The sequence below is a fragment of the Mesoplodon mirus genome (assembly GCF_964341445.2).
Source record: "Mesoplodon mirus genome assembly, chromosome: X".
Lineage (NCBI taxonomy): Eukaryota > Metazoa > Chordata > Mammalia > Artiodactyla > Ziphiidae > Mesoplodon > Mesoplodon mirus.
Genome location: NC_138981.1, coordinates 119,482,461 through 119,610,653, shown reverse-complemented (window position 1 = coordinate 119,610,653; position 128,193 = coordinate 119,482,461). Strand labels below are relative to the sequence as shown.

Genomic DNA, 128,193 nt, shown 5'->3' with positions numbered 1-128,193 from the left:
TCGGCAGGCGGACTCTCAACCACTGCGCCACCAGGGATGTTGCTTCTACTTTTGATATCATGTATATGAAGTCTTTGCTTAATGCAAGGTCACAAAGATTTACTACTGTATTTTATTTTAAGAGTTTTATTGCTTTAGCTCTTATATTTCAATGTTTGGTTCATTTTGAGTTAATTTTTGTATTTGGTGTTAAGGTAAGCGTCCAACTTCATTCTTTTGAATGTGGATATCCTGTTGTCCCATCACCATTTGTTGAAAAGACTATTCTTTCCTCATTGAATTATCTTGTCCTTGTCAAAAATCAATTGACACTAGATGTATGGCCTAATTTTTGAACGCTCAGTTCTATTCCACTGATCTTTATGTCTGTCATTATGCCAGTACCACACTGTCTAGTTTTTTTTAAATTTTATTTATTTATTTTTGGCCATGTTGGGTCTTCGTTTCTGTGTGAGGGCTTTCTCTAGTTGTGGCAAGCGGGGCCACTCTTCATTGCAGTGTGCGGGCCTCTCACTATCGCGGCCTCTCTTGTTGCAGAGCACAGGCTCCAGATGCGCAGGCTCAGTAGTTGTGGCTCATGGGCCTAGCTGCTCCGTGGCATGTGGCACCTTCCCAGACCAGGGCTCAAACCCGTGTCGCCTGCATTGGCAGGCAGATTCTCAACCACTGCACCACCAGGGAAGCCCCACACTGTCTTGTTTTTATTGCAATTTTGTGTAGTAAGATTTGAAATTGGGAAGTGTGAGTCCTTCAGTTTTGTTCCTTTTTTTCCCAAGATTGTTTTGGTTTACCTGCCTCCCATGCATTTCCATACGAATTTTAGTATCAACTTGTCAATTTCTGCCAAAAAAAAAGAGCCAGCTAGGATTTTTTTAAAATTTTATTTATTTTTTGTCTGCATTGGGTCTTCATTGCCGTGCGCAGGCTTTCTCTAGTTGTGGTGAGTGGGGGCTACTCTTTGTTGCGGTGTGCGGACTTCTCATTGTGGTGGCTTCTCTTGTTGCAGAGCATGGGCTCTAGGCATGCGGGCTTCAGTAGTTGTGGCTCGTGGGCTCTAGAGTGCAGCCTCAGTAGTTGTGGCGCACAGGCTTAGTTGCTCCGTGGCATGTGGGATCTTTCCAGACCAGGGATCGAACCCGTGTCCCCTGCATTGGCAAGTGGATTCTTAACCACTGTGCCACCAGGGAAGTCTTGCCAGCTAGGATTTTTATAGGGGTTGTTTTGAATCTGTATATCAATTAGGGCAGTAATGCCGCCATAATAATATTGTCTTCCATTTCAGGAATATGGGATGGCTTTCCATTTATTTAGATCATCTTTATTTTCTTTCAGTAATGTTTTGTCGTTTTCAGAGTATAAGTTTTGCAGTTATACTTTGCACAATAGAAATACAATAGATTTTTGCTCTAATATACTACACCCTTGTTAACTTGTTTATTAGTACTAAAAGGTTTTGTCATTTTTGTGTCTGCGTGTGAATTCCTTATTATTTTCTACAAGGAAGATCAAGTCATTTGCAAGTAGAGATAGTTTTACTTCTTCCTTTGGGGAGGTGACTGTGTGTTGGGGGTTCTCAAGACCACCCCAAGTTTGATGCCTTGCTAGACAGACTCACAGGACTCGGCATATTGTTCTACTCATAGCTAGTATTTATTACAACAAACAGATACAAAGCAAAATCAGCAAAGAGGAAAGGCACATGAGATGAAGTCTGGAGAAAACCAGGTACAAGCTTTCAAGGGCTCTCTCCCAGTGGAGTCACAAAGAATGTGCTTAATCAATTACCCCAGCAACAAGTTGTGACACATGTGAAATGTTGCCAATCAGGGACCCTCTTTAGAGGCTCAATGCAGGATTGATATTGGTGGGTAGTTACATAGGCACCCAATGCCTAGCAGGTACCAAAAATTTTCCTTGCTCCCGGAAGGAAAGCAGATATTTAGCATAATCTGCATTGTTTACTTCCTGAATCCAAGTTCCTAGATGCCAGCCAAAGGCTTACTTTGCAATTCAGCCCTTCTTAGGATAAGCAGTCTAGGCCTGCTATGTTAACTCTTTCTGTACTGACTTCTAATGCTACAGGAATTCTTTTTTTCCCAGAAAGTTTTTAAAAATTATTTTTTAAAAATTTAATACAATTTTAAGGGTTACTTTCCATTTACAGTTATTACAAAATATTAGCTATATTCTCTGTGTTTTACAATACATCCTTGAGCCTACCTTACACCGCGTAGTCTGTACCTCCCACTTCCCCACCCCTATTCCCTCTCTCCCCCATAGCCACTAGTTTGTTCTATTTGTGAGTCTGCTTCTTTTTCATTTTATTCACTAGTTTGTTGTATTTTTTAGATTCCACATATAAGTGATATCATACAGTATTTGTCTTTCTCTGTCTGACTTATTTCACTTAGCATAACGCCCTCTAAGTCCATCCATGTTGCTGCAAATGGCAAAAATCTCATTTTTATGGCTGAGTAATATTTCATTGTATATATTTACCACATCTTCTTTATCCGTTTATCTGTTAATGGACACTTAGATTACTTCCATACCTTGGCAATTGTAAACAATGCTGCTGTGAACATTGGGTTGCATGTGTCTTTTCAAATTAGTGTTTTGATTTCTTTTGGATATAAACCCAGGAGTGGAGTTGCTTGGTCACATGGTAGTTCTTTTTTCTTTTTTAAGTTTCAGTTTTTTGAGAAAGCTCCATACTCTTTTCCACAGTGCCTGCACCAATGTACATTCCCACCAACAGTGCACAAGGGTTCCCCTTTTTCCACATCCTCGCCAACATTTGTTACTTGTGTTCTTTTTGATGATGGCCATTCTGACAGGTGTGAGGTGATATCTCATTGTGGTTTTGATTTACATTTTACAGGATTTCATTTTGAAATGATGAATATGTTCTGGAGTTAGATAGTGGTGACAGTTGCACAACTTTGAATATATGGAAATCTACTGAATTGTATACTTAAAAGGGCAAATTTTTGGTATGTGAATTATATCTCAATATATATAAATAAATACATAATAAAAAGTGTTTCTTCTCAGGCTCACAGGGGACATTGACCAAGATGGACCACCTTAACAAATTTAAAAGAGTATAAATCATAAAATGTCTAGGGGCTTCCCTGGTGGCGCAGTGGTTAAGAATCCCCCTGCTACGGGTTCAAGCCCTGGTCCGGGAATATCCCACATGCCGTGGAGCAACTAAGCCCGTGCACCACAACTACTGAGGACACAAGCCACAACTACTGAAGCCCACGTGCCTAAAGCCTGTGTTCCACAACAAGAGAAGCCACCACAATGAGAAGCCCGCACACTGCAACAAAGAGTAGGCCCTGCTCGCTGCAACTAGAGAAAGCCTGTGTGGAGCAACAAAGACCCAATGCAGCCAAAAATAAAATTAAAAAAAATTAATTAAAAAAATATCATACAGTGTCTGTTCTCAGCCCACAATGGAATTAAACTAGAAATCAATATCAGAAAGATAACTGGAAAATCCTAAAATACATGGAGATTAAGCAGCATACTTATAAATAACACTTGGGTCAAAAAGAAATCTGAAAAGAAATTTTAAAAATATTTTGAATTAAATGAAAATGAAAACATAACATCAAAAAGAAAGAAAGAATGGATAAATAAACAGTGGTGCATCCAGAGAATGGAATATTGTTCAGCACTAAAAAGATATGAGCTATCAAGCCATAAAAAGACATGGAGGGGCCTTCCCTGGTGGCACAGTGGTTGAGAGTCCACCTGCCGATGCAGGGGACACAGGTTCGTGCCCCGGTCCGGGACGATCCCACATGCTGCGGAGCGGCTAGGCCCGTGAGCCATGGCTGCTGAGCCTGTGCGTCCGGAGCCTGTGCTCCACAACGGGAGAGGCCACAACAGTGAGAGCCCCGCGTACTGCAAAAGAAAAAAAAAAGACATGGAGGAACCTTAAATGCATGTTGCTAAGTGAAAGAAGCCAGTCTGAAAAGGCTGCATACTGTATGATTCCAACTATGGGACATTCGGGAAAAGGCAAAACTATGTAGACAATTAAAAACAACAGTGGTTGCCATGGGTTGTGTGTGTGTGGGGGATGAATGGGTGGAGCACAGAGGAATTTTAGGGCAGTGAAAATATGCTGCATGATACCATAATAATGGATACATGTCATTACAGTTTTGTCCAGACCCATAGAATGTACAACACCAAGAATGAACCCTCATGTAAACCATGGACTTTAGGTGATAATGATGTGTCATTGTAGGTTCATCAGTTGTAACAATGTACCTCTCTGGTGAGTGATGTTGATAATGGAGGCTGTGCATATGTAAGGGCGGGCAGTATATGGGAGATCTCTGTACTTTCCCCTCAATTTTGCTGGAAACCTAAAACTGCTCTTAAAAAGGTATACTTAAAAATAGTGAACATGGAACCTGGTCTTCTCAGAACCCGCTGGGGCTTTGGCTTCTGGAACACATGGGGCTGAGTCAATTATGACAGCCCAGGGGCTTCGGGGCAACACAGGGTCGAGTCCACGCTAATGGGAGCCAAGTCTTCTCAGGAGTTGCTGAGGCTTCGGCTTTGGGACGTTGTGGAGTCCTGTTCACGCTGACGGGAGCCGCGTCTCCTCAGGACCGGCTGGGAGTGATGCGGCTGACGGAAAAGGTAATCCACAGGACCCCAAACATGGTAGCTACTAATATACTCTTCCCATGGTGCCTCTTAATATCATGTGTGTACTCCTATAAGGGAAATAAGTATCACAACTTTGGTTGAACTTGGTCTGGGTAAGTCTTGGCCTCTATAATAAAGTTTGATGGCTGTCTTATCTGAAGAAAAAACAAAGTGAACATGATCACTACAAAAAAAAGTGGAAAATATACCCCAAAAAAGAATTTTATGGTCCAGAGGAAAAGCCCTGCTAACACTGAAGTATATATATATATTTTTTTTACAGATTTTTGGTTAAATAGATATTGGGTTGGCCAAAAAGTTCGTTTGGGTTTTTCCATACTAGCTTACAGAAAACCTGAACGAACTTTTTGGCCAGCCCAGTATATTATATAGTTAACATCATACTGAATAGACGGTTTTTTTAAATTGAAGTATAGTTGATTTACAATATTGTGTTAGTTTCTGGTGTACAGCAAAGTGATTCAGTTATACATGTAGATATATATTCTTTTTCATATTCTTTTCCACTATGGTTTATTACAGGATATTGAATATAGTTCCCTGTGCTATACAGTAAGACCCTGTTTTTTATCCATTCTATATGTAATAGTTTGCATCTGCTAACTCCAAACTCCCAATCCATCCCTCCCCCAACCCCCGGGAACCACAAGTCTGTTCTCTATGTCTATGAGTCTGTTTCTGTTTGGTAAATAAGTTCATTTGTATAAATTTTTTTTAGATTCCACATATAAGTGATATCATATGATATTTGTTTTTCTCTGTCTGACTTACTTCACTTAGTATGATAATCTCTAGGTCCATCCATGTTGCTGCAAATGGCATTATTTCATTCTTTTTAATGGCTGAGTAATATTCCATTGTGTATATGTACCCCATCTTCTTTACCCATTCATCTGTCGATGGACATTTAGGTTGTTTCCATGTCTTGTCTCTGAATAGACAGTTTTGTATTCTACTTTTTTCATGCCATATTATCTTGTACTATATGACATCTAAAATGACAATTGTGAAATCTAAAGATATATATTGATATATATATGCACATATATATGTGTGTGTATATATATATATATATATATATATGTCTCTCAACTACAAAGAGGTTGGGAATTAAGTTTTTAAATTTCCTGTTTTTCCTTTTTATGACTGTAATTGATTTGTTCTAAGTTACTTAATACAGGGTTTTGGATGGAAAAACGAAAAACAGAATCAAATGTGATGGTGAGTCTACTATACCTCTAGACTTCAGAACTGTTAACTTCTGAAAAAAAATGGGCATCTTAGTACTCAGGCCAAGTTTTATTTGGAGTTTATAACACATGAAAGAGGGACTTTCACTTCGCTTTCCCTTTTCCTTCCCACACATTTTGTTGTATATGTGCTTATAAACAACCTAAGTCCTGGGGCATCTTCAGTGAATTGCCTGAGGTTATACCAGAAGTTGGTAGTTGACTTGAGACTCCACCAGTTTCTCCATCCCTGCCATTGTGTTGCAGGAGTTGCCTGCTTGGAAAATACCTTTGTGCTAAGGCAGTGATCCTGGATCAGAGGCTTTCTAGAAGCCTGCTCTCCTCTGGAGGCATGCAAAGTTCTCCACTTTTTGCTTCCAGTCTTGCTGTCAGGCTTTAGCTAGACTATCCCATGCTCTGAACACAAACCATATCAGGCATGTACAGTCCCTGATGCCTTCACCTACTCCTGTGTTCGTGCCTTGTTTCTTTTACCTGGAATGTCCTTCTTTATTCCCCTGTCTATGTATTTGAATCCCAGTCACTTTTCAAGGCTCAGCTCAGATGTCACATCATCTGTGAAAGCTTCTTTTTTCTTAATCTCTCAATTTTGATGCAATAATTTCTTCCTCCCTATACCCTATATTGTATATTTCTATTATAGCACATACTGTACCACATATTCTGGCCAGTTGTTTATATGTCATATTTTCTGTTAATTTTTGAGCTTAAGGTGAGAAACACTTTCATATTCCAATGGGCCACAGCACCTAGCAGAGAGGAGCAGATAGAAACCCACTAGATGTTTGGTGAGTTGGATTACAGTAGATTGGAAGGAGGTTGTTAACAGAAGGGTTTAGCAAGAATCTTTGTTTTCTTTTGTTAGTACAGAATTTTGTGAGTCTTTTATACTGTACCTTTTTAAAAAATATATTTATTTATTTATTTGGCCACACCGGGTCTTAGTTGCGGCACGCAGGATCTTGGTTGCCACGAGCGGGATCTTCATTGTGGCACATGGGATCTTTAGTTGCGGCATGCGGGCTCTTAGTTGCGGCATGTGGGATCTAGTTCCCTGACCAGGGATCGATCCCAGGCCCCCTGCATTGGGAGCGTGGAGTCTTAGCCACTGGACCACCAGGGAAGTCCCTATACTGTACCTTTATGGTAGAACAAAGTACTGCATAGTTTGTTCTCCTGTAGTCTAATGGGAATTCATTTTGTGATGGTTTCAGAATTGCCCTTTTATTTGTTCCAACTTTTTTTTTTTTTTTTTGGCCATACCGTGTGGCATGCAGGATCTTAGTTCCCCGACCAGGGATCCAATCTGTGCCCCCTGCAGTGGAAGTGCAGAGTCTTAACCACTGGACCACCGAGGAAGTCCTTGTTCCACCTTTTAAAGCATAACACTTGTCAAGACAGCACTTGAATCTGTTGTATGTGCTAACTCATTAATGTTTACAGATGGTACAGTGTATCTGATGTTCCTATTGAAAGGGAAAAATTACACTCATAGAATCCCATCTGCCTCGCAACAGGATTTAGGACTCAAAACGAAACCTAATTTTATTTGAGTCCTGCACATCAGCAATAGTGAACCTTCAAAGAGATGATTGCTAAAAGTAAGCACCATTGTTAAGAATTCCAGGGTGTAAAAATAATGGAGTTTCTGGCAAAAGATTGTTTATAAACATTCTTGATGTGGTTTGGGATAAAATTCTTCCTGGAAGGGCTTCTCTGGTGGTGCAGTGGTTAAGAATCCGCCTGCCAATGCAGAGGACATGGGTTTGAGCCCTGGCCCAGGAAGACCTCACATGCCGCGGAGCAACTAAGCCTGAGCACCACAACTACTGAGCCTGCGCCCTAGAGCCTGCAAGCCACAACTACTGAGCCCATGTGCCGCAACTACTGAAGCCTGTGCACCTAGAGCCTGTGCTCCACAACAAGAGAAGCCACCACAATGAGAAGCCTGCGCACCACAACGAAGAGTAGCCCCCACTCGCCGCAACTAGAGAAAGCCTGCGTGCAGCAACAAAGACCCAACACAGACAAAAAAATAAAATAAATTAAAAAAAAATTCTTCCTGGAAGAAAATTGGAGGTTAATAAACTATATATAGTTAGTAATTTGCATTAGAGCTGATTGAGTGTATTCTTCTGCCTGTCTGAAGGTTAGGGAACCAAATGGATGACACTGTGAAAGCTTCTTCTAAATCTTCTAGTAGGTTCTACACAGCAGTGCCTGTGTCTAGCAGTTGTTCAGTGTGAATTTCTTAAATGAATAAGTACATGAATGGGAGCCTCTCTGAGCCTGTTTCCTCATCTGTAAGGTGAGAGTTTTATTTATTTTGTATTAATTTTTATTGGAGTATGGTTGCTTTACAGTGTTGTTAGTTTCTGCTGTATAGCAAAGTGAATCCATTTACATATACATATATGCCCTCTTTTTTAGATTTCCTTCCCATTTAGGTCACCACAGAGCACTGAGTAAGGTGAGGGTTTTAATATCCATCTTGGAGTACTAGGTGCTCAGCAAATATCTACTTTTAATCACTCCCTACACTTTTCCCCTCTGTTTTCATATTGGCTGTGACAGTGGGTCAGTTGTCTTGAAAGAGATTGTATCTTTCTGGTTGACATTTCCTTTATTTCCCTTTCTATTTTAATTTGTGCTCCATTTTTGCCTCTTATTTTTAGGAAAAGGTAAGAATAGAGGTATTTGCTCTTTTAAGCAGTTAGTATGTGCCCTGGCTCTCTGGCACTTGAACAGAACGGCACATGTGTGCAGCATGGTTCAGAGCTTGTATTCTTCTATGGGGTATGAACAGAAACCCCGGAGAAGGGATAAATGTATTGTACACAAGAGTGTGTCACTGTGACATAAAGCTCAAGGGTTGGAATTATAGCTGTTATACACCAGAATCTGGAGTAAAACACTTTCTAGAAAATGGGAATGCTTGTAGATACCAATTTACTTAACTTTATAAACCATCATTTTCCTTGTAGGAATCATTAATAAACTCAGTAGAATTTAAATATCTTGGAATGGTAATACATACTCAGTTCATGGAGGAATAGACTCTTGGAGAAGTAGGACAAGAAGGATAATTTACTCCAATCCACCTACATGCTCCATTGTCCTCTCTAGCCTCCTTGCTACAGAGCTGCTTGGCCTTCGTTCCAACCCTATTAGTGGTAGGGGAAGGCTTCTCTACCCACCACGGCGGTCATTTCATCTCCAGAGAGTTCTGACTTCTAAAACAAGTGCTTCTTTACATGGAGTCTGTGTAGCTGTCTCTGTTGCTTTCTGTTTGTCTTCTCTCTCTCTCTGAAGGGAAAAAACAACCAACCAACCAACTTCCAACCAACCAAACAACCAGCCAACCAACCACACAAAGAAATACCTGATCAAGTAGGTTTGGGAAATGCTGCATACACAGCCCATACCCAGGGAGTTGCAATGTGTGTGTGTGTATTTGCTGGGGAATGTTGCAGTATGCTTTACCCCCAATATCACAAAACTTTTTTGATTGCAAATCTTTACTTTTACCCAGAACATCTATCCACAGCTTAGTATCTGGCACATAGTAGGTGCTCAATAAATATTTGTTTTAAAAAAAGTGAATGGATGGGGCTTCCCTGGCGGCACAGTGGTTAAGAATCCGCCTGCCAATTCAGGGAACACGGGTTCGAGCCCTGGTCCGGGAAGATCCCACAGGCCGCGGAGTAGCTAAGCCTGTGTGCCACAACTACTGAGCCTACGCTCTAGAGCCCACGAGCCACAACTACTGAGCTCATGTGCCACAACTACCGAAGCCCAAGCGCCTAGAGCCCATGCTCTGCAACAAGAGAAGCCACCATGATGAGAAGCCTGCGCACCGCAATGAAGAGTAGCCCCTGCTCGAGGCAACTAGAGGAAGCCCGTGAGCAGCAATGAAGACCCAATGCAGCCAAAAAAAAAAAAAGTGAATGATTGCAAGATAAATCTTTAAAAGCTATAAAGGGCACCCTGTATCAAGGTGACAAGTGTTTTTTTAAATATTTATTTATTTATTTGGCTGCGCCGGGTCTTAGTTGTGGCATGCAGGATCTAGTTCCCTGACCAGGGATCAAACCCGGGCCCCCTGCATTGGGAGCACGGTGTCTTAGCCACTGGACCACCAAGGAAGGCCCTGACAAGTGTCATTTATTTCTGCAAGTGACACAACCAAAGTGGATCAACTAATTGGATGGGTTTACCTTCCTCCTCTGCGAACCATCCTAAATATATTATTTATTTCCATGCCTTTTAGGACTTTAAAAATTCTTTGTATTTGCATTCTGAGCTTGTATCCTCATTTGCGCAACTACCTGTTATGTTATAAAAGATATATTAGTGATTGAGTTTGCAATTTATGGCCAAGGCAATAAAAGCTTGCCTCTCTTGCTTCCTGATCAAATGTATGGAATGAATGAGTTGACAAGCACTCTCCTCGTCTTTTGTTTTCAGTTTGTGCCTGATTGTGTTTGACTGTACAGTCACATGGTTGGTTCTTCAGCAGAGCTTTTCAATGAAGAGCTGCTCCATCGGGGTGTTTTTGAGGCTGTTTGTCAGATTACTTATTGAGTTAGTTTCCTTTTTTGGCTTCCCAACCAGCCCTTTTTCACAACTAGTCCAAAGTAAGGAGAATGCACGCCTTTCATTTTTGAATGATTGACCTTACCACGTGGGACGGCTCCACAACCCTCCTATCAAATGTGAATCTGGTCAACAGGAATATACTGTAATATGGACCTGATCCAGCTTCGGTGACCCAGGCTTTTTATTTCTCATGCTCTGGAGTAAAAGAGTTTAAAGGGTCATCAAGAAGAACATTCTAAACCATATTTGTTCTCACTTTTACATTTCTGGAGGAAATCTGTGTGGAAATTCAAGAAGGTTAGATACAAAGCTGGGTTTAACACAGTGTCAGCTTTCTCCAAAGTCTGTACTCTATTCCTCTCTTCTCAGCAAAAGGCCCACCTTGTCTTTTGTGGCTGTTCAGTGATAACCCCGTGGCTTCTGTTTCCCTTTCCTGCCATCTTCTCTCCCTTCAGTCTGTTTCCAACCCAGAACTTGATCATTTTTTAAATTAATCAATTAATTAGGTTGCTCCGGGTCTTAGTTGTGGCTCACCAGCTGTGGCAGTTGGGCTCCTTAGTTGTGGCATGCATGTGGGATGTAGTTCCCTGAGCAGGGATCGAACCTGGGCCCCCTGCATTGGAAGTGTGGAGGCCTAACCACTGAGCCACCAGGGAAGTCCCTGATCATTTCTTAAAGTAGTAACATCTTCTCTTTTAACCATTTCTTTTAATTGAGGTGTAGTTGATTTACAATACTATGTAAGTTTCAGGTGCAACATAGTGATTCCCAAGTTTTAGAAGTTATACTCCATGTATAGTTATTCTAAAATATTGGCTGTATTCCCTGTGCTGTACAATATATCCTTGCAGCTTATTTATTTTATACATACTAGTTTGTACCTCTTAATCCCCTACCCCTATCTTGCCCCTCCCACCATCCCTCTCCCCACTGGTTACAACTAGTTTGTTCCCTATACCTGTGAGTCTGTTTCTTTTAACCATTATTTTATCCTTTTTGTTAGTGTGGAAATGTCATTTTGTTGGCATAATTGCGGGAGACATTTTATGATAGTGTGTTTTCCTTATATCTATGGATTTTACCTGTTGTCGGATCTCAGAGAATGTAAGGGGCCTTGGAAAGCATTTGTTGTATTACCCGCAGAGGGTAGTGAGCTGAGGGGTAGGGAGTGACTTGCCCCAGATCCCAGAGCTGCTCAGTGGCCGAGCCAGCACTGGGCCCAGGTCCTCCCATTCCCAGCCCTCGGCCTTTTATTTTATGCCCTGATGCCTCTCTGATTATGTGAATGGATTAAAAAAAATTGTAGAGTAAGTAGACATAGTTTCTGTATCTGTGCAAGAGCCTGAATGGTATGGGAGGAATCAGGCTGCAGATATTAGTGCTTCCAGATCTGCCACATGACATAAAATTTATCCATTTATGTTGATAGCTATTTCTACTGATCAAAGCAGGGGAGAAAATTGGGTCTTATTATGTAGGAATATTTTAATGCCTAATGCTCTCATCTAAGTGGTAGAACACGTTTGGGGCATTGCCACTTGTGCAGGCCTCTGAGAGCAGAGAAAGTTCTAGTCCTCTTTGCACTATCCCCATCTCATCCTTCCTTCAGGTCTCCAGGCATAAAAAGTGTCAATATATGACACATGTTTGTGACTGTCATAAACACATGCTTTTATCAGAGGAAACATGTACCATTGTAAAAATAACTGCTTTTGGCAGTTTGGGTTGTGAAGACTGGGACGTACCAGGAGGCTAATTTTTTAAATTGCAGGACATTTTTAGGAATTGATTTTTATGTCCTGACAAATGGTGGATTTTTAATGGCATGTTTCTTATAAAAAATAAATTTGTCAATGAATTTATGTTTCAAATCGTGTGTGTGTGTGCTTGTGTGTGTGTGGCTCTGTAACAGAGGCCCTATTCCACTGTCTGGTGTGGGTCATTGAGAACTTGTCTGTGCAGGGCCCTTGAGCAGGATAGGCCCTGATCCACCACCTCCATACGGTATGATCTAAAGAGCACTAAGAAGGGTAATGCGTCATCAGTCTGACACCACCAGAGACCAGGTCTTTGAAGGCCCTATGTATCAGAGGGCAAGGGGAAAATATGGTTTCTCTGAGAGATGTCACAGGCATTAAAACCAGCAATCCAAAATAGCTGAGTTTGATGACCCATTTTCTTTTAAAAAGTTATCCTTGCTCATGGACCAGAGGCACGTAGTGAACTTTGACCTGGGGCCCCTGTAGAGTTCACTAGAATTGAACATTACAAATTAGCACTTAAGATCTGGGACAACTAAAACACTGAACATCACATGGATGTGTCCCACCTCTAATGGTCAAAGATGAGTTAATAGGCTGCCGTTCATGGAACACTGACTCTTATGCCAGTTATTTTGCATTTGGTCGGCAAGGCACCGTGTGGGGTAGGTATTATGCCCATTTTACAGGTAAGGAAACTTGAGGCTCTGAGAGGCTAAGTAGCTTGTACATGTTTATACAGCCAGTAAATGCAACAAGCTGGGATTGGAATCTAGGTTTCTCACATGCTTAACCAATACTTTGTACTTGCTCTCTGACATTTTCCTGACCTGTAAGATGGGATAATAATACCTTTCTCCAGGTTATTTTGAGGATCCAATGCGAAAACGATCCGAAAAGTGCTTTGTAACCGCTAATAAAGCTTTGCAGAGTGAAAGGCATTGTTAGAAGTAAAAGACACTATGCCAGTGTCTCTATGTGACTATCTACCCTTTAGATAAATACATCTGGATGTCCTGGAGTTTGGACCTTTGCCCCTGGCTTTCTGGTGAGTGAGAGTAGTTTATGTCCCAGACATAGATTCTGAGAACGAGGACACTGATCCTCCTTACCCAGTGATATTGTCCAGAGTGTGATTTCCTTCTTATGTGGCTGAGAGGAATAAAGAGAAGGTCAGCAGTGCGTCTGGGGATGCAGATCTGTGGGACCCCCAGAGTTCTTTTAGGCATGATGAGAAATCATGTGTGCGTTTCTGGCTGTCCTCTAACGTGCCCGTTGTTTCTATCACTTTCTCGTTTGTCATAGAAACCAAGGTGCTCCACCGTGTGAAGGACATCAGCCATTTCCCAATGCAAGACATTGCCTTCCTGTCTGGTAAGTAGACTTTTTCATATATTTAGACCAGATAAATGTTTGAATCTATTAGCAAAGTTAGTTTGGTCCTTCTTATATAAGTGGCTGTATAATTTTTATATTTTAATAAACATTCATACATTGTGCATGTAGTTGCTAAAAAACGGACACTTAGAGAATAACTAGAGGTTTGAAATATGTTTAGATATGTGATTAAAACCAGTCTTACCAGTCTTGTATATTGGACGTTTGGGCAAGTCTTCAGCAATCTGTGATGGGCGAAAGTGGAATACATCTCCTAGGTGGGTGCAGGCTGAGTGAGAGGGTAACCACTCAGGTGTCTTCTTTGAGGTTTCCCCCTCCACCATAGCTCTGATGACTTAAATGTTCATTACAAATGCTGCAAGTCACCCTAATTAAGCATCATGTATTAAGTTTTCTTTTAAAGGATTTCATTTACACATGATAAAAAAGTTTACTTTTCTAAAATATGTATAGGTATTTGTATATGCATTTGTATATAATTTCTAAAAATTGTGATGAAATACACATAACATAAAATTTACCATCTTAGCTATTCTTTTTTCTTCTTTTATAATGAAATTTATTTTATTTATTTATTTATTATTATTATTATTTTTGGCTGCATGGGTCTTCATTGCTGCGCACGTGCTTTCTCTAGTTGCGGTGAGCCAGGGCTACTCTTCGTTGAGGTGCGTGGCCTTCTCATTACAGTGGCTTCTCTTGTTGCGGAGCACAGGCTCTAGGCGTGCGGGCTTCAGTAGTTGTGGCATGCGGGCTCAGTAGTTGTGGCACACGGGCTTAGTTGCTCCACAGGCATGTGGGACCTTCCCGGAGCAGAGCTCGAACCCGTGTCCCCTGCATTGGCAGGCGGATTCTTAACCACTGCGCCACCATGGAAGCCCCTTTTTTTTTTTTTCTTGCGGTACGCGGGCCTCTCACTGTTGTGGCCCCTCCCGTTGCAGAGCACAGGCTCTGGACGCGCAGGCTCAGCGGCCATGGCTCACGGGCTCAGCCGCTCCGCGGCATGTGGGATCTTCCCGCACTGGGGCACGAACCCGTGTCCCCTGCATCGGCAGGCAGACTCTCAACCACTGCGCCAACAGGGAAGCCCCTGGAGGCCCATTTTTAGGTGTACATTTCAGTGGCATTAAATACATTCACATTGTTGTGCAACCATCACCACCATCCATCTCCAGAACTCTTTTTGTCTTATAAAACTGAAACTCTGTACCTGTTAAAAAAATTACCCCTCATTCCTTCTTCCATCTAGCCCCTGGCAACTACCATTCTACTTTCTGTCTCTAGGTATTTGACTATTCTAGGTGCCTCATATGAGTGGAATCATTGCTGTATTTGTCTTTTTGTGACTTGCTTATTTCACTTCACCTAATGTCCTCAAGGTCTTTCTATGTTGTAGCGTTTTTCAGAATTTCCTTCCTCTTTAAGGCTGAATAACATTCCGTTGTATGGATGGACCACATTTGTTTATCCATTTATCCATTGATGGACACTTGGGTTGCTTGCACCTTTTGGCTATTGTGAATAATGCTGCTCAAAAACGTTAACATATTTTTAGAGATATAGCAATGGGAAACCACCCTTGTCTTTTTAATTTGGTCAGATATCTAGGGAAAGCTTTGCCTAGAGACAAGCAGATTCCTTTCAGGTGTTAGAGTAACTTGAACTATGTCATTAAATGTTATATTTATTGTATTACACAGATAAGAAGAATTTACGAGTATATGCATTGTTTGCATGAAAATCCTTCTTAAGTGTTCAGAGTACAAGAGACCATCTTATTCCTTTTAAGTAGTTTAATTATTTCTTCTGAAATGATACCTACATGCTCGGTTTACTAAACACACATTTACTTTACAGATGATCCTAATTGGACACTTCAATCTGGCCTCTGCTTTAATGATTATAATTAGCGGTAATTGTGGTGACTTAATTAATGTGGTTTTATATTTTATTTTATAAGTGGTATAAATGTGTGATATGCTTTCACTGTTGAGATTCAGGGATTTTAATGAAGCTTCTTAGTGTTTTTCCAACTGTGTTCCAAATAGAACCACCCTCAGGACCTGTTCCTAGACCTAGATCCTGCTCCACAACTTCTTTCCTTCTCTGATTTTTCTAGTTGTTTTAAAAAATGCTTATGCCTATCGTTTCTTTTGAAGAAAGGGTTCCCAATGGGAAAAATACTGAAAGCCCCCATTTCAGAATATAAATATCTCCCTTGTTCTTTTCTCGCATGTTTACTACCTAGTATAGCACTTGTAGGTACTCAGTGGTAATAACGGTTTATAGATTAGTCAGTGACAATCTGTCCTTAACAAGAAGCAAGATTCTTTCCTTTGACAGGTATAGTTTGCTTAAGTGTTGCTTGGCAAGTCTAAGTTATATTATATATAATATATATATATATATATATAGAGAGAGAGAGAGAGCATTATATGTTATATATTATTTATATTCCTAGTTCTACACCATACAGTACCTATAGAGGCCCTTTGTTTCATGATTGGCTAATCTCTTGGTTCAGAGTTGTACAGTTTCTCCTTTGAGTTCCTTTAAAATTCTTGGGTGGGTGCCATCATTTTCCATGATTATCTTTCTTCATCCTGCTCTTTAAGTCTAAAATGTTATAAAGATTTATCGTCATTTGATTTATTACTTTGGTCCAGTTTGATTCAACAGATACTATGGGAATGGGGACCTCCCTTCAGTTTCCGTTGGTAAAGATTAAGGCAAGGAATGAATTTGATCTTTCCCAAGTACCCTTGTGTAGAATATGTGTTCTGCTTTTGTTGGATAGAGTGTTCTAGAAACGTAAATTAAGTCACAGTGCTCAGATTGTTATTCGGGTGTACTGTTTCCTAGTGAACTGCCTGTCTACTTGTTCTATCACTTATTGAGAGGGGTGGTGAAATTTCTGACTAAAATTCTGGATTTGTTTATTTCTCCTTGCAGCTCTATCCATTTTTGTTTCATGTATCTTGAAGCTCTGTTATCAGATACATACGCGCTTAGGATTGTTATGTCCTCTTGATGAATTTACTGCTGTTTGATTATCAAATGATCTTCTTAATCTTGACTCTGAAATCTTCTTTGTCTAAAATTAGACACCTTCCTTTTGACTACTTAGCATGATATACCTTTTTCCATCTTTTTGCTTTTAATGCATTGTGCCTTTATATGTATATATTTTTTTGTGTGCCTTTATATTTAAAGTGTGTTTCTTGTAGGCAATATATAGTTGTGTCTTGATTCTTTTATCCAATTTGACCATCTCTAACTTTTAATTGGGTTGTCAAAATCATTTACATTTAATGTGATTATTCATGGCCCAGTTTAAACCTATCATTTACTATTTGTTTTCTATTTGTCCTATTCTTTGTTTTTTTCCCTCCATTTTTGCTTTCTTTTGGAATTAGTTGCTTTATCATTCTACTTTCTCTCCTTTGCCTTTGTCATAGTTTTATTGCATATTGAATATTTTTATATCCTGTACCTTTATTCACTTAAATTTAGCCAAATAAGAATTACAACTAAACCTCTCAAAAAATTTCTTTTAGCAAGCTAAATTCAAAGGCCGCCATACAACTTTTCTCCTAAAATAATCTTTCAACTTCCATTTAGTACTAATATGTACTGAGCACCCACTCTGTGCCCAGGTGTTAGGCTGACTACAGAGTGGGACCTTAGGCACATGTAAGGCTCATCCGTGCACTGGGTGGCTTTCATTCTCAATCCTCCAGGCTGCGTAGAGGGCTGTGGAGTGGGGTGCACACTGAATTTTAACCCATGGAGAATTTGTGGTCTTTCTTTCTTTGCATTAGTAAGATTCCTATTCCATTGCTTATATTGTTTCTTCCACCAATCCGTTAGAACATCACTTATTTCCTATACTCTTTTCATGCTCACCATGACTCTAAGTGGTCAATTTTATCAAGGTTTCCACTTGTTATCAAGCTGTCAGTGACTCACTTTGAATTCAGGCTCATAGCATTGGTATAGAAATAGTTATTTCCCAATACCCATGGTTGTCCAATATGAGTGATCAGCTCTATTTTCAACTGCATTTATTATACACATTCTGTGAAATTTTTTCTCATTTTGCCTTCTCTACTCCCTCCCTCCCCTCTTTCTTTCTTTTTCTTTCTTCCTCCCTCCCTCCCCCCTTCTCTTTCTTCCTTTCTTTCTTTCTCTCTCTCTGTCTCCCCCCCTTTCTTTCTTTCTCCTTTTTTATTTCAAAACCACCCTGCCACTTTTTAGACTTCAGCAGGAGCATGGTGCCGTTTTGGTTTCTGTGGAGATCATCATCCTTATAAAAGTTGCATTGGCCCCAGACTGTCTTCTAACCACCCCTCTCAAATCTAAAATCCTCTTTCTTGCATTGTTGTCACAAAAATGCTAATTTGTTTTTTTATACTATTTTAGGTGGCCGGGGAAAGGACAATGCTTGGATCATTACATTTCCGGAAAATTGTAATTTCAGATGCATACCAGAAGAGATGATAGCAAAAGTGCTGACTTACTTGACATCTGTTGCAAGGTATAGCATTTCATTACATTTTTTTTCAGTTTGGTTTCTATTGGCTACCCATTTGAATGTAGTAACAAGAAAATGGTGTTTTAGTGTGGCTTTTGTTTTTGTAAATGATCATAAGACTCACCTTCAGAGTAGATAAGAAATAACTTAAAAGGGGAAGCTGACAGCTACCTAAATTTGCTATAAAAATTATACTGAGGATCTATGAAAACCAAATTGGGGGTCTACAAGTATTTGTCCCCATGCAGAAGAACATAGGTTAAAAATGATGATCATACATAAAGCCTTTAATTCGCCTAAAAGGAACTCTGACTAGCCAGTAGCTAGACAGCTATTCTTCATTTCTTCCAATGATAAAATATGAAGACTGAAAGTTAAATAGACTCAAAAGTGATATTGGAATGGATTAGGAGTTACATGATATTAGAAATCATTTGAGATGAGAATGCTTTAAGGGGAAAGTTTCAAAAGCTTCCTTAAAGATTTTATTTAGGTTGAAAACAAATTTTTTAAAGGAAACATTTTCTGGTTATTAATCCTGAAGACTAAGAAGGCAGGAATCTAAAATCATAATATTGTGAAGAACCTCATGAACAAAAATCAAATCCCAGAAAACTAAATTTACACTGCACCCCTTAAAGCTTGAAAGTGGTCTTTTTAGGGCAAATAAAAGTTTTTTTATCCATTACAATACTGCCTTCCCTCAAGGAGCAGGCAAGAGGTAGGAATATGTATTTAACAGTGTTTTTCTGAATGAATGAATGGATCATTGACTCCTGATGGATTGCCGTGAAGTTACATCTGATGTCATGAAGGACAGCTGTCTATAAGGTTTTCCCATGCCCCAAATCATAGTGTTCCGAATCCATTTTAGTGGCCTACCTGCATGACACTATTACTTGCCTATTTAAAAGATTGACATTAGTGACAAAAAAGAAATTTAAATAGTGAGTAGTGGAATATGGAATTAAATTGGCTTTCCATTGTAGCACTTTGTGATAACTTTCCAAATCTGTCTTCAGGCAAGACATCACATGTAAATGAAATAATCAGAAGTAAGGACATATCTAGCAAAGTTGGGTTATTACTAAGAAAAACAGAGTATTTCCTCTCATCTTGTAGGCGAAATGGATCTGACTCCCGATTTACCATTATTCTTGATCGAAGACTGGATACCTGGTCTTCTCTCAAAATCTCTCTCCAAAAAATCTCAGTGAGTACCAATTTATTCTACAGTAACTTCTTTTTTTTAAAATAGATCTTTATTGGAGTATAATTGCTTCACAGTGCTGTGTTAGTTTCTGTTGTACAACAAAGTGAATCAGCCATATGCATACCTATGTCCCCATATCCCCTCCCTCTTGAGCCTCCCTCCCACCCTCCCTATCCCACCCCTCTAGGTGGTCACAAAGCACCGAGCTGATCTCCCTGTGCTATGCGGCTGCTTCCCACTAGCTAACTGTTTTACATTTGTATTCTACAGTAACTTCTTGACTTTGTTTTGCATTATACTTTCTGTTTGTGGGGTACAGCTTATTTTGATACTGATGGAGACAATAAAAGTAGATGGAATGGGGAGGTGGGAAACTAGAGAGGCGAATTGGTAGAGGAGATTGAGCTAACCAACTTTACCCAAAATAAAACCTAATAGGAAAGAATGAGTAGTTAATGGTTCAAGTTGAGTGAGAAGTGATTCATGGTCCTCTATGCCTTTCAAAGCAAGGCAATTTTTTTTATGAGAACTGTTTAAAAAATGGAAATAGCTGTGTTGCTGTATACTCATTATATATGGAAAAGTATAAAGAAGAAGTATTAAAACAATAGTCAATAATCGAACCATCCAGAAATAAGCACTTTTTAACATTTTGGTGGGTATCTTTCTAGACTTTTCTTTCCCCTGGGGTAGAGAGGGAAGGGAGTCACCTGCAAAATGACATATTGTCCCTATTGGAAGCTAGTCCCCAGCTCTCCAAGACCCAGAGAGAAAAAACAGTTTCCCTAAAGGAGACGATAAGAGAGGTGCAATCCTGCCCACAGCCAAGATGATCTTTTACATTATTAGGCTCATCTGGATATTGTCTGACACTTCTCTTTCATAGAAGAAGAGGGAGGTGAGGAACCCATAGACTCCTCCTGAGCTGGTAAGAGGGGCTGTCTGCAAAAGTGCCGTGCAGTCAACTTCCTCTATCAGACCAGAATAGCTGGGAATCAATATATGTCTTTCTTTGAGAGTCCAATGTCATCAGCCATCTGAAATTCTTCCTTCGTCTCCGGACTCATGCGGGAGGCCACACCCAGCAGAGGCAGTTGGTTTAGTTATGAAGGCAAGACAAAAATCTAGGTTGTTGGACTTCTCAGCCAGTGTTCTTTTTGCTCTACTAACTTGCTGACGAGTGTAAGAAATACACTGGCACTCACATGGTAAAATGAATGAGATCATTATTCTTCTCATACCCAGTATGAATTATTTCTCTTCTTGGGCAAGTCAGCAAGGTGGTTTTTTGTTTATTTTTTATAACAGAAGTGTTTAATCCTAAGCAATGAAGAGAAGAGTTAATACCAGATTCATAAAAGTTACCAAAATACGGGCTTCCCTGGTGGCGCAGTGGTTGAGAGTCCGCCTGCCGATGCAGGGGACACGGGTTCGTGCCCCGGTCTGGGAAGATCCCACATGCTGCGGGGCGGCTGGGCCCGTGAACCACGGCCGCTGGGCCTGCGCGTCCGGAGCCTGTGCTCTGCAACGGGAGAGGCCACAACAGTGAGAGGCCCGCATATCATAAAAAATAAATAAAATAAAATAAACAAAATAAATAAATAAATTAAAAAAAAAAAAGTTACCAAAATAAAATGGTAAAACCTCGATTTTGTATAATACATTTTTGCTTTTTCAAAGGCATTCACATTTATTAAGTAATGTTGATTCTCTTTGTTTCCTGATTAAGTCCTGTGGGCAGGTATCATTATAATTGTCCCATAGATGAGGGAATTACATTGATACACGTATTTTGGAAAGATTACGTGTTGAATCCAAGGTCAAATAGCTAAGTAACAAAGAGCAGGAGCAAGAATTGAATTTTCATGAACTCCAGTTGGTGACCTTTCCACCTGCTGCTTCCTATCATTTTCCAACTGACATGTGGATAGAAAAATACATTAATTTTTTTTTAGAGAAAGGTAGAAATTCCTTTGGAGAGAGTACATCTGGCCTCCAGGTACTATTGAGCCCTATCAATGGGCTGAATCATATAAAAGGTATTTATTGTGCCCTGGCCTTTAGGATCGGTCCTTGGGCTTATTGAGCAGACTTTAGTTTATGACAATAATCAATTATTTAATACTAAATATAGCACTTGTTACAATAAAACATTTTTTATCACCCAGCCCAGCTTTTTTTATTTTGACCAAAACTACCTGCTTGATGAGATTAATTTTCATTGAGTGACTGGTTGGCACATGGCATCAGTTTTTTGGTAAAGTTTTATTTTTATTAATCAAATAGATTGCTTAGAACAGAGTTCTTGTTTTTCCCAAAAGAGAAATACAAAATTGGGTCTTGATACTATTGATTTGGGGTCAACAAAGGAATAATGACTTTGTTGACCCCAACAGAAAGGGAGGTGATGCTCCCCTTTCTGTTTCCCTAGGGAATGTTCTCTCAGTGGGGAAGTATGAAGTATGCCCAACAAAGAGCTTTGAGCCCAAGGTCGCTTTACTTGCATAACAGCCGGGCAGGAGTGGGAGGTGGGGGAATGGCAGGTGATGATGACATGTAACTGGCTATAGATTAGTTTAAGCGTTGTTTCTTTTTAGCATTTTAAATGTTTCTGCTTATGGCAGAGCTTCTATACCCATACTCAAAATCACATTAATTGTATCTCAACCATTAATAGCCATTGGACACTGTTTGCGATAGAGGTAAATATTGAATGCAAGCCAATTTCAAGAACAAAAGTTGACATCCAGAAAGAATTTCTGGTGAAAATGGCCATTGTATAGATAGGTCTAACTGTCTTTTGTACATTATTTTAAACTAGTGTCTATGAAGTAATTATATGATTAAATTTGAAGATCTTAATTTCTAGATTCCAAAAGAAACTACGCAGTTAGGCTATACTTCATAATGATAAGAGACAAGATTTTTTTTTTTTTTTTAGTTATACATTTTGGGGAAATGTTCATTTGGGAGAGAATCCTATCCGTCTTAGAAAGTTTGCACATTCTGCTCTTTCTAGATTATCATCAGGACAAAATTTCACAAGCTATTAACCTTTCACATGGCTTAAACCCAGAATAGAATTTAATTAAAAAGAAAAACAAACAGAATTGAATTTCAAGTTACAGACCAGGGTAGGACAAGATTAAAGATATCAGTTAATACTACCTTCACAAAGATTCTTAGCATTCCACCTTAAAAATCAAATTGCGCAGAGGAGAAAGCCAGTCCCATCTAGCCCCTAGGAGGAGAGTGTTTTTTTTTTTCCTTCTTCCACTCCCTGGACGAGGCTGATCTTCTTGAGCAGTCCAGCACCAGCTAATCCATGAGGTTCAATCAGGCTAAGTAATTGGGGGAATGTGTCGACTCTGAATTACAATGAGCAGCAGGGAAGGCTCTGTCAGCTGACGAATCAGGGATAGTGGTTTTTCTGCAGCGCTGCCACGGTGGTAATGGAAGCAGCTACGGTAGCTTTGTTTGATAGAGATTTTTGGCTGCCGCTTTTAAATACTACCTAAGAAGCGGCTCATATTTCATCAATGTGGCATTGACAATTGGAAAAGAAGAGTGTTATTGTGTATAGGCGAGATGGCAGAAGCAACTCCCCCGAGAGGCAAGATGAGGTTCAGAAGGAATGCGGTAAGGGCTCTGCCTGCAGTCCAGGAAAGCCTGTTCCCAAGTTCAAGGGCAGGGATGCGGCAGCATGGTGCTACAGCACAAACTGCTGAATGGGGCTTTTAAGGACAGAGGGCGAGAATGGAGTCTTGTGTTTGCATGGACTGCACTGATGTGATTCCTGTGATACGGACATAGGGGAATGTTAAGGCCGAGGAGGTAGAATGTAATTTCAAAATCTAAATCTTCCTCTTATGAGGAAGCACCATCCGTCATGGTACTTGTTCAAGACTGTATGAGCAATTTTGAATCGTTGGGCAGAGTAGCTTTAAGTGACTAGTTAAAAGAATATCTAACAAAAGGATTCATCCTTCCTTTCACCATGGTCAAGTAGAGTATGATATCATGGACAGACCTGGAGATGACTTCATCAGCATTTAAAAAGGCAGCCCTTCCTGCGTGTTACCGGACAAGTGAAAAAATGTTGAAGTCTGATGATTTGAAATCTTTCTGATTTCATTTCTTCCACATATTCAAACTTGAAAGATGCAGAGTTCTAGCCTGTTGACAACTGTTTCTTAAAGGGAAAAAAGTGACTCACTGTTCTTTATAAGCTAGAATTTAGAAATCTCTCCTTTCAGATACATTTTCAAATTTTCCCATCGTTGGTTCACTTGTATACTAAATTCCCAGCAAATTTCTGAAGGGATATTTAGATGTATTTTGGAGAGATACGAAGTAACACTAGCTAATTTGATAACTAACTGGTCATCAGCAAGGTTTTCAGGGCTACTCTTTTTCTTTCAAAACTTAAGGTAATGTTGTTGATGTTATGATTTAAAATATAAGACTTGCTTATTTAAATAATCAAGACAACACACAAAAAATAAGAAAGTGAAAATCAGTCATAGAAAAAAATGACACTTGGAATCAAAAGTAAGATCAGGGAAATAAACCAGTAAGAATTTTATTGTTATTGAATGCCAGTGAACATCAGTGGGTGAGTAAACGGTTTATTTTCTAATAAAGCTCTTGGCACAAAATGGTATATTAAAAATTACAGTTTAGGATATGAATCTTTTATCTCCATCTCTACACATGATTTTGTATTATGGGAATAATAGCTTCAGACTTTTAACAGACAATTCATGGTGCACAAGAGATGCCTGTGCATATGCTTTGCAATACTGGGTGCAACTGACATTAGTACTTATGTTATCAAAAGTAATTTACTTAAGCTTTCAGAAAATTCCTAATTCCTTTATATGCATAGATGTTTCCTCAGTTCTGAACTTTGTTTCATGTAGATGCACATCCCTTAATATACACACAAATTAATACAGCACACAAGTACTCAGTGAATAGATATATCTAGTACTGTGCCACACACAACATGGGTTACAAAGGTAAACATGGAATGGCTACAGACCTGAAGGAGCTTTCAATCTAGTAGAGAAGGTAGGACATGTTCATAAATCACTATTAAATAACTATTATGAAAGGACTTCTAGTTGGTAGGGAAGGGCTCACAAAGGAGATGACGTTTGTTTGGACCTTAAGGAAGAGCATATGTGTCTATTACCTTTCTTGGTTTCTTTCTTCTCTTTTTCTCTCAAATGAATTACTTTAAGTGGTCCCTATGAACAGCTAGCTTGAAATGAAATTGATTGGATTAAGCCTGAAGCCCAGAACTATGGTGGAAGACAAATTTGTTCTGTTGCATGCATAGAGGCTGACCAGAGTGAAAAATTTGCAACTCAGTTGGTGACACCATAGTTTGACTTGGAAGGATCTCTGGAGTTGGGCTGATTCTAGAGGCTATGATAGGTAGCACCTGGAAGGATGGTAGCAGTGGATTTAAAGTCCAAAGAGAGGCTTAAACTGGCTACTTGGAGGAAATCGCAATGAGTGTGAACAAGTGAGGGGATTGAGAATGGATATGGGACAAGAAGGGCGAATCACAAGGAAAAGAGTATAGCCTGGGACTGTCCCGCTCCTGAGATCACTTGGCAAGTTATTTGGCTATCTGTGGAGTTACTCTTCCTTTCTCTCTTCTTTAAGGGTGGGGTATGTGGGAAGAGTGCAGGAGTAGCTCAAGGCCTTGAAAACTCTTCTCTGTAGCTTGAGGGCACGAGATGTTCCCCAGCGTATTCTAACGTGATAGTGTGGACTTTATCGAGGTCAATCACATTGCCAACAATTCAGTATCTTATATTCTGTAATAGTTATATTCTGTAACTATTGTAATATGAAATTATAATAGTTTTGTTCAGTAGGCTCCATGATGCTAAATTGTTTCAAACATTTGTTTTTACTGTTAGTATTTGTCCTATTTTCTAGATGTCAAGGTCAAGTTATTACTAAATGCCAGGCAGCAAGTCTGAGTTTGCATTCAGCCTGTGCGTTGTTAAGTACGTGTCCTGGAAAGGGTTAAGGGTCCTGGAAAGAGCTTGTCCTTAGCATTCAGATTGGCCTGGTTTCCCTCTTATTGTGACTGCATTTCTCTGCCCTAAAGATGCAAAGAAAAAGCTCTAGGAATATAAATTGTTTTCATAGTAAAATAATCAAATTTTTATGTGGCATCAGCCACTGTAAGCGTTTTTAAAGAAATAACTAGAATAACTGAAAAGCGAGCGGGGGGTGTATGAATTGCCTGTCTGAGATGCCGCACAAAAGAATATTAAACAAGGTTAATTTCCAGACTTCAGTAGTGAAAAAGCGATGCCTTTTGTCATTGTTATTGCTGTCCAAACTGCCGTGAGGCCATATAACTGGGTGATCTGAAGACAGGCATGAGGAGAAGGGAGTAAATGTCTTCTCTAGGAGGGGAAGGGGAGAGAAAACGAATCCTGTGAGCCTTAACTTGAAGAACCGGTCGGAGCTGCTGCCGAGGGCTGGGGTGGGGCCGTGCTCAGAAACGGGAGAAATGGCTCTGAGCCCTATGAAGACAGGCTGCATGTTCATTTTTACTGAGGCGCCTTTAAGCAGTCACATGTTGGAACTCCAAAAAAAAAAAAAAAAAGCCTGCAACCAGTGCCTAAAACCAATGCTGTTTCCTCTCTCATGCTGCATGCTTTTTTTTGGTAAAGAAGAAAGCAATAAAAAAAACCAAGGCTGACCCTTGCTCACATCTTTTTGGTTTTTTGACAGGCTCTCAAAAATGATTTATAGTTTGCAAATCTAGGGTTTGATTTTGGAGAAAATAGGAACTGGGCCTTTTCATGTTTATATAACCATCCAGATTAGAGATCTTTAAGGCAGCATACCAGAGAATGTAGAAATGTAGTTTCCCCAAACTGAATGGGAAACCTCAGGGGGCTTGCGCTATATTTGCTATAAGATACGTGCATCTGATCCTGTTTATGATATGTGATATGCTGTTTGAATGTTCATTTCAATAGCGGCTTTAAAATAGATTATCTTGAATCTTTTAGTTATGTAAACATCTGTATATAAAGAATAGAATCTGTCTCTATACCTATTTGTATGCTCACATGCAAACACATGCAGACTGACCCTAAATCCAAAATGGCCCTTTAGGTTAAAATTTCTCAAGAGTGCCCTGTCCCCTCCAGATTCTCATAGCCAGCGATCACAGCCAGAGAAGTGGACAAAGCGTTGATACTGGCCCAGGTTCCGATGTATGAAGCTTTAGTTCCAAGGTTGCAAACTGGTAGTCCATACATGTGTTTTGTTGAGACCATCCGGTGCTTTAACAAACTTTCCATTTGTTTCCCATCTTTGAAAATCGTGTTTCCCACAGAGGTCTGGATTTCTGGCTTTTGAGAAATCACAGATTTGGCAGAGCTGGGCCCACCTTCCCACATGACAGCGTTTATGGAACTGACTAGTTGTGAAATGAGGATAAAAGAACCTATTGCATGTAAAATACTTAGTATGATGTCATAATATCATGATGAGGATAGTTCTCATAATAGTCATTCAGTAAAAAGCAACACTCCCACCCATGGCCAGCTAGCCAATCTCCTGTCCCTACCTTAAGGCTTTGAGGGGTCCTGAATACATGTAAATATATGTACGTGTGTGTGTATATATATATATATATATATACATATATATATATATATACATATATATATATATATATATATATATATACTTTTTTTTTTTGCTGGAGAGAAGCTATTAAAAGTCATTCACATGAGGTTGTAGTTTTACTATAACTAGTTTGGCAAGCACCTATTTAAATTTGGGATAAGTGAGTGGGACTGGGATTAAAAAATCAAGTTTATCTGATTCATACATGGGATCTAATGGATGTGAGGCATAGAAACAATATGCCTGGTCTGAACTGTATGATTTAGTTTTCTAAAAATATAACTCTGACAAATCACATGAGTTCTTTGAGTGTCACCTAATTGTTTAGTAGTCCTGCCTACTAAATAATAACTATTGCCTACAAGTTATTTATTCCTTCAAATGGCTTAGATTTGAGAGTAGCTATTGGGTTAACAGAATCCATGTATTCTAGGAAGATTTGCATGGCAGCTCAATAAAGATCCTAAAATTATCCTATAATGAACAACATTGCAAATGTAATTATACAGGCAATAAATGAAGTGTTCATCCTTGATAGTGCATTTTCTTTAGAAATGCAAATATTTGTGGGCTTTAAAAAATATATATATATTTATTTATTTGGCTGCATTGGGTCTTAGTTGCAGCATGCAGGATCTTCACTGCAGCATGTGGGATCTAGTTCCCTGACCAGGGATTGAACCGAGACCCCCTGCATTGGGAGCTCGGAGTCTTAACCACTGGACCACCAGTGAAGTCCTATAGGCTTTCTGTGAGAAGTGAATCACTAAACATTTTGAAGGAATTAAGGGAGGAATTAAGGAATTAAGGAATTAAGGTATGATAAAATAATCAGGAAGTTTTACTTAAGAATGATCTCCTTAGAATGTAGAAATATCTTTAGAAGCATTTTATTCAGCTTTCAATGTTTGGGATAAACCCCTTTATCAAATAGATGGAATAACTGATTTAATAAAACAGCCAACATGAAATCCCTGACTTAGGAGCAGCTGAACACCCCCAAACCCTGCCTGAACTCTCTTCCCCATGGATGCTGTGAACAGTGATTCTGCTTCTCTCTCCTCTCTACTTTGTTCCCTGCTGTGTGATCAGCTGTCCCAGGGCCTGGCTGCTTGTTCTCCTAGGAGTGGCAGGTTAGAGACCAGGGCCTGACCTCAGGGCAGAGAGATGCCACATGTTCTTCTCTGCTCCCATAGTATCCCCCCCACCCCCAATTTTGGAGGTGGGTCAGTATTCCAGGCTTTAAGTTAGTCATCACTAGGGTGTTGCATCTAGAGATTTCCAATGCAATACCAGAGAATAGGACATTAAGGAAAGTCAGAGACAAAAAGACAATGAGAGCAGATCAACCTAGGATCCATGAAACAATAAAAGTAATAGTGCTTTAAGTGTTGGCAAAAGTAGGATGCTTTTGATTTCATTTAAAAGTGAAAAAATAAGCTGGGGCAAGGCAGTTTAAGTATAATAATTATGCTGGTAATTTTCCCATGTGAAGGAGAAGGAAAGGCTTAACTCCTAAAGTGAATAGGATAGAAATATACTTAGTGCTGTCAGTCTAGCAGTAGGTCCAGAGTTCTCACAAGTCCCTGTCAGAGTTTCCCCTTAAGCAAGCCTTTATCCATATACCGAAAAAGTTTTCTACCTAAGTCTGCTTGTTCTTCTTTAGGTCCAAGAACCCAAGGTAAATTAAAAAAACTATCTTATTAATTGTTTTAGAGTTGACAAAGTAGCTTTTTTTTTTTTTTTTTTTTTTTTTTTGCGGTACACGGGCCTCTCATTGTTGTGGCCTCTCCCGTTGCGGAGCACAGGCTCTGGACGCACAGGCTCAGTGGCCATGGCTCACGGGCCTAGCCGCTCCGCGGCATGTGGGATCTTCCCGGACCGGGGCATGAACCCGTGTCCCCTGCATCGGCAGGCGGACTCTCAACCACTGCGCCACCAGGGAAGCCCAACAAAGTAGCTTTATAGTCATTATTTCTTTTAATTCTTATAATAACTATGGTAAGTATGTACCATTCTTAGCATAAAATATAATAGACATTATGTACATAATAGACAGTAGGATACATATTATCATTGGGACTCTCTGTCTCTACTTCCAGGTCTCTATACATTGTTGGCTTTGTTCTTTGGAATAAGCTTCCTCTAGCAGCAGGGGTCATGGCTACCAGTAGCTCTGGAACTTCACCCTCAAAGTTTCCTTCCCTCAGCACTAGTTTGAAAAACCCTAGTGTGGGACTTTTTACATCAAATTTTCATCACACTACAAATCATTGTGTGTTAGAAGGGCAAGGCCATGAGGAAAGAGAACAGTTCTCATTAGAAACCAATATTAAGAATAATAAGAGGTTGGGCTTCCCTGGTGGCACAGTGCTTAAGAATCTGCCTGCCAATGCAGGGGACATGGGTTTGAGCCCTGGTACTGGAAGATCCCACATGCCACTGAGTAACTAAGCCCGTGCACCACAACTACTGAGCCTGCACTCTAGAGCCCATGAGCCACAACTACTGAAGCCTGCATGCCACAACTACTGAAGGCCACATGCCTAGAGCCCGTGCTCCACAAGAGAAGCCACCGCAATGAGAAGCCCACGCACCACAATGAAGAGTAGCCCCCACTCGCCACAGCTAGAGAAAGCCCACGTGCAGCAACAAAGACCCAACACAGCCAAAAATAATAAATAAATAAAACAAAGAAATTTATTTAAAAAAAAAGAATAATAGGAGGTTGTCTTAGTCCTTATGGGCTGCTATAACAGAATACCATAGACTGTGTGGCTTATAAACAACAGAAATTTATTTCTCACAGTTCTAGAGTCTGGAGTCCAAGATCAAGGTGCCAGCAGATTCGGTGTCTGGTGAGAGCCTACTTCCTGGTTGGTTCATAGATGGCCATCTTTTCTCTGTGTCCTCACATGGCATAAGGTGTGAGGGAGCTCTCTGGGGTCTCTTCTGTAAGGGCACTAATCCCATTCATGAGAGCTCCACCCTCATGCCCTAATCATCTCCTGAAGGCCCCACCACCAAATACCTTCACTTTGTGCGTTAAGTTTCAACATATGAATTTTGAGGGGAGGGGAAGTAGTTTCTCATGAAGGGAGAGGGTAGTACAGATATGGCCACCTAGAAGAGTTTTCAGGTAGACAGCCATCCCGATTTGTGTCTATTTGTAATCATTGTTTAGTTTATTGATTTAATTTTGTGCTCCTTTCTTTTACCTATTTGTATCACACTCAGTTCTCTTTCCCTGACTCTAGTTCTCATCGCCACTTGTTTATGTTTTTATCATCATCTCAAGTTGAATTTTAAAAATCTCCAGTTTTGAATGTCATTTCAAAGTCTAGGTCTTATCCCTCTATGAAAGTTACTCTTTTTTTTAATAGACTTTATTTTTTAGAGCAGGATTAGGTTCACAGCCAATTGAGCAGAAAGTACAGAGTTCCCATATACCCCTGCCTCCACAGTGTCTTATTAATTTTTGTTTTATAGTTTTCTTCAATTATTATTATTCCAGCATTCCTAAAAGATGACTGTATTTTAAACATTTTGGACATATTTTGCTTTATTATGCTTTAACCCACTGTTCTGAGACTGATGACTCTCAACTCTACATTCCCAGTGTAGGCTTCTTTCCCTCCTTACTTGTATATCCATTTGTCTGATGGACATCATCAGATTGTACTGATGACCCCTTCCAACAGGTCAAGGAATGGGAATCAGTATCATATCCCTCTCCTGAAAACCTGCTTCTCTTGTGTTCCCATGTCAGTGAGGGTCGTACCATTCACTCAGTTACTCAAGCCAAAAATCTGGAAATCGATTGTCCTAGTCTTTCCTTTCTCATCAGACACAGCCAGTCATCATGCCTTGCAGATAGTACCTCCTAAATTCTACCCTCATCCCTGCTATTGTTGCTCCAGTTCAGAAACTCACCATCCCTGGCTTGGATGACTGTTCCAGCCTTCAGGCTCATCTGTTTGTTTCCACTCTTGTCCAAATCCTGTCCTTTTCCAAAGCCAAAGTGATCCTTCTAAAATGCAGATCTGATCGTGTTGCTCTGCTGCTTAAAAACTCTTGAGTCTCCCTTTGCCGCCAGGAAAAATCCCAAGATCTTTCCTGATCTGGCTCCTGCTCATCTTTCTAGCACCATCTCCCATTGCTGCACCCCTCCACCCCCATCAGCATTTTCCTCTAGCTTTCTGGACTGGGACCTCTTGATGTGGGGCAGACTCGGGTACCAATTCAGACTTTACCAGGTGGGTCAAGTTATACTTAAACTCTATGAGCCTCACTATTTTTTGTTTGTAAAAGAGGATAGCCTAACTAATTCACAGGATTATTATGAAGAGGAACTGTGATAATGTTGGCAAAATACTTCGTATACAGTAAGCGTTTGATATGTGGTGTTTTATCATTTCTATCAGGCTATACTATTCCACTCCTTGCAAATTCTGTATAGTGCCCTCCTTGTCTTTTGCATTCTTTCATTTAATGATTATTTCTTGACCACCTACTATGTGCCAGTATTCTAAGAAGCTGGGAAACATTGGTGCACCAGAACAACATTCTAATCCAATTTATTCCTCTTTATGGGAGACCTTTTTTTTTTTTTTTTTTTTTTTTTTTTTTGCGGTATGCGGGCCTCTCACCACTGTGGCCTCTCCCGCTGCAGAGCACAGGCTCTGGACATGCAGGCCCAGCGGCCATGGCTCACGGGCCCAGCCGCTCCACGGCATGTGGGATCCTCCTGGACTGGGGCACGAACCCGTGTCCCCTGCACCGGCAGGTGGACCCTATGGGAGACCTTTTTGACATTCCTAGGTCTAGGATGCTCTGTGCTACCACTTCCTGTTGTATATTATTCTAATTCCCTTGTTTCATTTATCAACTTATCGTCCTATAGAGTAAATGATACTAATGGACTCTACTGTTAGACTGTCATTTTCTTGCAAGCTGGGTAGGAACTATATTTTATTAATTTGTGTACACCAAGTGTTAACAGTGCCTGATAATCATTTACTTAAATACATGGAGTAGGCACATAGAAGATATTCTGTGAATGTTGCTTGACTGAAATAAAAATATGAGTCCATAAAATAGTTTTCTTCCATTGTTTACTGCAGGTATTCAGTATTTCAGCTCCCTTTGGCATTTAGGGTTATCCTAGAAACCTGCCTCCTAATTCTGTTTTACAGGGATTAAATGCAATTTGAGTACAAACAACTAAGTTTAAAATGAAGTTTAAGAGTATAATTTTTCATAACTTGGGATTGACTTTAGTGTGAGAAAATTCCAGGCCACGAGAACTGCAAGGATCTGACCTGATGACCTTACATTAGTTTTATTTCTATTTTTGTGTTTTTAGATTTTATCAATATCCATTTTTTAAAGTTTTATCCTTTTAGTGGCTTTTATGACTTTAGAATTTGTTTTCTTTAACTATATATTTTCTGCCATGTGCTCACTTGAATGCATGTTTTGACAATTTTTTCTTGCTTTCCTGTGGTCTTTCTATAGGTTTCCTTCCCTGGGAACTTGCACTTGGTTTTGGTCCTTCGTCCTACCAGTTTTCTCCAACGAACTTTCACAGACATTGGATTTCGATTTAGTCAAGAAGATTTCCTACTCAAATTACCAGTAAGAGTATTTAAATGTTTTGTCCCTTTCTCATGAAGACTTTGCACCATGCTATTTATGTTTTACATGTGGTCACAGAGCATGTAAAAGAAAAAATAGAATTTATCTTCCAAAACTGTAAAATCAAAATGTCTAAAAGTCTTCTGCTCCTACTGTTAAAATAGAGGAAAAGATTAATCAACTTGTAACAAAGCAGTTCCTTTTGAAAAAGATGATTGTCACATATGTTGTATATGTGTATATATGTATGTGTGCATGTGTATAAAATCAGGACATTTTATTTTTAGAGAAAAAAAATGAGTGTGTGTTTTATGTATTTGAACTCCCATGAACTTACATCCTGAGCTAGTTCAGAGTAACATTTTTTTTTTCAAAAGATATTTTTATACGTTTTTAGAGTTAGGAATAGAGTGCTCATAAATTTTGGTACTTTTGCAAAGATCAGTCTCTCCTGATAAATTATAATTTACTGCAGAAAGCCCTTTTACTTTGTTATGGGCTTAACTTTCTTTCAGAAGGTTGACCATTGACAGTGAAAAATTTTAGATCAGGGAGAATCAGGTGTTTGGGTTTCTGTGATTACTTTCGCTTTACAGAGAAATGTTTTGTAAATGACAGCTGTTATTCCCTGAGGGAAGGTAGTGTATCCAGGTGGGAGGGGATGTACAGGAGAGAATTGTTAGAACCATTTATAAAAGATAACATTCTGCTAAATGAATGCTAAAGTTCATTGTACGGCTGTGCGGAGGGCAGTTAACGGTATCTTTCTTGCTTATTTATGTAGGTTGTTATGCTGAGCTCAGTTAGTGATTTGCTGACATACATTGATGACGGGCAGTTAACCCCTGAGTTAGGCGGCACCTTGCAGTACTGCCACAGTGAATGGATCATCTTCAGAAATGTATGTTTCTTTTGCCCTTACCATAGAGCCTATAGTTTGTGTTAGCTTTGAAATCTAGTTCTAGAGTTGTTTTTTTTCCTCCTTGGGAAAAACAGGGTTCTGGGCCTCCTATTTTCCAAAAACATGTATAATTCAACATCTTGATTTTCTTCCCTAGGAAATATCTAGAAATGATGCAGAGTCACTGAGGATGCCATTTGAATGAGAGGCCTATAGGGAGTAAGGAGATCCTATTGTACCCACCCCCTCCTCTGGCCGTGTAGTAACTTGAAGAAACCAAGGGTTTGGGTTCAAATCCTAGCACTGCTGATTTTTAGGGATATAACTTTGTGCAAGTTGTAAAAGCTCTCTCAGCCTCAGTTTTTCCAAGTATAAAATGGGAAGAATAAGACTTTACCTAATAGGAATATCAGGAAGATTAAATGAGATTACAGATGTAAAATGTTTGACATTGTGCCTGGCCTATGGTCCGCCCTCAAAAAATGCAAGTAATCTTATTAATCTCATCAGCTTAGTGATTCTCCTGGGGCAGTTAGATTTGTAGCAAAGATGCCTTCTGTTCTAGAAATGTACGAATAGGCAAGGGCCCGGTGCCTCACAGGTGTGAATCTGTCCTATAAAAATCTTTACTCCAAATCCCAGAGATATGGGAACCCTTCTGAAGGAAATAATGATATTTAATTCAATCAGGATTCTGTTTTCCTCATCCTTATTTTCATTCAGCAGTCCTGTTCACTCGTATGAAAGTGTATTGTCAAAATAAGCAGTGTCTTGCCTTTAATAACCTATAAAGCTATAAATAAAAGAGCAGACACATTGAGTTGCATGGTAAACAAAGGGTTTATATGGTCTCTACATGTTGTCCTTCTTTCTCTGAGTCATTGATTTTGGAAACAAAATAAACAACCCAACCTTACTTGACATTTTAGGGCAGCAGAGCCTTTGGGGGTCACAATTTCAAATCTTCCCCAGTACCTGAAATGAACTGTTGTGACTAATATTCCTCTGTCACTTTAGTCCATTGCCTTGTTTGAAATGCTAATACTTTCTCATAAATGATAATAAATATAAAGTGGCTTTGATGTTCTCATTTCTCTTCAGAAGTAAAGTTATTATAAAATAATTTTGCAGTTTCAGAATTTAATAGAATAAGGAACCACTGTGCTTTGCAAGAGAATAAAACAAATTACTCTTTACATGGCATCTTTAAGAAAGAGTTTTCATTGGTGTTCGAGAAATAAGTACAGAAGTTTAGGTAAAAGACATTTGAGAAGACTTTCTACCTCACTTCAGTTTCTTAGGAGCTTAAGATGCAAAGTTAGAGTTGATTGTCAAGGGCACTGCCAGCTTTCCTCAGCAGAGTTCATAGTATATGTGTTTGCTGTCATACCTAAATGAAAGTTAATACGATTGCTGGTCTAGGTTTTGATGTGCTGGCAGAACTTCCATACAATTAAAAGAATCTTGGGCTCTTTGCAGGCTATAGAAAATTTTGCCCTCACAGTGAAAGACATGGCTCAGATGTTACAGTCCTTTGGAACTGAACTGGCTGAGACAGAACTACCAGATGATATTCCCGCAATAGAAGAAATCCTTGCAATTCATGCTGAAAGGTACCACCTGTTAAAGGTATGTCTGATAGAGGGGACAAACCAAAATTTCCCATGGTCTTTCTTTTGATAGAGACATGTTCAGTGTCCATTTCACACAGATTGCTGGGTAGGGAGACAAAGGAGATATTTATATATTATAAAGCATACTATTAAAAAAAAAAGAATACTTTACAAGAGGAAGATGTCCTGGATATGTTGAATCGAAAGTGTCCCTTGTTTAAATGGTGCATTCTCTTGAGCAGCTGTTTATTTGTAAATAGAATAGTTTATCAATGATCCAGAATAAGAGATCCACAGTTCTTTTTGTTGTCATGCATTCTGTATCTTATAGAAAGGCCCTCTCATTTGGAAAGCTAGAGTGAGGATCAAGAGGCAGACAGGTGTTCTGTTTCAACATCCAGCAGAGGTACACTGTGAAATGGAGAAGGAGAACTTGATGAGGAGTCAGGAGGCCTGGTTTCTTGTCCCAACTCTGCCATATACTAGCCTTGTGACCAAGCCAAACATTGCTAAATTGATTACAAGCTTTCTTTTCCACAGAGTACTAGTTCTTGATGTCTTCTACAATAGACCATAGCTAGCAAGTTGATCTTACTCTCCTCCCCAGTTGTCTGGAGTGTTGTGTTGTGAAGGATTCCGAGTCACGTTTCAGACAATCACCAAATACTTTTAGATTCACTTTCCCCCAAAAGTTTGAGCATGATCTGAACAAGCACCAGGCATCCCTGTAAAACTCACATCCTTTGTATGATAACAGGCATGCTGGGGGCACTGACAGATACAAGCTCTATGTGGAGGTGACATTTTTATGTTAAGAAGAGGAGAGAAATGGAAATTTTGAATCATAATCTAAAAGCAAAACTCTATTCAAGGAAAAAAAGCTCTGTCCCTCACAAGTTGAGTGACTTGGTCATTTGCTTACCCTCTCTGAACCTCAGTTTCCTTATATGTACGATGGGGTTGATGATGATGATGATGATACATGCATACCTTGTAGGGCTGTCGTGAGAATGAAATGGAGTAAGTATCTGATGTATGTCAAACAGTGTTTGACACATAGTTGGCACTTCATAAACAGTAGCTCTTAATGTTTATGTTCTTATTTCGTGTTGGTGGTTGTATCTTGGAACCTGTTCCCAGAAAATACATGGGCACCCAAATTTTTCCTTTAAGTTTCAGAGGGCCTTTGCATCTCCTGAAGGGAGTGATAGATCACTCTTAGATCCCTAAAGGATCAAGATCTTTCTAAGGTTAAGACCTTCTGAATAGAAGTACATGCTTCATGGTGAATTCATTAATCCAAACGTGAAGTAACAGAGTACTCATGGCCGGCAGTGATTGGTAACAATTAAGGAAAGATATGTAACTATATCTGAATATACATTAAATATTATTTGTAACTGTATGCTTTCTAGTGTGGTAGTCTTTATTACACTACTACTGCTTTATTGGAACACATTAAAAATATTAGCAAAATAGAATAGAACAAATTAGAACTTTCTTTTTTTATTGAGGTATAGTTGATTTACAATACTGTATTCGTTTCAGGTGTACAGCATAGTGATTCACAATTCTTAAAGGTTATGCTCCATTTATAGTTATTATAAAATATTGTCTATATTCCCCGTGCTGTATCCTTGTAGCTCATTTTGTTCATAGTAGTTTGTACCTCTTAATTCCCTACCCCTATTTTGCCCCTCCCCCTTCCCTCTCCCCACTGGTAACCACTAGTTTGTTGTCTATATCTGTGAGGCTGTTTCTTTTTTGCTATATTCACTAGTTTGTTGTATTTTTTAGATTCCACATATAAGTGATATCATACAGTATTTGTCTTTCTTTGTCAGACTTACCTCACTTAGCATAATACCCTCCAAGTCCATCCATGTTGTTGCAAATGGCAAATTTCATTCTTTTTAATGGCTGAGTAATATTCCATTGTATATATATACCACATCTTCTTTATCCATTCACCTGTTGATGGACACTTAGGTTGTTTCCACATTAAATTAGAACTTTCTTTTTTTATTAATTAATTAATTTATTTATGGCTGTGTTGGGTCTTTGTTGCTGCACGTGGGCTTTCTCTAGCTGCAGGGAGCGGGGGCTACTCCTCGTTTTGGTGCACGGGCTTCTCATTGCAGTGGCTTGTCTTTGTTGTAGTGCATGGGCTCTAGGCATTCAGGCTTCAGTAGTTGTGGCACACGGGTTCAGGAGTTGTGGCTTGAGAGTGCAGGTTCAGTAATTGTGGCACACGGGCTTAGTTGCTCTGCGGCATGTGGGATCTTCTGGGACCAGGGCTTGAACCCATGTGCCCTGCATTGGCAGGCAGATTCTTAACCACTGTGCCACCAGGGAAGTCCCTAAATTAGAACTTTCTACCTGTGACAGAAGGAGGCTACAAACCGAGCATGGGGTACTTCTGTCTGTAAAGATCTTATAAAATTAGTGATTGCAAATCCATCTCAATAAGCAGGGCTTCTTGGAGATCCTCACAGCTTTTGGATTCTGTGGTAATGAGGTATTCCTTGATTTTTCACTTATGAAAGCAAAGACCTTTCTAGAACTGCTGTTTCTATTCTGCATGCTGTTGCAGTATGCTTCCTTTTCCCCAGGTCATTCAGAATAGGTTCTCAGCAGGCTGATTCATCCTATTTTGCCTTTGTACAGAAGGATATTACAGCTGTCACCAAAGAAGGGAAAATCCTGCTAACAAATCTGGAAGTGCCTGATGCCGAGGATGCTGTGAGTTCAAGACTTGAAAATCATCAGCAGATTTGTGGTGACTGGCAAACTATTAATAAGTGAGTAGTACTCTTTTGGGTTTAGAGTTACTTATTTTATACCTTTGAAAGGGAATTATACATTTTTGCTGCTACCTGTTAAGTGTGATATTATTCCTGGACCTCTGGGAATCTGAGAACTCCTTCCTGAGTTGTCTCACAGAGATTAGTTTGCTCAGAGAGGAGGTTCTGTGGACACTGATAGTCTCTACCTGGACCAAATGTCATGGGCTGTGACTTTGCCTATAATTCTTAACATCCAGACCAGGTTTATCTGCATACCTACAACACAAATCATTGTTTTAATTATGACTTTGCTTTGTTAAGATTGCTGACTCAAGTACATGATATGGAAACAGCTTTTGATGGATTTTGGGAAAAACACCAGCTAAAAATGGAGCAATATCTGCAACTCTGGAAGTTTGAGCAGGATTTTCAAGAGGTCAGTTAAAACTTTCCTTGATACAGTGTTTTTCATTATGCTGGAGGTTCTTACTCCTTGATCATCAGAAACAGCCTCACAAGGTGCCCATTTATCCCCCCAGAGAAGTGAAAAGAGGCAAGTGTGAGTGAACCTTGACTTAGAATGAAGAAAACAGCTTCGAAAATGCCAAGACTTCTACTTCTCTGGCTTAAACTCATTTCTTATGAGAAAGCACTTAAGTCCTAACATAGATGACAGGGATAAAATTGCTATCTACACTGATGTTTGATATTCAAATTTATTTTAGATACAAAATGCTTTCAGACTATGGGATAACTTTCCAAGGAAATAATACCTACTTCCTTCATGATTTTTTAAATACCATATATCTATGCTGACCATATTTAATATAATCTAACAAAACATTTTTTTCTGATCCAGCAATTTATTTTCTATGAAAAGCCTGATGGATGAAATTAAATCATGTTTAATTATACATTATTTAAATGGATATATTAAATATATATGTATATAAGTATATTCTAGTTCCATCCTTCTGAAAAATCCATCCCATATGGATTTATTTTCTTCTTTTCTTTAATGGTCAGCATCCAAGCTTCTCCCAGTCTCTGTCATAGTATTTTCCCAGGGATCCAAGGAAAACTCACTTCTCTCTCTTGCACGTGGTCAGCTTGTTTCTACCCATGAGTGGCTGACTCGTCTGGCAGAATCAGTTGGGGGAGAGGCACTGCGTTCTGGACCCAGGGCTCAGTTACTACCAGCCTTTTCCCTCCAGTGATTCAGATTTTGAAGTGCTGTGCTCTCCATGAAACCTTTCTTAAAGAGAGAATAGGTCAAATTGCTCTTGGGCCTTCCAGATTATTTGTGTCGGTCCCTCCTCCCCAACCAAACACATGCAAAAACAACACTTTTCCTGAACAGACCCATTGCGCCTCTACTTGTATGTTAATTTGCCTCCAGGTTAAATTCTTGTCCTGTGGTTATAGTCTGTTTCATGAAGTCATTGTTGCCTCCGATCAGTATTGCTGTTGTTTGTCTTGGATTGTAATCTCACTGACACATCCATGCAGATGGGTTCTGGATATTTAGGAATTAACTAAATAAAGGCTTATTTGGCAATTCAAACTTACAGGAAAAAATTGAATATTCTCAAACTTGAGATACTCTTGAACATACAGAATAGGAATATTTTCTTGCATAATCACAGTACAGCGATCAAATTTTATACATTTACGAATAATGCAATAGTTTTCTAATTATCTGCCATCAGTATTCCAATTTTGTCAATTGACTCAACCATGCCATTTATATCATTTTCCCCCCTCAGCACAGGATCCAGTCTAGAGAGTCAGGTATTGCATTAAGTTGTCATGTGTCTTTAGTCTCCTTTAATCTATAACATTTCCATAGCCTTTCTTTGTCTTTTATGACACTGACATTTTGGAAAAATACAGTCATTTTTTAAATAAAATATTCACCATTTTGAGTTTGTCTGACATTGTCTCATGATTAGATTAATCTCCGCATGACCAGCAAGAATACTGCATAAGTGATGTTTCCTTTGGAGGGTATCACATCTGCAGGTAGATGAGGTCCATCTGCCCCTCATTGTTGGTAGGGGTTTTGATCACCCTGTCAGAGTGTTGTGGAATTTCTCCAGAGTATAGTTACTTTTTTCCCTCTTGCAACTAGTAGACAATATGTGGGGAGAACATTTAAAGCCATGCAAATATCTTGTTCCTCATCAAAAATTCCCCATCCAGTTTAGCATCAATTGATGATTCTTGCTTCAAAGTATGATGGTTGTGAAATGCTGATTTTCATATCTCACTGTAGATATGTCATGGAGTTGTAACTGTTTCAGGCCCACCAATAGGAACAAGAGTATAAATCATTTTGAAGAAGCTAGGAAAATGTGTATCAAGAATGCTGTTTGGGGGAGTTCCCTGGCGGTCCAGTGGTTAGGACTCTGTGCTCTCACAGCTGAGGGCCCGGGTTCAATTCCTGGTTGGGGAACAAAGGTCCCACAAGCTGTGCAGTGTGGCCAAATAAATAAAGGGGGGTTTTCAAAAAAAAAAAAGAATGCTGTTTGGTGTTTATCTATTTATTTGGCTCATGGCTTCCTAGTTTTTAATTCATTACTGTTCTTAACTGCTTTGGTGTTTCCACCTGGCTGCTGTGTCCTTGTGACATGTCCAAACATTTTGATCACTTCTTTACTTCCTTGCATAAAGAGATGTTCCAAACTCATCTTATTCCTACTCTGCTTCAGCCCTGGAACCAGCCAATTTCCTGCAAAGCCCCGCTTTCTTTTTCTGGGAAATGATATTAAAGACCAAGATCTGGGTGCTAGGTGTGCTCATTGCTACTGAAGGGTCTTTGTTTCTAGAACCATTCACCATAGAGCTAGGGAATATATATGCATGTATATACACGTCTATATACTTCCATACCTGTCCATATACACATGCCCTTACATGTACATAGTGATCTTTTATAAATCATCAGTACACACTGATGTCTAGCAGGTTAAATTTTAACAGATTAAATTGATTTCTGTGAATAAAATAACTGAAGACATTTTCCATATGTGTGATTTTTCCATATTGATATTCTTAATTGCTAGCATTTACTACAAAACTTGATAATTAAGGGAAAATGCTTAATAATTTATATGCTTTTAAGACTTTTTCTCCCCCTTATTTTTAGCTCGTGAGTGAAGCTGAACTTTTTTTAAACCAACAAGCAGAGTTGGCAGATGTAACAGGGAATATAGCTCAAGTAAAACAAAAAATTAAAAAGTTGGAAAACTTAGAAGAAAATTCTCAGGTAAGATTACATTTTAGATGTTCTCTATATTTATGGGGTATAATAGTCACATTTTGATGTTTTTTAGTAATATAAACCCTTATTATGATTAATCTCTCATAGCAACAATCTGTATAATTGGTTCAGTAATATTGGTCTATATTCTGTTTTGTTCAATGTGGGCCTGAGTTGACTCTGCAGTTATGTTATGTAGTTGTAACTGTTTCAGGCCCACCAATAGGAACAAGAGCATAAATCATTTTGAAGAAGCTAGAAAAATGTCTATCAAGAATGCTATTTGGCATTTGAAAATGATGGAAACATAATAACATAATTCCTTAAATAACCATCATTTGATATATGCAATTGAACCAAACATAGATTCATACAGATAGATCTGCTTAGCCTTACCAGTTGTGTGACCTTGGGTAAATCGATTTAAGTTTCATAAGCCTCAGTGTCCTCATCTATACACTGGGGATGTAATGACCTACTTTTCAGAGTGATTGTGAGGATTTATCTAGATGCTGTAGATAAAACACTTAGCACAGTACCTGGGATATATGGATATATAGTAAGTACCCACAAGAGCCAGCTGTCATTGTTCTGCTGGTCTTAAAGCTTGGACTCATGGCTTTAATACTCAGCACATTCTAGCTTTGCTCTCCTGTCTCGTATGTGAGAGTAAGGCCATTGTTTTTAAGGTGTGTTCTCAGCAAACAAATAGATTTATGGGTGTACCACAAGCATCTAAAAACCAAAATTGAGAGGCAGCAGTTGTGGTGCCTAGTTCTGAAATTGTGCTTGTAGATCTTTGTGATCATGGGGCAACTTACAAATCTTTATGGTATAGGAGAAAGAGAAGGCAAACTGGCTTGCAAACTAGGGAGCTTTGAATTTTTTGTTTGGTTTTTTTGTTTGTTTGTTTTCATCTGGTTTTGTTTTGTTTTGAATAATTTTTAGTTTTAATTGTGGTAAAAGACACACAACATAAAATTTACCATCTTTACCATTTTGAAGTGTACAGTTCATTGAGTGTATTCACGTTGTTGTATAACAGATCTCCAGAACTTTTTCATCTTGCACTATACTGCGTGGGGTTGGGGGACAGTCAGTAGTTGACAGAGTAGAGACTAGGCTGCTGACTTCCCTTTTGACAGGGAAACTCTGTGACGGTCACTTCATGTGTGTAAAGTACTCAGGTAGATGCCAACTAGACCCAATGGGATTTCCAAGACTGAAGTGATATGAAATCCCTTAGCTTTCACTTGGCTTTTGTGTACCTCATTTGATATGCGTGGTTCTGTTCTAAATCTGTACATACCAAGAGGAACAAATCTAATCCACATTCTGGGCAGGCTGGTTAATTTTCTGTTTCTGTGACCAGAAGTGCATGAGCTTCTGATGACATCACTGCCATAGCTAGTGACTGTAACTGGAGGCTTTTTTTTGCAGCCAGCAGAAGTATGACAACAAACTGTATATTTGGCAATATCTGTCTCTGGTTCAACCATTTATGCTTGTTTAATTACGTTCTTTTCTCCCCCTCTATTCAGAAAGAGATCATGCAGTTTTTGTTTCCCTTCTTTCTTAAAATCAGGACCTGTTAGCAAAGGCCCAGTTCGTGATATTACATGGACACAGGCTTGCAGCAAGTCACCATTATGCCCTGGATTTGATCTGCCAGAGGTGCAATGAGCTACGTTACCTTTCTGATATTTTGGTGAATGAGATCAAAACCAAACGGATACAGCTCAGCAGGACCTTTAAAATGCATAAAATACTACAGCAGGTAGTGTCATGGGACATGGTGCATTTCTGAAAGAGAAGATACTTTTTTTTTTCCTGGGTCCTTCTCAGAGGCTATGGGGCTAAGGTCTGGTATAACTTTGGAATTAAATTTGTAAGAAGTCTGAAGGACTGAGTTTGATTATGCTTGTTTACTCCGTCTACTTTGCAGTATTCAGAGCAGGTCCAGTATTGTACGAATTTTGGCTTCTGTTCTGAATATTGACATGGTGGTGGCAGTGGCTTCCTCTCTATTTTGGGTCCATCTCTGTAGCCTCTGCCCTGGCGATAGTTTGCAATCAGAACACTTAAAAAAGCCCTGGGGGCATTTTGCTAAAGCCTGACACTCATTCCACATTTCATAGTTACAGCAATAACAAATTAAACAGTGATTGGAAACTATTCCTCCATGGCTTGTGGGTCTGACCCCTTTGATGATTAGGCAGTGAAGAGAAGTTGTGATCGTGGCAGTGGAATGTAAAATAGGGGTATCACTTATAGGCGTCGGGTCTGAATGTGAGCATTCTAATCTGTACATCTCCTTCTCTGGCAAGGAAACTTTTATCCTTGTCCTTGGCAATCACTATGCATTTATATTACACTTGATATTTTGCTAGGAGTTTCATATTTCAATTATTGATTTTGGGAAAATAGCGTGCAGCTGAAGTGCTGGTGTTGAGAGAATGGTCAGACACCTGCTGCAGAATGAATTCATTATGAAATGAGTGCAGCACTTCCCAAACTTGGCTGTGTGTCAGAAATACCTGTGGAGACATAGAGACTTGTGGTTGCCAAGGCGGAAGGGGGTGAGGGAGGGATGGAGTGGAAGTTTCAGATTAGCAGATGCAAACTATTACATATAGGATAGATAAACAAAAAGACCCTACTGTATAGCACAGGGAACTATATTCAATATCCTGTAATAAACCATAATGGAAAAGAATGTGAAAAAGAATGTATGTATACGTATAACTGGATCACTTTGCTGTACAGCAGAAATTAACACAACATTGTAAATCAACTATACTTCAATTAAAAAAAAAAGAAGGGGGGCTTCCCTGGTGGCGCAGTGGTTGAGAGTCCGCCTGCCGATGCAGGGGACACGGGTTTATGCCCCGGTCCAGGAAGATCCCACATGCCGTGGAGCGACTGGGCCCGTGAGCCATGGCCACTGACCCTGCGCGTCCAGAGCCTGTGCTCCGCAACGGGAGAGGCCACAACAGTGAGAGGCCCGCGAACCGCAAAAAAAAAAAAAAAAAAAAAAAAAAAAAGAAGGGACTTCCCTGGTGGTGCAGTGGTTAAGAATCCACCTGCCAATGCAGGGGACACGGGTTCGAGCCCACAGGGGATACGGGTTCGAGCCCTGGTCCGGGAAGATCCCACATGCCGCGGAGCAACTAAGCCTGTGCACCACAACTTCTGAGCCCGCGTGCCACAACTACTGAAGCCCATGTGCCTAGAGGCCGTGCTGTGCAACAATAGAAGCCACTGCAATGAGAAGCCCACGCACCGTAACGAAAAAGAGCAGCCCCCACTCGCTGCAACCACAGAAAGCCCACGCACAGCAACAAAGACAACACAAATAAACGAATAAGCCAAAAATAAACAAATAAATAAATTAATTAAAAAACAAGAAGTACCTGTGGAATGCTGTAAAAATATAAATGCCTGGCTTACAGCCCAGAGCTACTGAATCAGAATTTCTGGGGGTAGAAACCGGATATCTTTTTTTTTTAACAGCTCTGAAAACAACTCTGATTCACAGAAGCCAGAGCTGATAAACACTCTCCTAAGGGACAAACATATTTCTTCTTTATTCATTCATGGTTTGTGCATGTGTGTGATTTGCTCACCAGGCTCGCCAGTGCTGTGATGAAGGAGAGTGCCTTCTGGCTAATCAAGAAATAAGTAAGTTTCAGTCTAAAAAAGATGCTCAGAAAGCCCTCCAAGACATCGACAATTTTCTTGAAATGGCTCTACCCTTTATAAATTATGATCCTGAAGCCCTGCAGTATGAATTTGATGTGATTTTATCCCCTGAACTCAAGGTAAGAGGCTTTTGGGGGCAAGTAAACAAACTTTAAAAAACTATAATTGCATTAGTGTTGTTAAGAGTTTTACTGCTTCACAGGTAACTTTATATCACATTTCAGTTACACAGTTCTCTTAAGGATTAGGGGTTGTATCAGAGCCACTGTTAGGCGTCAAAGAATCCAAAGGCTTATGTTTGCCTTATAATGAAGAGTAATTTCCTTTCTGAGCTCTGACTGCAGTATTTTTAATTTTTAAATTTATTGTTTATTTTTATTTTTATTTTTTTGGCCACACTGCACGGCACACAGGATCTCAGTTCCCGGACCAGGGATCAAACCCGTGCCCCCTGCAGTGCAAGCGCAGAGTCTTAACCACTGGACCGCCAGGGAAGTCCCATGACTGCCTTATTTTTAAACTCTTTTCACATACTAGGAGCTCTCACACACATTTTCTTGTGCATCCTTGGACTAAGGCCCAAAACTGTCCTAGAATATTGGACCCATATCAAGAACACTCTACCCAAAACATCTTTCCTTTGTGCTGCAGTGACCACCAGCAGATGCTCTGGGGACACAGATCTGGCTTTCCTACTCAGTTTGAGGATGAAGAGATGAGGGAAGGATCTGGGTCTTCTTGGGGAAGGGGGAGCAGCAGAGGCTGGTGTTGGCAGGGTAGAGAGCTATAGGTTAGTTCAGCACCACCCTGTTGCAGCTGCAATGAAGCCCTGTCTCCACATTATGGATAAGAGCATTTATGATGCTATTTGCTGCTAAAATGTCTCATTGACCCTTAAGTTTGGAGCAGTATCTAAATCCATTCTTAGCTGCAGATCTGAGGGGAATGCTCCAGAAGATCAGAAACGTGGCGATAACCAAGTGATTCTCTAGCTGCCTCAAATCATCAGTGGCTCTGAGGAACCTTTTACAACATGGTGAACTATAGAATGTCCTGCAGGCTAAAATATAACAAACTACCATGATAACGCTTAACCTGGTGGCTTTCTCGTACCAAACACGCCTTCTTTTCAGGCCTTGATCCCCTTTCACCCAATGAAGGGTAAATCACTTTATGCAGTGACCTATTTCATGACTGCTTGATAAATTTCTTCTTCAAGTTGCTTTGGCTGAGACCTTCTGGTTTTATAACCATGTGAAATAATGCATTAATCTGTTTCCCATTACTTTCCTAAATTTCTTCTAGTTATATATTAAACTCTATATTAATTTTTTATCTGTCTGAATCTGAGAAATGTAATAGGATTTGTAATGACCCCCATTTCAGAAACTATTTCATAGAATTCTTATGCAACCTGCAGGTTCAAATGCAGACCATACAACTCAAGCTTGAAAACATCCGACGTATATTTGAGAACCAACAAGCCGGTTTCAGAAACCTGACTGAAAAGCATGTGAGGCCAATTCCATTTGTAGTACCTGCTTCTGACGGTTTGATCAGATCTAGGGAACCATTTTTTTCACTTAAACAAGGTAGAGTATCTTACATTCCCCTTTTCTATCTCTTCTTTCCCTGCTATTGTTTACTTTGTTACTCTTGATGTAAATACTGAACTCATTCTTCAGTCCCGAGAAACTGAAATTTTATTTTTAGCGTCCTTGGTCATGTACAAATTATGTTGCACAAGGCAAGAGTTGTGATAGAGATTATCGTACAATAATTAAACATAGTAGTAGTATAGTATAGTACAGGATGATGAACATCTGGACTGAACTGCCCAGTCTTGCAATGAATATGAACATTACACTAGCATCAAACTCACCCTTTTCTTCAGCAGGTAGAGGAAAGCATATGAAACTGGTATATACATGCATGCATTTACCACTTCTTGGGATAAACTATTACTTGGTTCTTATAAGCTTCTAGTAAGTGAATGATAAGATAGATAAATAATCGAATGAATTGCCTTTTCTAAATAGGCACAGGTAAATTGAGTAGTTTCACTGGTAATTAACTGTTACAAAGTTCATTTACTCATTTTAATCTTTGTAGACTAGTGTTAAACATGTAATATCCATTTCTGTTTTCTACGTTCTATGGGATAAAAAGGATTATCGTCACTGTGATGTTGAGCTACTTTGGAAGTAAGATGTCTATTGCCCCAGGGTTTTTCTTGAGCTGCCTCTGGGGCCTTTTAGGGGAAAGAAATTTGGCCTTTGGGACCCTAAGTTAGTTGAGTGGGTGAACATGGGACTAAATTCGGTCTCTTTGATCTGAGAGAATCAGAGACTTCATTAATGATGGGAACTGCTTTGAAAATCAGAGAAAGCCTGAGCCAGGTATAATGAATATAAAAATCCAGCTCAGCCCCAGCATGGATCAGATTAAAACGAGGTGATGAAAGCAGATAACTAGGCTAAGATGATAAAAGTTATATAGTTAATAGTTATTAAATATACAAATATACTCACAAGTAAAACCATGAACAATGCCATAAATAAATTATACTAAGAAGATACTGGGAAAAAGAATAAAAAGAACAAGCAACCAATAGGGGATAAAAACCAATAGCTATGAGAATAAAAATAGAATAGGTTGATATTCCTAAGCAGAAGACAGAACTCAGATTTCTGGCTCCATTCATGGGTTATGTGACCTTGGGCAGTTCACTTAACCTCCTTTGTTGGTTTTGCCTTGCTTTCCTTGTTTGTAAAATAGGAACAATAATACTTAGTGATTTCAAAGTGTTGTTGTGAAGACAAAGTGGAAAAAAATTGTAGAATATAAAAAATACTCAATAAACTAGACTATTCTTTCCCTCATGACTAAGGCCTCTTGGTTTATGGTCTTCTAAAAGCTCAACTCCTCTGAGGGTGTTCTGAAAGCGGCATGCCTCGGGTTGAGGAACAGGGCTCTGAAAAGACTGCCCAAGACCCACTCAAGGCCTTAGTCACTAAAAGTACATTTTGTTTTGTGTTGTTTCATTTTTTTTCTTTCTGATATTCTTATTTAATGGCGTTACACTTTCTTTCTGCAGTGGGAGTTGGATACTCTTTCTTTCAAGCATGTAAACTTTTTTCAAAAGGTACCCATCTTTATTACTTTTCATCAGTACATTTTCTGAGTTTGTGTACGTGTGAAAAACCAGTTTGGCATCTAAAACCAGCAGCAATTCATTCTTGCATTCTGCCTAGGATTAACTCTCTCCTTTTTTTCATAATAAGCATCCATTATTCTCTCAGTACTAAACTTACCTTGGAAACTAACTATATAAAAAGTAGATTATTCCCTTTCATCAAATGACCACTCATAAGACAAAAACAGGAAAAAAACAATTGGCCATGTTAAAATAAATCAAGCTTGCTTTCATTGTAGAGACTCTCTGTCACCCAGAATGAAACTAATTGTTGGGAGTAGCTTGAATTTGCCTCGGTTTAGAACTGCCTAATGTATTTATAAGGAAGAAGGCAGCTTACTGAATAAATGACATGGATGGATAAATGATTTTATCTGCTATCCATCATGATTTCTAAATTAAATCAGAGCATTATTTACGCTACAAACACTGTTCATTTTACCTAACTGGCCTGTGAGTAGTGGGGATTCTGACAATCAGTTCCAAATAATTCTTCAAGACTTTTAATTGCTAAGCCAAATATATAAGATTTGGTAAAAAAAAAAAAAAAGATTTGGTCAAATCAATTTTTTTATAAAATAAGTCAAACTGTGTTTTTGTTTGTTTATTTTCATTAATTTGCATCAAATAGAATCTTGTATCTAACACAGTGCCTGGCACCTAGCAAGATGTAGTAACTATTTGCTGAATTAACATTTCATACAGAGGGAAGTTATGGAAGAACATTGTGTGCGAGGGGTAAGATGTGTTTCGAGCTCCCAAATCTGTAGCTCTAGTCTAGATCTTTCTCCTAAACTTCAGAGTCTGCGTTTCCAATTTGCCTCCTTGAATTTCCTACCGGCAGCTCAGTCTCAGCGAACCCCAAAACTGATACCATTTCTCCTGCTCCCCTTTCTCACTCATTCCCGACCTCTAATCAGTCCAAAAAACCCACTTGTTTCCATCCGCCCTGCTAGCCCTCACTGCCACTTCCGGAATCCAGCCTAACAACCATCTGTTGCCAACTACAACAGTCTCCCTGTTTCCCACTTTCTTTTCTTAAATGCCCCTAGTTGTCTTGCCTTTTGGACTTTACACCTACTGTTCTCTCCTACTCCGCCATCAGATTTCCTATCTCTAGGCCTCTTCCTTCAGGTAAGCTTTTCCTTCCTGCCTCTCCTCCTCCCCTGCACCCCAGTTTGGTCAGGTGTTCATGCTATGGCATAACTAGCCCCTCTTCATTTCTTCTCAGCTTTAGCGTCATTGCCTGTTTCCTGTCTCTCTTGCTAGACTGTAAGCTCTGTCAGAGGGGGGACTGTGTGCAGTTCACGTTTGTATGCCCAGCACCAGACACAAAGCTTAGCAGAGAGTATAGGTGCTTAAGAATTATATGTGTGTATATATATATAGTCATATTGTTAAAAGAATGAATACATCTACCTTGCTTTTCAGAAAAAGATGCATTCTTCATAAGTTGTGTATATATTCCTTTTTCATCTCTTAATGTATTTGCAAAGAATTAATTAGTAAAGCTAATAAGTAAAGCTCCCTAAGTTTCCTTTATAAGTATCTTTGGATGTCTATATATCAAGTTTCTTTAAAGTGATGGGTATCAGTATTTACTGAGAAATTGATTTTATATGGTAATTGCCACTAAGTCTAATTTATATTTATCTATTTACATATATATCGTGTAAAGGTAAATATTCCCATATAGAGTATATTTTTAAGTAAATGAAAGTGAAGGATAAGATTTAGAGAACTTAACAACAGAGTCTTTCCCTGAGTGGGCCTTGTAATGGCTCCCACCGAGGAAGAAAGGACAAAAAGTCTACTCCTTCCAGCAGCCCTGAGAATTAGGAGCCTAAACGGCCTAGTCTTTTTTTTTTTTTTTTTTTTTGTGGTATGCGGGCCTCTCACTGTTGTGGCCTCTCCTGTTGCGGAGCACAGGCTCTGGACGCGCAGGCTCAGCGGCCATGGCTCACGGGCCCAGCCGCTCCGCAGCAGGTGGGATCTTCCTGGACTGGGGCACGAACCCGCGTCCCCTGCATCGGCAGGCGGACTCCCAACCACTGTGCCACCAAGGAAGCCCCTGGCCTAGTCTTTGACTGGACCATGTCCTAGGCTGTGGAGGAACGTCTGGACTCCTTTCTTAATAATACAGGAGCTCACCCTTTGTAAGCAAAATGGAAAGATTAAACAGAAGGAAAAAGAAAGATTACGTAGGAAGAACAGAAAGATGAAAGCTTGGAATTTTGATAAAGTATTTCTTTTGTTTTATTTGGTTTTCTTTTAACATTTTAATGTGCTTCAGAAACGTTTTATATAGTAGTTAGAAACACGGATTCTGATAGTAGACTATATGGATTTGGTACCACTTTTGCTTCTTGGACAAGATATTAAGCTTAGTTACCTATAAAATGGGGATAGAAGTAGTACTTATCGCTTAGTGTTGATTTGAGGGTTAAAAAAGAAAATGCACGTGTAGGGCTTAGAATAGTGTCTGGCATGTAGTAAGTGCCAAATAAATGTCAGAGGCTATAATTGTTATTTAAATTGAGATTTTTTTCCAAAATTCTTTTTGATTCAGTTAATCAGTGAGCTACCCTCTGATTAAATGCTTATGTTAGCAGAATGAACACTAAACCTGCAAATAATCATGGGTACTAACATCTAGCTTCGTGCTTGCTTGGCAATCCAGCACGTTTGATGAATGAGAGAATGGGTGAATACATAGCAAGATCATGCTCTGTAAGAAGTTGAAATCATATAGATAAGTCTAACTAATCATCTGTTATGTATAGTGTGATTTAAAAATACTAATATAAACATGATGGAACATTAATGTCTCTCTAACGCACATGCACGTATTTTTATGAAAAGTGTTGATTTTAATTCTCATTTGAAATTCTTCTTTCATATTTCTCTACCAGGGAGGAAGACTTGGAGACAAAGTCAGAGCAACATAAAAGTAAATATCATTAATTAATTCAAAATTGGCCTTATTGCTGTAGTTTCAGAATTGGGATAGGGGCTAAAACCATATTTTTTCATTCACTAAACCAATATTGTGCATTTGAAAGCCTATTTCATCTAAAAGAAAAAGCTGCTGTTGCATTGTGTCTAATTGCAGTACTGGCATAGCCCCAGATATATGAGCAGTTTCTCAGGTCTTGGCTCAAGTTCAGAATAATTGCTGTAGAACATCTCACATAAGTTCCAGCTTCTCATTCCTGCCCCCACCTCAATTCACCTAAACAATTGTTGCATCTTCTTACAAAAGGAGATTTCTTTTCATAAGTGATTCCAGTCCTGCAAGTGTGAAACATGGACAAAGGACAGATTCTAATGGACCATCCCCTTGGCTCAAAACAGACATCTATTCATTTCTTGATAGATTTAAGATTCCTTCTCAGTTAGCCATGATATTCTGGTATCTGCAGAGAGTAGCCTCCTCAAAACTGCAGCACCCTACATTTTCTTTGTGTGTTCTTTCTTTTAAAATAATTAATTAATTTTAGGCTGCATTGGGTCTTCGTTGCTGTGCGTGGGCTTTCTCCAGTTGTGGCGAGCGGGGGCTACTCTTCGTTGCGGTGCGCAGCCTTCTCATTGCTGTGGCTTCTCTTGTTGCGGAGCACGGGCTCTAGGCACGCAGGCTTCAGTAGTTGTGGCACGTGGGCTCAGTAGTTGTGAGTCGCGGGCTCTAGAGTGCAGGCTCAGTAGTTGTGGTGCACGGGCTTAGTTGCTCCATGGAATGTGGGCTGTTCCCGGACCAGGGCTCAAACCCGTGTCCCCTGCATTGGCAGGTGGATTCTTAACCACTGTGCCACCAGGGAAGTCCCAAAGCACACCTTTTAAAGAGGGAGCATGTTAATGGTGGCTGACCATGGGCTTGACTCTGTTTCATCACTTACTAGGTGACCTTGGCCCTGTTGCTAAACCTCTCTGAGCCTCAGTTTTCCCATCTGTAAGATGGGGATGGGGATCAGTGTGCCATCGCTTGCTAAATTGCTGTGCGGATTAGATATAATGAGGTGTGTTGAGCACCTAAGACAGTGCCTGCTCAATATATAGAAAGCAGTCAATGAATGTTTGTTCCCTTCCACATGTATCGGTAATAAGTAGGTCAGATTGTGTGGAGATGCTTTTCAGCTGATAGATCCTGTACTTCATTTTTGGTTGTAGCTGTTAAGAAGTAACACTACATTTACTTTGGGGTTAGGCTTTTTGCAAGCTCAGCTGTCCAGTACAGCCAAGATCCCTGCGATATGCTTCCAAAGAGCAAATAACCATCACAAATCTCATGCAGTCGACTCAGTAGGGCAGTCCAAGTCCTGTGGAGTCTGCAAAATAAGGCAGTGGTTTAGGATCAGGGAGATCACTGACATGTGGCGGAGAGCAGAGAAAGATGAACAGGTCACAGCCATTTCAAGACACAATAGACAGTTTTGCACATCTTGTTGGCCCTGGAGTGTGTCATTAGATTTTATCATATCATTCATGTTCATGATGATGCCACTGAGTCACTGGGAAAAGGGTCAGTGATACTGTGTGTCCTTGGTTAAAGAATTCAAGGATTCATGTAATGTTTGCTATCCAGATTTCCATAAAAAATCAGTAAGGTTAGGGACTTCCCTGGTGGCGCAGTGGCTAAGACTCCGAGCTCCCAATGTGGGGGGCCCGGGTTTGATCCCTGCTCAGGGAACTAGATCCCACATGCATGCTGCAACTACGAGTTTGCATTGCCACAACTAAGGAACTGGCGAGCCACAACTGAGGAGTCCACCTGCTGCAACTAAGACCCAGCGCAACCAAATAAATAAATAAATATTTTAAAAAATTCAGTAAGAGGGCCTCCCTGGTGGCGCAGTGGTTGAGAGTCCGCCTGCCGATGCAGGGGATACGGGTTCGTGCCCCGGTCTGGGAGGATCCCATATGCCGCGGAGCGGCTGGGCCCGTGAGCCATGGCCGCTGGGCCTGCGCATCCGGAGCCTGTGCTCCGCAACGGGAGAGGCCACGACAGTGAGAGGCCCGCATACCGCAAAAAGAAAAAAAAAAAAAAAAAAAAAAAAAAAAAAAAATTCAGTAAGATTAAAAAGCCATGTTGGTTCTTCAATGAATAAACTTTAGTTATCTGGACAATCAGCTTTTTTGGCAGCGGAGGGGGGGCCGTGCCACGTGGCATGCGGGATCTTTTTTTTTTTTTTTAATTTTGGCTGCCTTGGGTCTTCATTGCTGCGCGAGGGCTTTCTCTAGTTGCGGCGAGTGGGGGCTACTCTTTGTTGCGGTGTGAAGGCTTCTCATTGCAGTGGCTTCTCTTGCTGCCTAGCACGGGCTCTAGGCGCACCGGCTTCAGTAGTTGCAGCACGTGGGCTCAGTAGTTGTGGCTCACGGGCTCTAGAGTGCAGGCTCAGTAGCTGTGGCATGCGGCCTTAGTTGCTCCACGGCATGTGGGACCTTCCCGGACCAGAGATTGAACCTGTGTCCACTGCATTGGCAGGCGGATTCTTAACCACTGCACCACCAGGGAAATCCCGGCATGCGGGATCTTAGTTCCTCAACCAGGGATCGAACCCGTGCCCCCTGCAGTGGAGACCCGGAGTCTTAGCCACTAGACCGCCAGGGAAGTCCCAGTACAATCAACTTTTTATGAATTAACCTCATTTTCCCGAAGTGCCAAAGAAATGAAACATTACTTAACATATAAAGTAAATGGTAATGAATAATTTAAATCTGTCCTCTTAGGCAACTGAAATATTTTTTTTGACTAGTACATATCAAAGTTATTTCTGAAAAACTCATACTCATAGTGTTACTTTTCAGTTTATCTATATAGTTAGAACGTAGAAAGAAGAAAACTTAATTTGAGCTAGAGTTCCATGAAAAAGAACTATACCTACATAGATGCTAATTTCACTTTTATTTTCATTTCAGATTGAAGTGGTGCATGATTGTCAGGAGAAGAGTAGTTCTGCTCAGTCCTCCAGTTTGGACAATGACAATAGCCCGGATATTTTAAAGTATCTTTTATTTATTAACATACACCCATATATACATCTACCAGTGGGAGGCTCTGATTCAGTGTTCAAGGCAAATGTGCTTAGAATTTTGAGTTCACAGAATGGGGTTCTACTGGATGTGATGAAAAGTACACTAGAGAAGGTGTCAGAAGTCCTGGATTTAGGCCTGGCCAACCTATATTCTGTTTATGTGACTTGAAAATTAGCTAGATATTTTCAGAATCTTAGTCTCCTCTTTTCTGAAAGAGGTGAGAGTGAATGGGTCAGTGTTTCAAAAACTACAAAGCATTATGTAGATATACAATGTGATTTTATAGGTGCTAATAAAAATCATTGTTTTGTTCACTTTTATATTATTATGTTAATATTCCACATATGAATATTCACCTTTTAAATTTTATATCACAGACTTTTGAGTAAGTAACCAGTATTTTGGAGCAAGTTATGTATATAGTCAAAGACTGTTAAATGTTACTTCTTAAAAGTGTAAAAATTTAAAAGAAACCAAGGATAGAAGTCAAATTAAATGGGTAACTTATATTGGGGAGTGAGGAAATAAATTTTAAATATGATGTCAATTAGAAATCACATTGGAAGGAAAATGTATTTTATTTTAAAAAGACAGTAAAAAAATTACTACAGAAACTTAAGTATCATCTATATTTGGGAAAACCAGTATAATCATGTCTTGGAAAATTTCAGAACATTACTGGGAAAAAAAGGAAAAATTGTGCCTAAAATGCTAATATCATTTTTTTCTGAGCAAGAGAGAGGGAACTATAGCACAGAAACTGTGCTGTTCAGAAAAGTATTTCCAGCTTTTGCACAGTGGCACTATCATAGCCAATGAGGTTTATTCGAGGCGCGATTATTGTTAATTGCAAAAAGTATTCCTCAGATTTTTAGGAATAGATTTTGTGAATTTTTAGTAAATGATTTTTAAGCTTAGTGAGTTAGAAATAAGATGGGGTTTTCTTTCTCATTTAAAAATAACTCCTGAGCCCCACTTCTCTTTTTTTTAAAAAAAATTTAAGTCTTGTGCATAGTACTTACTCTAGAAACCATAGAATTAATTTTATATTTTGATGATAAAACCAAACCATTGGTAGTTCCCCTGCATTATTAATTTTCATCTCAGACAATTTATAATGATAATAAGTGAAATGTTGCAATACAATTCTAAAGCCATAAAATAACTGACAAATGTGGTCCTTTCATTTTAGTCACATCCTAAATGAGCTGGTACAGACAGAGAAGGTGTATGTTCAGGAACTACTTGCTGTTTTGTTGGTAAGTGACTCAGATCGTATTTTCCTGTCTTTTAGGAAGTGCTTCGGGCAGACTTCTCTTTTTGTCTCCTTCCTTGATTATTAAGTGTGCATATTCAGGTTCTCCCTCAGCAGTGAGAATTGTGGGTTCAGAATTTATTAGAGAACAGATAAGCTGTTCCCTTAGGAATACAGCAGATTGTTATAATTATTCCCAGGGTGCTCTTTAGAGATTGTGATGTAAAGCGTTAAGTATGGGAAAAAAAACATTCTCTGGATACAAATGTCATAATGTTAATTTGGTCTGAAAAAACCCAAACAATTATTGCCTGTTTAAGGAGAAGTTAATGACCTGTAATATCATTTTTCATACCTGGTTTCTATTTTGTTTCCTATTTTGTTTCTATTTTGTTTTCCTATAAGCTACCCTGAAGGCCAAAGAGCTGTTACTTTATTCTACCCATTGAGTAGAAAACCTTGACTTCCTTGTTCTGCTATCTAAAATAATAATAATAATAATAGTGGATAACTTTGGGAACTAGAAAATTTGAATGTTAAAATTACAAACAACTTTACCCATTAATCCCACATATGTTCTGCTATACCTATACCTTTGGTGGCCCAATCAAATGTTGATGTAAATATTTTTTAAATGAATAAATGTATTTATTTTGGGTAGGGCTATAGAGAGGAGATGGATAATCCAGAGATGTTTGACCTTATACCACCTCTCCTGAGAAATAAAAAGGATGTTCTCTTTGGAAATATGGCAGAAATATATGAATTCCATAACAAGTATGTAATTGCTGAATTGAATTTTCTTTTTCGTGATTATTATTTAAAAGGTTATTGACCAATTTAGCATATTTCACACAAAATCATATCATTTTTTCTTTGAAATTTTTACAGCATTTTCACGAGCAGTCTGGAAAATTGCGTTGTTGCTCCAGAAAGACTGGGACCTTGTTTCCTGGAAAGGGTTAGTTCAATGATTATTTCAAAATAGATAAATATAGGCCACCAAAAGAGCAGGTCATTTTACAGATTTAGAGACAAGGTAGGCATTATTTTTTATGTCTTTATGTTCTTGGAGGAAACACATCACTCCAGCAAGTATTTGAGGCTAAACCAAGTTTTGTTATAGGAATGGGGTATTCGAACGTGCAAATGGCCATTGTATTCTGTGGTATCAAATGCTACAATGGCTCAGCTTGTGTCCACTGACCCCTGGGTGATCCCAGGAGTCCAAGGACCATCCTGGCTGTGAAGATGGGAGATTTGGGATCATCTCAGCACAACCATTCTTGGCTTGGTTAATTTTTAGCCTAAGAGATGCCTTGATATTCCCCTCTAATACATGTGAAGTCTTTGAATCAAATGGAGTCTGGCTTTCAGACACCAAGGCATCTATCACAGGAACTTTGCAAAATGGGGAGCTGTGTGTTCCTTTTATTCTACAAGATCATTCAGGGAGGCTCATTTCTCTGCATCCTAGGAGTGTACTTAGTACAATTGACTTCCCAGACTTTGTAATCACACTCTCTTCCATTAGAGTTTTCTCTCACAATGTTCTCTGCTTATCTAGTTCCTCCTCTTCTTGAAAGATCAGTTTTGTCTTGGTTTGAGAGTCAGTTTGATAGAGGTGATCACTGAAAGCTTCCAAGGAGATATCTTATCTCAGAAAGTGTTTATGGCGTGAGAAAATAATAAGGATAAGGCAGAACCTTTCTCAATATATCCAAACGTCAAGCGCATTTAAACCATGGCCAAATTCCTCCCCGACTTCCCTAAGCAACAGCAACCTCTCTTTCCTTTGTCTGTGCTACTCATTGGGAATTTTACATTACTATGCATCTTTACACATATTCATGAAATCTGCCCCAACTAGATGGAAAGCTCATTGAGGCAGGGTCCATATCTTATGTATTTTTCTATCTCTAGTAAGGTCAGCATGGTTCTTGGCAACCAGTAGGGATTTAATAAGTGCCTGTTGATCTGTTCATTCATTCAACAGCCATCTACTGAATACCTACTCTGTGCCAAGCACTTTACTAGGCAATGTGGAATACCAAGAGCATCCACATAGAAGGACAGGAAATCCATTGTGTACAGTGTGAGATGTGGTATATTAGAGATATACAAAGGGTCCTATAGGAGCCAAGAAGAGGTGCATCTGATATTGACTGGAGGTATAAATGATGGCTGTACAGAAGAGATGACTCATGAGATGGATGTTAATGAGTGAGTAGGAGGTAGCCCATTACATGAGGCTCAAATAAAGATGATTCCAGGGAGAAAGAATAGCATGGGCACATGCCTCGCAGTGTTATGGTACAACGATGATGCTCCGAGGAACCAAAGACCTCGGGAGTTACTCTAAGTTCATTCACTAGGGAGTGAGAGACTGAAAGCATAGAAGGAGCGTATTTCGTGGTACCCTATTACCTCATAGTAATGAAAAAAGTAGTCTGTTTTCATAGTTCATTCAAAGAAGGCTTTTCTCCCTCTGACTTTTCTTTTCTCCCTCTAACTCTTAAACTTGGTAAATGGAAGTTATGAAATTCCTTGGATAATTATGTGTCCCTGTATCTGGTCTGATGGGCATGCTGTTCTTGGAATATAAAGAGGGCTTCTGACCAGCTGCCAGTGTGACAGGCCCTTTAGGCCACATTCCCTGTGATGCTTGGCCATACTCACTCTTGCTCAGGCTTCCTTGATAAGAAAAGTACATGCTCACAAATTGCTAATACCCTTGAATTTTCTTTTTATCACAGAAAGATGATTTTCAAATGTATGCAAAATATTGTCAGAATAAGCCCAGGTCAGAGGCAATTTGGAAGAAGTATTCAGAATGCGCCTTTTTCCAGGTATAGTAATTGTTCAGGTATTGGATGTACTCTCTGTGGAAGATACTGGGATATTTCTTATTTATAAATTCATTTTCTGCTTTAAGTAAGTTATATATATATATATGTATACATATATATATATATATATATATTGACCCACCCCAAAATATACATACATGCACACAAACATATATGCTGCTCCCCAGAGGCAACTATTTTCTGCTCTTTTAGCTACTTCTTTCGATATTTACCTCCATACCTCCAAATATCATACTCATATTGCTACTTCCCATGATGGAAGAGGAGGATTTAGCTTTCTTTCATTGTTCTTGCTCCCCAACATGCACACACACACACACACACACACATACATTCTTTTCCTCCAAATAGCCCAATCTAGTTATACTGTGTAACTCTGGTTAGATTGATATACAGTGTTAAATTATTAAGACTATGTAATTTCTGTGCTCAGGTGAATAATGTGGAATAAGACGGTTGCTTTTCCTTCCTTATTGTTTTTCTTACAAGTGTCTTTTTTACTCACTTAATTTTCTAGGTACTTATCCCTATTCTACCCCAAACTCTCCCAGTTGTGATAGTTACATCAATCTCTTCTTAGTACATTTAAATATTATATTTTCTCTGAATTTCATCTTGAAAAAATCTCCCCTGGAGTCTTCTGACCTGCTCATCTAGACTCACTAAGCCCATTGTGCAGCTGCCATCTTGGAATGTTGGTGAATATCAATTTCAGGGAGTCTGTTCACGTGTCTCTTGCCTAGGCTCTCCTGTTTCCTAGGTGCCATATCTGTCTCTTCCTTGTTTTATTAACTTGTTCAGCGGAATACATCCTCCAGTAGCTTTACTGAGAAAGTGTACATGATAGGTAAATGTTTTTGAGAGCTTGCATGTCTGCAAATGTCTTTATTCTACCCTAACACTTGATTGCTAGCTTGACTGGGTATAGAGTTCTATGTAAGAAATAATTTTCCTCAGAATTTTGAAGGTATTTGCTCCATTGTTTTCTAGTTTCCAGTGTTGCTGTTAAGAAATCTTATGCCATTTTGATTTTTGTTCCTTTGCATGTGACCTAGTTTTGTCCTCTCTATGAAAGCTTATGGGAGCTTCCTTTATCCTCAGGGTTCTGAAATATCACAGTGCTGTGCCATTATCCAATCTTATGGTGATCCCTTTGAATTTGGAACCCCTTGTCCAAATTTACTTGGATATTTTTTTCCTTTGATTTTCTCCACACAATTTTCTCCATTTTCTCTTTCTGGAATTTCTATTGTACAGATGTTGGAGATTCTGGACCAGTCCTCTAATTATCTTTTCTTTCTATGTTCTGGGTCTTTGTCTTGTTCCTGTATCTTCTGGGATTTATCTTCCAGTCCTTCTGTTGAGGGTTTTGTTTCTGCCATCATGTTATTAATTTTGAAGAGCCTCTACCCCTTTTTGTTCTCTGAATGTTCCTTTCAGTACAACCCTGTTTATGTTTCATGAATTCAGTATCTTCACTTATCTATATGAGGAGAATTATAATAGATTTTCCTTTTAAAAATAGCTTTCTCCTCCTTGCAGAGTTTCTGTTGTCTTTATATTGCTTTTCTTCTTTCTTTTCTTTTCTTTTTTTTTTGTTTCTGTCACTTTCCTCAAATGTCTGGTGATATTTGGTTGTCCACTTGCGTTAGGAATAAGCACTAAAAAGCTCACTGGAAGTTTCCTGTGCTTATGTGGGTTTATTGACCATGGTCCTCACTGCTGGGTCCTTGGAGGATCCCCAAGACCTGTATGTTTAGGTCGTTTTGCTCAGGCTGGTCAGATCCTCCAGTCTGCTACCTGGAGAATAAGGATCTGGCTGCCAGTGTTCTGGTAGCCAAGTGGGGGGAAAGGTTGAGAGTCTCTTAGTTGGTACATAAATATTCAAGTAATCTCTTTGCTTTCAATATGGTATGATGCCGTCAGCTGGACCTGGTATTCCCTAGTCCAAAGGCCCTCTGTTTTACTCTTTTCAGATAAACATCCCTTCTTCTGCTATGAGGACAAGGGCAGCAGCCACCCAGTTTTGCACAGTGGCATGATGTCTAAGATGCTTACTGTTGCTGCTGCTGCCGGTGCTGCTTTGTTTAGATTTAATGCTCATTTAATTCTTTTTTTTTTTATTTTGGTAACAGCTTTGCTGAGATATAATTAAAATAACACAAAATTCACCCTTTTAAAATGTACAATTCAGTAGTTTCACTATATTCACAACGTTGTGCAGCCATCACCACTGTCAACTTAAGAACATTTTCATCACTCCAAAAAAAAAAAATACCTTTTAACAGTCACCTCCCATTTTCCCCCAAGCCCCACAGCTCTCTGCAATTACAAAGCTACTTTCTGTCACTATAGATTTGCCTGTTCTGAACATTTCATATAAATGGAATCTTAAAATATGTGACCTTCTGTGTCTGGCTCCTTTCACTCAGCATCATGTTTTCACAGTTCATCCATGTTGTAGCAAGTGTCAGAACTTCATTCCATTTTATGGCCTAATAATATTCCACTGTATGGATGGATATTCCACATTTTATTTACCCATTCATCAGTTGATGGACATTTGGGTTGTCTCCACCTTTTGTGTACAAGTTTTTGTGTGGACATTATTTTCATTTCTCTTTGCCATAGACCTGGGTGTGAAATTGCTAGGTCGTATGGTAATTCTGTTAACTTTTTGAAGAACTGTTGGGTTGTTTTCTAAAGCTGCTGCACCTTTTTACACTCCTACCAACGGTGTATGAGGGGCCTGATTGCTCCACACCTCTGTAGAGGTGGTTAGTATCTAATTACTTCTTAAACAAACTTTTAAAATTACTTCTTAAACAGTCATCTTTTATCAAACCCCACCTTCATCTCCAACTTCCAGAGGTACTTGATTCTGGAGTCTTCGTGGAGGAGGGGGAAGTGTGTTCTTTAGCATAAATTGAGTTGTTCCTTGGCTTTTCCCTCTGCCAGTTTCCAAATTTTGTCAATGTTTTTCCCTCTTTCATCTTTGTAACTTTGGGTTTTTCATTGTAAAAATAACTTTTCCATCACTTTAATTGGGTTTCATGAGTGGAGAGCTTAAATATCAGTCCACCATTTTTAACCATAAAAGTTGATAATCGAATTAGATTATGTATTGGATTTTATCACATACAGAGGAGGGTCCTGGATCTTCCATAGATATCTCCTCTCCCATTCCCTTTGTGTTCTGCACTTCCTATATGCAGATTTCATCCTGAACAGCTCCATATTGCCCTAATTATGGACCCTACAATGTTCCCAGGACCCAAAGTCATGGCTCTTATATTTATAGTGGCAGCAAGCCAATAATCAGATGAAATGTAGCACCAGTTGATAAGGGCTGTATTTTTCTTGTGACATTTAAAAAACTCTTCTCATACCCAGTCTGATTTATATTCAGTACAACCTATTTCTTTTCTGGGTCTTGGCCTGCAGAGCTGAGCCTTTTGTTAATTTTCTTGGATACTTTGAAGAACTTTTTGGTCATGTTAACCTATGGTCATTCATTGCTTTCTTACTTTTTAAGCATTCCACATCATTGTGAATTTATATATAAAAACTTTTTAGTCTTTGAAATTTGGGGATTTTCTACCTCTCCAATCCTTGAAATAAAGTTTACTGTAGTTTTTTAGATATACTGCCTCTTACAATTTCCATACCATATATAACAGCAATTTTTCTGGTAAATTTTCCTTGAGATGTAAGAAACGTGTGTATTGGGTCTAATCAATGAACATTTGACATTTTCATAGGTAAATGTCAATTTAAATTTATTGATCATTGTATTTTAATGACAGGAATGTCAAAGGAAATTAAAACACAGACTTGGTCTAGATTCCTATTTACTGAAACCAGTGCAACGGATTACTAAATATCAGTTACTGTTGAAGGTAATTGCATGAAACATTAGTTTCTTTCTTTACTTACTTCTTTGGGTCAAATGTGTCAAAGCTATTAAAATGGAAGCAGCTGACTAGTAAGCACTAGAAATAGGTAGACTTCCTGACTGGGACAGCTGGACTTAGCAGTTGAATCAATGCTTCTAGCTTTTTAATTGTCCATACAAGTTACACTGATATATGGATAACCCTGACTGCAGAACTTTTACTGTTGTTAAGCAGAACTAAACAAATATAGTTTTGAGACTGTATTTCCTATAGTTTTGAGACTGTATTTCCTATGGTTCTTCTCAATGAAAAATGAAGATGGCACACCTCTGAGTAATGTGAAAGGATTCCAAAAATGTCACGTTAAGTATAAATACAACATAGCTTGTTTTAAAATGTCTTTTTACAACGTTCTATGGTATATGCATAATGAATAAAATGAATTGCTGTAAGTGGAGGACCAAAAAATGTGTAACTGCTTTAAAAACGGATCTCTAGTGTGTCCTAATACCTATAGTTCTCCAGCTCCAGAAGCATTGAATGCCCTTTGCTTTCTACTGTTTAGTCACTATTCCATTTCTTCCCCAGTTTTGACATTGTTATTAAATATAGTATTAATGTGACAAATAGCATATGAAAGAAATTACTCGAAAAACTGCCATTATCTTTGGATTCCTCCTCGAAAGTGTGTTAGCCAAAAATGTATTCATTTTCTCCAGTTATTAATATCTGCCTAATATTAAGTTTAATTCTTGACTTCTAATTACAGGAGCTATTAAAATATAGCAAAGACTGCGAAGGATCTGTACAATTAAAGGAGGCACTTGACATGATACTGGATTTACTGAAGTCAGTTAATGACTCAATGCATCAGAGTGCAATAAATGGCTATATCGTAAGTAGATCATAATGATTGTTGCAGTTTTACAGGGAAAGCATGTTAATATCTCTTTCTTCCTCTCCTGGAATCAACTGAGAAATAAGATGTAAGAGGCAGACAAATGAAGGATCCGAATGTCAGCATTATTACTTATGATGCTAACTGGAAAATTGGCTTCAGATCAGCACCCAAATGGATTTACGACATTTCCCTTGTCCCTAACAAGGCCCACCCCCAAGTGCAGACCTTGGGAGATCCCGCTTGCTGGAATGTTTGGGTCTATTCTAAGGAGGCTTATGGTCTCAGAATTGCTCTTTGCCTCAGTCCAGGATAGAGATGGAAGAAAGAGATCAAATCTTTAGAGTTAACTGCCCCCCGTGGGAAAACTTGGACTGGGAGAGGTCATTTACCAATTAGGATTGAGGAAGTAATGGAAACATGAAGCCAGGGAAAAGGAGGCTTCTTCTATCTCCTGGTCCCACAGTCATTTTGTAACTGGGTGACACATGGCATGTTTTCCTGTGAAAAGTTATGATGAATGAAACTTTAAAAACTATAAATTACGCTTCAGGGTTTTAGTAACTCAACCTAAACACTGTAATATTGATGTCAGAGATCTGAATGTTGCTCTGCCTTGTACTAATGAGTTTGGGTTTTCCATTCCAGGGAAACTTAAATGAGCTGGGCAAGATGATAATGCACGGTGCATTCAGTGTTTGGATTGGACACAAGAAAGGTGCTACAAAGATGAAGGATTTTGCTAGATTCAAGCCAATGCAGCGGCACCTTTTCTTGTACGAAAAAGCCATTGTTTTTTGTAAAAGGCGTGTTGAAAGCAGAGAAGGCTCTGATCGATACCCGTCATACAGTTTTAAGCACTGTTTGAAAGTAAGACTGTTTGAATTGTGTAATGTAATAGTCTTTCATATATACATATACTGTATTCCAGTTTGTATACTTTATCAGCTCAGATGACTGGGCTGAAAAAGTATGTATACTCTCATACTTTAGTTGCACATCTTTTTTTAAAAGAAAATCTTTTTTTTTTAAATTGAGGTATAACTGACATATTACATTAGTTTCAGGTGTACAGTGTAATGATTCAATATTTGTATATGTTGTGAAATGATCACCACAAGTAACATCCGTCACCACACATAGTTACAAATCTTTTTTTCTTGTGATGGGAACTTTTAAGATCTAATCTGTTAGCAAGTTTCAAATATGAAGTACAGTATTATTAACCGTGGTACCCATAGTCACCATGCTGTGCATTACATCCCTAGGACTTATTTATTTTATAACTGGGAGTTTGTACCCTTTGACTCCCCCTTCACCACCCATTTCGCACGCTCCCACCCATGGAACCTTAAGTAGAAATCTTAGAGAGAAGTCAGGTGAAGCAGAACTTTTCGGCCTGAAATGAGAGCCGCGGAGGGCAGACCGTGACCTCCTTCCTTTCCTCTCTCACTTCAGTCCCAGGCAGTCCCCAAGGGGGCGTCCTAGACTCCTGCACGGCACAGTTTGAAATTGTGGGCAGTGACCCAGGCTCCCCCATTAGCACTCTCTTACCAATGGCACCAGGTGGAGTTCTTGGTCTTGGTAGCAAGGAGCTTTTCTCATACGGGAGAGTCAAGGAAGAAAGAGTTTCTTCCTTTTTTTCCGTGTGATTTAAAGATGGATCACTTTTATGATTAGCACATTCCCATTGTATCCCTCCTCCATCCCCTCCCTTCCTGGGTGTCCAAAGCCACCTACCGCTGAATCCTGCACACACCTGTCCTGTCCGATCCTTAGAAATTACCTTCTTCTCTCCCATGGCCGAAACTGCCATTGTGTCCTAATGTTAGTTTGGTATTAAAATGAGAGCAGTATTGTATGAGGAAGTTACTGGCAATCCAGTGACACTCCCAGCTGGTTTTGACATTTGACAAGAGGAACCTCCAATGCACATGAGTCTGTAATTGGCAAATTTGATTTTTTTCACACCTAATTAATTTTATCTTTCAAGTTCTCCATTGTAAAAGTGGTATGGCATTTGTTGAAGAAAATTTGGAAAATGGAGAAAATTATGACCCTCGACTCCCCAACCACTGTTTCTTGGTTGTTAGCATGTTCAGAATTGATGCGATGTCCAGCAGTGGTAATGGAGAGGATGTGCCATGTGTCCTGAGCCAGGCCTGAGGGCTTTGTGTCAGGAGGCCACCCGAGAAGCAGGCCCTGCTTTTGATTCTTCCCAGAGGCCAATGACCCCATGCTGTTCCTAATGGGTTCCTGCCCAGGGTTAGGTCTCTGACTTCTTCCTACTGTCTACTTTCCCTGCTCCACTTCTGAACCCACAGCGGTGGTGGTTCAAAACCCTCACTGTTTTCATAACAAACGCCCAGTTGCTCCTTTTAAAAAATTAATTAATTAATTAATTTTTGGCTGCATTGTGTCTTCATTGCTGTGCGTGGGCTTTCTCTAGTTGCGGCGAGTGGGGGCTACTTTTCGTTGCGGCGTGCGGGCTTCTCATTGTGGTGGCTTCTCTTGTTGTGGAGCACGGGCTTTAGGCGTGTGGGCTTCAGTAGTTGTGGCATGTGGGCTCAGTAGTTGTGGCTTGTGGGCTCTAGAGCGCAGGATCAGTAGTTGTGGTGCACGGGCTTAGTTGCTCCGCGGCATGTGGGATCTTCTGGGACCAGGGCGCGAACCCGTGTCCCCTGCATTGGCAGGCAGATTCTTGACCACTGCGCCACCAGGGAAGTCTCCCAGTTGCTCCTTTGATATTCGCCCACCTCTAAGCCCCCAAAATCTCCAAGGGTCTTTTATGTCTCTAATAAACATCTGTCGAGAAGCAAGAATTTGTAATTGACCTCAGACAGGGTTCAGGTCTCTTGCTGTCTGTATATTTATTCCAGAGGAAGGTATTTTATTTTCATAGCCATGTTGGACCCAAATCCATTTGGTTCACTTTTTTTTAATTTTTAAATTTAATTTAATTTATTTTTTTATACAACAGGTTCTTATTAGTTATCCATTTTATACATATTAGTGTATACATGTCAATCCCAATCTCCCAATTCATCACACCACCCCCCTGCCCCCACCACTTTCCCCCCTTGGTCCCCATACGTTTGTTCTCTACACCTATGTCTCAATTGCTGCCCTGCAAACCGGTTCATCTGTACCATTTTTCTAGGTTCCACATATATGCATTAATATACAATATTTATTTTTCTCTTTCTGACTTACTTCACTCTGTATGACAGACTCTAGGTCCATCCACCTCACTACAAATAACTCAATTTCGTTTCTTTTTATGGCTGAGTAATATTCCATTGTATATATGTACCACATCTTCTTTATCCATTTGTCTGTCAATGGGCATTTAGGTGTGACCTAGTTACTACCTAATATACTATTTCTGGCTTGTGTCTATTTTTCTTTTTTTACCTTTAATTTGTCACAATGATGGGCACACCAACAGAGTGTTTCTAAAGTACATCACAGTAAGGACAGACTGGTATGAGGTAACCAATTTGTGAGATTTCGAACTACAGTGGCTACCGTGGAAACAGAGGGTGGGATAGATGCAAGAAACACTTCCATGGCAGGTAAACAGGCAGGCTTATTGACTTACTAGATACTGAAAATAAATAAAACCTGACATTTGAAGGAAAAAAATCAGCCTGATTTTTCTTTGATTCCACAGTAATGCCTAGTGTCCTGAATAAAAGAGATTAGTCAGTGATGCCTGCAGGATTTAGACCAGGATTACTAGGAAAATGGTGATGTCGCTGACAGAGAAAGATGGAAATTAGGCTATCTCTTATAAGCTCACTATGCTTTCTTCCTCTTGCTTATATGAGATTCCAGGATTAAATAATTACTAGTAGGACTAGTCAGTGTGTTACGTAACAGTTTGGGTTCCTGGTTTCAGAATCTTCCCTTTGGTAGAGAGGATCAATGCAGATGCACTTTCAGGGGACTGGTGCCGTGACTTCATCGTATCAAGCTGGAATCTCGTAGCCCCACAGCTATACGATGATTGTGTGCTATATTTTAAGTCGGCTGCTCCTGTGCAAAGGAAAGGCCCTAAAGTCACGTTTAGTCAAATGGAGACATTTGAGTTCTACAGATTCCTCAGTTCATGTGTTTATTATTATCATCTATGTTTTTAAGTTTAACAAACATACATGTAGTACTCAGTGTTTGCTAAGAGCTGTTCTAAGTGTTTACGAATATCAGTGTTAAGTCATTTAATCCACATAGCAACTTTATATGAAGTAGGAACTATTATTAACCCCATTTTAAGGATGAGAAAGCCAAGTTCCAGAGTGGTGAATAATTCATCCAAGAGCATGGCTAGTAAGTGGTGCAGCACAGATTCAAACCCGGGCGGGTGGCTTCGGTCTCCATGATTGTAATCACTGCGCCGTGCTGGCAGGCCTTGTTCTTGCTTGTTTATTCTTTCATTCCTTTTTATCATTCCCAACACTTACTTTCCTCTCTACCCCTGTGTTATTTGATGTACATCCTTCTGTTTGTGTGTTCTTTTTAAGTATATACTAATGTTCTGTGCCCATTTAGATTTTTAAAAACTTATTTATTTATTTTATTTATTTATTCTTGGCTGCATTGGGTCTTCGTTGCTGCACACGGGCTTTCTCTAGTTGCGGTGAGTGGGGGCTGCTCTTCGTTGTGGTGCACGGGCTTCTCATTGCAGTGGCTTCTCTTGTTATGGAGCATAGGCTCTAAGCACATGGGCTTCAGTAGTTGTGGCACGTAGGCTTCAGTAGTTGTGGCTCGTGGGCTCTAGAGTGCAGGCTCAGTAGTTGTGGCGCACGGGCTTAGTTGCTCTGCAGCATGTGGGATCTTCCTGGACCAGGGCTCAAACCCATGTCCCCTGCATTGGCAGGCGGATTCTTAACCTCTGTGCTACCAGGGGAGCCCCCCATTTAGTTTTAATTTATATAAATAGTATTCTGTTATAATTCTCATTTTCTTTCTTTTTTTGATCCCATAAACTATTTTCAATATACATACAGTTATGTTACTGTTTTATATCCAATATCTTGTTTCTAACTGCTTCATGGCAGTTCAGCCTAGCTACATTTTTTTGTTGTTATTGTTATTGTGAATCAAGATAATTTTTTTTTTGGCTGTACCACGTGGCATGTGGGATCCTAGTTCCCTGAACAGGGATCAAACTCGTGCCCCCTGCATTTGAAGCACAGAGTCTTACCCACTGGATTGCCAGGGAAGTCCAAGATAAATTTTTTCATAATACTGACCCAAGAAGTAACTATTATATATCCCAGATACAGAAATAAAAGTCTTTTATCTTTTCAGTTTTATAACATGGACTTTTCATTTAATATATCAAGTGCTTTCCCTCCCAATATTCAAGTAGTTTTTTTTAATAGATCTTTATTGGAGTATAATTGCTTCACAATACTGTGTTAGTTTCTGTTGTACAACAAAGTGATTCAGCCACATACATACATATGTCCCCATATCCACTCCCTCTTGAGCCTCCCTCCCACCCTCCCTATCCCACTCCTCTAGGTCATCGCAAAGCACCGAGCTGATCTGCCTAATAAAAATCTTAAGATAGGTAGTTATTGGTTATAATCCCAGAGTTCTGACCCACTGGGTGACTTTTAACAAGGTAGTTGACATCTTCACACTACCCTGAAGACAGAAAATTAGGTTAAAAGTTGGGGCCCTGAGCACTTGATACAGCAAGATGTCTTCAGATAAAATGCTTTAAAATAAAGAAAATATATTCATAGCTACCAGAAATCATCAGTGAAAATGTGAAGGGTGAGGCAGAGACCACAGTTAGGGTATAACTGTAGAATCAGCCTCGTTCTTTTATATATATTATTTATTATATAATATATCATATAACTATATTCATATAGTTAGAGCTTTAACTCTGCCTCTAGGTTCTAAAGGTAAGTTTTCATGATATAGTAAATATTTAATAAGTAGAATAAAAACCTTTTGATAAAACCTTTATATTGTGTTATTTGAGAAAATATCTACAATCCATGAATTACAAATGGATTGTATTGCAGTGGATCATTTGTAGTGAATTGTTTAGAACTAAGAACAGTGTTGTTTGATAGAGATCATTGTTAGGTTTCCAGAGTAACTCAAAAAAGCTCATTTAATCTATAATGCTGTGCTCTATGTATGCAATGAAAAATAGCAAAACCATTGCTATTCAAATAAGGGAAAGTTGAGAAAGCAAACTCATACTTTTAAAAACTCACCATGTTATCTAAGCCTTTAGTGCATGCTATTTAATCCTTATATCAACTCTATGAAATAGGTACTCTTCCCACTTTATAGTTGAGGAAACTGAAATTCAGAAAGGTTAAGCAACTTGTACCGGCACACATAGCTAGCGCATGGGCTTTCCAACTTATTATGCTGTTAAAACAAAACCATGTATTGAAACAAAATCAATTTAAATAGAGATTGAATATGAGATTATTGTTTATCTTAAAACCTGATGTTTGAGCAAAAGTAGGTTAGTTAGAGTGGTTGAGTAGGAATGTAAAGATATTTTTGGACATTCTGAAAGTAACTTCTGAGTACATTCAGGGTAGATGTCACAGGCTCTTTCATTTCTAAGTATAATCCTTTTTCTTTTCCTTGATATGGGGATCTCACTAGCACTACTTTGAATGCTTATCAGCTCTAATGAGGGTCATTTGGGAGACATGTAAATGGAACAGAGAGTGAGATATTCCTTTAGTTAATTAGGAAAGGATTGAAAGGAAAGAGAAGGCAGAAGGAAACTAAAAGAGAATGTGTGTACAAGGGAGTGAAATTGCTCAAAATGAAACTAACCAAGCTATTAGCAGCACAGGATGAAAGAAAATGGAAGAGTCTGTGCTTTGCACAATCATATGAAAGAGAAGAAAATCTATGGTAAGGAAGGGATATTGCATACCTAATTTCACTGGCTACAAGAAGACATCACTGTCCCATGACAGGTTGCTTTCTAGAGAGGTCAAGAGATTGGTGGAAATAGAGGGGATTTCTGTGTACCTGGTTGGTTCTCCCCGACCCATAAATTGGATGTCTATAACTTGTAGGGTTTCTATAGACATAAGTAGTAATTTGTGAGATTAACTTATCTGGCATAAAGTTATTAAAAAGAACCATTTAAATTAATTTTGGATGGCCTTTTCCACAATGTTTAATTAGTTTTACTTCTGTGTTTGACACAATAATTTGTTTTTATAGTGTACAGTTAAGTTATAAAGGAATTCAGTCTTATGTGGACTACTTGGATGCTCAGATTTGAAACATTTGTTTCACTCACTGGAATGGAGCATGTAGTCTGTACTATATAAGTGCATAGTTTAATGAAAGCATATAAACACTCAAGTCTCTGTATTTATCATTTCATATTCTTTGATTATAAAACATTTTGCAGAAGTGAGAAATTCTGTTTCATTTAGAATATGATGGGGGTAGATTTAATGTAATTTCATTTTCAGAATAAAATGCTCATGAAAATGGTGACTCATATATTGTAGATGGATGAAGTTGGAATCACTGAATATGTAAAAGGAGACAACCGCAAGTTTGAAATCTGGTATGCTGGGAAGGAAGAAGTTTATATTGTCCAGGTTGGTCATTTAAGAATTATTCTAGAAACCATAACCTGCCTTAAGATACAAAAGTCTGAATTTTCAAACAAAAATAATTTTGGTTACATTACAAAAGTTCTCAGTCCTTTCCTGTAGGTTACCTCAATATTATTTGATTATTATTCTTTGTGATGCAATTAAACATTTTCTCAGTTACCAAGTTTTCTTTTTTTTCTTTTATTGAAGTATAGTTGCTGTATAATATTATATTTTACAGGTGTACAATATAGTGATTCACAATTTTTAAAGGTTATACTCCATTTATAGTTATTATAAAATATTGGCTAGGGCTTCCCTGGTGGCGCAGTGGTTGAGAGTCCGCCTGCCGATGCAGGGGACACGGGTTTGTGCCCCGGTCCGGGAAGATCCCACATGCCGCGGAGCGGCTGGGCCCGTGAGCCATGGTCGCTGATCCTGCGTGTCTGGAGCCTGTGCTCTGCAACGGGAGAGGCCACAACAGTGAGAGGCCTGTGTACCGCAAAAAAAAAAAAAAATATATATATATATATATATATATATATATATATATATATATATATATATATATATATAGGCTATATTCCCTGTGCTGTACAATATATCCTTGTAGCTCATTTTATACCTAATAGTTTGTACCTATTAATCCCCTACTGCCATATTGCCCCTTCCCCCTTCCCTCTCCCCACTGGCAACCACTAGTTTGTTCTCTGTATCTGTGAGTCTGCTTCTTTTTTGTTATATTCACTAGTTTATTTTTTAGGTTCCACATATAATCTCTAGGTCCATCCATGTTGCTGCAAATGGCATTATTTCATACTTTTTTTTGGCTGAGTAGTATTCCATTGTATATATGTACCACATCTTCCAAATCCGTTCATCTGTCTATGGACACTTAGGTTGCTTCCATATCTTGGCAGAAGTTTTCTTTAACTTGAGATATGTCTGCGATGCTTTCTATGGCTTTAAGTTTTCACCACAACATCAGGAGACTTATCAACAAGAGCTGATAGCCAAGAGCTTGGCCGGTGCTTCTCTGTCCCCATCAAGTTTCTTAAGTTACAGATTTATAACAGTTCTGAGTTCCTCTTGTGCTCAGCATTCAGAGAGGACCTGATTACGAGACAGGGCGATGTGATGATTCAGATCGGATTGTTTTTTCTAAAGAATGTGGTTAAAGTTCTGGCCAGACGCACTGTAAGCTTCAACCTGTCTCATGGAAGAAGAGAGGAATTAGAACATTTCAAGAGAATATTGTCATTTCAAAGAGTCCTTTTTTTTTTTTGGCCGCACCACATGGCTTTCAGGATCTTAGTTCCCCGACCAGGGATCGAACCCCGGCCCTCGGCTGTGAAAGCATCGAGTCCTAACCACTGGACCGCCAGGGAAGTCCCTACAATAGATTGTCTTTTCAGAAACAGTAGAACTTGTTTTGTTTTACCAAAATTAAACATAAAAACATTTATATATTTAAAAGAACCCTCCTACACAGAAAAAATAAGTGAGATTTATATTTCATATTTGTCTGAGCATTATTATCGAAGGCCAATTTCGAAATGGTTTTGGCTGTTATTTCATCTAATCCGATGGCTACTTATTTGCTTCTTAGAAGTTTTAAGAATCAAAATGTTAGAGTTGGTATATGGTGGTTCAGGATGTAAATCGTGTTTGATATACTTAGTGACATTTGTTTTATTATAAAGCATCATTTAAAAAAGGAAACATGTCCTCTCCTCCCCTGCTTTTTAAATCTTTAGGCTTCAAATGTAGATGTGAAGATGATGTGGTTAAAAGAAATCAGAAGTATTTTGTTCAAGCAACAGGAACTTATGACAGGTAAGTTCAAGCATGCATTCTCCAGAAAATGAAATACAAGAACAGCTCAGTGACTCAGATTTTGTGATAATTTTTACAGGGAATGGGGCTGATATTTACTTTCTACTATTTATAATGAAAAGGTTTGCTCAACTCATTAGCAGATCAAGATGCAGGAGGCTGTTTAAACTATTTCGGAGAATGAATTTTACAATGGAAGATGAGCTCTAGTGCCTGAGAAGCAGTGGTGCAGTGATAGAGCAATCTGAATGTGTTAATTCTAAATGCTTCCTATGAGGCAACTCTGCTTAGGACCTCAGTAATCAGTGCTTGGTAATGTTGGCCTGGGGGTGGTGCTAGTTATAAACTTGAATTTCTTGAATAAAATATTACATGGTTCGATCCTTTTCTATATTCCAAATTCAGACTGGCCTTCTCTCTGGCTGTTTCAAGTCTGTGAAGGTGAACTCAAATGGGATTGGGGGGGGTGCTATGTGAAGGTCATTGGTCCTCAAGGAAGTAAGAACTGTGGCTTCCGAACAATGCTTATATAATCTTTGTTTTATTTCACAGTTAAAAAACAAGAACAACATAATCAGTTAACAGAACAGACTCTTTCTTCTCAGCGGAATGAGTAAGTGATTATACTTTAAGAAATACCACTCTCCAATCTTCTGTTTTCCGTATATAACATGAAACAATGTAATTAAACTATCAGACAAAAATTACCTGCCCTTTTAGCAATAACTCATCAAATTCTATAAACACATTTTCTCAGTTCTGTCCTTGGACTTGGAGCTTGATAGTCCTTAATATTTATCCCACTGTTCCCCTGATGTTAAAAAGAATATAAGGAAGTGCCTTTGTTCAGGGAAACATCTTGACCCTGTCCACCTGTGGATGGCTGCAAGAAAGAAGAGATTAACACATCCTCTCCCCCAGGAGATGTTTTGCAAGACTGATGGCCCTTTTTACTTTACTTCCTCCCCGCCTCTCACTCTCTATTATGCCTTTTTACTTTATCTCCCTCTCTGATTCTATAAAAGAAACTGGCATGCAGACCCCGATAAGATGGTTATTTTGAGACATTAGTCTGCCATCTTCTCGGTCTGCCAGCTTTCCAAATAAAGTTGTATTCCTCGCCTCAAAGAAAAATAGTCTGGGCTAATTTTTAAACACGATTATAAGTGCTTTGTTCTCAGTATACCCTGGGGGGAGTTGCATGTAGGCTGCTAGCAAAAGTGGCTACACTCATGGCTTTCTCTTCAAAATATTTCTGGGCACCTCCAATCTGATTGGAGAAGGAGAGGTATAAGAATGATGAAGTACTGGCAGCTAATACTGGCCTGCAGCTTTGTGGTCCCTTGATGGAGACCACTTGCTGGTGACTTGGCCTCTCTGTGTAGCTAGAGAGGAGGTATGGATCCCAGGGGCGGGGGCTGTGCCTGGACAGAGCCACGACGTCTTTGAGGAAGGCAGCCATCCTCAATGATAGCTTTGCTGCTGGTTTAGAGATGTGGCCATTGTATTCCACCTCTAGGAATCTTAAAAGGTGGAGTTTCCGTACAACATTAACATATATGCAGAAAGAATCCCCACGCTGATTCCAAAGCCTTGGCACAGAAATTCACCACGCAGCATCTGCATGATGTAGGGATCATTGAAGGACTTATTAAAAGTACTCTTTTTCAATGGTACAGATGAACTTATTTACAAAACAGAAATAGAGTCACAGATGTAGAAAATGAACTTACTGTTATGGGGGGTGAAGGAGGGATAAATTGGGGGATTGGGACTGACATATACATATGACTATAGATAAAATAGATAACTAATAAGGACCTACTGCACAGGGAGCTCTACTCAATACTATCTAATGACCTATATGGGAAAAGAGTCTAAAAAGGAGTGGATATATGTATATGTATGACTGATTCACTGTGCTGTGCAGCAGAAACTAATACAACATTGTAAATCAACTATGCTCTAATAAAAAAAATAGTTGCACATCATCTTACACAGGTAGCTAAGATCAGGTGCAAAGTATGTTGATTCATCTGAGGCTTTAGGAGAACCATTTTAGTTTATTTTTTATTTATTTACTTTTGGCTGCATTGGGTCTTTGTTGCTGCGGACAGGCTTTCTGTAGTTGTGGCGAGCGGGGGCTACTCTTTGTTGCGGTGCACGGGCTTCTCATTGCGGTGGCTTCTCTTGTTGCAGAGCATGGGCTCTAGAGCGCAGGCTACAGTAGTTGTGGCACACGGGCTTAGTTGCTCCACGGCATGTGAGATCTTCCCGGACCAGGTCTCGAACCTGTGTCCCCTGCATTGGCAGGCGTATTCTTAACCACTGTGCCACCAGGGAAGCCCCAGGAGAACCATTTAAAAATGACGGTGGAAGTCTTTATTTTCCACGGTTCACAAAACTCAGTGTTTTATCATGTATTCTGGAAGTAAAGTCTTTAGATTTCATGGAGCAATTGACTCTATAGTAGCTGATACAACTCAACAGTATTAATCAGATTGAGGTTTCATTGTCATTCATATACACTTTGCCTAATTCATTGAAGTTAAAAGTTCATAGAACAATAAGGTTTTTTTGTTTATATTTTTCCAACTTATTGAGTTATAGTTGACAATTAAAATTATATACGTTTAAAGAGTACAATTTGATACCATATGCTAACACATATATATGGAATCTAAAAAAAAAAAGTTCTGAAGAACCTAGGGGCAGGACAGGAATAAAGATGCAGACATAGAGAATGGACTTGAGGACATGGGGAGGGGGAAGGGTAAGCTGGGATGAAGTGAGAGAGTGGCATGGACATATATACACTACCAAATGTAAAATAGATAGCTAGTGGGAAGCAGCCGCATAGCACAGGGACATCAGCTGGGTGCTTTGTGACCACCTAGAGGGGTGGGATAGGGAGGATAGGAGGGAGATGCAAGAGGGAGGAGATATGGGGTTATATGTATATGTATAGCTGATTCACTTTGTTATACAGCAGAAACTAACACACCATTGTAAAGCAATTATACTCCAATAAAGATATTTTAAAAAAAGAATAAAATTTGGTGATTTGACATACATATACACTGTGCAATAATCAACACAATCAAGCTAATTAACATATCCATCACCTCACGTAGTTATCATTTTTTGTGTCTGTGGTGAGAACATTTAGCATTTACCTCTTAGCAAATTTCGGGTATACAATATAATATGCAACAGGGATTTTAAACAATATACCTGCCTTGGGTCCAGAAGGGAGCCTTTTTTTTCCGTGCTGGCTTGGATCCCAGGATTTAAGCTTTTGTATATTATGAGCTATTATCACACAGACTTAAATAAGGGGGAAAATCAGCTCTGTTTGAATGGATTCTTAGACTATGTTCTTAACACATGGTATTAGTAGAAGAAATACCATTTAAAATTTATTATTACTCTTAAACTGAAAAAAAGCTTACCAGTTTCTACATATTTACTATTTCAGAAGGCAACAGGGAGCTTTTATAGGCGCTGAGGAAACTGACTTGGAGCACACCAGCGCTATGGTGGAAGTCGGTGAGGCCATCGCGTCAGTTCGGGCAGAAGCAAATACAGGTATGTGTAATGCTTATCCGAAGGGAGAATTCATGGCTGTGCAAATTGTTTCCTCCCGTTGTTAATTTGAGAAATCTACCCATCTATTCACTTTATATGGAGAAAATAAAGTTAACCCATTTTTAGAAGGCTCTTCTGTCTTGTGTATATGCAAGATACTCAGCTGAGCAGAGGTTTTCAAAGTGTGATCCGTGGACCAGTAGCATCACCATCACCTGGGAACTTGTTAAGAAGGCAAATGCTCTGGCTCCATCCCAGACCTTCTGAATCAAAAACTCTGGGAGTGAGACCCAGCCAGCTGTAATGTAACAAGTTCTTCATGTGATTCTTTCTGGCACCTTCTCAAGTTTGGAGCCCCTCCTACACAGGATACAGAGGTGAATAAAACACATCCTGCATCAAGGGATGCACACTTGCTTGACTCACCGTAAGTTTAATGAATAGAGAAGAGTCATTTACAGCTCAGGAATATTTCTTTTTATTTTGCAAATTGGGTCATTTAAAGGGATTTAAAATAATTTGTTTAATTTAACAAACATAACAGCCTGTGTGCCAGGAACTGTGCAGTACTCTGGGCATACAGTCTAACTGAGATACACTCAGCTGCCATCCCCACGGAGCTAGGGGAGTAGAAAGATAATGCAACAAGCAATGAAAATTCAATTTGATAGTGTGATAACAGGGAAGGCACTTCAGAAGCACCTGCAAGGGTCACCTCAACAACTCTGGGATCAACAGCATAGACTTCCCTGGAGAAATGCCTAACGGGGTGCCTGATACTCAATGCTTAAATATGATGTTCCTTAATCTGAAAGACTTCTCTACTAGCTGAGGAGAAACAAGGAACAACAACCTTGCTCAACTTCAGTTCTCCATTTACGGGTCACTTCCCTCAGGTCATCTACACTGTGGCCCCCTGAGCCATCAGGAGAGAGCCTAGTACCACTGCCTTCATTTGACAGGTGAGGAAACCAAGTCAGAGAAAGTTAACATGACTCTTCCAAGGTTACATGAATAGTTTAGTGTGGCCAAGATAAAATGCTGTCATTTCTCTGCCTACGTCAGATTGCTTCATCCACACCAGTTCAATGCATTTTATTAATTAAGCATCTCTTGCAGGCAGGTTCTTATGAGACACACAATGTGTAACACATGGTTCCTGCCTAATACAAGAGATACAAGTCCGAAATAACAATATTACCAAGTAGAATGTTATAAGTGCTATTTAAGTGGGACCAAGAAGAATGTTGTAGAAAGAATTTTTGGAAGAGATGATTTTCCATAAGAAGGGGTAAATGTTCTCTGGAATGTTATTTAACTTATTATTATCTGTAATAACTCCCACCAACCCCAACATGAAACCATCCTAAAAAGTAAAAGAAGTGTAGATATTCTAGGCCCTTTCTGAAATATCAGAAATTCTAAACTAGTACAACCTAATTGGAGGTTTTATTACAAAAGATATTATTCTTGGACCATTAAAGGGTATGGCCTTGATTATTACACTTCATTTTACTTCTCTCCTTGTGGTGGACCAGTAACTGCCACCCTCCATGTTTTTCTTACAGTTTGGACTGAGATGTCATCACCTGCAGAAATCTCTGTTGAGCCTGAGGAATGGTCCAGTAACTGTTTCTACTCTTCTTATGATGACAATGAAGGAGAAAGGCCTCTAATGGTTAGTAATGACATATTAAGAGAAATAAAAACCCTTCAAACAATTTTATTGATGAAATAGGTGAGGCACATGGGGCAATCCTTTGTCAGTATCCTTGAGGTCATGAGGTCATTTCCACAGCCAAAAGATTTGAAGCAAGTCTTACTGTGAACATTCAGTAAGCACTTTTATCTCTGTGAGAACTTGTTTGAGCTATACATGGAGCTCCTACTGAAGTTAATGAGATAGTCAATCATTCCAAGTCCCATATCGTGACCAATTTTATCTATAATTGAGCTTCACCACTCTGTTTTCAATCTGGGCATGTGAGATAAAATCAGAGCACAAAGGAGGTTCAGATATACTTAGAAATCAGTTTAGATTCCAGATTAGAAAGTATAGGAAATAAACATTACACATTAAAAACTATTTAATACCATCTGGGGAATATATTTTAGTGGGCTGTCAAAAAACATGCTAATGCTACAGATCTCAGCATATCAGAGCAAGAGGGCACCCCATGAAAGTAAAGGTTGCTTTAGGGCAAAAGTAAGTGTTTTATAGAAGAACTAGTTTGCAGTGTTGTTAGGATCCTGATGGATTATTACAGGGGAGTTAGGACTGTTTAGGATTAATCTCCAATTTTCTGAAGTCACCAGGGTGGAGTGTGGGAATGATGCTTTGTAGTGGACTGTTCCTTGGTGCTTTTCAGAGGAATAAATTCAGTTTGGCAGTTCTGGTGTTGGGGTAAGGGAGTAATGGCATGGAGAATCCCAAAGCTGCATCGACGCTGGAATGCTTTCTTTAAAAAAGCAACAGAATATTCTTTCCACTAATAATACAGTGACCATAATTCATATTTGTATGGCCGTTTACAGTTTTCAAAGTGATTTCACACTGAATATTCATAGTCTTAGTGAGACTTTATTCCCTCCAACTGGCGGAGGAGGAGACCGAGGCTCAGAGCTGGTAAGAGATTTGTCCAGCGTTCGTTGTCTAGACTGGCAGTGCTCAAACGTTTTAATGAATTTACATTTTTGAAACCAAAAAAATCTAGTGAGAAGAGTGGCATTTGAAATATTTTTGCAGCCTAAAAATTAAAAAATAAATAAGGGACTTCCCTGGCGGTCCGGTGGTGAGGACTCTGCGCTTCCACTGCAGGGGGCATGGGTTCGACCCCTGGTCAGGGAACTGGTATCCCGCAAGCTGCGTAGTGCAGCCAATAAAAAAAATAATAATAAATGAAATATTTTTTCAAATTTCTTTAACATCTGGCTTCAGAAAAGACAGCTGGATTCTCATATCTGCGTTTGCATTTGACCTGTTGTGCTATCACACATTCGGTGGCCTCTTGAAAACTCCTCTGTAGACTTGTGAGAGGATGAGAGTGAAAAAGGCAAATAATATATTTAGCTTTGACCCTTGCAGACCCTTGGAACTCCCAATGGTCAGCCTCCCAAACTTTGAGAATTGCTGATTTAGACGAATAAATAAAAAGAACTTCATTTCCTGAAGTAACATTATCTGAGGACAGGAGGGGTCGTTGTTCAGGTGTGAGCAGTAAGTCAAGGGAAGCCAGTTGGGATTTCAATGTTTGCTGTAAATGATGCTCTATGAAGGGATTGTCAAGAACCGAGAAAGCCTTCAGTAAGCATTTTTCCAGCTATGGTGTCAGAAAATAAAGCAAATATGCAAAATTGATTAATGCTTTCATCATAGGGGATGGGAATGTAGAAAAACCTACTAGCTCTCCTCTCTTCTCCCAAGAATTCCCTGAGTTGTGCTACTAAGGAAAACATACAAGGGACAATATAGTGCATTCCGTACCCCCTCAATTAAATAACCCCCAACCTAAAAAGCAAAACAGGTTGGAAAGAGCTGATCTTTTAGCCTCGCTTTATCAAGTCAAAAACAAGAAATAATGGGTGCTACTTCCCTTGTAGAGGCCCGTGTCGGAGATGGCTGCCCTATTTTAATGAAGCTACTCTGTTAAATGGCAAGTAGCTCTTTCCTGTCTGCTCCTCGGCCCATTTGATAAAAATACTGCTCAAAAGACGTTCAGCCCGAGTGATGCGAATAATGTTTTCAGGTTAATTCCTTTGGACGTGCAAAGAATCAACACCACATAATTATTTCTTTCCTTTTATTTAAAAAAAAGTTTTAATGATGGTACTCTTACTCTTTAAAATCATATATTCAATGTGTAAGATACTGTGCTGGAAAAATTCTCATCTCAGAATACATTTGGACTTGAAGATTACTATTTCTTCTCTGTCTACCTTGTAACCAAATGCAATCAGTGTGCCTTGGATTATTTAGCTTATTAATGAATCAAGTTAAAATTATAGCTGCAAAAAGATTAAGGCCAAGTAAAGCACAACATTATGGTTTAATATGCTTTTATTGGACTAAGCTTTTGTGCCCATTATTTTTACCTGTGCAAAACGATAAAGCACATGAATCCTTTTAGGGGCGTTAGTAAATCTTTGTTCAGGGCCATTGCCTTTTTTATGTGCCAAGATAATTATTTTTAATGAGAGTAGTTTACAAACAACAGTATTTAAAAATTATTTTCATGCTTACTTTTTTCTGGATTTATGTTTATTATTCATGTAACTTAAATCAGTTGTGCTCTGTTATTTTCTGTGTAGTTCATGCTGTAATTCTCTTCTTGCAAATAAAAATGAATTCTTCAGGTTAAATAAACACGTCCTGCTTTTTTTTTTTGCCATCATAAACTGCTCTATGTTTATTTGTCACTGCAAAGCTGCTGCAGCTAACCACATTTACCATTGAAGTAAAGAATGAAGTCTGTACGTCACAGAACAGGCAGTTATGCAAGTAGTTTTGCATTCAAATTTGTAATGTAATTTTTCACAACAACCTTACAGTCTCCAGGCAAATATAAAGCCCTAGCAGATTGCAGGAAGAGAGGCTCAGAAGACCTCCTGATTAGAAATGGAGATGTCATTCAGCTTCTCCATGAGGATGCTGAGGGTCAATGGTAGGTGAATTCTCCATGACTATGTTGACCTCCGCCTGGGGCACATGGATATCTAATCAAATGTTCTGCTTTACTTGTATCTTTGTTATACAGTCTCAAGAAGCAGAAATAACACACTTCTTATCAGTGTTTCATTTTCATTGCTTCAGCCATGCCTATATAGCTCACCGAAAGGAATGTTAACCTTTGGTGAGTGAAAAATGCTTTGAAAGAATGAAATGCTATGAGTCTGCATGCTCTTTTGTGGTTTACCTTTGGCTCAGATGTTTCAGCTGATACATCAGGCTTTGTAATGGCTACAGATCACATTACATTGGGTCGTTTAAGTCATTCATTAATTCGTCACATGTTTAATGAATGCCCACTATGTGACAGGGACCATGTTCGCTACTTTACAACATAGCCACACTTTGCTTTATCAGTTCGAAAACTGACTTTTTAGTCTTATCATTCTATCCTCATGCATTTGACTTTATACAGCACTGATTGCAAAGATGCTTCTGCCTGATATGCTGTTTAATTATAGAGAACCCAAAGAGGAAGGAAATATTATTTGGAAGAGGACTGAATGAAACTTCCATAAAGCTTTTGGAAATTTTATATGAAATAATTCTGTCTTCATTGTGTCAATAACTTTAACTGAAGTGCCACATTGACTGTGTACTCTGACCCTAAAGGGGGAAGAGTGTACACCTGACGGTGAAATTAATGATGGATCATTAACATAAGAACCATTTTTGCTAGTGAGCTAAGTCTTTTGTAGATTACTCAAAGGACTCAAGCACAGTGTCATGTAGGTCTTTGAATACGTGCAATAGTTTGTGAAAATCTGAGCTTTAATGTGATGTATATGTTAATTTTATTACCTTATATTACCATTATTGGCTACTAATTAGTTTATTATTTAGGTTGGTGAAAAATCTAAACAGAAGAAAAGAAGATCTGATTCCAGGGAACAGTTTGCAGGTTTTTTTTTTGTTTGTTTGCTTTTTTTATTAATTTATTTATTTTTGGCTGCGTTGGGTCTTTGTTGGTGCGCGCAGGCTTTCTCTGGTTGCGGCAAGTGGGGGCTACTCTGTTGCAGTGCGCAGGCCTCTCATTGCAGTGGCTCCTCTTGTTGTGGAGCATGGGCTCTAGGTGCCTGGGCTTCAGGAGTTGTGGCATGCAGGCTCAGTGGTTGCGGCTCGCAGGCTCTAGGGCGCAGGCTCAGTAGTGGTGGTGCACAGGCTTCGTTGCTCCGCGGCATGTGGGATCTTCCCAGACCAGGGATCGAACCCATGTCCCTTTCATTGGCAGGTGGATTCTTAACCACTGCACCACCAGGGAAGCCCCAGTTTTCAGGTTTTAATTGGTGACTATAGGTTTCGGAATGCCAAAGTTACAGGTATAGTATGAACTTGACTGTATGCTATTTGTTTAAAGGCTAAAAATTTTAAAGCTCCACCAAATGTGTAATTGGCATAGGGTAAGAACCTCTCTGCACTTAGAAATAGAGCTGCAAGCATATTATGTTAGCTAGGATTTAATTTTTTCCCTTAATAGTTTTAAATTAATGAATAGAGATGTTTTAAACATGTTAAACTTTTCTCTACAAGGTTGATAGGTTTGAAAGAAAGTTTCATGTGCACGCACATGCACACACAAACAAACATACCCTGTGTCTGTTCCCAAGACTTAATGTGTGAAGATATTAGGAAGCAATGAGAATGTTCCTTTCTATTAAGCCAAGCATTAGTACATGAAATTTCTGTATACAAACCACTATTCTTATAAATTTTTCACCTGATACTGAGCTATCTATAAAAAGGCAGCACAAAAACAACAACAACAACAACAGATTTGTTTGTGAACAAGATTATTATTATTATATGTACATATTTCCTTTGAATTCCTAGTTTTGGACTTGTATTTGAATTCTAGGTGATGTTACCTTGTGTTTAAATGAATCTAATAGGCCAGGAGTAACTTACTTGGTTCTAAATTTCATTTATGACATGGAACAAAATCTAAGGGTGATAGGGCTCAATAAAAATATTGGGTCACATGGGAATCTCCCAAATAGAGTCACTTCTTATTTGTGTTTTTGTTTGTTTGTTTGTTTCTCTAAATCTGGGCCACCTTTCAAAGGTTTTTTTTGTGATAATTATTGAATTACTGAATTATTTAGACAATTAGTAATCAGAAGAGTCTGATAGGCCAACAACCTGAACCAGTTGGCATTTATTATAGGAATAAATCTAACGACAGATGTCTAAGGCTTCTTCTATACTGACAACCACAAATAATTGCTGGGGTATATTTAAGATGACCTACTAAAAGGAGAGATATACCATATTCGAGGATTGGAGATCTCATTGTTAAGAAATCCATTGTCCCCAGATTGACAGTTAATGAAGTCAAAATCTCAGCAAGCCCTTTTGGAAGAAAAAATAAAGACAAGTATATTCTAAAATGTGTATGGAAGGCAAAAAAACCTAGAACAGAGGAATCTCAGAAATCTTGAGGATTTACATACCTGATTTCAAAACCTACTAAAAGGCTACAGTAATGAATACAGTGTGGTATTGGTTTAAGTATAGAAAAATAGAGTTCAAAAATAGACCCACAGGGACTTCCCTGGTGGCACAGTGGTTAATAATCCGCCTGCCAATGCAGGGGACACGGGTTCGAGCCCTGGTCCAGGAAGATACTATGTGCCGTGGAGCAACTAAGCCTGTGCACCACAGCTACTGAGCCTGTACTCTAGAGCCCGTGAGCCACAACTACTGAGCCCACACACCACGGCTACTGAAGCCCACGCACCTAGAGCCCATGCTCCACAACAAGAGAAGCCCCCCGCAATGAGAAGCCCACGCACCGTAACAAAGAGTAGCCCTGCTGGAGACAACTAGAGGAAGCCAGCGCGCAGCAATGAAGACCCAACACAGCCAAAGATAAATAAATAAAATAAATTTTTAAAAGAATTAAAAAAAAATAGACCCACATATATATAACTGATTAATGTTTAATCAAGGTGTCAAGTCAACTGAATGGGGAAAGGAAGGTTGTTTTAGCAATTGTGCAGGAGCAACTGGGTATCCACATTAAAAAAAATGAACCTCCATCCCTACACCTCACTCCATACACACAAATTAATTTCAGTTGCATCATAGACCTAAACATAAAAGCTAGAATCATAAAGCTTCTAAAAGTACAGGACAATATCTTCATGCCTTTGAGCAGTTAACCATTTCTTTCTTGTTAATTATACAGGGCAGAAAAAGTACTAGCCATAAAAGAAGAGTATCAGACAAACACAAAGAAACATTGCACATGCTGAATTGAGCACTTTACACTTTAAAAATGTGTATGTGTTCGAATAAGGTAAAACCTAAGGTAGTGACATTTTGAACACTTTCAAAAGCCAGATAGCTGTAATGAATCATATATTCCCCTCAAATTAACTGATTCCATCTTACACATTAAAGAGTTAAGTTTGAAAATAAATATGACCAGCTTTCTGCCAACTGCTTTATGCTTATTTAAGTGGTTAATGAGAGAGAGACAAAGAAACACATGAGTCACTTAAAATACGTGCTCGAAGAGCTGTGTAAATTAAATATATAAATCATTTTTTAATGAAGCATATTTTATAAACCAATAAAGCCATGAAATAAGAGTGCAGTGTATATACTAGAAAATAATGGTGTTTCTTGTCCTCAGGTCTCCAAAATTCAAAATTGAAAACACCAAGTGCATTCATCTAACTTCCATATAATATTAGCATTTGTATTCAACATTAGGAACACTCAGTAGATTTTCCATAACTTTTATAATCATCATTTTAAATATAGAGACAGATGTCCTCATAGTTAATTCAGGACAAAGTTAATTACATTCAATTTTACCTAACAGTAATGGAGGACATGTAAAATTACATATATGATTAGTTTTAATTTGAAATGATTCCATTACTGTAACTAATTACAGTAGATTTAGGGCATAGTACCACCTTTTAAAAAGTGCATGGCAAAAAAACTTAAATCTGCTTTGGGCTTGTGCTTATTTTTCAGTCAGTGAAGGGCTTACTATACATTTGTTAACATACATACAGTTTATTTGGAAAAAATAACATTGTTCTTTTCATTTTTATTTTCTACCATCAGTACACTTTTTCAATATCCTTTTCTTTTTTGCAGTGTCATCAGGAGAGTTAAGTGTAATGGATTGATATACCATCAGCATTTAAAGCATGTATTACTCTCTTGTTATGACATGCTACTAGATATGGTGACAAGGTCCCATAGTTCCCTGTTCTCTAGAAAGTTCTGACTTCGGAAGTTTTAAAAATATACATTACTTTCAAATAACATGGATTTATGACAGATCGAATTGACAAATTAGTACTTGGTAGATTTTGGTTGAATGCTATATCAAGTGGTCTTGATTGAGACCTGTTCCTCATTACATTGCATAGAGCAAAATAGTATAACACGGCCTACAAAAATATGTTGTATTGTGTGTCAATTAATGGATTAGGAAATGAAAGTTGATCGCATATGCAACTGTCAACAGCACTCAGGTTTCAAAATATGTATTAGAGTCTCTTATTTGAAATCTGGCAAATGGAACATAAAGGTCTCTTGGTTAACTATGTGCTTAACATGTTTCATCTATATGCACACAGCATAATTCATACAATATTCGGGAAATCTGGTTTTAGGAGATGTGAATTCTGTTTATTTTGCTTCTAGTGAAGTTATGCTGTTCATGAAATAGATGCCTTTAATAAATCACTATGTAACAGAATAACAACTTTCAAATTAAAATAAACAACCAAAAGACATCACCTTTGAATTTATGATGGACCTTTTGAATCCTCACATTTAGTGTTAGAAGTCATAGCACAGACAACATTTTTGGCCTTAAAAGTCACGAGTATTAACATCATTCTTCATTATTTTGTAGATGCTGCTCTGAGTAACACAAGGAAACTAAGTTCCCCTTGAATTAAAGGAGAAAGAATAGACTTTAAAAAATAAGATTTCCTTTGGAGGTATGAACTAGATTACAGTTCTTAAAAGTGTTACAGATAAACAGCACAGGAGTCAGGATGATCCTATGCTTCCCATGACATTCACAGAACTTCCTCAGGACTGAGGTGGACTTCGTCATTCACAGTTTGTCTCATTCTTGCAAGAAGCCATCTTCACACCTTCCATCCCCCCAGGTGAAAAGTGCAGTGTTATTTTGTTTCCAAGTAGGGTTTTTCATGGCATGCATTCAGACTCCATCTAAACAAAACAAAACAAAAATCCAAAGAGAGAAGAGAGATAATCAGAGATTTTAAACCCCTTTGGTAATTGTTAGGTTATGTTATTATTTAATTTTGTTAACTATGTGACTATAATGTACCAAAGGGATACGTTCTGAAGGACCTCTTTTGCACTTGGACTGGTATTTAGGGTTGTCAGAGCTGTCTTAATGGTTCTAAAAAGACTCAAAGCTAAAAATCCTGCAGTTAGGATGTGTTGAAGTTTACACTTTATGCATTGAAATTTAGAGACATCACAGCTTTAAGTTAAATATTCGTATTTGCACAAGAGGTGTTCCTGTAACAAAGCTCTGCTTTCCAGTGTCTTTACTTGCTTTTGAATTTTCTAGAAAAATCTATTCTAGTGCAGGTTTTCTTAAGTTATATTGTGTTTCTTCCTGTGGTTCTTCTTTGATAATATATGTATAGATGCCCTTCTTTTAAATATGTAAACAGCGAGATCACTTGTTTTAAAGCACAGGCCCAGTTGTTGCATGCAGTGTTGAACTTAGGCTTGGCGTATTTTATATTTTGGGCCACTGAAGACAATGGTTTGAAATTGCTGCCTTTTGAATCATGGATCGTGAGTTTTACTATCAAGTTGGCATATTAGGTGCATGGTTTTTGATGATTGGTTTTACAGAAAACAATACAATAACTATATAATACATAAATTATCTTTTAAGTAGGCTTGTGTATCATGTCAAATCATAGTTTATTTCAGTGGTATCATTAGATGTAACCATTTATATGACAAACCAATTGTATTTTATTCAAAGTTACCTGTAAATTATAAATCTTCTAATGTCAAATTGCTGGAATTTGTGATGGTTGATTTATAACTGACTCATGAAAATGTCCATATGTTTGATGTTTCAATTAATGCTTCTGCAACAATAACAACAACAACAAAATGATATTAAAATACATTTCTTGTGACCCTGTGGTTAGAAGACAGAATTAGGAGATAAAATCTTTGAATAATGATGCCCCTCTGCACAAGGCATTTTATTTTCATGGTATTAAACTAGGGATTTTAATCATTTAAGACAGTACTGAGTTCTATATATTCAAACATACAGTGTAGTCTTTTAATGTTTTAATCACTGTACAATGAATGCTATATTTGTACATGTATTTGTATATGTAACTGCACTGTATTAATTTTTTCGGGTTTATAAATGTGTGTTACTATGAAACAGCATCAATCCCTTTAAGTCTTCAAATTTTAATTACGTTATAAATGTACTTAAAAAGTAAATGTACTTGCATTAATTCCACATTAAAAATATCCAACCTTAAACTCACTCATATATTTTTTTTCGGTTTAGTATAGTATCATTGAAAACTCCTTTCCTTTTTTTTGTATTGAAGTATAGTTGATTTACAATGCTGTGTTAATTACTGCTGTACAGCAAAGTGACTCGGTTATACATATATATAATCTTTTTCATATTCTTTTCCATTATGTTTTATCACAGGATACTGAATACAGTTCTCTGTGCTGTACAGTAGAGTAGGACCTCGTTGTTTATCCATCCTATGTATAATTGTTTGCATCTGCTAACCCCAACCTCCCAATCCATCCCTCTCCCACCCCCTCACCCTTGGCAACCACAAGTCTGTTCTCTATGTCCTTGATTCTGTTTCTGTTTCATAGATAGGTTCATTTGTGTCCTATTTTAGATTCCACATATAAGTGATATATGATATTTGTCTTGCTCTTTCAGACTTACTTCACTTAGTATGATAACCTCTGGGTCCATTCATGTTGCTGCAAGTGGCATTATTTCATCCTCTTTTATGGTTGAATAGTATTCCATTATATATATGTACCACATCTTCTTTATCCATTCATCTGTCCATGGACATTTAGGTTGTTTCCATGTCTTGGCTGTTGTGAATAGTGCCACTATGAACATAGGGGTGCATGTATCTTTTTGGATATATGCCCAGGAGTGGGATTGCTGGATCATATGGTAATTCTATTTTTAGTTTTCTGAGGAACCTCCACACTGTTTTCCATAGTGGCCTGCACCAATTTAGGTTGCACCAACAGTGTAGGAGGGTTCCTTTTTCTCCACACCTTCTCCAGCATTTGTTATTTGTAGACTTTTTGATGATGGCCATTCTGATGATGGGTGTGAGGTGATACCTCATTGTAGTTTTGATTTGCATTTCTCTAATAATTAGCAATGTTGAACATCTTTTCATGCGCCTATTGGCCATCTGTACTTCTTCTTTGGGGAAATGTCTATTTAGGTCTTCTGCCCATTTTTGAATGGGTTGTTTTCTTTTTTTTTTTTTGATTGTTGTTGAGTTGTATGAGCTGTTTGTATATATTGGAAATTAGGCCCTTGTCTGTTGCATCATTTGCACGTATGTTCTCCCAGTTTGTAGGTTGTCTTTTCATTTTGTTTATGGTTTCCTTTGCTGTGCAAAAGTTTGTAAGTTTGATTAGGTCCCATTTGTTTATTTTTGTTTTTATTTCTATTGCCTTGGGAGACTGACCTAAGAAAACATTGGTACGATTTATGTCAAAGAATGGAAAACTCCTGTCCTTTCATTTATTAGTGATACAGTAAAGACACAGTAAGTATTTTGAGTTAAATGCTTACCTTCAGATTTGTCATAAAGTTGTAATAAAGAAAGACAAAATACAATAGAACAAAGAAAACCCAGAAACAGAGTCTTACATATATTTAATTTGCTGTATTGATGGATGTAGCATTGCATGTGGGGAAATAAGGGACAGTTTAATAAACGATGCTAGGAAATGTAGAAAGAAATGTTCACTTTCAGCCTTGCTTCTCTGAGAGAGACAGAGCCAGAGAGACACAGAGACACAGAGATATGACCAGAACTAGGATAAAATATTTTGCTTAAAAAATTTCTTTACCCAAATTTGTAGGATAGCAGTTTCAGGGGTTAGATAGCCATGTTTATGAGTGGATATTTCCACACACTGAAAAATTCTACTTCCATGTGATGGAGCCCCAGGAAAGCTGGAAAGCATTTAGATACCCACAGTTGTTTTCTGAACCGTTGCTTGCTTTTGCAAAGGCCTCTTAGTTAGGTTTGCCAGACTTAATCTCTTCCACAGCCCATTAGGGAACTAGAAGTATGCCTTAATATAGAGGGGGAATGAAAACCTATCAAACTGATTTGGTTGAATCTTCCATTTCTCAAAAACTCAGATTGTTTTGGATGTCTTAATGAACATCCCATGACAGGATCAACTGTTCCTTTTTGCCTTTAATTTTATTTTGAGCTTTTTTGAGGAAGCACCATTGGTGAACTACTTAATCAAGCATTTAATCCATCTTCAAGAACTCCTTGAGGACTTCCCTGGTGGTCCAGTGATTAAGACTCCACATTTCCACTGCAGGGGACATAGGCTCGATCCCTGGTTGAGGAAGTTCCGCATGCCACACAGGGGCCAAAAAAATAAAAAAAAAAAAGAACTCCTTGAAAATTAAAATGTGTATTCAAGTCTTTATTCCTGTGTTGGCTGAAGAGTAAGTATTACTGTTGACATTTCCAAAATTACACATGAATCTCACAATATAGAGTATGTAGTTGTTTTAAAAGCCTCCCCAACTTCCAGGCTACAGTATTCTCTTAAGAAGAGAGAAAGTTTCAGAACATATATTTGAAAGTGTAAGGGAGTATGAGAAATGCTCCACCTGAAGAGAAATTAGGTCAGTGATTTTGTCTGAGGTTTAGTCAGAAATCAATCCAGTTTCACTTAACAGACTTTCTCTGAAAAAAATGCTTATTAGTAGTAGGTATTAGAACACAGGAACGTGCTTCCCTTAGGAGCAGTAGACTCCAGAGTGCTCAGTGAATCAAGTCTCAAGCAATTAATTGTCAAAACAAGTCATTTTTATTACATTTCAGTACACTTCCCTATGTTGATTTGGAATGATCAGTTTGCAGTTGGTCTTATGGGGCCCAAGGACAGCAAACAAACAAACAAACCAGTGTCACAGACAAAACGTAAACCCTTTCTATCGTTCAAAAGGAAATTAATAGAATTGACAATAGTCTTTTAAAAAAAAGTAATTCCTTTTTAGTTCAAAATGTATTTTCTATATTAAAGCTCATGACACACTCAAGTCTAAAGTTTTCCCTTGTACTTGGTGAGGGACTACCTAATATTTGTTGATCACCTCATTTTCACATATATGAATTTGCACTTTAAATTCTGAAGAGATAATTTCAGCAAATGTACACCAAATAGGACTAATAATGTGCATTGAGAACACCCAATGAAGCTGGACTTTGTGAAGATGAATTCCTTAAGGTAAATGAAACTTCCCTTAAGCCCAAACCCAAATAAAATGTAAACTGTTTCAAAGATACGTTTCATCTAAGTATTTCTGAGATACACTCACTAACTCAATTACTCCCAAAATAACCAAACAAATAAAACCAGGCTGGAGTGAAAGTCAGAAAGATCTGAAGCATGAAGAGAACTCGACGTGCTGAGAATTATCTAAGTCAATATTTCTTTTTTATCTCAGTTTGATAGTGAGTGTGCTCTTTCACATGGCAAGCTATGAGAACAAATAAAATGTTAGTAACTCAGTGAACTGTAACTTTTCAACCATGACAAACATGACTTAAAAGGGAAAAAATCCTAGTGGATGTTTTGGAATCTAATGTTAGAAGCTAAAGTGGTCTCTTTACTGACCTTGGAGAAGACACAGAGCTATACCTATACATTTAGAACTAGTTTCAAAATACCTGAATTCAGTGCAAAACAGCCATTTTACATGAGTATTCGTAGCTTTAAATTCTGCCTGTATTTCTAAAAATACCAAGCGTCAGAAAAAAAATGTGAAGCAAGAACTCTTACACAGTGCTACTGGTGCATAAATTGGTACAACCCTTTGATGAACAATTGGCTAATACCAAATAAAGTTGAAGTGAATACTGTATGGCTTAGCAATTCCACTCCTAAGTGTCTCCCCCAGAGAAACACTCACACATGTGCTCAAGGAGACATATGTGCCAGAATGTTTATAACAGTATTATTTGGAAGAGTAAAAAATTTGGAGACAACGTTAATGACCTTGAACAGAAGAATAGATAACTAGATGATGAAATATCATACAATAAAATACTATTTAGAAGTTAAAATGAATGATCTCGGGCTTCACCTATCAACGTCAATGAATCTTGCAAGATAGATGCAAGATGATAGCATTTGTATAGTTTTATTTTTATTTTATTTTATTTTATTTATTTATTTTTGCGGTGCACAGGCCTCTCACTGTTGTGGCCTCTCCCGTTGCGGAGCACAGGCTCCGGACGCGCAGGCTCAGCGGCCCAGCTGCTCCGCGGCATGTGGGATCTTCCTGGACTGGTGCACGAACCCGCGTGCCCTGCATCAGCAGGCGGACTCTCAACCACTGCACCACCAGGGAAGCCCTGTATAGTTTTGAAATGTGAAAAACTCTATACTTTTAATGGATAATTTAGAGTAAAATATGCATATGCTGGATAATGATGAACACCAAATTAAGGATGGTAGCTACCTCTGAAGATGGGGTGGGGGAGAGGGGAGAGTCAGAGACAAAGACAGCGGGAGTTTATGATATTGAATATTATCCTCTCTATATCTTTATATGTCTGAAACATTTCATGCTGTAAAAAATTCTGCTTACTTTAATTCAGTACTGGAAAAGTGGATTATAACGTCTTGTCCCCTGATGATTGAAGTATAGTGAAAATACACCAAACTTACCTTCCATACATCCTTGTGGGATATTTTTTTAAATCTTACATGCTAGCTGAAAATAACAGTCAAGAACTCTTTTCTGCAGTCTTCATAAATATCTTAAGAAATTACTATGAACTAACATACCAGCAGAAAACTACCATAGAATAATCCTTCATTGACTTCACAATGTGTGAATGTAAATGTGTTGTATAGGAGAAATATTTGCACTTAAGAAATGTTATGGGACTTCCCTGGCAGTCCAGGGGTTAAGACTCTGTGCTTCTACTGCAAGGGGCACAGGTTCGATCCCTGGTTGAGGAACTAAGATCTGGTATGATGTGTGATGCAGCCAAAAAAAAAAAGAAAAGTTGGAAAAAAAATTGTTTTATTTTGCAACAAAATAACTACTTGTTGCCACCTGAGAACAACTTTAAAGGTCTGATTTTTAAATATTTCTATCTCATAAATATTCTGCTTCCTTAAGCAACTTTTATATTTTAATTCACAGTGTATTTAGTGCTCACTCAGCAATAATTGAATAGCAGGACTGTAAAACTGATGAATTTTTTAAATCAAATAATTAGATTGTGTCAATTGGTATGTTGATAAATGTTGAACAACTGGCTCTCTTAAAAAAAGTATTTGTAGTATTTGTCAATATCTGTTGTGTAAATACCCCTATTATGGTGGATTTCAAGCTACTGACATGAAGTCACTGAACTGGACATTGGAAAGAGATGTGCAAAATTCACATTTGTGAGTTGGTATAAGCCAGTTCCAGCACATGGCTGATTTTATCTTATGAAACAGACACAGTGCTAGGCCCATAGTAAGTGTTCAGTAAAATTCCTTATTCCTTATGCGCTAAGATTTCCGAATTATAACCCACCATTAGGTAATGTGTAGCTATGCTTTGAGCCATATCAATTACCCAAATTTACATTTTCTAAAGTAAAAAAGCAGAGACTGTGATCTCAAGCACAATCATCTAAAACAGGACATATGGAAGAGAGTGTGGACAATGAAAAATATGGGATGCATTTTGAGAGAAATTAAATCCCTGTGGCAAAGAACAACAGTTTGATTCGGATATAAAGCTTTGAAATCCAAATGAAAGCTAAGAGCTGACTATAAAACCCAAGGTACGACAATAAAATACCTACCTAAATAAGGATACAAAGCACAGATAAGAGAGGTAAATATGGCTTCTGGAGAACACAAACACAAAAGCAAAAAATGTTAACAGGAGAGGAAAAGGCTAAAACAATGGTCTTATGGGCAATTCTTTTTTACATTTCCTAGAAATTAGTAATAACTCCTCTCATAATCCTTGGAAGCACATGAATGTAGGCATTCTCTCTGTATTTGTCTCTCTTCCTTTCTATGGCATATTCCCTATGTGTTCAGGTTGAATATCTCATTCCTACCTTAGATAACTGTGTTTTGCTCTGAGGTAGTCAGTAATAGCTTGTTTTTCTTCCATTTCATTCACCCATTGGTTCATTCAACAAGCATGCACTGAGTTTCTCAGAGACCTGTTGTATTCTTAATTTGGCTACTTACTTTCAGAGCTGAGTTTTAATGTCATGAAAATGCATGTTTATTTTTGTAATATATTCCAAGAGGAAAATAGATTTTTATATATAGATTTTCACTAAAGCATGTCATGTGTAAATCGTGAGACCCCTTAACTTTATGAGGTCAGCACCTAAGCCACTACACGGTTATTGATCTGGAGAAGCTATCTACTGCAGCATTTCTTTTTTTTTTAAACTTAAAAAAAATAGATTTATTAATTAATTAATTTATTTATTTTTGGCTGTATTGGGACTTCATTGCGGTGTGCGGGCTTCTCATTGCGGTGGCTTCCCTTGTTGTGGAGCATGGGCTCTAGGCGCACGGGCTTCAGTAGTTGCAGCACACTGGCTCAGTAGTTGTGGCACGTGGGCCCTAGAGTGTGTGGGCTTCAGTAGTTGTGGCTCGTGGGCTCTAGAGAGCAGGCTCAGTAGTTGTGGCGCACGGGCTTAGTTGCTCCACAGCGTGTGTGATCTTCCCGGATCAGGGCTCGAACCCGTGTCCCCTGCATTGGCAGGCAGATTCTTAACCACTGCGCCACCAGAGAAGCCCTGCATGCTGTCACTCTTATACTTCTAGAAATGCTGCATTAGGGCTTCCCTGGTGGCGCAGTGGTTAAGAATTCACCTGCCAGTGCAGGGGACATGGGTTCAAAATATAGGAAATATTCCTATTTCCATCCTTCTCCAATCAAGAGGTAGCTCTTGGGGGTAGGGTGGGGGTGGGGTTTGGGGGGCAAAAAAGAGGTCAGTCTCCTTCCAAGGTGAAATGATCTGGCCAGGAGTTCGAAATAGTACTCTCATTCTGTGAGGGGGTCTTGGCTGTCTTCCAGAAGCTATTGCCTCTTTATCTATAAGAAAGTGTCTGCTTGTTGTTCTTCCCTTCTGATACCTTTCTCCATACAAGAGGTTGAGGTTAACTCTGGAAATCTCAAGGCAAGCTATAACCCCACGGACACGGTGGAAGAGGTCTGCCTTGAAAGTACTCTTGGAAAAAATGAGTGATCTGTGTACCTGGATTGGTTGGAAAGGGCAGGGGTCCCATAGTCTTTTGCCTGCTGTGACTCCATAGTTTCCAGAACATGGTTTTTGTGGCTTTAACCATGAGATTTTTCCCCCCAAGTTTTAATTTTGTATTAATCCACTGATCCTAGCGTTTTTCTTTTTTAAACCCTGAGGTTTCTAAATGGCATCAGCCTCAGATTCAAAAAGAGCCCTGATTCCTGAGTGCTTTGCTCAGACAGGCCTGTCAGCTGCTGAAGTCTGTTTTCCCGACACCCAGGGCTGGGCGGCATTGTTAGCATCCCAGATTCGGTGGGCCTTTGAAACATTCCTTCAACTCTCAAACAGCAGTTTTTGGGGTAGGCTGCTATCTCGGCGTGCTGCCTATGTTTTACCCTGTGCAGCTGCAATGAATCGAGTTGAAATGTTGCCAGGATGACTGTGTGCCAGATGACACTGATGAAGTTGCTCTAGAAGTCAAATGTCACATCTGGAAGGCCCAGTGCTCACAGCTGGGCTAAAAGCCAGGCACCAGCACCGCAGGTTCATTCCACATGTGCTGCTCTGAGTCCAGGACTGCGGTTCCAGTTTGCTATTCGACCACCACTCTGCCTTCCCCGCTACCTGTTGGTCTTCTTGATTTGGTCACCTGTTTGTCAATTAGAGCATCACTAGTAAGAATTTCAGGCAGTTTTCACTCCCAGGTTTGCTGAAAGGATAGCCACCAATGCAGAATGCCCCAGCGGCCCTAAAAATATAGACAGGGCTCTAATTGAAAGCATTGTACTTTCACAGTGTGCAGTGGGACACCTGAGTTCTAGTCCTGGCTCTTGACATTGTGTTACTTTGGGCCTGGCATTATCTTGGCCTCAATTTCCTCATCTGTTAAATGGGTAGAGGAGTTTGGATGGTGTCTAAGGGCCTTTGCAGCTCAGACATTCTTAGATTGGATTGTAAGCCTTCAGAAGTGGTTTAGAAATTATAATTAAGCAATTTTGCAAACTGGTCTGTCATGGTACAGGAAAGTTGGGGAGAAAACCTTTCTTTCTCCCTTGGCAGAGAAAATTGGACACTTTGTTCCTGTCAGCATTTAGCAACCAATATTCAAAAGAACCCAAAACAGTCATACTTAAACAGCAAGTTGAAATGACCGCACTACATTAACACACTTTTCTTCACTCAGCAAGAGTTCTATTTTAATCTGTCACTCCCAATATTGTTGCAGCAGCATATTTCAGCCAATTTAGGTTAAGTAGCTACAGCGATTTTTGAAAGCATTAATGATTCTTATATGGCAACTGCAAATGCTCTAGGTAGAATCTAGCAAGGGCCTGGATCCAAAGCCACTGGCTCTTAGGTGGGCTTAAAGGCCCCGTATGTTTAGTGGTGGCAACATGCCACATGTGGGTCCTAATGAATCCAGTCATTTTTGAGCTTATGGGGAAAAAGGCTGTGGATTTGAGACTGATGGGCCCAGGAGTTCCTCCCTCTGCCACAGGGAAGACCAATCGCAGGAGGTATAAGGTGTCCTGCCAAATGTAGGGTTTGGGAGCTCTCTCTGGGAATGATTCAACAAGAAACACTTTGAGAAATTGAAAACTACATTTATTGATACTTATGTTTGAAAGACTAAAGGAAAAAGGGATTAACTAGAGTAACTTGAAAGAAATCAGCAAGTGTGAGGTCTGGCGGAGGGTGAGATGAGGGCAGGAGCAGCAGCAGCTTGGTGGGGTCAAAGTGGTCCAAAACATGATGTTGTCAGTAGTTCCACATGTAATCACATGCACGGTAAATGATTCACATCACCCAAATTCGTGAAAAGCCAAGGTCTGAATCAGAACACCAGTTTAATTCACAAAGGGAAATAGTCTAACAGATCGAACTATTGATGTGATTGATGTGTTGGTTGGTCAGTAACCCTCTAGAACATACAATACAGAAGGCCTAATTATAATCAAAAAGTGGCTTGGGGAGCATGAACCAGAAAAAGGGAGTTGGTTGGCTCATTGTAATGAGTGCATCCCTCTTCACTGTGGTGATACACCAGTTGAGGAGGCATGATGCCTATCTTCTCTGGTCTGAGCAACTTCTTCCTTAGCCCTGGATAACACTGGAGACACACCAACAAATTCTTTCTTGAAGACTCTATTAGCTCTAGTTGCAAACTGACTGTTCTGACAGGGGACAAAACACCTGGGTTGATGTCAGCTTTCTTGGTTACAATGACACGCCGGTTTGCCTTCATGGAAGCATGTCTAGTGAAACCTCCATAACAACACAATTAAAGCTCTTAGGAAACTATTCTGATGGGTCGTTCCTTCCATTATGTATGTATTTTAATAATGTGACTGTCTGAGAGGAACTTTTCCTCCAAGTTCGGGCACCTTACTTCATCCCTATGCAATGAAAAGCAAGTCCAAGACCAAACTGAGAGCAAGTCTGGGTTTGATAGGTATATATAATTGTGTACAGCAGTAAAACAGTATGATGCGCCCCTTCCCTCCTTTAATGCCTATGTAAGGAAAAGGGGAGAGAGGGAGAGAGAAAGAACAGAACTGATTTGGGGATTAGGAGTTGGCAAGGACAAAGGATGCAGGAATAAGGGTACCGAAAAAAAAGTAGTGTTTCCCATGAGTTTTAACCTGTCAGCTGCTCCTGTGTTCTTCCTGTATGAGTGTGGTGCTGGCCTTGTGATGGACTAGACCAAATATTCTAGATACAGATCTAATAAATTTTAACGTTTTGATGGGAGAGGTGAGAAAGATCTGGCACATGGAATGCTGCTAAGGACGGAGAAGCAGGGAGTCGCCCCAGTGGAGAAACATAATGCCTGATGCGCAGGATGAAGAACTTAACTTCACAGTTCTGTCAAGGGCTGGACCTGGAGGAATAGGCACAATTTCCCACCACAGTATATTTCTCTAGTGATTACATTTTCTAATCTACTTATTCTAGTAAAATATGAATTCTAGCTAGACTTCTTCCGGTAAAGAGAAAAAGCAGTATTCATAGAATGTATATATTCAAATCTAAAGAGATGGGAAAGTGATTAGTTAGGAAAGGACCTTGTCCATGTTCAATCCCAAATATATCAGCCTTGGAAATACATTTTTCTTTAAGTGAACTTTGTTTTTTCCTTAATCCAGTTGACATACCGAGATACCTTGGTATATATTCCATATTTTCCTTTCACTGCACACTCTTCGCCCCAGCTAATAATTCCAGTTAAGAAACTGGTACCTTCCACTTCGGTAACATGGGGTCCGCCACTGTCTCCTTGGCATGAATCTTTACCTCCCTCATGGAAGCCAGCACAGAACATGTGATTATAGATGGTGAACTTTGTGGATCGAAGGCATGTAGCTCGGTCAACAAGTGGAACTTTCAGGTACTGAAGAATTGAAGCCGATCTCCCTCTGTTGAAGACTCTCCCCCAGCCACTCACATAACCATATCCAAATTTGAGGAAGATGTTTGTGTATTCCCTGTCAGCAATGCAAATAGGGGTTACGTAGCTATTTAGCATTAAGGGTTCATCCAGTTCCAGAAGGGCAATGTCATGGCTGTACTTATTAACAGATGCATTGTAGCTGTGGTGAGGAATAGCACGGATCACGTTTCGCTTTTGCTCTGTAGTTTCTGTCTCCTCGGTGTTATGCTCACCTATTGAAAAGAAATTTGTTTTTCAATCACAGTCTTTCCCACAAAGAAACACGTTTTCCAAGTGTCCACCTAGCATCATTGAATTACCTGGCAGTCAGGTGTCAAAGATCTTGTATTGTTACGATTTTGGTAAAATGTAATGAGGGCCGATGCATACTTTTCAGGCCAAAAAGCCATTCAGGACCATTGGATAGATGGATCTGTTCACCCATGCTGTTACAAGTCTTACACGGTTCACAGGTGATAATGAATCGACTTGTTATGAATTATCCTAGACGTTCCCAACTTCAAAGATTCTGACCCCTTCTTTGAGCACAGATAATACATTCATTTGGTCATTCATTCAATGTTAACTGAGGGCAGGTTGCAGCTTGTGCCAGGTGCAAGGATACAAGAATCAGTGATATGACACGACTTTTGGGAAGGCGCAGTCTGGTGGGGAAACGGACACATCAATAGATAATTGTACTGCACTGACGTGAAAGGTCCGCCAAAAGAACGATGGGGGGCTTGGAGGATGGAACACATTGGATTTTGAAGAGATGGCCCCTCTACCACTAGTTCAACTTATTTAGCAATGAGCTTATTAGGCCTTAGTAAAGTCTGGTCTAGCAGTCATGCAGAAGATCTAGGGATGTTGCAGACGTCTATCATTCTTTATTTACCTGCGACAACAGTAATTTTAACACCAGGTTTGATACAGTGGGCTGCAGTTACAACCCATTTTTCATTAACGATGGAACCTCCACAGAACCCATCAATTTCATCACTCAAAAGGACCTGTGGAAACAAAATTATGAATATTACTACATAATATATTTGATCCAGAACAAAAAAACCCATGTGTGCTGTTTAGAGGAGTGGGCAAAATGTTGGCTTCTAGGTGCTGGCAGAAGTAGAGTGTTTCTGGAAAGTGTCAGCTTTGAAGATGAATTAGTGTTTCTGGAGCACAATCAAAAAAGCCATTTCTGAAACTCTTGAATAGAATGAGCAGTGATAGCCAGGGGGAGCACTAGATGAGGCAACTATGAGGAAATGGCTTCTTTTGATGATTCAGGGCCCTTGGATTCCTTTTCCAGGTGAGTCAGGTTCTCTGATAGCATGAATTGCTTCACGGGGATATGGCAGGTACATTCAGAAACGCACTTATTTGACTCCTGGGGATCAATAGTTATTACCGAGTCTTCTGTCTCTGCACGAGGAAATCTCCTTGCTACAGATCATTTGAAAGAGAAAAACTATTGATTTTTCCAGGAGGTCTTTTCAAGCCCTTTCTAAGCCAGAATGATATGAAATGAGACCTATGGCCTCCCTAAGGGCTGTGCTATGGCCATCCAGGCAGTGAGCAACAGCAGAGCTCACCCACTCCTTCCGGTCTCCCCCAGCTCTATTCTCCTCCCCCAACTGGATCCGTAAGCTGCCTCTGTCCTAAAAGGTCTATTAAGCTATGTTTGATTTGGGGACAAAGCAGACAAAGGTGTTTGGGTGCTCCTTTGAGCCTGGACATTATTAGATAAGAGGCCAATCCATCCTTTCATCTGTACGTTCATTGTATAGCCAGAGTGGTTCATGAATATTTTTACCACCTCAATGTCTAGATCAAGTTGGAGAATTTCACTTCTTGTGTATGCAAGGGCCTGGATCCATCTGAGAAGTGTGAACACTAGAGGGCACACTAACATTTGGTAAACCCTGTGTGGGCCCTGCCTAGCCCTTGTGAGCTGCTGACCTTTTACTAAAGCACACATAGTCCCAGGCATAAACCCATTCATAATAAACTAAGGAAGGGGTGTGGTCACTCCTTTCAAGTGTGAGTCTGAGAAGGTCCTTGGGGGCATATTCTAGTGAAGATTCTTTTTGTCCTGAATTCAGTTTATGGAACACTTGCTAAACCCTAGACACTAAAGCACTTGCTAAATCCTAGACACCAAAGCACTAGCCTCCTACCTAGAGACCTATGGGCCTGACTCACTGCAAGCCTCTGACCCTCTTTTCCATACTCAGGTTTCCCTCTCATTCTAGCTGTTTCTTCTTACGTTGAAAAGTAAAAATATAGGAAAACTCACACAAGATAATAAACACCAGTGTACCCATCGCCCAGACTTAACAATCTTAATTTTTTTTGAACCTGTATTGATTGCTAACTATGGATAATCACTGTGCTAAGTGTTTTATGTACTTTGTGGAGTGACAGTAACATATCCATATATAGACGAGCAAACTGAGGTTTAGATATGCAGTTAGTTAGTTAAGGTTAGTTAGTGGTGAGGCTGGGTTGCAAACCCTAGTCAGCGGGGCTTCAGAATCTAGGCTTCTAAGCACCCAGTATTTCTCCAAGCGTGCTTGGTGGGCCGATTGCTGTAGAATCATCTGGGATGCTTGTAAAATGCAGCTTTGGGAGCCCACCCAGACTTAATCAGAATATTTGGTGGCTGGGATGGGAGAAAATGAAGATCTCCAGAATATCCTTATGCATAATTAAATTTGAGAAATTCGGTTTCAGAATTCCCAAGGCTTGGTGACCTTACTTAAGGTTTTAAAAGTGCTCACCCCAGGCAGGGCTGGCTACATAATTTGTAGGGCTTGTTGCAAAATGAAAACGCAGGGCCTCTTGTTCAAAAGCGAGGAAAAAGTGTCACGGAAGATCCTAAAAAACAAAACTTTTTTCTTTTCTTCTGTGGTGTCTCACAACCTATCATGGTGTTTTGAATCTACTATTCAAAGTTGTGATTCCTCGGGTATGGGGGATATTCGCTGGCCGTGCGCAGATCCTCACGGGTGCCCAGGGACTACAGCCTGAAATCGAGCACGCAAGCACAAAGGCAGCCCTCAGCTGCCAGGTCCCCTCTTCCGCCAGCCCTGTGCTGACGCCCTGTGCCGACGCCCTGTGCCCCAGCAGGGGAAAGGGTAAGTCAGTCTTTCCCACTGGTCCACTGTAGCGATCAACAGCAAACAGTGACTCCCAAGGGATTTCAACTTCCCCGCCAGGATATGTTCAGGTCCTGGAATGAAGGTGGACAAGAGGTTTGCCCCTGCCATTCACCCTCCAAATGTGCTATGATGCATTTCTGGTCCTGAGATGCGATGTGGCCACGCCCCGTCCCCAAATGGCATAGAGTCTGTGCACCCAGCCTCAACCCTCCCTGTGCCTGTGCCGGAGGATGATGACAATGGTAGCTGTTGAGGGTGAGGAGGTGGCATCTGCCAGTGAGCCAGAGGTTGGGGGTGGTAGTGGTCACTGGGCAGCTGTGGAAAGGGGAGACAGAGCTAGCCAAGGCACAACAGGACAGGGGAGAGGGAGGTCAAGAATCCATCCCTGGGTGGTGCTGAGAAGTAAGAGTGTGGTGACTTGAGGTTCCAGGTCCCCAGCACACGCATGCTCCATTGTCTCATTGAACTTGAGTTACAAAACACAAATGCAAAGCATTGAACTACAGATGCGGGAACCTTTTGAAGACAGGGCCCTGTGCAAGTGCACTGGCCACCAGCTCATGAAGCTGGCCCAGACCTCAGGTGAGTTTCATCACCAAGCAAATTTGCGTAACTGTTCTTTACTGGGCCTAATGATTACAACTGAATACATTTGCTCAAGTAACTGGAGTTAAGCATTCACATGCAACGATATAATGGTGCTTCTCCTCTATATGAGAGGTGAATTGGACATCTCTCAGCTTAATGGGCTAGTTAGGCCAGAGTGAATGATAGCCACAGCCCCTGGGCACAGAGACTAATCTGATGTAGCTAGTCTGACTCCTGCCAAAGACTTGCTGCCCGGAGCTTCTACACTGTTCTGGTGGATGGCTGAGAAATACAGTTGTGTTCTTCTAAGCCCAAAGAGTGTTTTTTTGCCTATTCCTGATTGGTATTAGAAATTTTAGCAAACATCTTTGCCAAGAAAAAGCCCTAAAATACGTTTGCCTTTAAAGATATTACAAGCGACTTGGTTTTGGAATGTTTGCTTGGCTACCTCAGGATCACAGCTATCTAAATATTAGCTGTTTGGGTATGAGCTGTCTGCTTGGCGAAGGACAAGTTCTTGTATGACATCACTTTGGAGAATGCTGGGAAAAATGGGAAAGCATATGTTCTGAGCAAGGATGTCAGAGTTCTGATCTGTCAAACATTTTCATGTTTGTCACATCCTAACAGGAACCTGTTTTCTCTTTCAGACATACCCACACACCCACACACATCTGCAAAACACACATTCACATATCTGTTTTGATGTTCTTCACTGACAATGCCAGCCTAGAATAATAGCTGCTGCCCTGTTGTTCCCTTCCTAAACTTTTAACTCAAACTTGGCCTTTCCCTGTGATTTCAGTAAACCCTCACTCTCCCTACTTAGCCACCTCCAGCTTTACAATAACATTTTTTCTTTGCACATTTGTTCTCTTTCATATGAAGAGCAAAACCATTTCTACATGATGCACAGCTTATTATGCCCACAGGTGTGATTCGCCCAGCCCTTGGCCCTACTTCATTTTTCTGGGCACAGAGGGGATGCTCACTTTTGGCTTTTAATGGTTAACTAGACTCGTCATTGAAAGAGACTTCATCTAACCATCCTAGAGAATAATTGTATAAATGTTCTGTTCAAAATAGTTTTGTGAGGCCAGATGAGATTACATATGTTATGTTTTCATTTCTGCTAATTGGAGCTGTATCATCTGAGCTAGGAAAAATAGAGGATTACCTTTCCAAGTGAAGATATATCTATAGTCTTAGGACCTTCCTGTAACATCTTCCTCCCAACCCCTGTCCACCCCCCCACCCCCCGCAAAAAAAGAGAAGTTCTGGTTCGTACAGATGGTAACTGCATGTTGTCTGCTATGGGGGTGTATCCTAATCAAATGGAAAGGATTGGGTCTGTGTAGGTAGCTGTATAGGTCAAGTGCTCAGGTGCCTTTAAGGATAGCTTCAGGCCAAAGCTGAGGACAGCCAAGACTGGGGAAAATGCTAAGACATTTTAAAGATTGTTTAGGCCAAGAATAGAATAAGGGATAGACAGACTGCCTCTCAAGACATATTTTGTTGGGTAAAATGGTTAAATACAGGCAATTGCATATGATACAGCCAATATAAAGGATTAAGGAAAGCTTAACTACTTGGTTTCCACTGTATTCCGTTTTTATCAATCTCATAGAATGATCTTCAAATTATTAAATGTACAATAATTATGGCTAATACAGAACCTGAGGCCCATGATAAAACAAAAGAGAAAGATCTGGTACTTCACACACAGGGCCAGTCGGATCCTAACTCAAAGCAGAAGAGGAGGACAGAACTCTTGGGGGCAGGCTTGCGCATGCTCAGAATTGTGGGCTGGCAGGGTCAAGTGCATGGGACCAAAACCCAATTAAAGCTTTAGAAAGCGGAAACACAGTGCTACTTCCTCAAATCTCTCACTATTAAGCTGTTGATGAAGGTGGTCTCATGGTACAGGTGTTGCGATTTCCCAACTCTAATGTTCACATCTTTCATTGTTTCCCTTTGTAGCTGTATGAAATTCGAGTTCTGTTTTAGTTTCCCACTCCGCTAAGGATATACCGACTCTAGGAAATAGCCTTTCTGTTCCTATATAAGAGTTAACCCTCTAGCTTCCTCTCTCCGCTCCTAAGTGGCCCTGCAGAGTCCCTGCTTCCCGTCCCCAGAGTTCTCCAGGGGCTCTGAGCCCAGCGCTGGGCATCTGGAGGGAAAATGAAGGAAACTGGCCTCACACCTCCCTAAGCTCCTTTCTTGGGTGTTCTGTCACTGTGATGTAGGGTCAGAGGTCATAGGTCAGGCAAGCCTGCCTTCACCTTTGGCCTTGGGGGTCGGGGGTCAAGGCGGCCGGAAGCACAGGGGCTTCTGGGAAGCGTCTGTGGCTGACCCGGCGCGGCTGCGGCGGCGGCGGCGGCAGCAGCAGCGGCTTTTCCTCTAGCTGGGAAGCGGAGACGAAAGCCCTAGAATAAGGTAAGAAGTGCACGCGGCCGCGGACAAGCTGCGCCGAAGGTGAAGCTCGCTCCTTAGGGTCTCAGAGCTGCACGGGGTGGCTGCAGTCCCTAGCCTGTCCTGTCTCATCTCCCACCAGGGGAACCGGAGCCCTCGATGCTCTCCGGGATGGGGTTGTCCCGCTGCTGCTGTCCCAGTGACAGAGCAGCTCGAGTCAACAATTCCACGAACATCTGTTGAACCAAATCTCCTCCCCGAGCTGCCCAGCTCACGTGGCCAGCCCAAGTGGTTGGGAAGGGCTTTCTTTTTCTTTTTTTTTCTTTTTTTGGCGGTACGCGGGCCTCCCACTGCTGTGGCCTCTCCTGCCGCGGAGCACAGGCTCCGGACGCGCAGGCTCAGCGGCCATGGCTCACGGGCCCAGCCGCTCCACGGCATGTGGGATCTTCCCGGACCGGGGCACGAACCCGTGTCTCCTGCATCAGCAGGAGGACTCTCAACAACTGCGCCACCAGGTAAGCCCGGAAAGGGCTTTCTTAACCGGGGCCAGGATCGACCTGCCTGCCTGGAACTTTCACCCATAAGTCTACAAAGAAAAAGTCGGCATCCCCTTTCTCTTGTGGCCCTTTAACTCTTGCAAACAGCTCACCTAAACCTTTTCTTTAACAGACTAGACATTTCCAGTTCGTTCAAACTGTTTGTTACTCCAGAGGAAAGTGAACTCTGTGCTGCTTTGTGGGATTGCTTCACCCACGTGGTCGCGTTATTTCCCATCCCCTTTTATTGACGCATCAGCATTTTGAATCACTTTTTTCTAGGTGACATTGCTGCACAGTATTTCCTATGTTAGAGCCACAGATCTAGTTTGGCCATTGAAACCCCAGCTGTTGCTAGCTTTCTCTTGATGCCTGGGCTGCAGCAGGTGTGTTGCAGTCTTGTCTGCAATCAGATCAAGCATTTCCACCTTGCAGATTGACGGTGACATGGTCGAGCTGACTCATCCACAAATGGGGAGAGATTCTGGTTGGTTTTCTTTCTTATTTTGTCTAAAAGTGACTTTTGTACACTCAGTTTGTCTCCTATTTTTGAAACCCAGTAACCTTTTGTGAGAAACTGGGTGGAGGTGGGTGTGGAGAGACGGTTCTCTGGTGAGGAAGGCATCAGTGTGAAAGTATGGCAGGGTCTTTCTCAAGTATCCTAGCAAGTAGCACAGCTCTTCACTTTTGGAAAAAAAACTAAAACCTAGCGCTTGGTACCTCTACAGTCAGTAATCTTACTTCATATGGATGAAATAGCGAGTGAACGTGTATGTGCACAGGTGTGGATGAGTGATCTTGAACATTCCTAATGATCTTAGCTGGGCTCCATAGGAAGGAGACAACAGGTACACTAAGTGTGCAGCGAGGAGGATGTGAAAAGATTTGAAATAATGGGTATCAAATCTAGCCCTTGGCTGTTACCTCAAAAATGTGCACAGGTGATTTTCATGTGGGTTGTCTGCAGATCACACCTGGAGAAATGTGGGACTAGGGACCACGAGTCTACTGTTTGGTGTTTTGGAGCCTAGCTTCTATAAAAAGTTTGTTTCCTTTGGACCAGTGAGTTTCAAATTGTAGAGTGCGTCAGAATCACCTGAAGGGCTTGTTAGTGCACAGATTGCTGGCCTCACCCTCAGAGTTGCTGATTCAGTAGGTCTGAGGTGTAGCATGAAAATTTACGTTCCCCACAAGTTCCCAGGTGAATCTGATGCTACCACACTTTGAGAACTACAGCCTTTGACCAACCCCTGTCTCATATGCCCTGGTTCCAGTAACCCAGTTCTTGTCTTAATCCTTCCTGAGTCCTTTTAAAAATGCCTTCGAAATAATTCAGTTTCTCTGGATCTAGCGACTTTCTGACTCTCACCAGTTCTCCCAGGGGCTGAAGCTGAAGTAATACCCAGAACCCCAGCACCGGTGACCTCGCTTCCAGACCTCCCTGTTGCTTGTCTGAAATCCTGCTGTGCTATTTCCTTGATGCCAAACTCTCCTTGACCTTGTATGGTAGCTGTCCCTGGACTTCTCTCTCACTGGCTTCCTCATCCGGCTTAGTGTTGAAACTTGCCTAAATACCTCCCTCATCCCAATAAGTCTGTCTGATGTCCTAGCCTCAGCCTCCCACCTGGCCTGGCCCTTGCCCACTGGGCTCCGGTTTTGACACACCATAAATATAGAGTACCTGCCAAGGGAATTGACCTCTTATGGCGTCTTCTCCACCAACAATGCGAATGACGTCATTGGATGATTGGTTGCTTTGAGTGATGTTATCCAAAATTATTTCAGCTTCAGTAGAATTTTCATAGTCCATATTGGAAAAAATAGTCTCAGCACGGGTGAACTTCATACGAGGGTTTGAGACAGAAACTCTTCCACAGGGAAATGGCACTAGACAAATGGGAAAAAAAAAATTAGTGTTCTGGTATTTCTCATTGGCAAGCAGAACTTGTATTACAAAAATCGAAAATGAGGCCCATCCTTGTCACTTCTGAGAAGTAGGCCCGTCGATATTTTTAAAAAAATCAAATCAATGAATATAGTCTAAAACTAAAAGGTTAATTGAATTATTTTCATGGAAAGTTTTCAAACCCTTCATGAAAAGGACATTTGGCTCAGGAATCCATCATCTTTATGGAAATAGAAGAGGTGTTCCAGAATTGAATTTTTAAAGACTTTTATAAAGTCTAATGACTTTCTGTTTAGTTTCTTTGCTAAAAAGTCTTACTCTCAAGTACTGTCCCTGAATGGAAATCTGGTGCCATGTGACTTTGATTTTAGAATTAGGTAAATGGGATGTCTGCTGCTTATTGTTAACAGGATTTCTTTCTTTCTTTCTTTCTTTCTTTTTTTGGCCGCACCGCGTGGCTTATGGGATTTTAGTTCCCCGACCAGGGATCGAACCCGGGCCCTCAGCAGTAAGAGTGCAGAGTCCTAACCACTGGACCACCAGGGAATTCTCAGGGTTTCTTTTGTAGACCAGAATGCCTTCTAGATTCCAAGGTGGACTTTAGGTATCCATTGGGGAGAGATCATCATGATTTAATTACCTGGCTATTGAGTATTAACCAAATAAGTTATTGATATGATTATTACAGCCACATCTACCTGGGCACTGGCCACCTTTTACCTTGGGTTGGTTTATTTCCTAAAGAAAAGAAATCATCTACTGAAACACTGGGGACAACCCGAATGGAAATTTGTAGTCCAGCAAAGTCACCTCACATTTCATTTCTCACTTTCCTTCTATCCACATTCCTTATAACAGACATTTCTATAGCAACCAGCTGTGGCAGAGTATCATGAAGACAGCATGTGGTTGGGAAAACAAGAAATTAGTTCAGAATACTTATGTATAAATATAAATCATCAACAATAGCTAGAGAAAAGGGACCATTACTATTGAAAGGCAGAAAAGCTTATTTTAGGTTTGGCCTATTTATTCTGCTAAAGCTACGGCTATATTCAAATATAACACTTAATAGTTGGAGGTGGGTCTCCATTTTTTTTTCCTCTCTTATAACAGAGAAGGGCTTATAAGGGTTTACCTACTATGCTGTCTGTCTACACTGGAAGTTAGGTTTCGAAGGTTAAAACAGATATGTGCACACACTCCTCCCTAGGTAGGCTAATTTGAAGCAGTGTATGTCAAGAACCAGGTAGAAGAACAGGAGGCAGGCAGGTCCCTGAAGCATTAGAGACTCTTCATTTTAGTGTAGCATGTATACTCTTGGCTTCTGATGCTGCCTTTAATTTCCTCTGCCGGGTGCATTGCTGAGATAGGTACCGAACCCAGTTACAGAGGAATGGTGCGTGATTTAATGTACCAATTTAATAAGATATCAGGCTTTGGAAATGCAAAAGAAATTATATCTAGTTTGCTTCAAAAAGACCCCTCATTTAGCAAATGTAATTGATCCCACAGAACCTGATTTTTTCAAAATCCAAGTTTCTACTGCCTTCTTTTTCAGAGAAGAGCAGTATGAGTTTGGAGTGGAGATGCTCTGAACACACCAGTCAGCTCTCAACATGGTGGCATGGTTGGCATGAGTGGGAAACATTGCTTTGTCCACTGCTGTATAGACTGACTGTGCTGATCAGCCTGACACAACTTAAAACAGATGGTTGTCGGAACTGTTGTGATGCCAAGCGTGTAAACTCAGCTGAGACCCAAGGATAGGCAATAACTTTCTTGGAGTAAGCCAGCCACACCCGGACAGATCATGCTTAAAATTCACTATCCTTGTACTAGAAGCCTATCAGTCAATCACATACGTATCTTTTATGTTATGGGATTACTACATTAATTTGACTTGACGAATTACAAATAGGCATACAGAAATCACACAAATCGATTGCTTCATGATATAAAGGTCAGAGAAAAAAATCAGACACAGAAAAGAACTCAGACTGAAGACAGTTGCAGAATTTCTATTTAAAATGATGATGCATTTTGAAAAATTAATTTGTCCAAGCTGCTAGTCTTTTCTGTGATTTCAAAAGGAAGTAGAAACAAGTAGGGCATAAAATTATGTAGGTTAGTTATAACGCAAAAAGTTCAAATATGGATTTGGAGAATGTATCTGCCGAGCTTAAAAGAAACTTATTTAGATTTTGACCTGCTGGTTCGCAGGACTTGTGGTCTTCTGCAAGTCGGTATCCAGCAGTACAGGAACAAACCACCTTGTTATCAGCGCCCTTTTTACAAAACTGCTTGCATCTGCCATTCTTAATGCTGCATGTCGCATCTGAAAGAAAGCAGAATCAACAGCAATAGCATCATGTATTTTTTTAAAGATTTTTTTGATGTGGACCATTTTTAAAGTTTTTATTGAATTTGTTACAGTATTGCTTCTGTTTTATGTTTTGGTTTTTTGGCCACGAGACATGTGGCATCTTAGCTCCCTGACCAGGGATCGAACCCACACCCCCTGCATTGGAAGGGGAAGTCTTAACCACTGGACCGCCATGGAAGTCCCAGCAACAGCATCATTTAACATGCATTTCTAAAAAGTACATGAAACTACTGACTCCTGTACAGGTCAGATATAAGCTGGGGGCATTCATGGAGAGAAGTGTGTGAACCTTGAGCTAAGAGTAGGGAAAAAAAAGATAAAAATCTTAATAAGGCATAAAAATGGTGGCAGCAATATATGTGATTTGACATAAAACTGAAGTTGTAGATATACTACTTTCACAAAGTCATAGAGTGCAATGAAAAAAGCTGTTTATTAGAGTATAACATATTCCGAAAAGTACCCAGAATTTTGGAATAAGTTTTCACAAGGTGACTGTGCTTGTTTAAACAGTAAACAGATCAGTACATAGGACGTTATCAAAGCCCCAGAAGCCCTCCTAATTCCCCCTTCTTGTCACTATTTCCTCCTTTCCAAAGTTACCGTTACCTGACTTCTAACAGGGAATTAGTTTTGCCTGTGCACGAAGTTTATATAAGGAGAAGCTCCCAATATGTACTCCTCTGTGTCTTTCAGGTAACATTTTGTCTGTGAGCTTCATCCATGTTGTTCTGTATAGCTATAGTTCATCTGCATGCTGTGTAGTATATTCCATTGTATGAATATTACTACCTTCATTCATCCATTTTACTGTGAGTGAATATTTGAGTTGAGTTTCCAGTTTTTGGCTCTTATGTATAATGCTGTAATGAACATTCTTGTACATATCTTTTGGTAACATATGCGTGCATATTTACTGGATATATACTCATGAGTGCAATGATTGGACCATGTGTTCAGGTTTAGTAGATACTGCCAAGTAGTCTTCTAAGATAATTGTACAAATTTGGATTCCCACCATCAGCGTATGAGAGTTCCAGTTACCGGATATATGTATTGCAGATATCTTCTCCCACTCTGTGACTTACCTTTTCACCCTAAATAGTATATTTTGCTGAATAGAAGTGTCTGGTTTTAATATAATCCAGTTTTTCTAAGCAAACTTGAAGCTGGCTGAAGTGAGTATGTGTCAACACAAGAGAATGAAATAGGGTCCTTTAAGGGAGCTAAATGCCAGAAATGCTATGTGTTGACAATGATAAGCATTCTACTGGCTCATATTTTCTTTACTCTCCTATACAATCTCCCTTATTAATATAAAATATCTTTCTTTGTCTCTTATAATGCTTTTTGTTGGGATTCTGTTTTATCTGATATTAAGATAGCTTTGCCAGTTTCTTTTTGTTAGCATTTACCTGGCAAATGTTTTCACATCCTTTTATTTTAGTCTCCTGGTAGAGTTTTATTTTAGGTTATCTCTTTTATCAACAGCATACAATTAGATTTTTAACTCCAGACTGAAAATTGTCATTAACCCCAATTCACATTAATTGTGATTCCTGATATATTTGGCTTGTTCCTGCCATCTTATTTTCCATTTTCTAATTTGCGTGCTTTCCCTTTGTTTCTCTGATGCGATCTCAATAACAGGAAGTAGCAGGGTTTAGGGCTTGCTGGCTGAGACCTGCTGAGTTAAGAGAGACAGGCTCTGCCCTTGGGCCTATTTCTGTCTCTAGAGCAGCATAGGAGCACAGTGAATGGAAGGCACCTTCCCCCTTACCTACAGGCTCAACAGCAGTACAGCCTTCAAGAGAAATGCTCACTTGTCAGTGCAGTTAGAACATGGAAAGTTTGAACATGAGCGACTGTGTTAGCCACCTCTTTGTGCACCACCTTAGTCCCCACCAGCCTCACCCACATCCGTCCCCAGCACCCTGGTGATCAGCTCTGCATGGACTTCCGCTGGCCTCGTCCAGGTGCGGCCTTGAATGGCCTGGGCTTAGATCTGCACTGTGTGCCTCTCGCCTCTTAGCTTGGCATTCCCGGGGTTGATGCTGAGGCCTGGGATGCCACGTGACCTCTAGGGGCCCCCAGCGTGTACAGCCTGGTGATGCAGGGGAGTTAAAGCCCCACAGGCTGAAGTGTTGACCATCTGGAGAAGGGTGCTGATGGACAGATTCTTTCACCTCTTCTCCCTCCGAGGCTGACTCTCCTGAGGCCAGCTCATGTGGCTTCTTGGGAAAACAGTCCCCGGAGTTCAAACAATCAGCTGCAGATGAGGAGAGATGACTCCTTTTACTCTTGGTTCTCCTTTCCTCACTGCCTCACTCCCCCATCCTTTACTCTTGCCCCCCTAGAATTGCACACCCTAATAGATAAGCTTGTGTCACAGACTCTTTTTTTCCTGGGGGATTCCAGGCTAACTGAATGACTGTATGGTTTTGGAGTATATTATGGATTTTTGAGTGACAGATCTAAATTTTCTAATTACATTTTACATAGGTAGCATAGGCTAATGTAATGATTCGCTCATGTTCCTTACTGATACTTCAGGAAATAAGGGGAGGCAAATCATCTGTTACTAGGTGGACAAAGGAACCAGCCTGAGCCTTAACCTTCGCTACCAATAATCCACTAAGTGCATGATCCAAAAAGGTGGCACTTGGTCCTTTTTATTTATTTATTTATTTTTTAAAGACCTTTCTCCTTACTATTGGTGATTACATCCCTGGCTCTTCTCATGTTACTAACAATCATTTTGTTGCTACAAAGCAATACTAGAGTGTTCAGCCAAATCAAATACCACCTGCAGGGAGTGTTCAGTCAATATGAGATTGTGCTAAGTTCACAGAGGTGGGTGGTAGGTGCTGACTACTTTGGTCCAGGCCATGCACAACGGGAATGGGTAAAGCCAGGGTGCTTTTCCCAATTCTGATGCTGCGTCCTTGGCTAGGTAACTAGACCTCTCTGTCATTTTCCTCATTCGTCATTGCTCTTTGCAGCCCAGTGTGTTGCCGCTGTTGCTGTCCTCTGGCTTGGTTTGCACACGCAGTGGGAAATATTGCTGTCCGACCAGCAGTCTTTTGACCTCAGGTAAAGAACTCGAGTCTGGAAAGAGAATAACAGCACTAGGAGTTCCAGTGGAGAGGTCTGTAGTCCTGGACCTCAGGGACAGTCACTGTGGGCCTCATTCATCAATTGTTTCTTGAGCACTCGGACGTCAGGCACTGTGTTGGGTGTGGGTTCTCCCTGGTCCTGGGGCTGATCTCAGTGCCTAGAATATCTGTGGAAGGACATGTCAGAGCATCTGTTCTTCTCCCTCTGTGTTAGCACAAATACCTCTTTCTAATTCCCCTCATGCCTACTACAAAAGTTATCGTGTTCTGCTTTATTTTACTCTGCCTTCATCTTCCCTGATATATTCAGGGATGGAAAAACCAAAGCTTGGACAAAAGATGTTCTGTTTAACCAGTGTATCACAGAATATGTTGTTGTTCAGCTAAACTCAAGATATTTTCTTTTTTCTACTCCACAGAAATACGCAGTAAATTAGTAGTGTCTGTGACGTGTTAGCAAAACGAAAAAAAATGTGTTTATATGCTTGTTTTTCTTTCCATCCTCTGTTACTGTGGGGAAATGCCTCTTGTACTCTTTAGAAGGGACGGGAATGACCAAGTTCTTACAGACTTTGATTTATCTGAAAAGGACTCAGATGTGATGTGTAGCTGGGCACATACAGTGGTCTTTATTCCAGCCAAAGGGACACAATAGCCAATTAATTGTTCTAACTAGAAAGTGTGCCCTGAATATTTGCACCTCTCTCCCCTGGAGAGGAGCCTGATGAACAACAGAAGAGGAAAACAACAAGAATTTAACAATGGAAATCTCCTTCCCTTTCTGAGACAGGGTGAGGCAAGGGACTTGGGGCCCAGATACTCCATAAACTGTGCTGTTTTTCTAGCAGCTTTTGAGATTAGTCCCTAGTTCAGTTTGAAGCAACAGCTTAAATGGAGTTTGTATATGCTTTTGCTTTCCTCTGGTGTCTGAGATAAAGAGCTTTTTGAGAGAATTCCCACTTTGTTTCTGAACTAAGCAAGCTGGGAGGATTTTTCTAAAACTTGATCAGATGGGCTGGGGGAGCTCAAGACACCCTAGAGGCCAGGTGTAGTGGTGGCTGCAGTGTCACTGCAGATCCCTGACCAAACCAAAATGTGGGGAACCCAAGAGGCCTGAGATGGTGCCCGTTGTAGACTTAGCACTTTTGCTGTGTAGACTGTAGCCTCACACACGTAGAAAAACCTGTTATAGCAGTTTTGTGCTTATAGCTACATTCCTCAGGGCTCTTTGCCTCTTTTAAGGTGTCTTTATTTTTAAACTAAAGACACTTAGGAATATTTAATACTAAACACTGTTTTCAGTTATACTTTGCTACCACATGCCCTCCATTCTTTTCTTTTTTTGTGGTACGCGGGCTCCTCACCGCTGTGGCCTCTCCCGTTGCGGAGCACAGGCTCCCGACGTGCAGGCTCAGCGGCCATGGCTCACGGGCCCAGCCGCTCCACGGCATGTGGGATCTTCCCGGACCGGGGCACGAACCCGTGTCCCGTGCATCGGCAGGCGGACTCTCAACCACTGCGCCACCAGGGAAGCCCCCATGCCCTTCATTCTTAACGGAGACCAGTTGAGTCCTTCATTCCCTCAGCTCCAATAGTTATATTATTTAAGCTGATACTCCATCAGTTTCTGTAGGTTTCCGTAATAGCAGGATCGGATTTATCTAGGTCAATCTGAACTTGAAATTATAACCTTTCAGATGAAAGTAGCACTTCAGAGGTGTTGAGCTAATGAACACACCCATAGGAAAGGGAACCCAGACATCGGTTTGTCTCCATGCTGGGAAGCCTGCAGGAGTGGGATTCCAAGCCTGGGGTACAGTTCATCCACCTGCATCTCCTTTTTTCTTTTTTTTTTTAATGTTTTTGCCCTGCCACCTTTTCTTTTTCCTATCTTCTATTCCTTTTTATCTTTTGGATCTCAAAGGAAGATGATCAATGGATTTCTCTTTAGCACTGAAAGGATTTCTGAACAGCATTAGAGATGACTTTTTCCCTTCTCAATAGGACAAGTGCAGCTGCTGCGTTTCATTTTGTTTTATGCCCTTTTCATCTGTGTGTCAGATGGGTTGCCATAACGCCTTAATAGAGTCTTGCTAATTTTCTACTCTTTGCCCTTAGTCATGTAGCCTGTGGTGTTAGTCATGTAGCCTGTGGTGTTAAATTCTTTCTCTAGGACTGCATCTCTATTCTTCTGGAGTTTCAGAGGAGAAAGAGAATCCGTCATTAGCACTCTATGCTTTTCACAATCACGATACCAGTAATCCTGCATCCAGAGGTAATAAACAAGTAGGTAAAGGACTTTGGGGTTTACTGTTCCAATTGCCAAAATCTCAGAACAAAAAAATTCTAGGATATGCAAAGAAAAGATGCACAGTGATCCTAGATTTTCTGTGTAACTCTTTCAGCGTAATCAGTATAGTCAAATTCAGGAATGAGTTTTGATTTTTTTTTTTTTTTTTTTTTTTTTTTTTTTTTTGCGGTATGCGGGCCTCTCACTGTTGTGGCCTCCCCCGTTGCGGAGCACAGGCTCCGGATGCGCAGGCCCAGCGGCCATGGCTCACGGGCCCAGCCGCTCCGCGGCATATGGGATCCTCCCAGACCGGGGCACGAACCCGTATCCCCTGCATCGGCAGGCGGACTCTCAACCACTGCGCCACCAGGGAGGCCCGAGTTTTGATTTTTGTCAACAAATTTCATACGTGAAGTGGTTTGTATGCGTGGAGAAGTGCCTAGTATATGGGAGAATTGGCCTTCCCATACCCCAATTCTTTACTTAGTTGACTTCCACTGCTTTTGTTGATAGCAATTTAGTCACGAGTTCTAACAATTTTATGGGTCAGTTTTCTTTGTGTTTTGTGGGTAGCAGTTAGGAGAATGGGTTTTGGCCAAACCAACTGAAATTCAAGTCCTGGCTCAACTGTTTACTGCTTCTGTGATTTTTGAGCTGTTTGAGCTGTGCTTTTCTCATTTGCGTAGAATGGAGATGATAATTGTGCTGACTACATGTGGTTGTATTGAGGATGAATATGCTAGCGGAACATCATTACCACTTCCTACTAGCTACCAAATCTTACTATTGTTCTTGATGTAGTTTCTTGAGCACATCCTGGAAACTATGACTGCAGATAAAATGAATGTTTATAAGCTTTGAAAGTATGTTTTATACAATGGAATATTATTCAGCCTTCAAAAAGAAGGAAATTCTGTCATAATCAACAACATGGATGAGCCTAGAGGACATTATGGTAAATGAAACAAGCCAGTCGTAGAAGGACAAATACTGCATGATTCCACTTATAATGAGGTGTCTAAAAATAGTCCAACACATAGAAGCAGAGAGTACAATGGTGCTTGCCAGGGGCTTGGGGGAGGGGAAAATGGGGAGTTGTTGTTTAGCAGGTATCAAGTTTCAGTTATGCAAGAGGAGTAAGGTCTAGATGTGTGCTGTACAGCATAGAGCCTAGAGTTCGCAGTACTGTATCATACACTTCAAAATTTGTTGACTGTAGATCTCATGTAAATGGTTCTTTACCATAATTTAAGAGAAAATTATGATACATACACATTGCATTTTCCAGTTGCATCTGGTTTCAAAGGGATATTTTGAACCACGAGTAATCCAAAGATAGTTACTTACCTAATTCACAGTTCTTTCCTTCAAATCCAACTTGACACCAACATTCATAGGAATTAATGTCATCCTTGCACAGGCCGCCATTTAAACATGGATTGGACTCACACTGATCTCCATCTTCGAGATAGATTAAGAAGTTGAATTAGCAGATCCATTGCTTAGAATGCTTAGTCTTCCCTGCACAGACTCATGGAGAGGGGAGCCTGATTTTAGGGTCAGAGTAAAACTGCTGACCTGGAAACCAACTGCTTATGGGATGCCCCTGTCTTCCTAAGTTTCTAAAAACAAGTAAAGGTTTTTAGGCTAACATTGTCCTAGGAAATGGCCCCGAGGAAGGCATGTACATTGTTTATGTAACTGAAGGGAGGAGGAAGAGGGAAAAGAATGTCTGAGCATAGAGATGTACTCTATCAGCAGAGTGTGAGAAGAATGTTCAATCCTTCCTTATCGAACGATGATGGAGTTAATTCTCAATCAAATCACATTGCTTCAACAATCATCTGTGTGTTGTACAAGGCTTGCTCTGTCACAGGTCTTGTAGAGCAAGCTGAGCTAGGTAACAGATAGCAACTCTACTCAGGGACCTGGCAGCCTAGGCATGGCGCACATGCATCCACTTCCTCATCTTATCACTTCACTTTTAAGCAGAGTATGCAGTGATGGTTCCAAACAGTACAAAAGATGCTTTACTCTTGAAAGATATTCTACTGTCTGTGCTTAGGTCCCAAATGGTTTGGTAAAGTGAGAAACAACTTTCAATACAAAGAATTAAAAAAGAAAAAGTTCTGAAAATGTGCTTTATTTATATATAGATTGACTATGTTTCCTTCCCACCTTTCCTTAAGTTTCTACATTTGCAGAGTTCTAGAGAGCCTTTGAGGATACTGGTCATCAGAAAACAGGAGGAAGGAATAGGTAAGAGGGGAAGGGTCAGGATGTGGAGGGAGCCTTTAAGTCTGGTTTCTTAGAGCTCTGCCTCCATCCGTACTTTTAAGGAAGCTTCAGGAGAAAGGGATGAATAGAACCAGAAGGGAGGCTGGTGTGCACTGTGAGCTGAGAGAGAGCCTTGAAGAAAACTGGGAGCGCAATCAGCAAGGCTTAATGTATGAGTAACAAAAGAGTAAGTGATAAAGATGATGTAAGAATAAAACAGGGAGCGAAAGGGGGCAATTTAAGAGAAATTTCTAATGGTCGTTCATATTTTAGAGCCAAGCTCCATGACATCTAGTGTGTGGCCCCCTGCCTGCTCTGGGGACAGCAGGAGAGTGTCTGTCGTGCTCGCTGTCAGGAGCATGTGTCCAGGTCCCACTGGCTGGGGATTAGCACCCCTTTCCTAGGAATAGTCCCTCTCTGGAAAACTGCTTGTTGTACAAATTAGACCTTGTCCCCTCTGCCCCTTGATCCAGTGTGCTTTTGCACAGATACTTCGTTTGTTCCAATTCTGTGAAAACAAAATACGTTATCTCTGGTTTATTATTATTGATGTTCAGAACTGGTCTAAAAAAATGAGCCACATTTGCACTTTATATTACAGACCAACGGAGCTGAATTATTTAGGATGTTTCACTGAAAGGCTCTGGGCTTGCAGCCAGCTACACAGCAACTCAATTGCTGAGACATATCTTTAAAATGAGTGTCATTTCATCCTGCATTTAGTCCTCCTTTGGGTGCTTGTCTGTGTGTACTTTGGGCTGAAGCAAAGCCACAGACTGTAGGGGTCAAAGACAACAAGGGACAAGACCTTGCCAAGTGAGAGCTTCCTGTTTAAGCCTACCAGGTGGTGGTTTAATGAATAACTGCATGTAGATTTGAAGGCCGGGAGGGGTAATAGAGAAAGTGGGGATTGGGCAGTGGAGAATTTGGCTGCTCTTCTGGGCTCCATGACTCCCTAGCTGGGTGACCTTTGACAAGTCATTTAACCTCCCTAAATCTCAGTTTCTTCTTCTGTAAAATGAGGTTCATAGTGCTTTGCTCACAGGGTTGCTGTGAGGATTAAAGGTGACAGGCACTCTGTAAAGGGCTGGGCAGATGCTGGTTAATGTGGTTGGGCGATCTTTCCTCTTCACCAGGCTCCTTACTTGGTGAGATGATGGAAGAGAGTAGGGCAGGAGTGAGGGGCCTGCGTCCCTACCGTGTGAGAAAGCCCATACAGGGAGAAACAGCATAGGCTATTTTGGGGGTGGGGGGTGGGAATCTCGACTGCAAAGTGAAAATAAGCCGTGGAGTTGGGTTTTCTTTTTCTCTTTTCTTGTTTTTGTTTTATTTTTAGCAGACAAAGCAGTAGTGACAGTGTAAAAAATTAATAAACAGAAACCTCAGTTAAATAGAGTTAAGAGGGACTTCCCTGGTGGCTCAGTGGTTAAGAATCTGCCTGCCAGTGCAAGGGACACGGGTTCGAGCCCTGGTCCAGGAAGATCCCACATGCCGCGGAGCAGCTAAGCCCGTATGCCACAGCTACTGAGCCTGCACTCTAGAGCCCGTGAGCCACAAGTACTGAGCCCATGTGCCACAACTACTGAAGCCCTCGCGCCTAGATCCCGTGCTACACAACAAGAGAAGCCACTGCAGCGAGAAGCCCGCGCACCACGAGGATGAGTAGCCCCCGCTCGCTGCAACTAGAGAAAGCCCGCCCGCAGCAACGAAGACCCAATGCAGCGAAAAATAAATAAATAAATTTATTTAAAAAAATAGAGTCAAGAGACTGGAAGGCAGAGCTCTCATGCCCTATGACGATAGCAGAGCCCAACACGAAGAAGACAGACTCCTCTTCTCTCTTGGCAAGGACTCAGCCAATGAAAAGCCAGGGACTCTTTGTTTACTGTAGCCCTCCTCACTTCCTTTTCCCCTCTGTAAAGGAGCTGTCTGCCCCCTACCATGCAGGGACTTGCACGTGGCTCATGGTGGTTGTAGACCCTGAATTGCAATTCTCTGCTGATCCTGAATAAACCCATCTTTGCTGGAGTCTGTTTGTTTCAGGTCAACAACAGAATCATGCCCTTGATGTTTTCCAGGTATCTTTACCTGAGTTACAGTCAACAACACAGCCTGTGACCTAGAAGGTAGGGGGCCAACTTCAAAATATGGTGTTTAAGAGGTACTGATGAACCCCTACTCACAGGTGGGGGGCCAGCTGGGTTGGGGGTGGGCAATGAAGGGACCCATGGGAGTTTAAATGTAGCCAGGAATATTTTGGGAGGAAAGGTAGAAATTGATTTGCTTTAAAATACAAGATTCAAAATTTTAAATAGATTAGAAATAGAGAATAAAAAGACTTGTTTGGACTAACCGTAGGGCAATACCTTAGTAGAGAGTTGGCGTGGTAGCATTCATTACTAAGAACAAGGAAAGGCAATTAAAGCAAATGTAACGGAATGGACCTCTTCTTCCCTCATGATTTAAAAACAAAGTGGAGAAATTATGAGTTAACAAGAATATGAATAAGTCCATTAGTGTCTACAGAATAGAATCTGGGAAAATAGAACTGATGGAATTCAGTGCATTGGCTGTCCAGGTTAGTTTCTGTCCATGCAAATGGTCTTAGGTAAATCAAGCTGGGAAAGTTACACTGTCTCAAAATCCTGCTGCTGGATTTTATTTAATTTATTTATTTATTTATTTATTTATTTATTTATTTGCGGTATGCGGGCCTCTCACTGTCGTGGCCTCTCCCATTGCAGAGCACAGGCTCCGGACGCGCAGGCTCAGCGGCCATGGCTCACGGGCCCAGCTGCTCCGTGGCACGCAGGATCCTCCCGGACCGGGGCACGAACTTGTGTCCCCTGCATCGGCAGGTGGACTCTCAACCACTGCGCCACCAGGGAAGCCCTGGATTTTAAATTAGTTTTAAAACTTAGTTGTCATTAAAGCTTTGACTTTTCCTCCTTTTGGTCAATTCATTCAACAAATATTTACTCAATGCTTCTGTACCAGATACTGTTCGAGGTACTAGGACTATATCAATCAACAAAACAGTTGAATACCCCTGCCAACATGAAGCTTGCATTCTAGTGAGGTGGGAGACATAAATAGTATACGTAAGACCATTATATGATACCTCAGTGGTGAAAAGTGCTATGAAAAATAATAGAGCAGGATACGGTGTCTAAAGTGATGAGGTTATGGGGAGCAGGTTGAAGTATTAATAGATGATCAAGGCAGGCTTCATTGAGAGGGTGACATCTGGGTAAAGACCTGAAGGAGGTGAGTGAGTGAGCCTAGGGGAACCTGGCAGAAGAACCTTCCACATTAAAGGAACAATCAGGTCTCAGACTTTGAAATGGAAGCATTCCTAGAGCATGCAAGGAGCAGCAGCAACAACCCAGGATGTGTGAGGAGGAGAGGAGGTCAGAGGGGCAGCAGGGAGGGAGGGGCTGGGCAGTCAGGAGGGCCTTGCAGGCCGCCAGAAGGAGGAGCACTTTTAAGCAGTATACATGTAAGTCAGTCAGCATTCTCTGATTCTCTGCTGAGGATGCTAAACTCTCATTCAGTCCCAGATGCAATTCTCTTTGGTCTCTCCCTTCCAGATTCCTGGGGTGGAACGATGTTCCTTTTGAAGCCCTAGGAAGAAGTAAGCGTATCTGCCGGCGAATATCTCCCACGCTGGCATAAACCTGGAGTCTCTCACCATTCAATTTTGGGTAAAAGGAGTTGGACTTATTTTTCTGAGCCCTTTTGACAGAGTTTAATATATTATCTGTTTACACAGAAGAAAAAAATACATAATTCTCAAATGTTTCGTATACTAGAGGATAAAATGAATTGCTTACCGACATATTGCTTCCAAAATTCAGTCTATAACGAAAAAGAAGACAAGTTAATGGTACTATTTAAAATGTTTTCACTTTGATTCCTTCTCTATTATAACATTTATAAAACACGTGTATGTATAGATATTTTAAAATTCCAAAGAGAAGTATGGTCCCCCTGCCTTTTCTTTTTAAAGGGTTTTCTATTCTTTGCATCCGAAGGATGTTATGTGGAAATACTCACAGTTTTCTCAGTGTTTTCAAAAACTTCTCGTGCTTCTTCAAAACTACACTTTTCTTCTATACATTCTCTCTCAAGGTTCCCTCGAACAAACTCTTCCAATTTACCTGAATTATACCTCTTTGGCCGATTCAGAATTTTGGTGGCACTTTCACGATCAAGAAAAACTGAAATTTAAAGGACAAAGAAAACATCATGAAAATTAAATACATCTCTTAAGAAAGGCTTTCTTTCTTTCTTTCTTTCTTTTTTTTTTTTTTTGCGGTATGCGGGCCTCTTACTGTTGTGGCCTCTCCCGTTGTGGAGCACAGGCTCCGGACGTGCAGGCTCAGCGGCCATGGCTCATGGGCCCAGCCACTCCGCGGCATGTGGGATCTTCCCGGACTGGGGCACGAACCCGTGTCCCTTGTTTCAGCAGGCAGACTCTCAACCACTGCACCACCAGGGAAAGCCCGAAAGGCTTTCTTTTTAATCTGAGTAATCCCAAAGCCAATTTATCTTCGGGACATGGACCCAAAATCTGTGATGTTCTCATGGTACTGTATACACATGGAGATTTAGGAATTAAAATTCAATTTTACTCTTAGTCAAGAGAACTCTGGTAATGAAAGTTCAGATTTTCAATCATATTTTAATTTACTCTGGATGAAAAAGAAAGTTCTCAGATAAGCAGTTAACTTCACACTTGGTCATCATTTGAAAATAACTAATTGCAGATCCTTGCAAGGTGATCCATCACGCTGGCCGGGCTGTGTTTACAGGATGCAGTTGCCCAAATGCCTTTGGAGCACATTTCCCTCGGAAGAGCAGAAGCCTAAATGCAACCCTGCTGTCTCTCACTGGATATTAAAGAAAAACCACTGCATTCATGTTTTTTTTTTAACCTTCAGACTCACAGCACCTTAAGTTGGCATGTGTTCTAGGAATACCAGTGACATAAGTCTTTCTCTGGGATTTAGGATGTGTTTTATTTTAGCTCTGACTGTCTAGCCTGTTAGAAACACACTCCTGAACTCTGGAGGATTGAGGTCTCTAACCTAATTCTCCACCCCAGCCCCTCCCCGCCACTCTCCATATCTCAGTCTCTTCTTTCTGTTTCACTCTCTGTGTGTGTTTCTCTCTAGATAGACAGATATAGATGTAGTATCTATATCTATAACTAATAACAGGAACTCAAGAAGTTGCCTGGAGTTACTCCTTTCTTCTAGACTGTCTCAACAGGACCAGGTGTTTATAACATGAACTTTCCAGGGCATTTTGGGACTGTTTTCTCATTAGCGCCAAAAGAAAAAAAGGAAAGGGAAAGAAACAAACCGAAGTTCCTTATTTCCATTGCAGCTGTTCGCTTTATGGAGCCTTCTAGTCCCTTCACAGCCTCTCACTTTTCTCTTTCTCTTCAAGTCCCCTTGGGCTTTACTTTTTCCCTGAATTTAGCTTAGATTTTTTCTCTTCAACTCTTCCCTTGCCAACTTTCTCAGTTCCCTTCACCCCTTCTTCAGTGCTGCAATACCCCGCAGTCCCAACCACTAGGTCAGTGCCACTAGCTGCCTCTTCCTTCCCTTGCCAGGCAGCCAGGCGCCCTGGGAGAAAGCCACAAGCTGCAAATGGGTGCCATGGCATATCGACACCTCCCAGCCTGCACCAGGCCCTCCTCTCTGCTTGCCAGTTCATGTGCTTGGCCCTGGGCGCTCCTACAGTAGCATCTGTGTCTGTATCCATTTACAGTGCGGTCTAGTGGAAAAATAGGGGTTTGGAGTCAGAGCAGACACACCTGGATTTGAATCATATGTCTACCAGCTATTGGCAATGAGACCTCAGGCAAGTCACATAATCTCTGCAGCCTAACTCTGTCAAGTGTAAATGGGTATAACAGTAGTATCATCAGACTGTCTACCTCCCAGCGTTGCTGACAGGGTCAGTGAGATAATGTGTACAGGCTGGTGTATGGTGGTTTTCTCTCTTCCTTTCTACTCCTCTGTCTGGTCTGCCTTCCTAATTTTCTCAATTCCCTTTTTATTTACTGCACTTTTCTGTGGCTCTTTCTCTTCTTTACCGCGATCCATATAATGAAATGAGTACTGTCAGGATCAGCAGTGACCTCCTAAAGGGTAATTTTGAGCTTCTGTATTTCCTGCCTGCTCTGAAACATTTCTAATTGTTGATCTTTCCCTTTTCAGGGTGCTCTTTTCATGAAATCACCCTCTCCTGGTTCTCCTCTTCGCTCTGATTCTTGTTAATCATCCACCACTTGCATCCATTCATTCCCCTTCTTCTGCTTGCCCCTTATATGTTCAGAGTTCTCCCCGGCTCCAGCCTCCAGCCTCAGCCTTGTCCCTCTTCACTCCATACATCCTTGCTAGGGCCGGGACTGGGGTGAGGTAAACAAGGCCCCTAGGGCACAGAATATAAGGAGTTCCTCTCTCTCAGTGTGTGCAAGTATGTCTATGCCCTGTGTGCCCTGCTTGCCTCACCCTAGTCCAGCCCTGACTCAACACAATTTTCTGAGCACTCACTACTGCCAGGCACTGTACTAGGTGCCACAAGATCCGTGCTCACTCCCTGGATCCTCACACACGTGGTTGTAACTACTGTCTATACGCCAGTGAGTTCTGAATATCCATCTCTAGTCAGATATATGTTCGGAATTCCAGATTGTCTTTCCAACTTTGTAACTGTCCATCGTCATGTGGCTGATAAGAGCTGGTGTTTATTTAATGCTTCTGATGCGCTGGACAATGTGCTTGGTGCTTTGCATCCATTATCTCATTCCCTTCTCACGGCAGTCCCACGAGAGAGGTACTGTCATCTCATTTTCGTAAATCAAAAAAAAAACGGAGGTTCAGAGAGGTTAAGTGATTTGCCCCAAGTGATATATTAAAGTGTCAGAGCCAGAATTTAGACATTGGCAGTCAGACCGCACAGTCCATGCTCTTAGGCACTGTGCTGTATCCTAAATGCTCAAGACATGGTCTTTCCACTTCCTCTAAACCCGTTCCCCTTCCATACCCAGGTGGTTAAGTCATATCATTTCTGCTCCCTCAGTGTCACTTGCATTCCATTCCCGCCTCTCTGTCTGTACAGCTAATGTGCCGGTTCAGGCCCTCGTGCCTTTCCTGGATGATTACAGTAGCCTCAAGACTGGTCTCCCTTTGTCTGGCCGCCCCCTCCTCACGCAGTTCATGAGAATGTTGCCAGGCCGAGCAGTGGTATTCATGTTTACACTTCTGATGACTCCACATTCCATTCTCTTGTCCAAACTCCTTAATTTAGGGCCTTCCTTATCTGATGACCTGACCCTGCCTCACCTGTCATATTCAATATTGAAAACATACTTAGTTCCTGAAAGACCTCACGTTCTTTGTGGATCTGGATCTCTGCACGTGAGTGATCCTCTCTTCACAGGATGACCTAGATCAGTCATTTAAGGAGAGTGTGCCTACTTATTTTTTAAGACCCAGCTCAAAATATTGTCTCTCTGTCAGTGTCTCCCCAGTTAATGTGTTCCTTTTTCTGTGCCCCTTTAGCAGCTGGTATACATCTGCTCATGTTATATTGAAATCTCTCAGCTGACCTCATGGTGCTTTAGGTCAAAGAGGGAATCTGGTTTATCCCCAAGCCCCTAGTACCTTGCCACAGTACCTGGCACCATATTAGTCACCTAGTTTCGTAAAGTTTTGTAAAGCGTGTGGACTGAAGCTGTCTTTCATTTATTTCATTCATTCATTCTAAATGAAAGACAGGTTGGGTCCATATGCTTTACAAAACTGAATTGGTTTTAGGGAACACATTTGATTTCAAAATTCTAAATTGATGCAATAATATCTAAGGGCAGCAGCCATGAAAATGCAACATCTCAGAAAATAATTCGTAGAAACTGCTTTGAGAAGCCAGTGGTGGTTCAGCAGTACAGGAGAGCACTGCATCAACACTGTCCGTCCTTAGGGAAGGCCCCTTGGTGCTCTGCTCAAGGACCTATTATCTCTGACTAAGGTGACTCCGGAATCACACTGCCTTTCTCCTCACCATTGTCTGAGGGTCATATATTTAACCTCCCTTCGGGCTTATCTCTTCTAGTCATTATTTCCCAAGCTCTGAAATCTTAGTCCTTCTTTTTTTCTCTGAATCTATCCTTTTTCCTACATCTGAGGTCTTCAGGGGGGCAGCAGTCCTCTTAAAACCTCCATCATCTCAGCACTTATCTTGAAGGAAGGGTTTGGATCCTTTGTCCTCCTAGATTTCACACTGATGAGATGTGTGTAAAGACTTAGCATTCTGTCCTACTTTGTGAGTGTTCATGCTGAATTTCTTTATGGCTTGACTCTAGCCAGTTTGCTGGCTTGATTTAACCTCTGCATTCTCGTACCATTATTTCTGCATTTCAGTGTGACATCATGTCTGGAGTGGGAACCTCGGGCCAGTCTGCTTTCTGGGGATGCTTAGGGTTGGCACCCCTGATCCTCCACTGTCAACTACTAGATTTGATCATAATAGGTTGACAAGTAAGTGTGATAAATGCTTCCTGTGAGAACATGCTGTTTATCTAAATGGGGTAATTTCTTCCCTATGTGCCTGCCTTTGGGGAATGCATAAAGTCACTAAAGTTGTGAAAAAAAACCAAGTGATGTAAATTGCTTTAACTAAGTTCCTACTCGACATCAATTCTTGGACTTGCTTTGCTGTCCTAAGAGCTCAAGTGAATATTGAGTTTCCCCCTGTATTAACTCTGAGATGTTTAGAATCAGACAAAATAATTTCTCCCTCACCCATGGAAAACTTCAGTGATAAATAACAACTTACTAATGAAAAGTTTGTATTTTAATTACAACTTACAATTGAAGGTATATAATTTTATAGACTAAAAATTCGAGGCATGACTCATTAAATAGTTCTAAAATTTTGAATCACATCGTCTTAAAATCAAACTTTTTGTGTAAATAAAACCATTGTTTTTGCTTTAATGTTTCCCATTTTGATTTCAAAATGAGTTAAAACCCCACAAAATGACAGTTAATTTTTTCTCCACATTCAGCTGTTTCCTTGTTAAAACATTTCCCCCTTTTATTTATTTTTTTAACCAAGGAGACGACTTTTCTAAGGAATTACATTGTCAAATCATAAGCCCAATAGTGTCCATTAAAAAATGTACTATAAACATTGTAAATCGATTTAGTTTTAAAAATGAGGAAGAACCGGTACCAGAGAACTAGTACTCACCAACCCACATGCTAATTAGTAGAATCTTAAACATTGTGGTCAAATCCTATAATCATTATTTAATGAAGAAGAAAGCCCCAGACATTTCTATATCTAAAAGCCAAGCACATTGAATGTATCTTTATAAAGGAGACAAACCTGTACATTCAGCACTGAGTAGATATCCTAAAAGGCAGATGGTGACGAGGCCCGGTGATTCTGCCATGATCATGTTCAGGCACCGCATAACCTTTGCTAGTAGATTGTGCAAGTAGCAAGGTTGACAATTGTTCCAAAGTACAAGCTGAGCTGTATTTACTTCTGGGAAACAATGTCCATCTCCCTCAGTGGGTCTTTCGGCTGCTTCCGACGTCCTCTTTGGTTAAATGAAGAGAGGAGGCAGTGGCCATTGTTAAACTTCACCTCTGATTCCATGGGCTTCTGTCACTGTGGCTGATCTGAGGCTGAAACAGGAAGTGACCCATCATTAGAATAGGGGGAGGTACAATGGCTGCAGTTGCTGTGGCAGCAAAATTCATCATAGGATCCATTTTATCCTTCTCAGGGAGCATTAATGTCATATAGTTGAAAGGTAAAGAGATGGAAAGAATGAAGTCATTTTGTCACCCACCTTAAAACGTCTCCACTGCTGATATCTCTTGAGTCACCTGGTGGATCCTTTATGTTCCTCCTCATAACAAGGAGCTTATAAACTTTGTTGTGCTGTATACCCATATGGTGAAACATATGGGCCCTGTCGCAGAACACATGTATGTATGAGTGTATGTCTATGCATATATACTTATGTATAGAAAATAAATGTTATAAATATTATTATGTAATAGTTCATATGGATATACCACTTCACATGTAATATAAAAAACTCATTGTAGTATACCAACATTTACCTACCATTCTTTGTGCTGTTGTTGTGATACATTTTATTTCTAAATTAAATTTTTTTTTATTGGAGTATGATTGCTTTACAATGTTGTGTTAGTTTCTGCTGTACAATGAAGTGAATCAGCTATACATATACCTATATCCCCTCCCTCTTGGACCTCCCCCTCCCATCCCACCCATCTAGGTAGTCACAGAGCACCGAGCTGAGCTTCCTGTGCTTTATAGCATGTTCCCACTAACTATCTATTTTATGCATGGTAGTGTATATATGTCCATCCTGATCTCCCAGTAAACCCTATATTACCTTATTCTGCCTCAAGCAGTCAACAGTCTTTCAAAGAAATTTAAAAATGAGGAAAGATATTTTATATTTAGTCACATATACTTCATTTCTTTGTGTAGACCCAAATTTCAGTCTGTTAACAGTTTTTCATCATTGTGAAGAATTTCCTTTAATAATTTTGATAGCGTAGGTCATCTTTTGATGAATTTTCTCAACTTTTGTTTATTTCAAAATGTCTCCATTTTACCTTCATTTAAAAAAAGTAATTTGGCTGTATATACAATTCTAGGTTGACATTTTTTTTTTCTCTCAGCACATTAAAGAAGTCATCCTGTTGCCTTCTGGCATGCATTGTTTCTGATGAGAAGGCAGTGGATATTCTTATCAGTTCTTTTCAGCAGTTGGACTACAATGAGCCAAAGTATTCTTGGGGTTCATTGAGATTCTTGGATCTGTGGCATTAAAGTTAGGAAAATTCTTGGATCTTATTTTTCAAAATTTTGTTTTAAAATAATTACAGTTATGGGAAATTGCAAAAACAATACAGAGAAGTCCCATATACCTTTCACAATGTTTATATCTTACATAAATATAGTAGTATAATATCAAAACCAGGTAGTGGACATTGATTGGTCTGTTGTATGTGTATAATTCTGAGTGATTTTATCACATGCATAGATTTATGTGACCTCCACTACAATCAATATACAGAACAATTATAATTAACAATTATGTCACCACAAAGGTCTCCCTTGTGCTGCTATTTTATAATCACACCCCTCCCCCTCCTTCCAATTATTCCTAACCCCTGGCACTACTGATCAGTTTTCAGTCTCTATAGTGAGAATGTTGTATAAATGGAATCATAGAGTACGTGACCTTTTGAGATTGGCTCTTTGCATTCAGCACAATGCCTTTGAGATCCATCTAGATCGCCGCATGTTTTAGTGGTTGCTTTCTATCGCTGAGGAGTATGGATATGCCAGTCTGTTTAACTGTTCACTTACTGAGGGACATTTTGATTGTTTCCAGTTTTTTGCTATTGCAATAATGTGCTTTCAACATTCATGTACAGGTTTCTATGTGGATGTAACTTTTTAATTTCTCTGGGATAAATGCACAGGAATGCAGTTTCTGGGTCATGTGAGAGTTGAATATTTGGTTTTAAAATAAACTGCCAAACTATTCCAAGACG

General features: G+C 40.0%; 2 protein-coding genes across 3 annotated transcripts; one reads left to right on the top strand and one right to left on the bottom strand.

Annotated features, from left to right (window-relative positions):
* Nucleotides 1-13,653: 13,653 nt before the first annotated feature.
* MCF2 (MCF.2 cell line derived transforming sequence) lies at nucleotides 13,654-85,852 on the top strand (the record flags this gene model as incomplete). Of its 2 annotated transcripts, XM_082609962.1 has the most annotated exons (31): nucleotides 13,654-13,678; nucleotides 18,125-18,239; nucleotides 19,359-19,449; nucleotides 32,641-32,760; nucleotides 33,545-33,661; nucleotides 35,141-35,290; nucleotides 37,942-38,075; nucleotides 38,382-38,496; nucleotides 41,209-41,328; nucleotides 42,908-43,099; nucleotides 44,952-45,143; nucleotides 46,445-46,616; nucleotides 48,122-48,169; nucleotides 51,133-51,170; nucleotides 54,134-54,219; nucleotides 55,443-55,509; nucleotides 56,167-56,282; nucleotides 56,397-56,466; nucleotides 58,262-58,354; nucleotides 62,182-62,274; nucleotides 63,041-63,166; nucleotides 63,818-64,039; nucleotides 70,690-70,782; nucleotides 72,537-72,615; nucleotides 73,168-73,228; nucleotides 76,094-76,203; nucleotides 77,772-77,881; nucleotides 80,752-80,864; nucleotides 81,773-81,830; nucleotides 82,206-82,248; nucleotides 84,567-84,610. In XM_082609962.1, the coding sequence occupies 31 exons, from the start codon at nucleotides 13,654-13,656 to the stop codon at nucleotides 84,608-84,610; spliced, it is 3,213 nt and encodes a 1,070-aa protein (XP_082466088.1). The 2 variants fall into 2 exon arrangements, with proteins under 2 accessions (XP_082466088.1, XP_082466089.1); XM_082609963.1 differs by lacking the exons at nucleotides 13,654-13,678; nucleotides 18,125-18,239; nucleotides 19,359-19,449; nucleotides 48,122-48,169; nucleotides 84,567-84,610 and adding exons at nucleotides 23,038-23,088; nucleotides 85,812-85,852.
* A 10,222-nt stretch (nucleotides 85,853-96,074) lies between these two features.
* F9 (coagulation factor IX) lies at nucleotides 96,075-126,198 on the bottom strand. Its single transcript, XM_082609630.1, has 8 exons — nucleotides 125,972-126,198; nucleotides 120,623-120,786; nucleotides 120,400-120,424; nucleotides 115,637-115,750; nucleotides 108,707-108,835; nucleotides 106,273-106,478; nucleotides 98,790-98,904; nucleotides 96,075-98,124 (listed from the first exon to the last, which is right to left on the bottom strand). The coding sequence occupies exons 1-8, from the start codon at nucleotides 126,057-126,059 to the stop codon at nucleotides 97,577-97,579; spliced, it is 1,389 nt and encodes a 462-aa protein (XP_082465756.1). The 5' UTR covers nucleotides 126,060-126,198; the 3' UTR covers nucleotides 96,075-97,576.
* Between the last annotated feature and the right edge of the window lie 1,995 nt (nucleotides 126,199-128,193).

Coding starts and splice junctions, on each gene's coding strand:
- F9 (XM_082609630.1), bottom strand. CDS start 126,059: ATGCGGTGCCTGAACATGATCATGGCAGAATCACCGGGCCTCGTCACC. Junction 106,479..108,706: donor CAAGTCCTGCGAACCAGCAG/GTCAAAATCTAA, acceptor CCATTTGTCTAG/TGCCATTTCCCTGTGGAAGA. Junction 98,905..106,272: donor GAGGTCAATTCCCTTGGCAG/GTACTCTATATT, acceptor TTGTTTCCACAG/GTCCTTTTGAGTGATGAAAT.